The following is a 140,277-nucleotide window of genomic DNA, read 5'->3' on the forward strand; positions in this document are numbered from 1 at the left end:
AATCGCCCTAAACTTTAATGCTGGGAGTCCGGATGGCAGAATATAGGTGGTCTCTACCTTGTTCTTCCTACTTTTCCATATTTTTGATGTTTTCTACAATGAGCCGGACTGCTTTTATAATCAGGAAACAGACATTTGTAAAATAAAAAGCCAACTCTGGCCTCCTCTTGGTCTTCGGGCACCGACTCTGCCTTTGAAGTGTCACTTGTTGCTCCCACTCCCCCCTGCCGCCCCGACTTGTCACCCCAACTCCTGCTGCTGCAGGTCCTGCGTCCTGCCTCGCTAGATGCCAGTAGTGCCACCCCCCACCCCCATCTGCGACAACCACCAGAGTCCCCTGGGGGGCAGAATCACCCCATTGAGAACCGCGGGGTCCTCCTAGGACCCACCCTTGGCCCTCTGTTCGCTGGTAAGGCTCAGGCATCCATGGCTCGGGGGAAAGTGACTCCACCAGCCCTGCTGTGAGCCAGGGAGGAAGCAGGGCAGGCTGGGGGCCCCTGCAGGCACTCAGGCAGTCCCAGGGTGGAGGCCTGGTCCCGGAGATAAAGCCACCTGTCCTGGGCCACCGAGGTCCACCTGCAGGGTCTGTGATGAACCCCAAAAACGACAAAACGGGCCTGATGGCAGCCACACCCACGGCACCGAGATCATCCTTGAAATGGCGGGGCAGTTGGGGCTGGGCTCGGGGGTCCTGGAGCGGCCCCAGGCCTCCAGCCCGGCCACTGTGAGGTACTTGCTCAGGCAAACTGCACCCTGGGGCGGACAGAGAGAGCCTGGGACTCCTCGGAGAGGCTTCAACCCACACCCACTCGGCCTGGCCAGGAGCCAGAGCCCGTGTGTGGTCACACCCGGAGGTCGTTGCAGGGAGCAGGGCCAGCACCGGAGTGGCAAGGGGGCCGAACCCTTGGCTCACCTCCTCCTGACAGCCTGGCTGGGCCGGGCAGGGCTGGGATGACCAGCCCCCTGGGCAGGCAAGTGCTGGGCAGGGGCAGCACGGGCCTCCTGGGTCCGTTTCCCAAGACAGGCGGGGCCGAGAGGGAAACAGGGCGGCCTGGAGAGGCCGTGTTTGTCCAGCAGGCCCAGCTCCGGGGTTTTAGGGCGGCCCAGGGCTTGGGCAAGGTATGGTGTATTTGGGGGTCAGGAGCCCACAGACCAAGGGACAGCACACAGGAAACAAGGTGACAGCCAGACACACTGCCCATGTTCCAGGCCCACATCCCTCATGCCTCCCGCTGGGCCCTCCGCCACCCAGTGCCTGTGAACCAGGGGGTTGGAGGCTAGATGGAGGAGAAAGCCAGGTTGTGAGGCTGACAGTTTACGTAACTTCAGGGGATTCTTTTCAAGAAAGACAGAACCACGGACCCCGGGCCCTGTGCAGCGGGGAGCGCTTGGCTCCTGCTCTGCCGGATGTTGCAGCGTCTCCTGCATCCAGGATGGCTGGCGGCGGCTCTGTTCTCCCAAGAGACAGCAAACCCGTAAATACATTCCACCAAACCCCAGTGCTACGTGTCCCCTGCCCGCTGCCCCTGGGCCGGGGTCCCAGATGCACCGGAGCCTCTGCAGGAGGGGAGGGATGATGGGGGTGCACAATGGTGGTCGTAACCCGATGCGGCGAAGACCCCACCCCGCAAACTTGACGGAGGTTCACCGGTGGCCACGGGAGTACACGATGAGGGCCCCTCCCTGGGCCTCAGGAGGGCTGGAGCTGGGCAGGCACCTCACCCGGGTCAGGCAGAGGCTCAGGCAGCACCCAACACCGCGTGGGCAGCAGGGCAGCAGGGCCGTCTGCGGCCAGTCCTGCCAGCTCTGCCAACCTGGGTTTCCAGCCAGGTTCCAAGGTGGCACCTGAGCAGCTGTGTCCTCCATGAACCCCAGACCACCGTCCAGCTGTGCAGGCGAGCCACTCTTCTTTCCTCCCTCAGCCTCCTCTGGGCATCACGGCCGATGAGGGAGCAGCTGACCTAGAGATCCAGCCTGGGCGTCCGGGTCCTCACGGAACAAACCCAGCAGTGGAGCGACACCATGACAATCACAGCCACAACCTGGCAGCCGCGATAACCACGATGACCCTCGCTGCCCTTGCATCTGACCTTTCACACTCTGGCTCCCCCTCTCCTCCCACACAACTGGGAGGAAGAGGAGGAGCCAAACCTGAGCTGGAAACACTCAGATCTGGGTTCTCTGGGCATATCCCACTCCTGACAGAGGCCGGCCCAGGGCCGCTACTCCCCCAGGCGCAGGGAGGGTGGGCGGGCGGAGCGCAGGCTCTGTGTGATCTGGCACTGTCTTAGAAAGTGGGTGGTGGGGCTGCAGGGTCTTTGATGCTGCCGGGGTGGGAACTAGAGCTTGACTCCGATCCGAATTTTACAGAAGAGGAAATGGCTGAGAGGAGGCAGGGTTCGCCCAGGGCCCCACTCAGCCTCCTGTCTCGTCCAGGCGCCTGGCACGCAGCCCTGACTGGGGGTCACCAGGGAACCTCAAGGCTGACGGACCACCCTGGGCCCAAGCGAGGGGCCAAGGGCTCTGCTCGAGGCGGCACACTGCATGCCTCTCCTCCTGGGGCCCGCGGTCGCGCAGGAGCAGGCTGGATGCGGTCCCTCCTCCTGACAGACTGGGAAACGGAACTGGGCCATGGTGACCGCTCAGCGACTTCAGACGGCTGGGTTGAGTGGGACAGTGGGGACAAACCCTGATGAAACGAGAGTCAGCGGGGCCAGAGAGGGGACAAAGAGAAGGCCCGCCCAGGTGAGGAGGTGCGGTGCAGGCAGGCCAACGCCAGATCTTCTAAGTGTGGGGTTTTGGTAGGTGAGCGACAGCAGGGCCCAGAGCAGCTGAGGGCACTTCCAAGGGAGCAAAGGGGGCCCGGCCGACCATAGAGTCAAGCTGTGCGAGGAGGGAAGAGAGGGTGCCAGTGGGCTGTGTAGCTCCTGGGTGGGAAGGGGTCCCGGGCTCAGGATGTCGGGGTCCTGGGCCAAAAGCCAGGGGCCGCTGGAGCCAGGACAACAGGGCGCCTGGTGACCCGTCAACGTGGGACAGGCCTCCCTCAGGCCTTTCCTACACCCTGCGGGAACAGCTCACGGTTCTTTCCCATAAACATCGTGTGTATCTCTAATTGGATTTGTTTCTCGCTACTTTACATATTTTAAAGCTATTTGAATGAAGGCTTTTTAAAATTTCATTTTTAAGTGACTGCTGACGGCAGGCAGACATGAAATAACACTTCGTATGCTGGTTTTGACCCCAAACCTTGCTACTAAGCTCTCCACAATCCCGATAACTGATCTTTGGAAATTGTTTGGAATCCTCTAGAACACCATGGCATCGCCCCCTTCCACCCACAAAGCCGTTTGTCTCCTCTCCCACAGCTCGGGAGGCCTCCGGCAGGACGCCGAGCCAAGCTCCCGGAGGCGCGTCCGGCCGGCGGCCGGCGGCACGCTTGGGCGGGGGCCCTTGATTAGGCTGAGGAAGCGCCCTGGTATTCCTAGTGTGCTGAGTCTTCGGGCTTTTGCTCTTGGCATTTTGAATGGAGGCTGAATTGTATCAAAGCTGGCTCTGCTTCTGCTGAGACGACCCTGCGACTCTCCCCTTAATCCCCCGCCGTGATGAGTCACGTCGGTGACGTCCTCCGGTGAGACACTCCCGAGCGAACACACGTGGGCGCGTGGAAGCCGGAGCACTGACCGCGCTCGTGCTGGGAGCTTGCTTAGGGAGCGCAGCTACTGGATACGAAACAACATCTCAAGTGCGATGTGCAGTCAGCACCAGCAAGTCAGGCAGCCAGTGGTCTCCTATCTGTGCGCCGCTGGATCTGATTTGCTACCATTTTGTGCAGAATTTTTTTCCTCTGAGTAAGACTGTTCTGTCATTTTCTCTACTTATCTTTCTAGGTTTTGATGGCAAAGATACACTAGCCTCATAAAACGCACTGGGGAATGTTCCGTCTCTATTTTCTGGAAGAGTTTGTGAAAGAACGGAACGATTCCTTCCGTTTGGCAGAACATTCTTCATTTTGGGTGTTTTATTCTGCCCTGTTTTCCAGGTCACCAATGGTCTCCTCAGCTCTGCCTAGCCTGCTACAACACCTATATACTGAATTCTTAATTTTGATGACGCTATTAAAGTTGTAGAATTACCATTTGGTACTTTTAAAGTTTCCAGGTCCCTGTCTAAATGCTCAGTGTTCCAGGCAGACTGAGCACCTGGGACGACCCGACCCCAGCGCTGCGAGGCCCGCTTCTGCTGTCTGCCGTCAGGCTGGTTTCGCCTGTGTTGCTTTCTCTCGTTTGCCTCATTATTTGTGACTGTGTGCCGGACAGTGTACGCACAAAACTGCCCATGGACCGAACTCCACATCATCCTTCCTCCCGTGAGCATCAGCATCTGCTCTGCCAGGGAGGCCCAGGGCGCAGCCATTCGTGGTGCCCCCCCCCCGAAGGGGTCCACTGGGGCCCTCCACCCTCGCGCTGCAAGGCTGGTGAAAGCACAGCATAGCCACTCAGTCGCCACCTGCTGGATCTACTGCCGACTGGGAGAAAAAGGGACCCCAACCGCCCACCCTGTTCCTGCACTCCCGCCCGACCTGGACCCTGCCCAGTAACCCTGCCTCCTGGCGACTTCAAGCTCGTTTTGTAACTTCAGCCGGCTGCTCTGTTGTCCTTGCAGGAGAGCTGTCTGCACACCAAGCTGAGGCCCCATCCTGTGCCTTCTTCCTTTCCCTCCTTCTTTAGGATGGACTGGTGACTCTTCCTAATGGTTTGTTTAGTTAGTAAGCTGTATGTACTCTTTCCAGTCTTTTGATGGACAGGGAATTACAGCTCAATGGACCAAAGTCCACACGTATCAGTTTCCCACCATCCTCCCTCACACACTACTTCTTCTTCTCCCTTTAGGCCCCGCAGACACTGCTTTCTTCCACGGAGTCAAGTCCCCACACCGCTCACAAGTCTACCACTTTCTCTGCACTGCCCTCTCCCTGCATCTCAGACCCTCCATCTGGGACCACCTTCCTTCTGCCAGAAGCACCATCTTTAAAACGTTTAGTGCAGGTCTACTGCCAGCAAACGTGTTTGCCCTTTGTGTGTTTTATTTAAAACAACAACTCTTTTTAATTGAAGAGTGACAAGAAAAGTGCACGAATCGTAGCATAGCCTCCCATCAAGCAAGTGCACACAGATGAGGAGCCGTGAAGACGCCAGCCCCGCCCCTCACCACCGTGTTTCTGTGCACTAACAATGGACTACCTGAAACAGAAATAAATAAAACAATCTCATTTACAATGGCATCAAAAACAATAAAGTATTTAGGAATTAATTTAACCAAGTAGGTGAAAGATCTGTAAATTAAAAAGTTATAAGACATGGATAAAAGAAGCCGAAGACTCAAATAAATGGAAAGATATCCTGTGTTCATGGATCAGAAGAATTAAAACCATTAAAATGTCCATACTACACAAAGCCATCTATGGATTCAATGCCATCCCCATCAAAATTCCAATGGCATTTTTCACAGAAATCAGAAAAATAATCCTAAAATTCTTATGGAACCACAGAAGACCATAATAGCCAAAGCATTCTTAAGAACAAAAAACAAAAGCTGGAGGCATCACACGTCTGGATTGCGAACTATGTTACAAAGCCAAAGTAATAAAAACAGCATGGCACTGGCATAAAAACAAACATAGACCAATGAAACAAAACCGAGAGCCCAGAATGAAACCCATACATACACGGTCAACTTATATTTAACAAGGGAACCAAGCTATTCAATGGGAAAAGAGTAGCGTCTTCAGTACATGGTGCCGGGGGAACTGGATATTCACATGAAAAAGAATGAAGCTGGACCCCTGTCTTACACCAATCGCAAAAACTAACTCAAATGGATTTAAGGCTTAAATGTGAGACTTGAAACCATAAAACTCCTGAAAGAAAACAGAGAAAAAGCTCCTTGACACTGGTCTTGGGAGCAGCTTTTGCACGTGACACAGAGCAGAAGTGAGTGAATGGGACCACGTCTGACGAACAAGCTCTGCACAGCAACGGAAGTAACCAACACAGTGAAATGCAGCCCGCAGAAGGGAGGACGTATCTGCAAGCCAGCCATCTGATGAGGGGTTAATGTACAAAATACACAAGGAATTCACGCAGCTCAACAGCAAAAAGACAAATCACCCAATGAAAAAACGGGCAAAGACTGGAACAGGCATTTTCCCAAAGACACACGACAGCCATGAAAAGATGCCCAACATCCCTAATTATTAGGGGGCACAAATCAGAACCACAGTGGGATGTCACCTCACACCTATCGGAATGGCGATTACAAGAAAGATTTTTAAAAAAAGCGCTGGTGAGGATGTGTGTGTGGGGGGGGGCCCTTGTGCGCTCTTGGTGAGAATGTAAATGGGTGCAGCCCCTGTGGAGAGCACTATGGAGGGTTCTCCAGAAATTAAAGCCAGAACCACCGTATGGTCCAGCAGTGCCACTTCAGGGAATATACCTGAAGGAGACACAAAGTTTTCTCTAAGCACAACTTTGGACGTGTTCCACAAGTTTTGATACGTCAGTTTGTCATACTGAATTGTCCATTAAAAACATCTTTCCATTTTGATCTACGTGACCTTTTTCACGGTCTGGCACGTGGCTGACCTGGACAAAGCTCCAAAGAGCAGCGTGAAGAACAGAGCGCGAGCTCCGTGGTCGCGAGATGCAGCTCCACGCGCCAACGGCGTCAAGGGAGCCCGTCACGCCATCTGGACGTCACACATCTTACTGATTTTTTACATGCTGTGTTTCTTAAACATTTGTCATGAACATTGACTTTGATGTCTTAAAATTGTACAGTATCTTGATCTTTTTCCTCCAGGGCAAGAAAAGGGGGCTTTAAAACAATTTAGAAGGGGGAGGGTATAGTTCAGGTGGTGGAGCGCATGCTTAGCATGCATGAGGTCCTGGGTTCAATCCCCAGTACCTCCTCTAAAAATAAATAAAATAAACAGACCTAATTACCTCCCCCCACAAATAAATAAATTTTTAAAATTAAAAAAAAAAATCAACTTAAAAAAAATGTAGCTCCTTTCCTGAGCAGTATTTTCCAGTATTTTCCCATTTCTAAAAACGTCAGTGTGAGGCATTTTACCCAGAGCACCGGATACACCTGCGGGCTCACTGCTGTTTCTTCCCCACTCCTTCTGCTCTCAACACCTCCTCCTGGGCCCCTATTCCTGCTTCTGAAGAAGCTGCCTTACAAGTACCTTTGTAGGACGGATCGTGTGCAGATAGCACCTTTACTGTTTGAAAATGGTTTCTGAAACGTTTCCCAATTCTTTATTTTTAGTAACTTTGAGATATAATTTACATAAAAAAAATCCCCCTTTCGAGTACGCAATTCAGTGACTTTTAGTCAATCTACAGAGTTGCGCCAACATCACCACTAATTCCAGAACATTTTCATCCCTTCAAAAAGAAAACCTGTAAAACAACAAAACATTTAAAAAATAAATAAAAAACAAAAAGAAACCCGTATGCATTAAGTCACTCCCCTTTTCCCCTCCTCCCACCCCGGCAACCCCTCATCTGCTTTGTGTCCATGGATTTGCGGGTTCTGGACGTTCCCTGTAAACAGGACCCATCTGTGTTCCAGGTTTGCCCACTGCGGGGCGTGGCGGGACTGCCCTCCTCTCCACAGCTGAGCCACACTGTTGTGTGGATGGACCACAGGTTGCTTACCCCTCCACCACTGATGACGCTCAGCTGTTTCGACTCCTGGCTCCACGAACAGTGCCGCCTGAACGCTGCTGTGCATGTGCATGTGGATGCGAGCTTTCAGTCCTCCCGGGTGCACACCAGGGAGGGGAACTGCTGGGTCAAACGGGAACCTCAACACCTGTTCCACTGAAGGTGCTGTGCAGGGAACCCCGTCTCTCTCAGCACCTTGTTGGCTCCACCTCTGCTGCTGACGCCCAGTGGGTGCTGGGAGTCGGCCTCGGTTCCCTCCTCCCGCCGTGGGTGGGCCGTCCTTCCTCTCTGGCTGCTTTTAGACTATCTTTGCCTTTAATGCCCTGCGTGTGTCCGGCTATGGCTTCCTTTTTACTTCTACTTGGGATGTATTCCACCTCCTGAATCCTTTGTGCGTCTCTCCTCCCAGGATTCCAGACACGAGTTAACGAGGCCGCCTCCTTCCAGCCACGTGACTGGTCCTTCCTCAGGTCCATCCCCTGGAGAACGGCTTCTTCTGGATGAGGGAGGCCCCACCCCGGGAGGCTGCAAGCGGGCACGAGACCAGAGATGCCTCCCCCCTAGGCATGCTCCCTCAGGTCCCCACAGTGGGGACTGTCTGGGGCTGGAACAAGCAGTGCCCCTCAACAGCACAGTTCACTTCTGGGGCCCCCACTTGGAGGGCCTGCCTGCCTCCAGGGGTGCTGGGTCCACCGGGCAGCCCTCTGCACCCCAGGCCCCGTCACATGACTGCCAGGACCCGCGCAACTACGGGGGGCCGCTGCAGGGCCCAGCGGTGACTCCAGGCGCCCACGGGGGAGGCCGGGCTCGGGGGCCGGCTCCTAAGAGGGACTCACGTGACAGCTGCAGTGGTCATAAATACATTTATTTCATTAGAAACGCACAGCTACAGTGCTGGGAGGTCCCCCTAGAAAAGCAGGAAGCGGGATTGCCATCAAAATCGTTAGTCGTCTTCGGCAGATACCTGTTCTCGTTACACTGGGAGAGCGCACAGCAAAGGGCTTCTGCTCCTCCATTTTTTTTTCAATTTTCTTTTTTGTTATAAACACCATAGCAAATTAAAAAAAGCTGTCTGAACAGAGAAAAATATTGTAGTTCTCGATTTCCCGCGTGCACTGATGCGACCGCGCTGTGCTTCTGCTCCCGCTCCGGGCACGGCAGGTGCTCAAGGAACGGGGCCCCGGGGGCGCTGCGGGGTGTTCCTGGACGCTCTCCCCCGCGGGCGGGGCACCCAGACGCCCTCCAGCAGGACACGCGCAGCCGCCTCCTGCGAAGCCGAGGGGCCGGGCACGTGTGGAACGAACGGTGTGGTGGTGGGAGCCGGTGGCGGCCCCATATCGGGTCCTGTCTGGCCAGCTGGCCACCTCACTGGATCTGGATGGCTCCGTGCTCAAGCTGCATCTCGGGCTGCAGGGTGGGCTGCAGGGAGTCGGCCGTCTGCAAGAGGGGAGAGAGGGCGCTTTCCATCAAAGGACCCACCATGCACGCCCAGGCCGCTCACCGCTCACGAGGCACCGGTGGTTTTCAAGCACCACAGACACACCCCCAAGCTGGGGTCAGCCCTGCTCTGGGAGGAGACCCTCCCAGGACCCCAGCCGCTCCCAGCAGCTCCAACAAACCTGGGGCCACGGTCCCTCCCTGTGCCCATGCCCTCAACGCGTGCTCCCTGGCTCCTGCGGCCTGTTTCCTATTCCCACCCGTGCTTCTCCCTGGGGATACCCTCCAAGGGGGCGGCATGTCCACAGCTCTCAAGTAACTGAAAGGAAAAATACAGTTGTGGAACAAGTCACTGATCATCAGTCTCAACCACAAGAATGGGCCCCAAACTCAGGCATGGAGTCTCTTCAGAACCCCCTAAGCTGCTGGTCAAAGACGGCATCACAAAGATCGGGCTCTCAGAGGCGGGGTACCAGCTGCCTTGGCAGGAATCTGGGCTGGAGGGGCCGGAGGGTGACACTGAGGAGGAGGCAGAGAGAGTCTTAGGGGGCCGGCGCTCCAGCTCTGCAGCCTGAGGCTGCGCCTTCTATGTGCAAATGTCAGTGACACACAACATGGCGTCCCCTTAGCGGTGTCTCCCTGCTTCAGACAAGGGACTCAGCACAGGCCTTGTCCGAGCCATCCCCCTCAGCCCACGGGAGGGCCTGGGCTGGTGGAAGGACAGACAGGGAGTTTCTGCAACAGGGAAGTGGACTGGAGAGAGGAGAGAGAGGAGGCTCCAGCCCTACCTGGTGGGCTGCAGGCCCCTCCCCTTGAAACACTGGAAGAGGCGGTCTGAACCCAGGAGCAAGTAGCAAGGTGTGGGCTGGGCCAGGGATGTGGGGCCGGGGGTGGGAGGGACCCACACTCTGATGGAGACGACCCCTCTTCCCTCTGGTCCTCAAAACACAGCAGGAGACCTGTGCCTCAAGCAGGAGACAGTGGGGCGGGAATGCAGAACAAGGCCAGGCACAGACGTCCTGCGCCCGCCCCCTGCCCAGGCCGGCGCTCGCTGCCCTCCCCACGGCTGCTCCCCGGAGCCCACTCCTCCCATCGGCCAGACCCCTACCGCAAGTTCTGTGGGCTCCCTGCAGGCCTCGTGCCCTCTCTGTCCATCTTCAGAGCGGCCCTGCCTCTGTGGTCACCACCGTGTGAAACCAGCAGTGTCCAGGCCGTGGCCACGGCTCAGGACAAGAGCTGGAGGGGCCTGGGGAGAACGGGGGCTGCGCCTCCTCCAGGACTCACGTTTCCAAACTCTGGGCCAAACTGGGACTTGTTGTGAACCAGGATTAAGTCCTCACAGGACTGCTGGTCACCCTGCCGGCCACCTGGTCACCAGGCTCACCGTGGACAACCTGCCTGGCCTGCAGGCCCCGTTCTTCAAGCAACCACCAGGGACACAAGGCACGCGACACCCAGCGCGGCGCCTGGCAGAGGGCGGGGGTGGGGGGGACTGCCTGGAAACCGGGGCTTTGATGCTAAGCGTCACGGCTGATGGCATGGAGATACACGTGGACAGTCACACGGGCCGCAGAGAGGACGCAGAATGCACCAGAGGCGGGGCAGGAGCTGACGGGAGCTGCGGGCAGAGCAGAGGAGCCCCCGCCCACAAGAGCTACCGTCGACCTCAGCAGTGAGTCAGCGACTTGAACCTGCAGCCGGAGGTGTGAGGACATGGGCCCCAGCAGCCCGCGCTGTTCCCTAGGCGCCATCTCAGGACCAATCCTGTGCTCATTCTCATGAAAACAGGGACACGCCCTGACTTTAGGACTGCCCGTTTTAAACTCAATCCACCACCCAGACAGAACCATGCCGGCCCCCAGACCCGGGGGCCACGGTGCCGCCCGACCAGGCACACGGGGTGGGGGCAGCTCTGCAGACATGTCAAACGTCTATTGCAGCAGCCCTCCCACCTGACGCTTCAGAAAGTGTCCAAACGGAGCCTGGGCTGGGTTTCCAGCACTCCTGGGAAAGCGGGGACCACAGGTGGTGAGCGGGGGGAGCACTGTGGGGGGGCAGGCACGGCTGGACCAGGGGCTCCGCGGGGAGGCAGATGGGCTGTCCAGTGCGGACTGACTGCGGGCAAGTCAGGCCTCAGGGTGGCGCTCCCACAGGAGACCTGCCAGTGGTGCCCCGGGGGCCACAGTGGTGGGGCCACCTGTGTTCCCACCACCACCGAGAAAAGGGCGGGGGCCGCAGAGAGTGCTGCAGGCGCTCACCCGGGCCCCCCACTCAGAACACAGCAAGGTCGCAGGTACACGGGGCCCCTTTGCTCTGGTGGGGGTCAGGGAAGAACTTAATTCTTGCCTCTAAGTTTATAGGTAAACATTTGCACGAGACAGAGTATCTCCACAACCAGGTAAGGCTGGTATCTGGGCCAGAAAACGTCCCCCCTTCACACTTTCAGGCACTTAGGAGAGACAGAGACGCAGACAAGCCCCGGTGTCCAAACCACGCGCCCCTCCCAGATGAACCTCCCTCGTGGGAGAAGGTCAGAGGTAGAGACGCCCACGTGTGCTCAAACCTGTAAAGCCCCAGGTCCCATCCACGCCCGGGGTGCCCACTTCCCAAGGAGAGACCCACCTGAGCTGCCGTGGTGTGGTCAGTCACTGGCGCCAGCTGGACGTACTGGACCTGGATGTCACTGCCCTGGAGGGGAGAGCCGTCCACGCCTGTGGCAGCAGGGTCTGAAGAAGCCACGGCGATCAGCTGGGCCCCCTGCAGCACCTGCACACACAAAGCAGACCACCTTCAGCGCAGATAGCTCCGGGCGGAGGTCAGCACCGCCAGCCCCGACCCCAGGGAGAAGCGTCTTCCTGGCGAGCGTGGTGAGAGGTGCACAGGAGCATGTGTGAGTACAGTGGGGGGGGGGGGGCAGTTCCACTTTGCAAGTCACCTCCCTCCAATGGCCTCAAGCTGGGCAGAAGGAACAGCTGTTAAGCCTCAGGGGAGAGAAACCCAATCAGCTCGAGTTTCCAAAAAGTGAACACAGGGACCAGGCTGAGGGCAGGTCTCAGACTGACCGGCAAGCACAGTACGGGAAGACCCTCCCGGGATCAACGCCGTCTCAGGCTTGTGGGAAGGAGACCCCGAGGGCGGCTGGGAGGACGGGGAGACGGCGCATGTCCTCCACCTGCGGGCAAAACACCTTCACCCAGCCCTCCGGGGAGCAGGGCGCCCGCAGCAACTGAGAGTCGGGGAGAAGCGGCAGCCCCCAGAGGGGACCAGTGCTGAGCGGGAGGAGCCCAGCAGATCCGTGCGCCACCAGCTCCCAGGCTCCAGGGGGCTAAGGGCTCTGGGCGGAGGAGCCACAGACTGGAGGGTAAAGCCGCGATCCCGGCGGGAGGATCCCACAGACCTCCAAGGAGACGGATCACGGACCCCCGTCCCACGCACCAGGGACCCTGCGTGGGTTGTGCCCAGAGGAGGCGGACAGACGAGGTCCCTGGGATGAGCTCTGGGTGACCCCAACACTCACGAGCACCCCTGCCCAAGCCCACACCCGCTCGGCCCACCTGGTGCTGCAGCACTGGGCAGGCGGGCAGGCGCCTTGATGCCCCACAGGCAGAAGGGGCCAGGGGTCCAAGCTCTGCATTCGTGGGATGGGGGCTTTGTACCTAGACCGCCTCAGATTACACGCCCACGGGCCCACCTCCCAGGGTCGCCTGCCGGAAGCCGGCCTCCCACTATGGTGGTCAGAGCTGAGGAAGAGGGCAGATGCTTGTAGGGAGGAGGGGCTGCCCACTCCCGGGAGGGCGGGCGGGGCACACGCCATGGCAGTCTGGATAAAAACAGTCTGTGGTTTGAGACAGCATCCAGTTTGTGATAAGCAAAAGTGGAAAAAACGTAAATTCAATTTTCAGAATAAAAGATGGCAGGAAGTTCTTAACCACATCAGGAGCGGCGTATTCTCAGGGCCCGTGCATCAGGTGAGAGCTTGTGTCAGGCAGCAACGTGGCCCGACGGCTGCTAGGAGACTGGGTAGGGAAGGTGGAAGGCACGCAGTGGGCCCGGGACCTGGCAGCTGACTCTCAGGCTGCCCTGCCCTCGCGCCCGCCTGCAGGCCTTGGGCTGAACTGACACATGGGTGGTGAGACGGAAGGTGCTGACCTGGACCCGACCTCCCACTGGCAATAAGCCAAGGGGAGGCCACGCGCTCTGTCTCCTGGATCAGTGTGGCACCCGAGGTGACAAACCCACTGGACACCCACCCGGGCAATCCTCGCTCCAGCAGGATGACCCTCGCCCCGGCAGGATGACGGGGCAGCTGTAAGACCACCAGGGTCTCCTGCAGGACGGGCGGGCACAGCTCACCTGGACTAGCCCGCAGTGAGGACGCAGCTCCTGCCTCCTTCCTGCTCACTGCGTGTTCCCAGCTCTTCCGAACAGGCTCTCTAACTGGAACGCGTGAGCGCCCAGGATGGTGGCCAGAAGCAGCACCTCCAGGCTTCCCGCTACAGCTGCCCGGGCTCAATGTGGTGTGGGAGCCCCTCAGGGCAGCCCTCGCTGGGGAGGTGCTGGCGCGGCCGTGCTGCCCCTGTACTTGTCTGAACAGAGCCCATCACCTCCGCTGGGGGTACGGCCGAGGCTACAAAGGCGAAGCAGCAGACGAGGGGAGCCCTGGGTCTCAAAGCGCTGGCTTTCCTGGCATGCCCACGCCTGCTTTTCCTCACGCTCTGCCAATTTTGAAACTCTGTTAAAAACCCAACTGAGATAATGCAAACCTGGTGCAAAACCTAAAATAAATGCAAGGAGCCCGAGGACTTTTCAGTCACATTTAGAAACAAAATTCTGGATCCAACCAAGAATCCACCCAGACAAACACACACACGAACTTGAAAAAAACAACAACAACCCCTCGTGCTCTCACAGGACAGGCTTCTGACACAGCGTAACCGTGAGTGCGGCCTCGAGCAGGGTGAGACCGCTCATCTTGAGGCTTCCTGCAGAAGCCAAGGTCTCTGACCCGTTTCTGCTCTTCTGTCTGAACCCGGTGGGTTAAGGCAATGTAGTCAACTCAGCCAGGGGACTTTCCCAGACCTGGATGCTAACTCCTGCGGCAGAAGGAAGAGGAGTTGAGAGGAAGACGCCCCCAAACAGTGGCCTGGAATCTTTTTCATATGTTTGTACAGCAAATGCCAGAAACAAATAATCGTGCTTAAACCTCTAAACCCAACCATGCACAGTAATTCACCTTTCCGGATCCAGCTTTGAGTTCTGCCCACGAGCAGCCGGTCAGCCATGAGCACAACTGGCCAGAAACCCACAGGCAAGCGAGGAGCAGAACAGAACAGAGCCCCTGGGGTGATCCTCGAGCCCGAAAGGCGAGGCCCAGCTTGGACACCTGTCACAGGCCTCAGGGCTCCAGCAACTGATGCAGAGTTTCACAGAAGCACCCCACAGCCCGGCCGGCAAGCTTGCGTGCCCCGACAGGAGAAGGGAGACAGATTTACAGCTCAGAGCCACGGGAGACGCCCCAGGCACCGCGGCCTGGCCTGTGCAGACGCCGCGGGCAGGCGGCAGGGAAAGCTGCTTCTGCCGTGCGCTCTGGGGCGCCTCCCAGCATCGGGGCGTGAACCGCAAACTCAATCGGGGAGAAAGCAAAACAAAGCCTAAAATACAAGGCAAAACCGGAAGTCTGGAGATGCGTGGTGTCCAGCCCATCATTCCAGAGAGGGCGGCATTCCTGGGAACAAATCTTAACCATGTGTCTCAAGACCTTCCCGTCCCTGGGAGGGGAGAGGAGGGGAGAAGCTGACTAACGCAGCCCAAGTCAAATCCAGGGCCCTGCGCTGTCCCATGGGTCCGGGCCTCTGGCTTCTAGAAGGGCAGGTGGGGTGGGCAGGGCATGGGGATCCAGAGCAGGAAGAACAGAAAGGTTTTCATCATGCCTGTAGGTGGGCCATCCCCTCACTGCACTGCCGTCCGGCCAGAGGATGCACGCGGCCGGCGGCCGGAGGAGGACAGAGAAGGCTCCCCCACTGTCCCCCGACGATGCACACTGCCCCATCATTCTCTCTTTAATTTGGAAAACTCTTGGCACAGAACCAGGGAAATTACAACCGTGATCACTGGGATGGGACAAAAGAAAGAACTTCCAGGAAGACGTGACACAATTTTCCTACCGAGTTCAACTCCATAGGAAGCTTTCATCAGGCCTGCTCCATTAACATCTGTGTCCTCTGGAAGATGCTAACGTCAACCAACTGCCCGCACGGTGGGGGCACTGTCCTCAGACCCTCACCCACAAGCCTGAGTGCGGACAGTGACGGGCAGACAGAGGGCCCCGGCGCAAGTGCACCCGCAGAGGCCACACGAGTCCTGCAGGACCCTGAATGTGCACCCCTGGGGCCACCTCCCCCGGGGTCACGTCCTGCAGGTGCTCCCTGGGAGAAGGAGCCTCCGGGCGGGACATGAGGACCCAGAGCTCAGGGCTCCCGCCCCCACGGCACCTGCCGTCCAAACCCGCCACAGCCGGTAGGCGAGGGAACACAGAGGGGACGCAACCGAGAGAGCTCTCGTGTGAACACGACAACCAGGCTGCTGTGCAAGTGTGTCCTGCCCTGTAAACACACAATCAAGTTCAGAGTCACTCCCAGGTTCACTCTCAAAGGGAGAAAGAACAAATGGGATGTGATCCTAAGCTTGAGCGTCTTCTTCTGCAGTAACCCTGGCTGAGTGGCTGGAGGGCTCGCTGGGCCCCTTGTCCATCAGAACCCAGCTCAGAGCCTACAGCCCCGCTGCTCGTGCCTCCCGCCCCTGGACTGGACGGCCCTGTCCTCCCCGTCCAGTGCTGCTGACTACGTCCTCCTGGAAGCCCTGGCCCTGCAGCCCTGCAGCACAGGGGCCAGCTCAGTGCAAACTACGGCCCCCTCCCGGCCCGGACTCCCCTGTCTGAACTCAGACACCTCCCCTCTGGAACGAGCCCCCACAGTTTGCTGGGGAAGCTGGGGCCTGGGCAGGACAGGAGGGAGCTGCCTCGTCCCCGTGGGTCTCTTCCAGCTCCGCTCTCTGACTCAGACAAGCGAACCACTGGAAACACGGCCAGCCTTCAAGGGGCAGCCCCATTGGAGGGTCACCTACCACCCACCCTCCTCCGCAGTCAGAAGCTCAGAAAGCAAGTTCCTGGAGCGGGAGTGGGGGCCCTCCTTTCAGCAGCTGCTCAGACGGAGCCGCCGTGTGCTGGCGCCCCAACGCCACGGACACTGGCCGAGCACCAGACGGGGTCCCCGCCCCAAACGCTCGCGGGGCAGCTGCCCCTCTGCACGCAGGCCCGTCTCAGAAAACGGGCAGTGAGGAAAAGCTTTGGGAAAACCCAGAGAAACCACTAAACCTTCCTCACGCAGAAGAAGTTCTACAGCTTGGACCTCGCCAGAAGGAAACCGGTGATTAGCCAGAAGCATCACCCTTTCAGCTTCTCCGGCTGTGAGCTTCATGCAAGTCACCTACACTTCCAGGTTATTACTCACGATTAAAGTTACCAGCGACCATATGCTACATTCTAAAAGGCTTAAAGGTAAAAGACTGTTTCAGAATGCCTCCAATTAACCCGTGTGCTGACAACTGACTGAGTGCTAACTTGGGGCACTCACCATCGCACCCCCTCGTCAACAAGCAGGCGCTGAGCACTGCGCGCTGGTACTCCACCAGGTGCCGCGAGGCCAGAAAGGAGCCAAGTTCCGATCTAGTAGTATTAAAGCTTTTTAATTCACCCTTGTAAACATGTATTTGAAAATGACGAAATTGATGAAAAACGATTCTGGAATTTTAAAAGTGATTCTCTGTCACTCCTCGACTGTCTGGAGGCAAGGGGCTCAGGGCCACGGAACGTATCCAAGTAAGGGGAAGAGTCTTTGGGGTTCGATTAAAAGAGTGCTTCAGCCTCAGCTAACGAGCCTTCAGAGCCCTCGTCATTCCAGCAACTTAAAACCCTGGAAACGTGCCTGCAGGGGCCGCCACATCGCCCAGCTTCTGAAAACCACCATCACATCTTCCCCAGCCCGAACCTCTGTCCAGCCTTCTCCTGGCCTTGTCCCACCTGAAACAGTCTCGTCCGTCCCAGCTCCAGGGACAAAGGACAGGCCTGGAGGAGCACGCCAGGGTCGCCAGCTGGTTCTCATCCACCACGCCTGCATCTGCCTTCCTCGCTGCCCACGGGCCCAAGGCCGGTGCCCGCCCCCATCCAGCCCGCCCTGCGGGGCCCAGAGTCAGCGGCAGGGATGCCGGGCCCCAAGCTCAGCCGCCTCCGCCAGGTGGCAGGGGACACACGGTGGCTTGTGTGACTTTCCTAGGCTATTGTGTGGAACTACCCAACACCAAACTTACCCACGGCTGAGCTTTCATGGCTTAAATGGTATTTTCCACCATTTCTGGTAGAGAAGGCTTTCCCACAAGGGATTAACCCCCTGAGCTCCCCAGGTTCTCCAAGACCTCTGTGTTCTGGTGTGCGATGTGGGAACACATTTTCTTGAAGGGAACATTTTTATGAGAATTTTAGTGACACAAGGCTGAGATTGCTCTCCAGGTGTGACACACCATCCAAAGTGGACTAGGGCCCCTGGGAGCGGCAGAGACCGCTCCACTGCTACCGATAAAGGCACCCTACACACCACCCGCACGCGCACACCACGGACACCACACACACGCGCGCACACACCACGCACACATCACATACGCACACTATACACGCTCTTCTTCTCATCCTCACCAAAACACTCCTGCACATAAAATGTTGGGTACTCCCCACCTCTTCTAATCTTTTTTCCAGCTGGGTTTATAAGCCTCATTTTATGGAAAAAATTCTGTAAGCTACTGAAATTTACTTTTAAGCAAAGTATAAGGAAAGACACAACTGCCAAAGAAGTGGAGAGAGGTTCAGAAGTCTCAAGAATGCCAAAGCTGCTCAGTCACACGCTGACAGTCTCAGGGAAGTTACCTCAAGTGCAAGAAGACAGTGACCTGGATGTGTCACCAGGCTGCCTTTGTTTAATACCCGCGAAGCGTGTGTGTGCGTGTATGCGTGCGTGAGTGTGCGCACCCGGTACACTCGTCATCACAGAGACGAGCTTTACCAGAACACACACCTCCCAGGGTTCCGAGTGTCCTGCCATTTTCCAGACACATCTTAGATAACATTAGCTACAGCTGTAAAGAAATAAAAATAAAAATCTACCAAAATGCTCGTCTAGTTGAAACAGTACTAAGCAGTTTCCAGATCCACAGAATAAACAGCATGACTAAAGCTCCAGTCTTTAAAGATTTCCCACATGGCTGCAAATCTCCCAAATACAGAGGAAAAAATTGACCCAGATATGAAAGTTCCAACAGATATGACACTGCCTTGTGACAGAGAGGTGCCCGGTGAGCCTGACACCTCACCACACCCGCTTGGCCGGGCCTGGGCACCCCCGGCTCCATGCCAGCCCCGGTGCCTCCGGGGCACAGGGCAACGGGCAAGCAGCAGCCCACAGACCCGGCCCTGCTCTCCTCACACACTTCCCAGCTGGTTACCTTCCCCCCAGCAAAGCCTCCTACGAGCTGGGCAGAGGGGCACGCCACTGCAGTCCCTACAGAAAACGGCAGAGCACGGGGTGGAGCACAGCTCCCGAAAACCAAAACCTGATCCCTTCGTGGTGATGGCGGCAGTGGCGGTGACGTGAGTGGAGGTGACAGTGGCTGTGCAGCCCTGTGGGTGACATCAGCAGTAAGGATGCGGTCCTAGGGCTTCAGGAGTTAGTGAGAGTCGGGGTCTGCATCCATGTGGACTTGACATCCCCGCACGAGCCCAGAAGAGCTGGCGCCCACTGTCCACGCGTGGAAACGGGAGTAACCTCACCTGGTCCCTGAACGCATCTCATGTCCTCAAAGGAAACACCACAGGAGGGGCCAGGACGTGGGAGTGAGTGCACGTCGGGCTCCAGAAAGGGACGCCGAGTCCCTGCCGGCTCCGTGCGTGGCTGTGGCCCACGTCCCCGAGTGGGGAGGGACCTGGTCTTCTTCTCCCCGCGGACACAGCCGCCATCCAGCCACACACACAGCCTCATGCTCGCCAGCCGGGTGGCGTCTGCCCCGCACACTGACTGCACGTGGGGCAGCTCAGGGCCAGGCGACCCCGGTCCACAGCCCCACGGCAAGGAGCAGGGTGATGCCCAGAGCAGAGGCCCAGGCAGTAGGCAGGGTGGCCACAGCCCAGGGGCCTCCCGCCTGAGAGCCACATCACCCATGGGTGAGTCCCCGTGGCCTCACAGGAAAGGCCATCACGTCTCACTTGAAACGCACCCCAAGTCAGCTCCTCCATCCCTGCAGAATGCAATCCCATGGCTCTCAATACTGGAGGGCCTTCTGTCTTCATTCTTCAGACACTTCTGGGAACGCATGCCAAATTAAAACCTGCACCACACTGAACACCACCTTGGAAAACTGAAACCCTCAGACAAGAACGCACCGTACACACCTGGCACGTTTACACACCCCTGTCTGAACATCCCGCTCTCATTCTGTGATTCCCAATTGGGACAGGCCACCTCTGCTGGGAGTCCCAGGTCTCCCTGCTGCTGACCAGATTTCCTCCTTAAGGCCCGTTCTCCATTCAGACTCCACAAGCCCCTGGACTACCTGTGGAGGCACCCCACCCCACACCAGCCCGTTTGCTCACAGAGACACTGAGCAGGGAGACAGTGGCACAGCCGTGTGACCATCCTTAGTAACGCTGAACCCTGCAGACCGGGAATCAACATGAAGCTGATGAGACAGCGGGTGGGGGGCTGAATTCAGAGAGCAGTGACACCCCAGCTTCTCCGCAGGCCTTGCTAACTCAGGGGCCCCTCTGCCCCAGAGTCGAGGAGGCCATGGGCACCTCTTCCCCCACCTGCACTGCAACCCTCCTGCCGGGAAGACGGAGGCCACGTCTGGCCCGAGGGGTGGGAGCCTTTGGGCACATCCTCTCATATGCCAAGAGAGACAGGGGTGGGAGGCTCCCATTCCAGCCCCGCGATGCTCTCCGTCTGCTCTGCAGGGACATCGAGGCCACTGGGGGTCCTGTGTCTGGTGCAACATCATTCTGTCTTGCAAACATTGGGTCAACTTAGAAAATGAAGCTGTTATGAGCAGGCTAACTTAACAGGAAATAGGACAGGCAAAAGAAGAGAGAAGAATTTCCACAAATGGGAAATAAGAAAAGATGAGCTAAACAGATTTACCAGGAGAAAGCAGTTTCCTCGGAAGACATACTGCTGCTTTAAATCTGAAAGCAGAGTTTCCTTTAGGGATGGAAACTCCCTGCGAGTCCCGCCTTCACCTGAGCCTTCACCTGAGCCCCGTCTCTGACAGGAGCCCCCAGGGGGCCGGCAGGGGGGACGCGGCGGCAGGCAGGCAGTGTGAGATCCTACAGCCAAAATCAGCCAGTGGTCAGTGAGTTCCCACTCACGGGACAGAAGGCGCCCAGAGGGGAGACGCACGTATTCTGCGCTGAGGCAGCTGAGAAAGGGGTGGGAGCGCGGGGGGTGAGGCCGGGGCAGGCGGGGGTTGGGGGGAACAGGCCCTGGGGCCGGAGGGCTGTCGTGGGGGGGAGGGGCGGGGAGCGCGGAGCAGGCTCTGGCCTGGGGGCTTCTGGGGTCCCTGCTGAGCTGGCATGGGGGCTGGAGCTCGCGCTCCTGCCCCACCGGCCCACGTGGGCCAGCTTCTCTGGGATGAGGTGCCTGTGATCAGACACAGAACACAAAACTAATGTAATATACAGACCCGATTATATTTCAAAAATCCCAAGTGGAATTTTTCTCCAGCACAGCGACAGAAACAAAGGGAAAATCAAAGTAACACACGTCCTTTTCTCCTGAATCAAAGTCCAGCGACATCTGACACTGAGGGTAAAATCTCACTCCCAGTAGAAACACAAACCACCAAACCGTCAGAAACAAAGAGATGAACGGCTGACACGACCCTGCCCCTCCTGCCCGGAGACAGAAAACCTGCGAGACGGCCTCCAGCAACACCCTCCCACGGAGGCAGCCCAGCGAGAGAGAGCAGGGTGCGTCTTCTAAATGACGCATTTCTTTGGCTGTCTGGCTCCTTTCCGAGGCAGCTATGTTCTTGTTAGGTATTAATTCTGCTTCAGGACTCTGATTAAGACCTCACGTGTACGTAGACGAAACTTTCAAACTAAGAAACTTCAACTTAAATGAAGGTCGCGCTGGCCCCAAGGTGCTCTGAGGGCTCAGAAGGAGATACGGGGCGCGGCCATGCTTCAGCTCTGCGCCCAGGGACACAGCCCGCTTGAGGCAGACAGGCCCTCGTCGAGGACACGGGGCGCGCACCAGTTCTGCGAACAAGGAGTGCTAGTGTCTTGAGAGTAAGCGAGCTCCATGTTTATGGTTCGTAAGTTAGCTTTACCAAAAAGGAAGACCCTCCAGCATCTCTTCCCTAATTACTCAGAGGTCACAAACATCTCTTTAACAGAAACCCTTCAAGAGGACACGGAAACGTAAATCCTCGAGGTCATCAGCAGTTTCACTCCATCTGAGAAAGCAGATCACTCCCGAGAATGCCTCGGTCAGGGCTTCACTTTGCAGACGATTCACACAGGCGAGCTCCGTGAGGGTTTCCGTTACTCTTTTTGATCAGACCAGAAAAGAGGGCAGTGGTTGCAGTGTGACAGTGACGTACGCGAACAAGACCTACCTCACCCTAGCACACGGCTGCACAGCAGCCCGGAGCCCTGCCGTCCACGCCCAGTCCTCCAGGGCCCCTGAGGCCCCAGGAGAAAAGTGGTGCTTCCCGGGGCGGATGCTGCACCGCCTCCCAGTCTCGCTCCCTCCCCGCGGTGACGCCAGGCCTCGGGGCCCTGGGGAGCACCTACCTGCCCATCCTGTCCCACGTGGTGGATCTGCAGGTTGCCCTACGAGGTGGATGAGAAAAGGAGTGATCAAGGACTATGACTTCAAGACAAAATGAACGTCCCCACGCCAGCTGTGAAAACCAGTGGAACCAGTGATGTCCATTTTGCAAAGACTGAGGCTCCTCTAGTGATCAAGACCCCAGAACTAAACACTGCAGCTGAGTTCACGGGCACTGCTCTTCTTGTAAAAACACACAAAACAAGTCAATTTTAAAAAGAAAAAACACTGTACCCATCCCTCCACCTTGACCTCAAATGAAAACTTCATTTTTTTCCTTTTAAAACAATGTTAGACTCACAAAAAGAATCAAAAGCAGCCCAGAGAGGCCCGGAGCCCCACCGGCCAGCTTCCCTGGCGGGGACACCTGACACACGACAGGGCACCAACCCCGGTGACGGTACACTGCAGTTAGCCAGGCCACGGGCCTACTGGGATCCCACCAGCTGGAAACTCATTTTTATTTGTTTAAAAAAGAATAACTCTTGTTTTAAGTCCGGTAGGGTCTGCTAACTGTCTCTTTACAGATATCCTCATTTTGACACAATAATTACCTAGTTTTTAAACGAACAAGGTAAGGTCTTCCTGTGATAAGAAGGCCTACTGTGTATAGTAACTTTCTTTCCAAAGTGATCACTGTGCTATCAGCAACTTCTTCTAATTCACTGTACTCAGTTCCTGCAGGAAGCAAGGACACTGGCTTACACAGAGGAGGGACTCAACTATGAAAACTGAAAAGGAAAGCGACGTTGATGCTGAAAAACTGAAATTCAAGATTTTTTAGCAGCAGCAGTGTAAAAGTGGGTGCACACTGACTTCTCCTTTTCCTGCCACATCAACTTTCCTCCTTTCAAGTGGCCCCCAGCGAGTGAAGCACTCTGGCTGGATGTGTGCCCCTCCAGTGGCCTCCCACTGCCTGGCCTTGTAAGGTGTCCAGCACTTCCCCAGAGGGCTCTCCACTGACGCCTCACCTGCCCCTCACTGCTCACTTGGGGACACCTGAGACCCACGAACCACAGCCCCAGGCAGGCCGGCATGAGGCCCGCCCACACCGCTCCCCACCCGGGAGCAGGCCCGGGCCCCACACGGCACGGCTGGGAAGACTTGCACACCTGGCAGTGCATGGGCCGGGGAGGACCCTGTGTGCGTCCCCACGGGCAGTAACGTCAGTGAGGACTGCAGGCGGCCGGGACAGAGCCACAGAGAGCTGCCCCAGAAGCTCCCAGGACCTGCACGTGCCGGTTCCACAGAGCCCCAACCTCCCGCACGACGGGCACTGGTCCCAGCTGGCGCTGAGAAGTGAGGCTGGGGAGGTGAGGCCGCAGTTCCAGGGCCGGGCCCGCCCGGTGCTCCTCCCACCCCAGGGGCGGGAACCCCGCTGGGGGCGCAGGCCCACATCTCAGTCAGGGAGCAGGGGAGCGGGGTGATCACAGGGCAGTTCAGCCAGGAGCAGGACTCCCCACAGCCAGGGTCGGGGCCTCAGGGCAGCAAGGGAGGCAGCTGCGGAGGGCAGGTGCGGCCTGGAGCCTGTGCCCGGCAACGAGAGTCAGGTGGTGTCCACCTCGTGTGACCAGGCGCAGGTGCAGGAGCCAGGGGCCCAGACTCACCTCGCTGTCCTGCGTGATCTGCACCTGCTCCCCTTGAGGCACCTGGGCGATGTGCAGGTGGCCCTGTGGGATCCGCAGGAAGAGAAGACACCAAGAAGCATCAGAGGAAAATCGAGACCAGAGCAAACAAGAAACACCCTCGGAAGTGTGGCTCCTGACTGTCCACTCACAGTCCAAGAAAAGACAGCTGAGTCCGGGGCGCGACATTGCAGGGGTGCAGTGTGGGCTTATTAACCAGCCGCTGGAAATCAAACTTCAAGTGTATGAAGGGGAGCACTGCCTAGTTCTTAAAGGGGAAGTGGGGCCTAGGAGAAACCTGCTGAATCTGTGAACATTATTAAAGAAACAAATTTAAGAATGAGGTGGACATATAGGAAAGAAAGGAAATCAGAATTTTCCAGAAACTAAAATGACAACTTTTTAAAAATGATATTATCAACCTGAAGGGACCAGAACCCCCCAGACTGTCAGGTGGCGTCTGCACGCTCGGGGCGTGAGGCCACGCAGCAGCGCGTGACGGGGGGTGCCTGTATCTACGCAGAAAACACGTCAGCCAACTGCTTTTAAATCAGAGACGGATGTGACTATTTAAACAGCCGCAGTAAACATTAATAAACGTGGCTTCAAAGCATCTAACTCAAATGCATTTGTCTTTGTAGACTCAGGCAGACAATTAGTTCCTGTAAATGTCAACTTAGATGAGTGAAATGAATATCCATTATCTTGTTTAAAATTCCACCTTCATCAAAATGGACCTTAAAATAAACCACTGGACAACTTTCTGCGGCCTTCATTTTACCAGGTCTAGGTGGCCCCTGCGTCCAACTCACCTGTCCTGGACTTCTTTCAAAGAACTTCCTCCCTAGGGAGGCAAAGGCGACTGCCTCTGTGACTGTCAGTTAAACAGAGACCTCACTGTTTACAACTGCGCCATGTCCCCGGGAAGAAGAACCCTTCAAAGTGCCCCTCAGCACTGTCCAGAGGCCCTCCCTCTGCAGACAGTGTGCTGAGCGCAGCATCAAACCAAGGCCGCCTGGGGTGGGAACCAGGCTTCCAGGAGGCAGCCGGCAGGGAGGGACCCGGCGAGGAGGCTCCCCAGAAGTTCGGGCCCCGCTCTCCCAGGCCACCGCACCCATGAAGGGCCGGCACTGCACAGGGCCGGGGAGGCAGACTGGGAGGGCTCGCCATCTGCTGAGGGCCCGTTGGGGCCAAGGGCACATTGCACAGCCAGGGCACGCTCCAGTGACGACGGCCACCGGCTCTCTCCAATGGCCCTGGGGCGAAATTACTTCCCCGCTGGGTAAAGGGGGCCTGTGCTCCCGAACTGAGAAAACACCTCTCATGCGCCCACCATGTCTCCCAGGAGGACAGGCAGACACAGGGACGCTCAAGTGGCCTGAGAGCAGCCGCGGGTGCAGCACACACAGGGGAGCCCCCAGGGGCCGGCAGAGACATCCTGAGACGTGCGAGGCCACCCCTAACTCCTTCCACTCTGAAATGGCACCTGACCCCATCCCAAGCTTCCGGTGGGGCCCAGACCACAGGGGGAGCCCTCAGGGCCCTGCCGCTCCCGCCTCCCGGCCCGCCCTCCCAGCCCGCCGGCAGAGGGTACGTACTACTTGGACCTGCCCGTCCTCTCCGATCTGGTGGATCTGGACCTGCTGGGCGTTGGCCAGCGCGTAGTGCAGGGCCTGTGGCGGGGGCTGCTGCATCTCGCTGGTGGGTGGCGGCGTGCTCATCATGGTCTCTGCGGAGAAATGCACCCGGGGCTCAGCCCTCTGTCCACGTCTGGCTTCCTCTCCCCCAGCCCCGATTCCCACGCAGAGGAAAGGCCCGTCTTCACCCCCAGACTCGCGCTGTGCAGGGATCGCTGGCAGCAGCTGTCTGATGGCTGAGAGCGCTAACCTACACAGCCACGTCCACGGGGCAGCCACAAACATGCATCCCGACCGCTGTGCAGGGAGGCTCCTCAGACGTCACAGCCAATGGGAGACAGGACGGAGTCGAGGCCAAACCCCGTCAGGCAGCAGAAGGCAGTGCGCGCGCCGATAATTCAACCAGGGAAGCGAGCCCCACCCACTCACTCACAGACCCATTTCCAGCAAGTTCACAAAACGAGATACATTTGTTTTGATGTGTTGTGTATTCGTTTTGATTGTAACATTATCTCAGTCAGAAGAATTTTCTTAAACACAACATTAAGGACTCAAAAAATTTTTTTCATTTTCAATGTATATTCGTATTTTTATTGCAATAGATGATGGTTTAATAAAAAAACTTCTAAAGATAAAAACATACTGCATCAGAATGACCTTCTGTGAGAAAAGCGGAACACTGATAGAAACGGAAGGAGGAAAAAGAAAGATGTAAACTGTGTGATCATTGAAGAAAAGGCTTCTCGTGTGTTTTTTAATAGCTCAATGGGGCCAACTGACATGGGGTAGATTCCACTAAATACCTTTTAAATAACTAACACAACAACATTAAAGCGTTAGCACCTGTAACACGTCAGAAACCTCGAATTTAAGTCACTGAATTTACCGCGTAGTCAGTAACTCCCTGTAACCCCTCACGTGAAGACCAGCCTAAGCTCACGCTCTGGGGGGAGGGTTAGCTCGGTGGTAGAGCCCGTGCTCAGCACGCAGAAGGCCTTGGGTTCAATCCCCTGTACCTCCGCTGAAAACCAGATAAACCTAATTACCCCTCAAAAACAAAATTAAAAAAATTAAAAAATAATAAATAAATAAATAAATTCACGTTTCACAATTTACACTGACATCAAAGCCCAGTGCAAAAACTGCCTCGGTCACTTGCCTTGCTCGTGATCAGAATCATTCAAGAGCTGCAGCCAGTGACGCGGACAGGGGCCGCATCGAGGGTGGCCCAGACCGTGGCCCCCAGCAGCGACACAGGACAGGCTGCCCCCTTGGGCCCTACCCGCACCGGGCAGCTCCACTCTGCGTCCAGGGAGACGCAGCACAGCGGCACGCGGTCAGCAGGTGTCCCCTGCAACCGTGAAGCGCTGGGCACGTGAGTGCTCCTGGGCCCCAGGGGGGCTGTAGGGAACGTGCCCAGGGCGTTTCACGCAGCCAACGCGGCTGCCTCACACGCCGGCACACACAAAGGCTGACACAGTGCGGCCAGCAAGGAGTGTGAAACAGAAGCATTTTAATGAAGTTGATTTTTTAAAGTCCCTTGAAACTAGTGATTTTATGGTTTGTGTTCAAACTGGCAGAACTAACTCAGACTTAAACAGACCAGTCTCGGCCCAGAATCTCACTTAGAGCGTTGACTGGGAAGTGCCCTTTCTGTCTGCTGATCATTCAGGAGAGGACAACCTCAGTGGAGCTACTGCCGCTTCCAAGCTGACAGACTCCTGGCTTAGTGACACGTTCCTGAGGAGCCTGTCGCCAGAACAGCCGTGAGCACAGAGAGGAGGACGAGACCCCAGGAGTCCCCTTGACAGACCACCGCGTGTGCTTTACTGAGTTTTAGCCAAGTACGCAGTGCATTCAAACAGAGAAACGGCAAATCAACCAAAAGTTACAAAGCAACGTTCTCCAAAAATGTTGATAAGAGAAGAATGTGTTCTGTGTTTCTCTCAAAACTCCTCGGTTCCAACACCCGAGAAGCAGCCCCCGTCAGCACGGTGCCCAGGACTCCCCATCCTCCCCAGACACCTACCTCTAAAGGCCCAGGGAACCGATGGAGCCATCTCCTGCCAGAGCTTCCTAAAAAGCCTCACCATGAATCCCACCCCTCCCCACCCACCACGCTGTGTCCTGGGCGCGGAGACCCCGGGGCAGGCAGCCACGCGCCACATGGTGCCACCTACATACCGAGAGAAGGACTAGCAGGGCCCCTCTGGGCACGTGCCCACTGCTCGTGGATCTTCCAAAGCCGCCTGGGGCCGGCCCGCTGACAGGGCTCCGGACAGAGTCCTTCCAAAGGACCCGTCAGAGACACGGAGCCTGCCCAGCCTCAGCCCTGGAGATGTCCTCCCGGTGGCTGCTCACCGCCCGCAAGGCCAGCGGCAGCCCTGAGAGCTGCTCAAACCCACAGCGTCTTGGGAGAAACACTGACACGTTTATAAACAAAGAAAAGAGTCACTGAAGACACACAGCTATCATTAAACTGAATTACTGTCGTGCAGCTGAAGACGCTAACAACCGAAGAGGAACAAACAGTAATGCACGAGAGGAGAGAAACGGGCGTCGCCAGCTGCGACGCTTCGGAGATCAGACCCGAGTCTCCAGCCACGGGGCCAGAGGGGGTTCCATCCAGGTGGCCGGCCCAGCAGCCCAGCCACCACCTCGGGACCCAATGCCCTCGCTGCTCACACGGGCTCCAGACCAGCTCGGGGCCTCACGCAGGTGCAGGCCCCCGCCCCGATGTACTCAACCAGATCTGACTCTACGAGGCTCCGAGGGGCCCGCCCGCAGGCCAGCTGGGAGAAGCCCTGCTCCGCACGTGTCCCGGCGCCTCCAGAGACGGGATGTGCACCGAGTGCTGCCGTGCGGCCGCGGGAGGGGACGACAGACCGGTCCGCGCTGGCCTCTGCCTACCCTCTCAGGACCGCAGGGCCGCCCCCAGCAGACCGCCGACTGCCACCTAAGTTCCCACACGCAACTCCCAATGGTGAGAGGAAGGCCCAGACTCCTCGCCGACAGACCCTTCAGTGCAGGCCACCCCCAGAGGCCGTGCTCAGGCCCACGAGACCGGCCACCTCAGGGCAGTCAGGGCAGGGCAAGGCAAGTATCTGACAACCACCAAACCGCCGAGGAAAACCGCTTCCTGAGGTCTGGCTCAGAAAGAACGAGGCCCTGTGCGGACTCCAGGTGACCCAGTTTGCTTCCAGAACCAGAGTTCCGGCCCCCACTGCCTGTTGCCGCCCCTGATCCCGGCCCCGACTGTGGTCAGGGCTCAGGTCTGAGAGCTGCTGCCAGGAAGTCTCTGCCAAAGTTGAAAACTGTTTCCGTGAAAATATCTGGAGACGTCTTGGGTGACAAGCAATGCTGGACTTACTGTCGCTCCTGGTGAACTTTTCCAGGAAAAACAACCCCTCCTTTCAACACCTGAAAGAAAAGTCTAAGAGTTCCCCGCTACCTTGACATGAGCACAGCGGAGGCCCTGCCCCCGCACAGTAAGCAGCGTCACCGCGGACGCCACGCGGGCGGGACGACGACAGCGCGCCCGTGCCGGGGCGGTGAAGCGGTGCTCCCGGAGGTCCTGCCCAGCCCCTCCTCCTGCCCCGGAGCCCAGGGCACCCCCCTCCCCCTGGGAAACTCCCACCGGGCACCTCGGGGGCCACGCACGCACAGAACCACGCTGGCCTCCCCGCCCATCCAGAGCCCCACGGGGCACCACCCAGCCGCCCCACACCGCGCACCTGCGGCTCCATAGGAGGAGGAGGACGGGGTTCTCCTGGAGAAGCTCTTGACGGCCAGGCTCTGGCCCCGCTGTTTCCGCCGCCAAGCCGTCCGACACTTAGAGTCGATGCTCTGTTTGATTCGATACCAGTCAGATTCCGTGATTCCAAACTTATAGAAGAGATGACCTGCAGGACACAGGGCAGGAGGCTCCATGAGGCTGGTGGGGCACGAGCAGGCAGCGCGATGGGGCCGGGAGACCCCTCAGCCGAGGCTGCTACGTGTGACCAACGCTCTCCGCTATTTATTTTCCCAATTGTCTGATCTGACTGCCCACATCAGCCGGAGAGGGGCAAAAAGCTAGAGGCGAGGCCCTTACAAGCTTGCTGGATGCTCCATGCTCCAACCGCCCACCCGAATTTCACGTGCGACACCTCATGCCCGGATGTGGAGGAAGAAGCCAAGGGTCCCCACAGTCTGACCAGCCCAGCTCGGTTCTCCTCGGTTCGCTTGTGTCTGCCTGGCTGCTTCCTTCCTTCTCCAAGTCTGGGCTCTAATATGACCTCAGAAATACTCCACTCAGCCAGCCTGTCTGACCCTACAGGGCCTCCCGCCTCCACCCCATCCAGGTCCTCTAACACTTTACAGAACTTCTGTATCTACTGGGTTCACGCTGTTTCCCCCACAAGCACAGGGACCTCTGTTTTGCTCACCCATGTCGGCCAAGAACCCAGAGTATCCAGGCACATAAGAGATGCTTGAACACTGCTGATGAAAAGGTGATCACGATTACCTGGAGACCCTCTTCCATCGCCACCCAAGCCTGGGCCGGCTGATCAGCCCTGCCTCCTCAATCAGAATAAAACGCCGTAAAGGCAGAGATCATCCTTACTCCCTGGAGTCCCCGCCCCCCGGCTGAGTGGGCATCACCTCCATGGGACCCAGAGGGCAGAGCCGTCCTGCAGTCTTTCAGCGTCTGTCCCGTGCTCAGCCCTGGCACCCACACTGTCGCCCCTACATTACACTGAGCTCTCAATGTGGGACCCGCCAGCCTACGAGACCCCTCACCAAGGAGGAGGCGGGGGTCAGGGAGGCCACCAGGGTGGGTGGCCGACGGAGACTCCCCCTGCCTGTCCGCCCACTGCCTCTCAGTGGACCACCTCTCACTCCTCCTTGTGCTGAATCAACAGAAAGTAACGGTCAGGAATGTGGGAATCACAAGACATGCTTTTCAACAGGGTGACCCCCTCTCTCACTGGTCATGAAGCTTCACTGATTAACGGGAAAATAAATGGATGAAATTCAAAAATTTAATAATAAAAACATTGAGCTAAAAAACTTCCTGTTTTGACTAAGAGCACCAAGTTTGGACCATGTGCTGAGAGACAAACGGGTGCCCAACCCCTAAAACCTGCTCTATGGAGACCGAGACACTGAAACAAACAAAGCAAAGGAAGCGCTTATTTTCTTAAGCACTGCAGTCAGCAAAGTTTCTTCTGTCCTGGAAAGACACTTCTCGACTTTCTGTGAGCTGATGCTTAGGACATCTTTGACTCTAAACAGAATGACAACCAAAATTTCTATACTCTAGAGAGAAAAAAAATTGGGTTCAGGAGAAGCAGGATTTTCAGGAGCAGAGAGCAGAACCTAGGCCGTCTCTGCCCCTCTGTCCTTCCGCAGAAAAGGAGACACAGAGGAAGAAGCAGGTCTCTGCTGGTTCTCAGGTCTTCTCGAGAAGTCAGAGGCGTCAGTCAGTCAGCATTTACTGAGGGAGGGCGACATGCCTGCACGGCTCTCAGCGCAAGGGGAACTCACAAAGTTCCAGCTGGCTACCAACTTTGGTGACAAGAGACTGTAGTCGCAGGAAGGAGAACCCAGCTATGAGAAGTGCAGGTGTCCAGTCACCAGGAACCCGAATACTGACTGTAGCCGCAGGCACAGGACAAGCCCGTGGCTGACCACAGCTGCACAGGAGCGAACAACCAGCAGAGAAGTGGTGGCGCGTGGCACCCAACCATCTTATCAGGTGCCAGCTCCAGCACGGACAGACACCCTGCAGACCACCCTCCGACCCCTCTCGCCTTCCCACCCACGGGAAACACCTTCCGGATGCCTCCAGGGATGCATGAGGTTATACAAATTTCCAGAACCTGTCGGCAACGCAGAAGGACGTGTGCAAGGCACACGCGGGTGCACGTATATGAGAAATGAGTGAAAATACTGACACTTAAGTTAACTTTGCAAAAGCCGATTTGCCAGTTCAAAACCTGGCTTACGGCCTTCGAAGAAGAAACATACATTCGTGTAGTTCTACATTACCCATTTTTAAATTCTTCTAAGACATTTTATTACATAGCTCCTTCCAGCAGCAACTCAAGACTCCAACTGGATGGCAGATACCCTCGCGATGGATGCCAAGAAAAACTGACTCAAGAATCAGCAGCACCCACGTCCCCCTCCCCCGAAAGAGCCGTGGGGCTGGGAGGCCACGGCGGGCCCGCTCTGCGTCGGAAACCCTGTGGGCAGGCACCGCGGGCCAGAGCCGGTGTTTGCTCTGGCCTCTCAAAGGCACTCTCCATCTTTTCTGACAGTTCCGGGCAACCTCAGCGAAGTGAATGGAGGAGGGAAGCGCTTACAGTGAGAGATGAGATTACTCTGAATTCACTGGTATTTCACACTTGTTGAGGCAACTTATCTCAAGTCACTTGATGCTCCTAAGAGAACCTCACAAAGTAAGAATGTCATTATCTTCCCAGCCGAATTACCAGTCAAGAGTGAGAACCAGCCTTAAACTCAGGCCGCCCACCCGCACCGAGAAGGGGCCACACCAACCCTGGGAGCGCCTCCCTCTGCCCAACAACAGAGGGCGCCCGGCACGGCCTGGGGCCACTCGGGCCCGGGGAGGAGGGGTGGGTCGCTCGCTCGCCTTCCCACAGCAGGGCCCCCACCATGGCTGCCTCGCACGCAGGCCCTGGGGAGCTAGACTTCACCTCGGCCACAGACAAGCCACTGGGGCCTCTCAGAGGCCTGGGGAGGGCAAGCCCCGCGCCCCCCCCCCCCCGAGAAAGGCAGCCGCCCGAGCCTGCTCCCAGTTACTTCCCTGGAGCGCTGCCCGCCCCACTCCCCCGCAAATATCTGAGAGGGGTCCCATCTCTGCCGATGGCCTTCCCCTCTCCAGAATGCCCACCCCTGACACTGGTGGTTCCATCCTAAAGCCAGATCCCAGCTCTCCAACGAGGCCCTCGGAGGGGCTGAGACGCACTGTGGGAGAAGGCCAGTCAAAACGCAGGCAGCAAGCGAGCTTGTAACCTCAGTCCTCGGTGGGTGGCATGGGGCTTATCTGCCACAAAGGAATGGAAAACAGGCCACTGCTAACATGACCTCCAGGCCAAGGGAAAGGGAAGCATTCCTTAAAGTGACAGTCTCGGCTTGACTGGGAAAACAAGAGAATCGTCACCCCCGAGTGAGGGGCAACCCAGGGCGTGCTCCTGGGGGAGGGGGCCAGCATGGCCCTGGCCGCTCCACGCACCACACGTCAGCGCCCCTGGCCTCAGGGCCAGGCTGGCCCGGCCCCACACAGGGGAGCCCGCTGGAGGGGTGTCATACCCGGAGCATAGGGAGAAGAACCCAGGGGTCGCCATTAGGCCCTTCCAAGGTGACCGGTGGGCCCCCCCCATTTCTCACGGTGCCCTCCCTCCACACTGACCGCGACTTCCCCCAGCTCTCCAAACTGGTGCCTCGACCCCCCAAAGACAGGGGCAGGGCCCGGAGGGGCTGTGGGAGGCACAGCTCTTGAACACACCGCTCTAAAGGGCCCAGGCCCTGGATACTCCGAAGTGTCCCCCCAAGTTCATGTCCATCTCAGGACCTCAGGATGTGACCTCCCTGGGAAACACGGTCTTTGCATACGTGAGTGACTCAGCTGAGCTGAGGCCCCGTGGGAGTGTGACTGGCCTCCTCACAGGGAGAGGACAGCTGGCACACACAGGCGCGCGCGGCGGGGGGCGGGGGGCAGGGTGGACTCCCGTGGGCTGCCTGGAAGAGGCAAGGGAGACTCACCCCAGCCCCCGGGAGGGAGTGCGGCCCTGCCAACACCTGGGTCTCAGATTCGGGGCCCCAGACTGTGAGGGAGGGAACCAATGGCAATGCTCAGTGACGGCAGCCCCAGGACTCTGAGTCACCCGGGAACACGCGAGGGAAGGGCAGCAGGGATGGAGCCCAGTGCCCCACCGGCACCGGGCAAGAGCCCCTGAGGAGCGACACCAGGCAGGACCCTCATCCCTAGGCCACCCGTCCCCCGGGTGAGGGGAGCCGGGCGGGGGCCGACTCCCCAACAAGAGGGGCCTGCCTGCTCTGCCCGCACTGCACCTCCCCCGGCACCGGTGCCTCTGCTGCTTCCAGAGCCGGGACTTCACAACAGAGGCCCTTAGACCCAAAAAGCCTAAGGCGTGAGAGCTCAGCCGGGGAAGTTAGCCCACCCGGGCTCCTCTTCCCCTCGAGCTGTTCCACCCCCCGCCCAGAGGCTGATGTCAGCTACTCCATTATTCTCAGGCTCCATGACACACACGGGGGTCAGGACGCCCACGGCCGAGAGCCGGGGGACCAGGGTGACGAGGCGCCTGCTGGGAGCAGGCCCAGGCCCCTCTGCTCAGGAGCTGTCAGGACAGCCTGCCGCCAAGACCACCCAGCTGCCCGCACCGCCGTGTAAACAGACACGGGAACTGCATCTCTGTCCTTCCGTACACGCTTCCAAAAGCCAACCCCTCTCATTCAGCGCCCGTGACCGAGGCCCACAGCTCAGCATCAGAGAGCCCTGTGGGGGGGACAAGGTGCTCGGTGGCAGGATGACACCCCTTCTCCACCACGAGACGGTGAGCTCTGGGTAGTTCACTTTCTCTCCATGTTGCTAAGCGAGACTTAAACGTCACGCCAGCTGTGGCTGGTCCCCGGAGCCAGGGCTTCAGACGTGACAGCCTAACCTCCTGTGGGAAGCCTAGCGTCTCATAGGCACAAGCCTCCTTTCACGTTTTTATTTGAAACCGCGTTGAAAGCCCTCCCGGTCAGGCAGGCTGGACGGTCAACGAGCCCTGGGTGAGGCCAGGCCAGCACATGCTGCTGGGAGAGCATGGGTGCCCCTGGTCCCGCCAAGTGTCATCAAGACGACACAGCGTGTACCGCCCACCCTCACAGCCCCACCGGGGATGAAGGTCGGGACTACGAGATCGCCCACCACCACCAGCGAGTTGGCTCAGAACCCCGCCGCCTCAGGAAGGGATGAAGCAGGCGGCGCCCTGCACGTCCCTGGGAAGCCCTGGAGAGGGCCACGGGCAGGGGAGGCCGGGAAGGCTCCGGCCCTGCCCCGTGCAGCCCTCGGGAGCGGCCCCAGGACAGGGGCAGCCCGGGTCCGGGAGGCCCCACTCGGCGGCGTCTCCCCCACGGGTAGGGCACTGGGCAGCGTTTACCGAAGGAAATGCTCCGTCCAGAAGCTCGCCCCGGGCTCTGTGGCCAGTCCTGCGGCTGGCGCCCTCCGCCCGCAGCCCCCCCCCCCCAGGGCCTCCCACGGCACACTTACACCGGATGCCGTAGATGGTGAGGGGGTCGAGCTGCTTTTTGCCGTGCTTGCCCTGGCCCGAGAGGTTGGAGACGGCCTGCACCTCGCGGTGGAAGAGATAGTCCAGCAGCGTGAGCGCCATCTTCTCGGCCGTGCGGCAGTTGGTGCTGATGTGCAGCATGTCGGACGGGATGATGGCGCAGCGCACCCGCATCTCGGGGTTGTTCTCGTCCCCCAGCCACGTGCCATTGGGGTAGTCCTCTGAAAGAGGGAGGGTCCCGGGTGAGCCCCACTGCCGAGTGCCAGCGCCGCACAAAGGCACTCGGGGGGCGCTCTGGGGACCCGCGGCTCGGACTTTTCAAGGGGAGAAAACACAGCCGCCCAGGGCTCTGAGCCCCCAAGAGGGAAGACCCCGCTTTCCCTCCCTACATCAGTGAGGCCCAGGCCAACACAGGACAGGCAGGCAGGACGCTGACCGATGGGGAGAGGAGAGGGCGGCGAGGTGGCAAGTGCTCCCTCCCCCCGGGGGAGAGGCAGGGGACAGGACCCCCAGCTGTCTCCCAGAGCCACCTGCGAGCCCACCAGCCCCTCTCCAGCTCCCTCCGGGAAGAGGGAAGGTGCGGGCAGCACACAGCAGGCTCTCGGCTTCCAGCTCCACCCTCACCCAGCGGGCCAGCGTCCCAACCAGAATGCCTGTGTAGCAGCCTCCTGGGCACTGCAGGACTGACCAAGTGTGTGAAAGGGCTTAATGTTGTCAAACATCCATTTAAAAGGGCCTCAACCTCAGGCAGAAGGAAACTCCACTTGTGATCACAAATCGAGAGAACTCTCGACTCGGCCTGGAAACTCGGCCGCCTTCCAGACGATCCCTTCCGACCCTGATGTGGAAGCAAGTTAAGGTGTGAGGGACGGCCCTGAAAACAGGACGTCGGGGGTGGGCATGGTCGGGGGAGGGTTAAATCCTCTAAGGGGGACAGCGGCTTCCTGCTGTGTCTCCTCGGCCTGTAAGTCCTGTGCCAACCACAGGCATCACTGTTTCAAGACTTCTCATGAGATTTGTTTTGAAACGTCCCGGTATTTACATTCTGGCCTCCAAGCACAGAAGAGGCCCCACGAAGGCAGCCAGCCCTGCCTGGCTTCGCCAAAGGCCTGGAGCAGAGCAGAAAGCCCAGGGCCGGCCTGTCTGTGACTTGCACACCCTGCCTCTCGAGGGTGGCCTCTCCCAGCCAGGCTCCTGAATCACACGATTTCCTCGAATGTCAGGCGAGGCTCGGCAGCCCCAGGAGGGCAACCACGTCACCACCGGGAGGGCGGGTGGGGCCGGGCCCCTGGCTTTAGCGAAGGACAGAAAACAAATCACAGATTTGACTTTTGGAACTCAGAGTAAGAGGCAAGTAAGTAGGATCACTTCTCAGGAACGTGGACGGCGTGGAGGGAAGGGCCGGTGCTCCGAGCCTACGCTCGGACTCGCGTGTCTTTCTGAGCCCCAGCCACCTACTGCTCACTTACCTGAAGGCGGAAAAACAGAAGCTCACACGAGCTCAGTGTGGACGGGGAAGGGCTTCGAGAGGCACCATCCCGAGGTCACAGCTGGAATTTCAAACAGGCTCCACCTTCTAGGGTGTCGACTAATTTATCTACAAATGCCTGGCACTGGGTCTAACGCTCAGGATCTAACTCCTCTGTGAACCTAGAATCACACCACACAGAGCGGAAGGACCACCCTGCACCTGCGGCGGCCAAACAGAAGCAAGCAGAGGGAGGAACGGCTGAGGAAGGTGGGCACGGGAGGTGGGGGGAGGGCTTGCATCCAGAGGGTGGGCGCTGCCCCGTGCCCAGCCCACTGACACCACTCCTGGGCCGGCGCAGGACAGAGGCCGTCGGCTCCCAACCTAACCACCTACGCTGCCAAAGACCCCCGCGGCTTTTCTCAAGAACAAGCAACGTGAACCCTGTGTAGCCAGCTCCCCTGTTTAGATGATATTTTTAAAGCGAACCAAACACTGGACAAGAGGTCAGTGTCGTCCTCCAAACAGCATGTCTGCACCTCAGCAGGGTGACGCTGGGCCCAGGCGCGAGCGCGGCAGGGCGGCCACTCAGTCGAGGAGGGAGGATGGCTCCCGTGAACCCCATCACCAGCTGCACCTGAGGACCAGCTTCCTGCCGGGCTCCCCACACACACCCGCTCCTTCCCACCCTGGAAGGAATCTCCTTCCACCAAAGCTGGGCTGCGCACCGCCATCAGGGCCCACCCTGCCCCAGAACACAGTCGGGGGCACTAGTACCGCAAGCCCCCCAGCAAGCGGCCCTGTGCGAGGAGCCCCCGGCCTGTCCAGACCCCGGACTTGGCCCTGCTGCAGAGGGAGGGCTGTCCTCCTGCCGAGCGCCAGCCCTGGAGAGCTTCCCGGTCCCAGGGGCACCAAGCCCACGCCCCAAAGTCCCCCTGACACGGAGGCAGGAGACAGATGCCTAAAGGCAGACACTTTCAAACTGATTCAAGAGGAAGGAATGAAAAGGTGACTTCACCTATTAAACTTAGTTCCTGTGAAGGCAAGACACCACACACCACGTTAAATGAATGAAAAAATTTACAAATGAAAGGGAAGCTTCATTTTTTGGTGTAAAAAGTAATCATCATCACGACTGGTTAATCAGAAACTCCTCGCTGCTCACAGGTGGGCGTCTGTGAGCAGTGCTGCGGACAAGAACAGGGAAAGGGCAGCCGTGGCTCAGCGAGGAGGTTCTGGCCAATGTAAGCGAGGGAAACGGGAACCAGGAGGGCCCGGGGCTGGCGCGGCTCCCACGGGCCCCCGAGGGCTGTTTCCTCACCCAGCCTTGCTGGCATGGGAAGGCCGGGCTCCCTGCTGACACGGTGACACGTGACCACGGACGAAAGCGGGCCCTAGAGCTGGCAGATGGGCCTCCAGAAACATTACCAGAACCTTCTGGAGGATGAAGGGTGTCACTCTAGACTCCTCTAGTACCCCCGCTACCCTCAAAGTCAATCAGCCTAAATTAGCTTTATTTGCCCTCCTATCACCCCAGGAATAATGGCTTAAGTATCTCTGGTAACACAGGGAATTACCCAGAAACTTTATTTCAAACACCTCAAAATTTTGGAAGGCTTAACCTACTTACCACCTAACTTCCCTTCAGTGCTGTCAATCTCTCAGGTAAGAAGGCCGAGCTGGGGGACCAGAAACACAGCAGCAATCTGACCAACACAAGGGGGAAAACCTCTGACAGGAGAACAGGGGTGCCCCAGGGGGCAGGGGCCCGGGCTGCAGGGTCACCGTCTCGGCACACCCCTGCCCTGACCCGACGCCAGAGTCCTGCCTGAACCCCGGCTTCTCACCACTGACAAGGAGTCACATCTTCTAAAAGCAACACAAGACGGAGCACCTGCCCACATAAATATTTGAGAAATCTGCCTTTTGACAATTCAGAAAGGATATATTTATTTTACTAAAAAAAGTTTGGTCCATTTTTGGCATCTGAAACAACAGAAAGATTCTAGCAGCTTTATTTTAAAACTACCAGTTGGATTGTAAGAGAAATAAACTGGCTTTCTGTTTCAATCACTTAAATCTTGAATTAAATTAACTGGCGCTTCTGAAATACCTATTCAATGAAAACCTGCAGCAGTAACCTGAACTTCCTCACCATGAAAACAGTTCAGAACACAAATATTTGTTTTGTGGAAGGTGAACAAGTGGAAAGATGACCCTTCGAAGCTCACAGTCTTCGGGGCTGCCCGATGCGCGGGGCCCGCGTCAACGCACGAGATGAGGCGTGTGACGCATCGGGCCGCTCCTCGAGCTACCGCCACCTCCAGGGAGCCTTCAGGAGCCTTCAGGGGACGCCTCGTGCTCCTGGGCTGGTGTCGGGCTGGGTTTTCATCTGGCTTTTGTCATGGCTGCCCAAACTGTTTACGAATTTCACAAGCAACACGCTGCGTAAATTGGGAGGAACGGTTCCAGGCAGGGATGGGAAGGCTGAGGTCGGCGTCGGGGCCCTCTGGGGCTGCACGACCGCACGCACCGCAGCGCTCAGGGTGCTGCCGGAGCCAGGGCGTGACCTGCCTACGGCTTCTCATCAGGATCTCCTCCAGCCGGCAGACGGTGAGAGCGCTAGGCGTGACCCGTGAAGGATCTGTTGTTGTGCTACTGAGAGGGGCCTGTCACCATGAGCTCAACCGTGACGACAGCAAGTGTGTGAGGACCCCTCAGTCCTCTGACATGAGGAGCGGGACCCTGGGCATAGCCGGTGTCCCTCGGGGTCACACGCTGCCGTTCCGAAACCTGGTGAGGGCGGCCCTTCTTCTCTGATAGGGGATAAATGACTATTCGCCACGTGGTCACCGCGTGGTCACACACAGAGACCCGTGGACATGCTCACGCTAGGCCTCCTTCTCGACCCTACTCTCATTAGCAGCCGATTTATGATCGCCAATAAAATGCATTTTAATGTTACCGAACACACAATTTATGTAAAGAGAAGTTTTATGAAAAATAAGTTATGTGAATAAATTCTCAAGAGATGTTTTTGGCTAAATTTCCCTCTCTGCGCATGCACAGCTGCTGTTCTGAGAAGCCAGCAATTTGGGGTGACCTCCCTTTGTAGCCCACAGCAGCACCAGCATCCCGGAGACCGCGCCCAAGCTTCCCTGCTGTGCCCAACCGCCTCTGCCAAACCACTGCTTCTCCCAGACTTGCCTGCACATCCCTCGCCGAGCACACCCCAGACACGTGCACGCAAAGCACGTCACTGACGGGGACTGTGCAGCCCTCGCCAGGCTGACGCCTGACAATGTTCCAACTAGAATCCAAACACAATCCTTCTCATCGGAAGTAAGCACCAAACGTCTGATATGGAGGACTTGTCAAGTTTTGTAAGAATTACCAAATGCATAGCAGCAGGAATTTAAGCCCTTTATTAAGAAGCTAACCAAATCCCTTCACTAAGCAACAGACGCTATTTTGGGTCCACTATGGCTACTGTGTTTCCCTGCCTCAGCCAGCTTCATCTCTGAGCAATCGCCCTGCACACACTGGCACTCGCCGGACTTACCAAAGGCGGGGAACTCAGACCAAACCGCCCAGGGAGAGAAAGCCATGGCCACCAGCCAGCACTGCTCTGAGTTCGTGCCGTGACAGCCGGAGCCTGACTAGAACACGGGGGCGCCACCACCCAGCACCTCTGCAGGGCAGTGGGTGCCCCCACGTCTGCCACGGAGCCCGCGCACAGCAGCGGGAACCCCTAGGAAGTGAGCGTTCTGACAACCCGCGGTTCTCCGGGGTCAGGCAGGGAGGCACTTGTAGGGGCTGAGAATACCCATCCAGTGCAGCCCTGGGTGCTTCTCGGGGGGGTGGGGGCTGCACCCGCGGCCACGCGCAGGGCCTGCAGCGGCCACGCGTCCTCGGCGACTCCCCGGCGGAGCAGGCTGTCTGGTCCAGGGAGGACGCAGCATGAAACAGCTGATCCGATTCTCAGCGCGCTCCTAAGTCTCCCAGCTGCCGCCGCCTCAGCTCCACACAACAGGGTCCACAGATAAGCTCTTCCCCCACATTCACACGCACGGCAGTTGCTCAGAGATACCCCTGTCTCTGCGCCACCTTCACAAACCTCCATGCCAGCTGAGGTCCTCCGCCCAACGTGCTCATGACGTCAGAACTGCGGGGGCGATGCTCCCAAAAACGGTGTCAGCAAACGCAGACACACAAAAATCCGTGTTTTTCCCTACAGATATCAATACTCACAAGCTCGAAACTGGACTTTTCATACATTCACATGAGGGTCACTCTGCAGTGTCCCCCACGGAAATACAGTTTACATTACTCATGTCACATTAAGAAACATAAACTTAAAAGGTGAAATTTTTTTCTTTTCATGATAACCCCAGAATCTGCCCAAATTATCCAATGTTATGTTTCATAGCTGGATGCAGTTTAAACCAAATAAATTAGGCCTGAAGTAGGCAGTCACACCTACATGGATATTTACCCAAAATCCACCTGGAAAAGGAGTAAAGACAGTTCGCTTCCTCTGCAACTGAAGCAAGTGTGCCTTTCATTCACCACCCACCTGGGTGAAGTCAGGAGCTTCCCTCTTCTCCTCAAATTCAGTGCGTCCAAAGCCTCGCCGCCCCGACCCAGCCACTCCACCCCAGGCACCAGCCCAAGGGAATGAGCGCGTCAGCCCAGGGAGACCTCCACCCGAACATTCGCAGCAGCACTTGGCTAACAGCCCCAAAGCGGAAGCAACCAAGCGTCCGTCGACGGGGGAGCAGATGAGCAAAATGCGCCCCAGCCACGTGACGGACGTCGCCCAGCCACAGCGGGGGCGGGTGGGAACGCAGGGCAGCGGCGGCCAGGCCGGGCGCAGGGCGCTGGGAGTGACCGCCCGGAGCTCTCGGGGGTGGGGCTGCCCACTTGGTGTCTGTCCCGGAGCCCACCAGCGTGAACGCTTTAAAATGGTCAATTTCATGGTAAGTAAATTAGATCTCAATCCTTTTTTAAAAGTTGCCCGATTTGCTTTTCCTGTGCGCCCTGCTCTGCCAGCTCAGTCCCAGCAGCTTCCTCCAGGACTGGACGACACTCTGGGGAAGACAGTTTTCAGCATCTCAGACATGGTACCCAGTCTTCCTCAAAGGGAAATCTTTGTTCCACAGAAAAATCTCTATCGTGTTTTCGGGGAAAATCAACGACTCAGACACAGAAGCAGAAACACCTCCCCAGTTCCTCCCAGCTGACGAATCACAAGCTGTAGACTCGGCAATGTGCCGCTACCTCGTCTGTCCTCGCCTCCCTCGCACAGTCACCGGCCCTCGGAAGCCCAACGCAGCTGTGCTGAAGGGCACACCCACTTGGACCCAGGCCCAACAACAGTGGACCCCACACCCGGCAGGAGGGAGGACGTCCCCTCTGCACCGCAGCCGGCGGGGGCGGCGCGGCCCGCGGGGGCTCCACCTGGATGTGCAGGCCCGCCCTCCTCACACGGGCCAGGGCCGGGGCCGGGGCCAGGGCCTGGGTCCGAGCAGCGAGCCGCCCGCGGGCTGGAGACCTACAAGCACCCATCATTGGACACTAGCCTCCAGGACGCGGCTCAGTAAGTGACGGCGGCACCGCGTGGAACGACTCTGTAGCTCTGAGCAGCGGGGGGACTTCGACTGTGCAGTGGGGAAAAGCAAGTTATAAAGTCTTAAGTGTAACGTGTGTACGTTACACACAGAAAAAGCCCAAAAGATTCACAGAGATCTTTGGACACACTATCTTCCGCAATATTTCCACTTTCTTCATTTTTATACCTTAGCACCTTTTAAAAACAATAAACATGTGTGACTTTTCTAAAAAGCAGAAAAGAAAATTGCAGTTGGCCCTGAACGACGTGGGTGTTGGGCACTCACCCTCCGCGCGTAGAAAACCCGCCTCTAACTTTCAGCCTTCCCTCCCCAGCCGCAGCCCCGCACTCACGCCCTGTGTGCGGGTCACAGAGCTCCAGGTGTCCACCGCACAAAGCCACGAGTGGCGGGCCCGCACCGCGGACGCCCGCGTCATGCGGGGCCAACCGCACGCCTGTTATCGCTCACGCAGAGGGAGGGGGGAGCCGGGCGGCAGGCGGGCGCACCTTCCGAGTTCAGGGTGATGAGGGTGACGTTGTTGCCGATGCTCTGGCTTCCAGACTGTCCGCAGTTGGACACGGAGTCGCTGGCCTCGGACCCGCTCTCCCCGTCCTCATGGCCGTCCTCCTGACCCGGCACCTTGACCACGATGGTGTTCTGCCGACGGCCAGGAACCGCGCTGAGCGGGAAACAGAAACACCAGTGTCGTGAGAGCGAGGCGACCACAGGCGGGGACCAGCGCGCCCTGCCCCTGCGCTCCCGCATCTCTCAGAGCCCCGCTGCCCACGCCTGGGCCACGCGTCCTCCCTCACGGCTCCCTCTGCCAGACTAATGGCCTTGGACAGCAGGAGGCAGCCTAGCGTTCAAAGAAACTGTGAAATTTGAAGCATTTAGGAAAACTGTGTCTACCACAGAAGAAGTGAAATGACAACTCGCTGTGACTCAAGTCTCGAATGCTGCCTTCCGATCACAGAGGTGACCCTACAAAGCGCTCCCGTGTGAGTCAGAGTGGTGTTCCGGGCCGCGTCTGCAGAAAGCGTGCCCAGGGGCTCCGACCGCGCCCCCCTCCCCGCCGTCCGGGAGACGGCCCAGGAATGACTCAGCCCGTGAAAGTGTAGGCATCGCCCCCGAGTCCCACTGACAAAAACCACTGAAGTGGGTTTAAAAAGCCAGTCGAGAATCTCCTGGGGCTATCTCACCACCACGAGGGACCTGACACAGAGCAGTGAGAGACTGCAGAAAAACAGACCACCAGCCAGCTCCCCGAAGTGCCCCAAAAAAGAATGGTGTGGAGACGCACCCCCTGCCTTCCCGATGACCCCCTCGACTTCTCTGCAAGAGGCGGCTGCACACCGAGGGAGGGGAAGCAGCGGTGCCCCCGTCCCCGCGGTCAGAGCGCTGAGGCCGGGCCACACCTGGGGGACCCGGCCCCCCGCGGACCAGCCCCTCTGCCGCCTTTCCTCCCCCAGGAACCTCGAGCAGCGGGCCCGCCGTCACATGAGGGGCGACCGTGTGCTCCCAGCACGCCCATTTCTGACCGAGGTCACGTCCCAAACATCTCCAAAGAAAAGGGAGTGAGAAAAAAGCACCACCTCAGAACGCCTCCGTCACTGCGCCAACCAGGGAGGGCGTCCGCTGACCTGACGTGCTCCGGACAGACAGACAGACAGACAGACAGATGGGACAGGGGTGAGAGGACGAGGTCCACGGACCGTGGTGAGAACACAGCGCCTCCCCACAGCACGTGCGAGCAGGGACCCCTGGGCCCTGCCCCATCCAGCGCAGCCCCCCGACCACGGGGAACCGCGGGCCAACGACAGGGGTGCCTGGGCCGCCGCCCCGCCCCTGAGGGGCCCCGGCGGCGGCAGTGGCGGTGGGGGGTGGTGGCGTGCTACTGACTTGCTAAGGATATTTTCCAGGGGCTCCGGCGCCCTGCTGCCCAGGGGGTCTTCCGTCTTGGCTACAATGGCGCTCTGCCGGTCACTGTTGAGAATTACTGTGGTCTGGGGGACGACGCTAGGGAACAAAAGAATCACAGAGAAAAGAAGACCTTAACACAGCAGCATTCATTGTCCCAGCACATCAGAGTAATCGACAGTCAGCCCCGGCGCCCTGGTCCGGGGGAGTGGCCCCAGCAGGACACGGGCGTCACGACCCGGAGAAGGGGCTTCCCACATGGAGACAGTGCCCTGCCGCGTGGCTGGTGCTCTCGGCAAAGCTGAGTCAGGAACATTCACACCGTTACAGAGGAGAGGTGGAGACGCCACAAGCTGCTACCGTGCAGTTAGTAAGGTTTCTGAAACAGCACGTTTGCATGAAAAGCAGCTTGATGCTTTCACTGACTCCATCCCAGTGAATTCCGATTTGAAATCTAGGTCTTCGTGACCAAGGTACTCGTCGGTACCGGTCCAGGATGCCAGTGCTGCACACAGGAAGGGGCGGGCGGGACTAAGGAGGGACTGCGGCGGGACCACAGCCAAAGGGAGGGGACTCAGCTTTGCAGGACACGACGCTACAGCACTGCGCCCGGACGGGCTCCTCTAAGTGAAGACGCACATTTGCACACGCAGACGGGCACACGGTCGTGGACACTTCCCCTGGTTGCCTCCCAGCCACAGGGGCCTGGAGAGGGGGCCCCACGGTGGAGGCTGTGGTGCAGAGCAGTGTCACCTGCGAAGGATGTCACTCCTCGACTTCACTCTCCAAAAACAACTCGGCGGCTGACCTCCCGTCCCCCAAAGCACACGGGAGAAGCAAGCCCCCCTCACAGCCACATGGCTGTGAATGCCCCCCCACAAATCGGAGGCTCCAACCGCACTGTTTCATGCTCAAGTGAATCGCAGGACCCGAGGTGTCTCCTAAAACAAAAGCATGATCAGCCGCGCGTGGGCCACCCCAAGGTGCCCCGCCCTCAGGGATGCTGTCCTGCCGCCCCACCCACACGTGAGCCAGCACAGGCCCCCCAGGCGACCTCTGACTTGGTACCGAGCCCACAGCCAGGCTGCACACAACGGCTCCAGCTTTCCACATATCGAAACAGGTGGCCGAACAAGTGTCCCGTGGGCGCCAGTGTCTCCCAGGCCCCACACACCCGTCAGCGGGGCCACCATAGACATCAGCACACACGGGCCTGACAGGTCCGCAGGGAACGGATTAAAACATACTCAAGCCGCCAGCGGGCAAAGCTGTTTGACTAAATCCACCCTTTTTTCCTAAAGATCCTTTCCCTGACGATCAAGGAAGCAACAGCCTGAGACCCGGGTCAGGACGGTCATGCTGGAGCGCGGGTAGGCCTGGGAGCGCCCCAGGCTCCCTGGGGTCCTGACCGTGCAGCGCTCTCGGCAACTCAGCTCCCAGAGGCACTGCTCCCCAAAGACGCTCGCCCTGAGAGCAGCCCCAGTCAGCGTGTCTGCCCCCCACCCAACAAAGCCCGTTTCCCTCACTCGGACCACACGGAGGAGCAGTGTTGCGCGGACACGGGCCTCGGGCCAAACCCAGGCCGGCCTGGGGTGAGGGCGCCACGGCTCGGCCGGCGACCGCTCCCTCCAGCCCGCTTCGCACAGCAGACAGACGGCCCACTCACGTCCTCAGCTCACAGATCGCCAGAGTAACTTCTGGCGATAGACCACTCAGGATTTCGGCACACACCGTGAAGCACTGAGAGTTCCTTCCTCGCCCACATATCTATGCAGACAAAGAGCTTCAGAACTCAAAACCATCAAAACTAAAGACAGAGACAGAACCCATGTTGAACCTTGTGTCATTTCAAGCGACAGACTGACCCTCATCTTCCACAGATCCAGGAATTAACTAAAACCACAGCCCCCCCCCCCACCTCCAGAGAACGTTCACAATGCTGCGTTATTAAGAACTAGGTAAAAACTAGCAGTAACTTCAGTGGTTTTGTTCAACTGTGAACCAACAGCTGTAATGAGAACTCAACCCAGGCAAGTTCACCGAGCCCTCCAGGCGGCCTCACGGTTACAGGAAACAAGGTTCCAGCTTCAGTGTCTGTCCCTACTTGTGCTGCAAAGGAGTGTAACAGCCCGGCTGCCAGGATAAAGGTCTGTGAAGGAAATGAAACGGGGATGAATGTCCGGGAAGCACAAGGAGCCCTGTGCGCGCTGACCACCAGTGGCCTGCCCGTGGGCTGTTCGATGACTGATGGTCCTGAGGTGACAGCGGAAACGTCTGCGAGAGCAACGAATTGGTCTGTTTCCAAAATCAACACTGTAACTTGTGGGAAGTTATACCCTCTCCACTAACGCAATTTACATCAAGCTCAACGAGTACAAAACAGTATTTCATTTTTCAAAAATTACAGAACACCCACGTAACATTAAGAAGCAGCACGTGGCTCTCCAAGGGTCAGTTTGCAACAACTGTCACAACGTCGAGTGGCCCAGGCTGAGCCACGGCCCCGTCACTCAATCAGACACAACTCCGGTGCTGCCCTGAAGGGACTGTGCAGATGTGATTAAAGTCCTAACCGGCTGCTGAGAAATTAATCAAAAAAGAGATCACCCTGGGTGGGCCTGGCGTGCTCAGGTGGGTAAGGCTGTCCCTGGTCTCGGGGACACCACTCAGCTCTGGCCGTGGAGTCCCACCTGCCCCACAGACTTCAAACGTGCGTGGCCGCTCCCACAACTGTAAGCCGGTTCCCTGCAGTGAGCTCCTTCTGGCTCTTACTGGCTCTCTCCCCATGTCTGTCTGTCTGTCTGTCTGTCTCTCACAAACACACCTATCCCTTACTGGTTCTGCTTCTCTGGCGGAACCCTGACAGACACATCTTGCAGTAATTACAGACCCATGGGAACGTACAGAGTCCTGTGTCCCCGACGGGGAATCCCGTGTAAACTGCAGCACAATAGCAAGCGCAAGAAAGTGACCCGGGGACAACGCGGCCACCGAGAGCCCAGCCTCGTCCAGGTCTCGTCCCTGTGAGCGCACACGTGCGCTTCTGTGCGCTCTCCCCTCCTGCGTGCACCTGTGCCAGCAGTCTCTGCACGCTCCCACAAGTGTGCGCGTGTGGGTTCCCCACGCGTGTGCACCTGAGCCACTGCCCCGCCGCCGCCGAGGAGCGGCCTTGGGCCCCTGTGGACACCCACCCTGCGCGTCCCCGCAGCCACTAACCTGTCCCCCCACCACTCTGACACCTGGAGGCCGTCACAGGGGTGGAGGCACGCAGCGCGTGACCTTGGAGACGCCCCCTGTGGAGACCCCTGGGGCGGCGCCGCGGGTTTGCTGTTTCTGTGGCCCGAGCATTCGTTTCGGGGCGCCGCCCCAGTCTGCTGAACCTTTCACCCCCGGAGGGGCCTCGGGTGTTTGCAGGGTGTGGTTCTTGTAAACAAAGCTGCCATGGACACTCACGTGGAGGTTTTGTGTGAACATGAGCGTCCACTTCTCTGGGATAAACGCCCCAGAACGAGCTTGCAGGGCCACGCGGTGAGGACACTATGACTTCATGAGATCCTTCCCACCTGTTTCCAGAGCCTCGGCCCCATCAGGCGTGCCCACCAGCCACGGCCCAGGTGGCATCTGTGATGTCACTGTCATTTAGCCTCTGACGGGCCGAGGTGCCATCTCATCACGGTTTTAGTCCTGAAGGCCAGCAATGCTGGACAGCCTTCCACATGGATTCTCACTCTGGTCAAACACTCTGCTTTTTCTGACTTTCTAACTGGACCATCTGGTTTTCCACCGTTGAGGTTCAAGGGTTCCTTACTTGAGACGACCTCCCTGTCCTCCGCAGAGGCGCGGCTTGCTGACACCGTCTCGTCTGCTTCTTGTCTTTCCCTCCTGGCAGGTCTTTCACAGGCATCAGTTTTCAATCCTGATCCATCCAATTTACCTGCGTGTGTGCATGCATGTGTGTGCGCGTGTACAAGCATGCATGCATGCGGGGACGGTGCTTCAGCTGGGAAGTCTGGGAAGTCTCTGCCTGGCTCCAGGTCCCAAAGGTTCTCCCCTCTGTTTTCATCTGAAAGTTTTATAGTTTTACATCGTACGCTGAAATCTGTGATCCGTTTAAAATTCCTCTCTGCTCAGGCGTGAGGTCTCCTCGTGGTTACGCCTCTCACTCTGCTCTTGGAGGCCAACCGCTTCAGCACCTCCTGTCCTCCCTCCCTTCCTCCGATGACGCCGCACCTTTGCGGAATCTAGTCGGCATCTCTGCAGGTCTATTTCCAAACCCACCGTGCAGCTCGGTGAGGGGGTCAGTCTGAACCCCAACCAGCGCCAGAGCCTGCCTCCAGTGCTGACTGGGGACTGAACTGCCCCCCCAGAACTGGGCAATGGCACGTCCTCCCCCGACTCCTGGGATCAAAAAGATGCTCATACGCTGAGACCCGTGCGTTAACCACCACCCCGTGTCAATAAGAACAGCCCGTTTGTGGCCGATCCAACATGCACTGTGCACCTGCTCTAATTACTGAAGAAAAGGGCGCCCTGACCAGGAGCAAAGGAGGTCGTGCTGGAAATGAAGACGCGACACCCCTTCCCGGGACGCCAGTGCCAGGGCTCCTCCCACGAGGAGGTGCCCTTCAAGGCGCCAGGGCCGCCCTGACTCTCAGTGAACGTTCTCTGCTTTTTCTGAAATCTTGAGGGGATGCATCCCTGACTTGCTGGGTGTTCTCTGTTCTGACAAGACATAAATCTATGCAGAAAACCCAGCTTCTGCAAAGCAGCTCCTCGGAGTGACCTGAGAGGTGTCTCCCGGGCTGTCGTCCTCAGTTTGGCTCAAATAAAACTCTCTTTCTATCCCGGTCACGGACTGTTTATTATTTCTGCCAGCACCCATGTGAGGCAGTCACGTCAGGTGTGACGTCTGTTCACACAGTGTCGCCCAACGGTGCTTCCCGTGCTGGGGCAGGAGCCCCAGCAGAACACTGGGAAACACCCGAAAAAGCTGCTGCCTCCCGTCCACCTGCAGGGGGCCCCACTACATTGTATCCTGAGACTGGCCTGCAGTTCAAAATAATTACTCACCTGGTTTGGTTTGGGAAATCTGATGCTATATTGATTTTCTAATTTTTATGAGAACCTCTATTGACAAAAACAAGCTAGCAAGAATCTCAAGTCATTCTGTTTTCTTTTTATGAGAAAATGCCACCGATACTTGCTCCCAAGGTACATGTCCTCCCACCAGCTTTCACAGTTACTCTCCAGCATGACATACAAGAACGTGGGTCATGATAAAACAAGAAACGGTGTTCAGTGTAATGTGCTTTAAAAAACAGAATTGTTTACCAGTCTTGGGGTTTCAACAAGAGAAAAAAAAAGTACGCAGGATACGGGGTAGCAATCCTCAGGGAAACAATAAAACCATGTGACCTGAAGTCCTCACACCTGAGAGGAGACAGACTGGGGTCCACCGTGACCCCCTGCACCCTTCCATAGGTGGTCCTGTTCTGGGAGCCACCACACAGCCAGGCTGTATTTCCCCGTCCCCCTCCGTGGAAAGGTAGCCGGAGTTCACAGACACTGGGGGCCTCAGGGAGCAGCAGAGCACGGACGGGAGGCTCAGGGACTCACGGCCACACGGGGAGAGCGTGTGGGGGCCAGAAAGGCCACAGGACACCACAAACGCGAGCGAGAGGCAAACTATGGCCTTGGGGGCCCTCCGCTGCAGCAGCTCAGGCGCCCCGACCAACACGCCCAGCGTCTGAAAAGTTGCTAACGCTTGTTTTAAAGGGTTTATTTCTAATGCTTGCAGGTTAAAGAGCCAAAGGTCACAAAAACCAGGATCCAAAACAGCACTCATAGGGATGAGACTAAATTAGCATCAGAATTTCTTTCCAGTAACCAGCGAGACAAGCAAAATACAGTGTAAGATCAGCTCCCAACTGCCCCCAAAAACCAATGCACCAGAAAAATGGGGTGCCCCACTGCGACAGACCTCAAACACTAGCTGCATGGAGCGGACAGGGTGTGGAAGGCGCACCCTCTGACCCCATCACCCCCACCCAACCCCCTGCCGAAGCCAGTGGGGTACAGGACGGACTCTGAGGGTGAAGCCAGAGAAGAGCAGAGTGTTCCTCCTCCCAGGAGCGACGGAACGCGACCCAGGACAAGGGGCGGACGCACAGCTGCAGCACAGAGGGACCCCAGGGCCGCAAGACCCCAGCGCCGCACCTCCGCTCTGACAGCCGCTCCCAGCGAAGGCAGAGGTGGCACCTCGAGGACCGTGCAGACCAGAAAGGCCGTAAGTGCTCCAACCAAACCGAACCCTGCAGGGGACAGGCCGGGGGGCACAGGCCAGGGGGCACAGGCCGGGGGGCCCCGGGGAGTGCCCCCATCACAAGACCCGGCCAGTGAGCTACACACAGCACTGGGCTCAACCCAAAGCCCAACACAGACACGAGTCCACCTCGTGTAGGGGCCTGGACTACAGGTGCGGACGAAGGGGCGGGAGCCCCAGGGACTGCGGCCGGCGGGCTCCCCTGCCCCGCGAGCACACCTGGCCTGCACGTCCACGAGCCCCAGGACAGCTGCACCCGTAGTCTGCCCCCCACGCCCACCACGAGAGACGCACTGGGCTGACCCCAGCCAGGGGCTCCCAGCAAACACCTACGCCGCGCTCCTCAGAAAGACCTAGAAAAGGGGGTCTGGGAAAACGCCCAGGCCAGAGGAGACTCGGCCAGAGCATCCTGTGGACTCACTGACACCTGAGAGGGGACACGATGCTGAAAAACCCCAGACTCGATGACAAGGACTCTCCCGAGGGGGCACATCCAACAACACCGACCTGAAAATGCCATTTACTAAAGCCCCGCATCCATGACAGAGGTCGAGTTCATGGTGGAAGCCCAGGCCCAGCCGGCCTCGCCGGCGGCCCCACCAGGCGCGGAGGGGAGAGGTGGAACTGGCCCGCAGAGACGCTCGCAGACGGACGGAGAGGGCGGCCCCCCAGCTCACTCTGAGGCTGTCACCCCAACAACAAAGCAGACGTGTCAAAAAAGAGAGCTACAGACGCACACGGCCCGTGAACAGAGATGTGGAACCCTGGACCAGGTGCGCGCAAAACCAGCGCAGAGACACACAAAAGGGGACCCCCCCGTGACCAAGCCAGGCTGCGGCAGCAGAGACGCAAGGCCGCCTTCCTGCCCGGGATCAGTCAGCGTGACTCACCGCAGCAACAGCACCAACAGGAGGGCCAAACCATCATCCCAAGGACACACGTCACAGCACGTACAAGCTCAGCGCCTGCTCAGCACGGACGCTCTCACAAGGCAAGGAAGCGAGGGGAGCCTCCTCTCCTGACAAACAGCAGCCGTGAAGACTGCCCAGCTCACCTCACACCTAGCGGCGGGAGGCTCGATGCTGCCACTCAGGTGAGAGACAAGGCAGAGGTGTTTTCTGAAGCGGACGCTGAAGCGGCGGCCCTGCCCGGAGCAGCAGAGTAAGCAAAGGTGCAGAAATCCGACAGGAAGCAGAGCTTTTAAAACTCCCTAGAGAAAAGGCCTAAAACAAGTGGGTTTAGAAACAAGGCAGCACAAAGGTCGGCAGAGAAAACCCACTGCCTCTCTGCACGCCCACCGGGCAGCCGTAAACCAGCACTCAGAGCACACCGCCACTCACGGCAGCGCCGAGAGTGCCACGCCTGGAGACGAGCCTCGGAAAACTCGTGTACGAGCTTCACAGTGGGAACCACAAGGCACACTGAGAGGGGCGCCACGCCGTGGAGCAGAGGCTCGGTGCTGTGAGCACAGCCGTCCTCTCCAAGGTCACCTTCAGACCCAGCGCAATCCCAGTCCTGAGGATCGAGCGGGCCTGAAACCAGGAGGGGCACGGTCTATTAAAGCTGACGACATCCGCATCGGTTATCAGACGGCATCTCTGAGCCATCAGAAGTACCGTCCCCGAAGCTGTGCGTATGCACGCGAACGGCATGTCTTCTCTGGTCAGCAGCCCTGACATGCACAGGGTGTCATCACTAGGTCACCAGAAGTGGAGAGCTGTGCCAGCCCATACAGACCAGTCAGGAAAGGAAACCGTGTGTACACAAAACTAAATGCAAACACCAAAACTCAGAATTTGGTAAGGAAAGTCGGAAACCAGTTCGTCACAGCTAAGACCAAACTACCTCTTCACAATTCAAACAGCCTGATCTTGAGTTTGTCATCGTCTGAAGCCCATGAAACACTGCACTTCTGACTGGGGACTGAACACTGGGTACCCGGCCAAGACCGTGGTTCGGCGCTGCCAGAGAAGAGACGCCCCGGAGGAGGCCTCTTGACCCAGGAGCCAGGAGGGCTCAAAAAACCAGACCAGCCTTTCCACAAACATCCATCAACCTTTTTTTAAAAAAAAAAGATCCTCTGGGAAATAAAACTGAGGATCAGCAATCAGCCTATTATGGGGAATTTAAATAATTTCTTGATCAAATAGCTCAATTCTCTGTGGGCGCGTAATTGGTTTAGAGAAAAACAAAGATGAAGATGTTCCCCCCCCATACATCTTACATGACACATCTCTCTGCAAGAAAAACTGCAAAAGAACCTGAATCACTTCTGTTTCTCATTTTGAGTATTATCAAGAAGTCTCTGAGTCATTACAATTGTTTTAAAATTGCAGAAACATATTAAAGCTTTAAAAGAAGTTTTTAAGCTTTTAAAAATAAAAATCGCTTACATGTCAATTACATCTCAATAAAAATAAAGCATATGTACACTGAAAAATAAAGAGAATAAAAATCGATTGCTTTTAAAACTAAGAAACACAAGCATTCTTTGAGTTCATCAGCTACGTTCAGTTAATTAAAACAAACCCCGAACAGCTGGCTCTGCGTCACCGTGTGACACCAAACAGCCGGGCTCCACGCGGGCCCGCCGGGCAGGGGGCACCTCTCCCGATCTCCGCCTGTACACGGGCCCTCCCGCCGGCTGTCCGGCGGGCATCGCAGGGCTCAGTTCTGTCCTGCCTATTGCACATTCCTCAAATGACTGCACCTGGCCTCAAAGAAGTGCAGAAAAGGGGGTTTTACTTTACTCCACACCCAATCCCTTCAGTGCACGCAAAACAACACAGGCCACTCCTGAAATGCTCGCAGCCGGCACTTAACGGCTGAGCCACCCTCCGGGCGTCCGCAGCTCGGCAAGGGAAGCTTCTGCACCCACCACCTCCAGTGTCAAGGTGAAACAGCTCTGGAGTTAAAACCTCACATCACTACACTTGGAATCACAGCGAAGCAAAACCCAAATTCACGGCGCCGGTGCGCTCGCAAGGGAGAAAGCACCCAGCTAGCAGAAGTCAAGTCCTCTTTTCTGCTCCCGAAGGAGAACACCACTGTCAGATGAAAGCCCATCCAGGTAACCTCACAAACACGGCGCCAAAGAAAAAGGTTTTCTTTCCTTCTCTTCTTTCTTCTTGAATTTATTTAAAGAATTTCATTCAGGTGCAGAATCTGGAAATCTGGATCCAAAATGCCAGCTGAGGCTGGCAGCAGCCCACTGTCTTCTGTGCTCCAGGGATTCAAGAGAACAAGTAACTAACTGAGAGCTGAGAGCAGAGTCTAGTCCGGCCAGTTTTAATCAGGAACAACCAGCAGGTGAGCGGATTCCGGTGCGCCGAGAGGGGTGCAGCTGTGCGTCCCACAGCTGCAGAGCTGGCTCCGGGCCAGGTGCGGCCTCTCCAAGTGGAAGGCGAGTGGTGCTTCACAGATGACTTCTCATCCACCATCAAGGGTCTTCCTTACAACCGAAAAGCCCTTCAGGGTCGCCCCCATCTACACCGTGAGAACACACTCACACTTTCAACTCTCAGCAAACACCAAAAGGGGCCAAGGAATCGTAAGCTACGTTTAAAGCATAGGATTTGGATGTAAAGTAATCTAGGATCTACACACTTCTAGTTTCTATTTTAAATATCTGAGGCCCAAAACAAAGAACTTGTAGAAGTACCTTATTACTCAGAATGTTAACCAATTTTTAATTGTTTTTGGAGACTTTCTTTTCTGTGTTTCACTGCCCACACAAGACACACAATTCTCATTTACGTTAGTGTTTACAAAGTAGTAGTTTTCTGATTTAAATACACAATTTTTTCACTGATATACTAGGATTAAATTCTTATCCTTTACTTCTCCCCAAATTTTCTTGTTAACAGCTTTCAATTGTTGGTAATTTTTATTCTCATTTTCAGAAGTTGTGTGGAGAGAAATGCCAGATTTAGCATCTTTAAAAAATCACTCATACCCAGCCTGTTTAAAACCATACCTATGAGAAAAGGGAGGAACGCCCTTTCCTTCTATTAATCCCATGATAACTCATGTAAGTAACAGTTTTCTTAGCAGTGCTAGTAATCGGTGTGCCGATAAACAGTAAGCGTGTTCTATAAGGGGCTGATTTTACATCACAACGTGGATCTTTAAAATCAGAAAACCTAACGGACTTAGATGAACCGGATTACAGCCTGAGTCCGTGTTGGCACACCCGACTCCTATTTTACCACCTGTCAGCGCACGGGGAGGACACCACGCAGGCCGGTCTGTCCTTGCAGACAGCGTCTCCCTGGCGGGGGTGGGGCCTGACCGGGGAAGTTGCTTACGTGTCCCCCGTGAGCCCACGGTCACTGGAGAGGGATGGGCGCCCTGCAGCTGGAAATGCCTTCACCCAAGCGAGCAGCCCCCTCACCAGACAAATGACCCCAAAGGGACGTGGCCCACAAGTCAGGACGTGGCCCCCAGAAGGCGCAGCGTGGGCCACGGGCGGGTCCGTGCCCGGCCTGTAGGAGCCAGGGCCGCAGGCCCAGCAAACCTGCCCCTTCTGGTCCTTTTATAAAGACGGGGAGACAAACCTGAGATTCAGCACAACTGTGCAACTTGGCCCCCTCACCCGCCGGCATCAAACAGGGCGGCCTGCGCGCGGAGGCCTGGCCTCCTCCTGGGACCCGACCCGCAGGGAGCCCGGCACCAGGACCCCGCGGCCCGGGCGCAGCCACAGTGGCACCTCCAGCCCCGCAGACGCGTCCTCGCGCCTGAGCTGACGGGTGCGGCACGGATCACCGGCGGCGGCGGGGCCCCAGCAGGGGGGCTTTGTCAGCCTGTCCCCAGCTCCTGAAATCACCTCCTCCAAACTCAGGTGACGGACAGAGGCCACACCAGCAGGAGGGCCGCCTCGCTCAGGGCGGGAGGCCTGTCCTCCACTCTCGTCTCACCTCAGAACAGCAGCTCGCAGGCCGCTGCCCCGGCGACACACCTGGCTACACCTACGAGCCACCGGTTTTACAGGCAGAGGCCAAGGTGGCTGAGAGCCTTCAAGGCACAGGACAGCCTCCCCACCAGCAAATCTTCCCGCAGGTTTCCAATGTCACAGACATTCATGCGAGTGAAAAACATGCTTCTGACTCTCTGAGCCCAGAATCTTACCCCAGTCCACACTGACACACAAAATACTTTTGGAAAGTTTTAATATAACATGCGTTTTCCAGGAATTCAACTGTTTGAGTCTAGAAAAAATTATACTTTGCTTTATTGGAAACGTCACTGAGAATTGCTCCTTTTGTAATATTCTATCGCTAACTGGTACCTGAGTCCCCAGGTGACAGCCCTCCCGGTCTGACACGGGAGGTCTGGCCCATTCACTGCCTCCCCACGTAGTTCACCCAAACACTTACGTGTCAGAATGCATATTATTTTATTTCATGCATTTTATTTCTATCCTTTTATTTCTCCTTACGTTACAGTTAAGGCATTACATTAAATTTTTATGTATGAAGTATAGTCTCTAAACATTACATTTCAGGACAAGAGTGCATTACAAAAAATTTATTCTTTAAAAAAGGCATTGGTGCTGCTAGGCCTAAGCCTCCTGACAGGCTCCACAAATGTTCACCAGGAGAAACACGGCTGACCTGTCAGGACACGGACTAAACACAGGGAGAAGCACCACGGACCACCGGCCTTCCCTCTGGGGACAGAGGCCCTGGAGCCCCCCTCCCGGCTACAGAGCAGGGGCCACGCGGTGTCTCAAACACACCAGGGCATATCTGAGAGTTAAAGGAGGCGTCACCCACGGCTGTCTCAGACAGACCTGGACACGCGGCCACTGCGACACTGAGGCATGTCCGCAAGGCCCTAACGCTGCCCTGTCCCTGGAGCACTCGGCAGACGTGGGAGCAGGCTGGCTGCTGGCCCCCGGCCCCTTGGCTCCCACTCCTGAGCCCCACCGCCCTTGCCCCACACAGACGCTGGCCAGGCGGCAGCAGGTGGCCCAGAGACCCCACAGAAGACCCTCGGTAACAGCGCCCCAAGCTCCCATCAAGTGCAAGGACAAATGCTGCCACCGCCACAAACAACACGTCTTCGTAGCCCGTGTGGGAAAGGATGGGAAGGCCAACAGGACCGACGGGGTCTGTCCCGGGAGGGGCACCTGACCGCGCCCTGGACGAGGACACGCACTCAGGTGGAAGACCAGCCAGCCCCATCGGACCACACACTCCACGGAGCTTCAGCACAAGCAGAACCTGAGCTCCGGCACAACTCGCCCCGGCTCGGCTCCACACGGGGAGAACAGCACAACAGAAAGTGCGGACACGGGTGGGAAGTGTGACGTGCTCAGGAGATTTGTAAACACCACCTATGAAGAAAAAGTATCTCAAGACCAGCCAGACGGACAGAAGGAGAGAAGAGACAGATGCACGGCTTCAAAGCCCCGTGGGCTGGTCCCAAAGGAAGGACGCACAAAGAAAATGCGAGGACCCCAAGCCACCCAGCAGACTTCCCTGAGAGTGCGGCACAGCGAGCCCAGCGCCCGCTCTTACCATCGCACTTTGTTGCACGTCTGGGTGGCGCCGAGTGGCGAGCCCGCCACCATGGGCACCTGGATGGGGCTGTGCTGCTTGTTGGTGACCAGGTCCAGCTTCTCCTCCAGTGACTTACAAGTGGCCTCGAGCGCGTGCAGCTTGGCCTCGATGTTGTCCAGTCGCAAGCAGATAGTCTGGTTGATGGAGTACAGGAATGACTGGCAGTGAAGAGAAGAAAAGCTTCAGAAAGGAGTCGTGACCATTAGGAGACAGTTCCAAGCAGCAGCCGCTCCTGTCCCAGCTGCACAGCCCTGCACGGCGGCCCCTCAGGTGCAAGCCAGGAACGCGCCAGGGAACGAGCTCAGCCTCCGCATGTAAAACGTGACTGCTCACTCGTGCTTCTTCTCCGTGTGGCTGCGGTTCTAAGTCACACTGAAGTCCACGGACACAAAACTTAGGTGGTCTTCAGGATATGATTCTGTTAATCAGTAAACTTACAAATACACCTGGTCAAGGCTTCCTAACTACGAAAACAGATTCCACCTAACACCCAAAAGGGCCCGGAAACCTGCCCGCATGTGTTGGCGAGGGTCCTGCGCGTGGGAACAGCACGCCTGCCACCTAGTGGCCATGGAGAGAGCAGCCTCGCCAGCCCCCGCCCATCACAGGGACACGCGTGGCTGCAAACCCAAGGACCAGGTCACACACCCGATGCGCCTCCCACTGCTGCCAGCTTGGCTGTGAGTCTACGGGAACACAGAGGGAGCACATTCTAGGTTAGGGCGGCCCTAAATCCAGTGAGACTGTCCTCGTAAGAGACAGAAGAGGAGACACAGGCACAGAGGAGAGCCCACATGCAGACGAAGGCAGAGACCTAAGTGATGCAGCCACAGGCCCAGGACGCCTGGACCCCCGGGAGCGGGAAGAGGAGGGAAGGACCCTCCCGCAGGGCCCCTGGAGGGGACGCAGTGGCCCTGCGACATCCTGGTCTCAGACGTCTGGCGCCGGGGCTGGGAGAGCAGCCCTCCTGCTGTGAGCCCCGACGCGCTGCGCTGCCCCGGCGGCCCTGGAGGCCCCGAGGAGACATGGGTAAGGACACACCCCCACACCCGTACCTTTATGGACGGGTCCTGGCAGCTGATCTCTAGCCGCTGGCGTTTCAAAGCTGGCTCATCGTCGTCTGTCACGACATGATTCTCCAGCACAACTGGAAGTCAAAGGCAGAGACAGAAAACTCGTTATGCAAGGTTTTACAGAGCTGTTTACTATTAGGAGAGCAAACGGTTCCGACACCTGACAGTTACACGAGAAATGGTGCAACCTGCCTCGTTCTTCACTTTTTACAGTTTTGACTTAAAAATTCTTAGTTTGGCAGAAAATAGGGTCTCTCCTTAACCTCAAGAAAACTGAAATAGTGGATAAACTATTTCCGCAACGTGCCACGGAGCTGACCCGAACACGAGGCCTCAGGCCGCTCCCTCAGGGCTCGGTCAGCCGCCCTTTCCAACAGGACCCACCATGGTGGTGATTTCCTCCCGACTCTGGAACAAGTCTCGTCACTGGCCGCCTCATTCCACTCTCTGCATATTCCATGTTGTTACAAGTTGGTCACCACACTAGTCTCAAACCGAACATGCCAGGTGACAAAGCCATCCCTCCTCACAGCGTGGCTGGAGTCAGCACCTCCCCAGAGCACCTTCCAAGGGGTCTTCGTGGCTCCCGCCCCGGGTAAGCACTCAGCCTGCATTCAAGGCCTACCCCAGCACGTACAAGATGACTCGTCTCAAAACCCTAAAGTAAAGAAACGGAACAGACCCACGACTCTAATGAGAACCTTTCCAGGGCCCTGGGCGAGCGCAGTGAGCTGACCTCCTGGAGGTAAGTTAGCATCCGAACCAGCCACGGGCCAATGATGACAAAGAAGCCTTGCGCTTACCAGAGGGCTTGCATCATGCACCGTGTATCCACTTCCATACAACGTGTGGGCACAGATTCTCATTTAATCAAGTCAAAAAAAGGAAAACCCATGCCTACAAATGGTTAACAAAACACAGGTTCTCAAAAGCTTCGTCAAACCATTTACTCCCACTGGAAGCTGGTCGTTATAACAGGACAGGGAGGATAAACAGACTCAGACAACCATTAGTCTAATCCTAAAATCAGCTGAAATCAAGTCCAGAGAGGTCAAGTGACTTGACCAGGGTCACACAGCATACTTCCTGTGACAACAGGGAAGATGACTCCACGCTGTGGCAGCGTGAAGAACTGCCAGGAGATGAGCAAAGGGCAGCGAAGCAGCTGAGGAAACGGAACCTGCCGTGGCTGTGCCCGGCGCCGACGGCAGGGCCACATAGCTGGGTTCCAGCAGCAACTTCCTACGGCCTGTGGGCTGCCGGCTTATTTTCTTCTTTGTCCTTTGCTGCGCTGCTCTTTGTAATTTTTGTGCATGACTTTTAAAACCAGACAAAAGATGTTCATTTTAAAGCCACCACAATCATCAGAAACGATGGCCCGATCACAGTTACAATCGCACATGTGTGCAGACGGGGAGACTGCAGCCCGGGGGGAGTGCGAGCAAAGTCGCAAGAACCCAAGCATTCTGGTTTTAGGTGGAAATCAGAAAAAACCGGAAGGATGTACGTGCCAACAATTTAAAGGTGGTTCTGTTGCTCGGATTATGGGAAATTTTTATTTCTTCTACTTGCTTAACTAGACTTTAAATTTTACAAAGTTCACACTTCAGGGACGAGGGAAAAACAGTCTCAATCTTAAACCCACTCTGGACACAGACGTGGGGAAGGCAGGCGGCGCCTGCTGCTGTGTGGCCGTCACCAGGGCCAGGGGCTACAGGCCTTCCGACTGCGAAGGCCTTGGGAGCCCGGCGCACAGCGGGTTTCCATGGATCCGTCAGTACGCTGTCGCTCCCAGCTGTTCACGGACCAGAGGGGGAACAAACCAGGTTCAGAAATGTCTTCTCTAATCCTCCTTTGAACTGTAACTTACAGAAAGAGGGTTTATTTGGGAAGAAAACTGTCAAGATTTTAATAGTTCTAAAAATGCGTAAGATTTATATAACTGGAACATTTTTCTCTTACAACAGTATGTGACTTCTAAAGAAACTGACAACCCCCCACCAAAATACGAACAGAGGTTTGTAAAGCAGGGACGCACGCTGGCAGCGCTGTGGCCTTGGGCTTCCGGTTCCCCGGCGTCTGAGGTGCGGTGCTCACTGAGGTCAAGGCGTCAAGTCCCCGCTCTGAACAGACCAGTTCACTTTTACAGAGAACCCGGGGTGCTGAACAGCCACAGCCGGACGCCCTGACTTTGCTCAAGGGTCTGGTAGGCTCTTGATCCTGCAGTTATCAGGTGACAGTGCTGCTCATAAACAAATCAAAGCGAAATAAGGGGGAAAACTGCCTGCAGAGCAGCGCTGGGAAAGGCGCCCGCAGCTCCGGGGCTGCTGGGCCGTCCCGGGGCCACGGCGCTGCCCCCCCCCCCCCCGCACACAGCAGCGGACTCCACGGTGAAGCCTTCCAGTGAGCACGTCAAACACGTCCACAAGACAGACGTATTTTCTTATGAGATTTCTGAAAATTCTCTTTTCTTTGTTGGAAAAAAAAATCAGCATTTTAATTCTACTATTCCAGAAAGAATAGCCAGGCAACCAAAATGCTCTGTGCCTTAGTTGTGGTCACCTGTCACTTCCAACTTAACAGACATACAAAACATGTAAAGCTTTATGGGGAGGAGGAGGAGAACTCTCATTAGGAAATCTTTTTATAAAATAAAAGTGTCGACAAAGTTGTTTCATAGATGACGTTCCTGAAGTTCATGGGTCCCTCACAAAGCGTCATCTTGAATATTCAGCTGAGGTTCCCAAGCAGATGTGAGCCTTAACGTCATTAAGGAAAATTCCCAGCCTCAGCAAGAGTGTAGGAAAAGCCACCTCACAGAATACACAAACAGAGCGTTTCTGGGACATCGGTCAGTGTCTTATCAGAACTCTCAACATGCTCAGCCGTCCTGCTTCTGGGAAATCACCCGACAAATACTTCCCATGATACACCCGCAAGGGTCTTCACTGCAGGGTGTACGTGAAAGAAATACAGTGTGAACAACGTGACTGGTGTCGGCAGGGAAGCGGGGCGAGGGAACACCTGGGAATGAAGACCCCACAGGTGTCCAGACACAGAGCAGCCCACGCAGAAGAGCCCAAGGCTCCCCGACGCGCTGGCAGCGGGCAGGAGTGGGGCACTGGAGAAGGCAGCGGGGGGCCCCCGTGTGCTATCGCGGCCCAGGTGGGCAGGGGCAGGGAGCGGGGGCTGGAAGGCGCACGGGAAGGAGGGGCAGACAGGGTGCGGGAGGCGACCACCAGGCTGGGTGTGGGGCCGGCAGTGAGCGCACCCTCTCTGATTGGGATTTTTCACATGGAACACACGACGCTTTTTCTCTTGCTTTACTGAAGGGAAAGACAGCTTCCAGACGCTCTTCTGGACCGTCCCGGAAAGGGAGAGTGCTGGCTCCCTGGCGCCCACAGCTGCCTACCTGGGTGATCGGGGCTCAGCTCCTCCACGGCGATCTGCACCACGTCCGCCAGGTCCTGTTCTGACATCATCCAGAACGGCGGCGCGAGGCCGGGCGAGGCACAGGAATCAAACTCACGCGGGACCGGGCTCCTGTCACTTAGAAGCAAAAGCAGAGACAGAGTCGGGGACATCAGCGGCTCGCCACCACAGCAAGGAGGGCTCTCCTTGCCCCAGACCACCCAGAGGTTGGTATCCTGTGAAAACTGACCAATGGCCTCAGTCTCCCCCCCCCGGACTAGCCCCACCTTCCCAACCCATCCCCGCACCCCTCCAACGTCACCCTCCTAAGGCAGCTTGAACACATCACCCCCAAGCCAACCATCCCCAATGGTCCCCCTTCTGCCCACGGAACCCGTCCCACCCCCACGGGCTCTCAGCTCCTGCCGCACACACCACACCCCGGACGCCGCTGCAAACACACCTCTCGCAGGCCCCAGCTCAGCTCAGCTCCGCACCCCGGCCCTCCCCTCGGACCCCAGCCCTGCTGCCCCCGAGACGGCCCACGTCTGCACCAGAGTCTGTCACCTTCTTCCCACTCCTGAAACGCTCTGATTAGGCCAAAAGGGACTGTCTTTTCCAAAACAGAAATGAGGCCACGTCACCCCAAATATGATCTATCAACACAGGAGTCTAAACACAGCGCCTGAAAACAGGGTGCCTGGAGGAACCAGCAATCGCTGCCCCGTAATACTTTCAGCACCCTACACACTGCATTTTAATTACCGACAGGTTAAGTATTTATGACGCGACTTATCTGTCTCCCCCCGCCCCTACAACTGCGGGTTCCCTGGGGTGCTTGCCAGGCACCAAGCCTACTGCGCAGCCCCGCGCCCACTCCCGTGGTCTCAAGGCACGCCCCCCGGGCAGGGGCAGCTGAATTAGGATTTTCAGATCATCTAGTTTCAAACAGGAGTCTACTGACAGCTCCTTTAAACAGATAAATTCCACCAGACGTAAAGTTAAATCCGCGGGTTCCACACATGTTCTTAAATCCTTTAAGCCCCTCGTCCAGATGTAAATTCTACAGCTTAAACGGAGCAGCTCCCAAGCTTCTGGGGGGAGTTTCTGGGGGACGACCATCGGCAGGAAGGGGGGGCCAAGCTACCGTCTTAACCCTTCGTGCACACGCGGCACTCGCTCACAGACACGGACACGGGTGCCGCCCGCCAAACGGCCGAGGCGTGTCACTCCCACCTGCACACCTCACGCGAGCCCAAGGGAGGCAGAAAGCCCACCTGCCCCTGCCAGAGCAGCCACTGATGGCAGAGAGTGCGGGACCTGGGATCTCAGAGGTCCTGCTGCCCAACCCTTTAAAAAGTCCCACTAGGGAGGGATGGTGGTGGCAGGGCTGTGACCCTCCCAAACGTCCCTGCAGGAACACACGGGGCAACCAGGGCGGCACAATGGGGTGACGGGTGACGGGTAACGGGTGGCGCGGTCAGGACTCTGCAAGAACCTGACATGCCAGCACGCAGGCAGCACACTGCCAGCCATGAGGGGCTCTGGGAGGAAGCGAGGCGGAAAAGCCGCAGGTCAACAAGAGGATGAGGCTGTAGCCACCCAAGGACAGACAGACGCGGGGCCACCTGCAGGGGCCACAGGCCTGGGCACCCTCCGGGGCCACACACACTGAAAAGAGACCAGCCTAGAAGACAGTGTGGCAGGGAAGGCAAACAGCCGGGAGAGTGCAGAAAACAGTGGCCGCATTCTTTATAACTTCCCCCAAACAACAGAAAATAGAGCTCAAGAACACGGAAATTAGAACTATTCCAAATCAAGCTTCCCTTCCAAATGTTCTGGAAAATGAATTCCAGAGAAAATGCATTGATATAAAATACTGAGGTCAAATCTCATGCAGAGATAATATATTTTAAAAGCAAACAGAAGCAAAGCAGCATGACTACAGTCGGGGAAAGCATGCTAGGGAGACATGTCCCTCCAAGAGATGAAGCTGCTACCCTAGTATCTCAGAACACACTAAAACACATGAAGGAAATGACACAAAACACCACTAACCATGAGCCAGCACTGAAGACACTCAGAAGTGAGGGGACAGAACTCAGAAAAGACTGGAAACAAAGGAGAAACAATTCTGGAAATGAAGGCTAAATTGGAAGGAATCCAAGAGCAAAGAAACACAATTATGCGTGAAGAAAAACAAAGTGAAGAAAGGAGGAAACAATTAAGAATAAAAAAGAAATGAAAGAAAAGATTTCAAGAAAGGAGCACACTGACAGGCAAAGAGGGTCCAACATCTGTTTAACAGGGGGCCTGACAAAAGGAAACCAAAGTCACGCAGTGAAACGCGGGGATGACGTCACATCCAAGAAAATGCTTCAGAAACCAAGGCAGGGAGGGGGTGTAGAAACCCTTGAAACTGCTTATGAAAAAGACACCACAAATCTGGTGGGGGATGGGTGGCAGAACAACCGATACTAAGACACAGTCTAATAAAAAATACTATTTAAAGAAGAAAGAAAAACAATTTTAGACATCTAGACAAAAGTACCAGGTGACTTAAAATGGGGGCGGGGGGATAGATTATCAAACTACAGCAGAAAAGGGATCAACACACACAAGACACTCAAGGAAAGAAGCGTGAGCCTTAGTGTCCAGACGAAGTGAGCTTCAAGGACAGAGGCAGCAACTTGTACCAACACACAGCCCTCAGAGAACAGTGTTCCCCCAAACGCTTCCTGAAGAAACCGCTGGAAAACAAGACTCAGAAAAGCAGAACCACTGGAGGAAACAACACACTAACTGGTTAGTGGTGAGCAGTCTGTTTTTACGTGCAGGACTGAGACCAAATGAGAAGGTCCAGTTTGCAATGGCTACGTGATCTGATCACGGAGACACAATTTACCTGCTTAAAAATGGGGAGAAAAACTGGGAGAACACACACAAAACAAACGTTACCAGTTTGCAGTAACCGCACTGAGCGGTGGTGTTGGAATGCCCTCTGAAGATGTCGCGACTCTGCCATTCCTTGTGTCCTTGAGAAGCGGGACAAGGACAGGCAGACCCGAGCGCAGGCAGGAGAGGTCTTTGGGCGTGGATTTCCACTGTGTGTCTGAGTTGGAGGGAGGAACCGGTGTGCGAACCCAGCGGCCCCGCATCCTTACTGCCCAGGCTGTGGAGCTGGGGCCCGGCTCTCAGCAACACCATCGGGGCCTCCTGGAGAAACGGCTGATTCCAGGTCGGAGGCAAGGACTACGCAGGAGAAACCTGGAACACCTTGTCACGCCAGGTGGGAGGAAGCGACCAAAGACATCAGGCTTGTCTCACAAGGGCTCAGGGGCCAGCTCCAAGACGGCCCTCCCGGCCAAAGATGAGCACAGTGACCGCCAGCAAGGGTAACGAGGCCAATGGACTGAAACAAGTATTTTCAAGCTCATGAGTTCACAACGCTTTCCAAAAAAATCACCTTTAGAGGGTGCCAGGGAACTGTCTTTAATTTTTTAAAAGGGGTATTAAAAAGAAAATCGAGCATTTGTCCTGCCATTCAACACCCCAACCAGAACAGAACCAAATGTGCTGTCCCATCTAACACTGCCCAAGGCCAGCGTGCCACCCCAACACACACCGGCAAACAAAAACACCACAGACCATCAAGTCCCCAGAATTTTAATACTGTTGACTTTCAAGAAATACAGGGGTCGGGGGACATCCTGAAATGCACATAGAAAAATCAAAATCCAGACTAGGGGAAAGTCTACAGACAAGGGAACCCATCTACTCAACACATAAATTACATGCGGGTGTTGGGGGGGCATCAGAAGGGGGTGACCATACAACAAGGGGGACTTCAGCAACAACCACCACAAATAAGCAAAACTACAATTCTCTCTGTGTTACACTAAATAAAAGGAGTTCTTAATGCAAAATTCAAACCAACTGGAAAATACTTGCTACACATTCACCAAAGAGCTCATTTCCTTCTCTCACAGGAACAGAAAAAAGACTAATAAACCTAACCAAAAAACGAGCATAGGAAATGAGCATGAATTCATAGCGGGAAGAAGTCACAAAGCTTTGAAAGCTTTTAAACATGAGGAGACTCAACCTGTCACGGAATTCTTTAAATGCAAATTTCAGCAAGACGCTCGGCGTGACAGGCGGGAAGAGAGTCAGGACGGGGCAGCCCCCTGCACTTCTGGCGGGAGCTAAACTCCGAAGAGCGACAGGCAACGGGCGCGGACCCGCTGCCGCCCCCGAGGAGCCCTCCCAGCACAGAGTCGCCTGTCTGTGCAAAGATCTAAAAACCACCGGCACTGCTGTCAGCAGCAAAGAATGGATGCAACCTAAATGTTTAAAGAACCAAGTCTGGTGCAGCAGGACAGGAGACCAACAATGGCCAAAGAGTGCGGGCCGAGCTCCCCGCAGGACGGTTCCTGAGACGCAGCACCACGTGGACATAAATGGGGCAGGACGTGTTCAGAGCACTTTTTTTTTTAAAGAAGTATGCTACATGTGTACAGACTATCCCTGGGACATCAGCATGAAGGGAAATTGTATTTGTATTTTTTATCACGTGTGTATCACCTCTTCAAAAAAAAAAAACACACTATTTAAAAACGGTCAGACAACTAAATATTTAGGCATAAACTGAGGGGAAATTGTCAATCCCAAACTCCCTCAGGTACAGGACTCCGCGCCGAGCCCTGGGGCCGGGTCAGCTGCCGCAACGGCGCCAGGACTCGGGGGCTGGCGGGACCCACGTGAACCGAGGGAGGAGGGCCCGCCCGGCCTAGAAGGGCCACACGCAGCGGGCATCCTCTGAGCATGACCTCTAAGCAGATTAACCATGGTCAGTATGAAAGTCAAAGCCACTTATGCCAAAAACTTGGTCTTTTCTCCAAATTAAAAACCAAAGCAAAGACTATTAAGGGAAACACTGAACTGCATAGCGAAGGTGGTGGTCCTCAGTCAGATGACACCACACCCAACCTGTCTTCGAACTGATGGATTTAAAGCGTCGTACGGTCACACATTGCCTTCAGAACCTAATTCTTTTTAAAATTACAGTTATTTTTCCAGGAAAAAAAGCACAGACAGACAAAATTCTGCCAAGCTTCGGAATTCATAATCACCAGAGACTGCTGGCTGGCCACCTCAGTACCTGCTGCCCTGAGGCCCAGGGCACGTGGCCACCAGCCCGCCTCTCCTGCAGCTGTCACCATGTGACCGGCTCACTAGCCAATGGGGTGTGAGCGCAGACGCAACACGGGCGGCTCCGGGCACTTGCCCTTCCTGGCCCTCCTGTGCCGGCCTCCAGGGAGGAGGATGGACAGAGGGGCTAGGACAAGGAAGCAGCCCGGGGCCCTCACGGCTGGCTACGGGGCTCCGCACGTCCCCGGACTGCCCGCCTCCGACTTCCTACACCAAAGGAAAACACCATCGGCCTGCTTTACACACAACGGGTCCTGTTATCTGCGGGGTGGGTGCAGCCAGGCCCACAGGACACGCCCTGAGGCCCGTCCATGATGGCCCTGGGTCCGCAGGTCCCAGGTCACACACACGTCTCTCACAACAGGCCAGTGGAAAGTTTTCAAGTGCCCAGTCAAGCTGTTTCCTGGTTTCTAGAAGCTCTGCGAGTGGCTTAAGAAAACACTCCGAGCTCACCATGAAGTCCTGAACCCTACCCTCTTCCACATGAGGACACCACACATACCCGAGCTGTTCACTCAGCGTGATTCTACTGCCAGGATAGAGTCATTTAAAATTCTGCTAACAGTGAAGGTTTGAATAGAAGAAGCCGCTAGGGCAACAGGCCCAAGAAAACTGGAACAGACCGATGCATGTGGTTGCCATTTTGGCAAATTAAATTTGCCATTTCTCAGAAGTCCTGGAGACGGTCCAATCTTAGCATCATAAAGCAGCTGCACTGTTATGATTCGTGTTCAGTAACGTCTCCAGTGGCTTGTGAGGAGCACGCCTTCCAGGGTGCACGGGGAACAGGAGTCCCCCAGCCCAAACCAGCAAGGGCGTGCTCGGTCTCTGGGGATGGGAAGTTGGTGACGGCACCGCCAGACAGAAACACCACCGTCACACACGTGAACCAGACTGGCTTGATGACATGAACCAAAAGGGAAAGGTCCCCGAACATAAGACTAACAGGAAGGAGTACAAAGGGAGAACTGTGTATGCATGCGGCCACATGTCTGTGTGTGTAAAACGCGCCCAGGACCGTCTGCCATGGTGCATCCTGAACCAAGGGGACCCCGCAGGAAGGAGGACCGACAACACAAGCCGACCTCCGTCCGTTATCCGCTGGATTGCTGAGTTTTCCGTAAGCACGTTAATTATCTGTCACCTGTGGAACTTCCTGAACCAGCAGCAGGGACACGGAGGAGGCCAGCTACATCAAGTCTCGACAAAAACGAGGCAGCCTTCTTCAACGCCCCTCCCTGCCCTGTGGCCGCTGGTCCCCTGGACCACTGGCTCAGCCCCTCCTCCCCCAACACTCCAGCCCCACCTCCTCTCGCGGTCAGGGGCCTCCACCCCAGCAGCTCCCCTCAGGCCCCCAACACCAGGCCCCGGGGCACCCCGGGGACGTCCCGCTGCTCCTCCCTCCCTCCCCTGGTGCTGTCTCCCCTCCTCACATTCCCTCCAGCACCCAGCCCAATCACACCCCACTTCCCGCCACAAGACTGCCCCCGGCCAGGTGGGACAGGTGTCTCCACCGGGATGAGGCCACCTCTGCACACTGCCCTGCCCCCGCACCTCCAGGGCCTAACTCCACTGCCCTGGCGTCACCCACCGCTGGAGGTTCACGCCATCGCCCCAACAGGGACCGCCCTGGCCTTGCGCTGGACCCCTTCTCATTCGCTCTTAAAGACCATCTGCCTGCTGACTGTCTTTACCTCCGACCCCTCCCGGGAACTCCAGATCCATGGGACAAATGGGCTCCGGGCCCCCTGCCCTGGGTGTCTTGTCTCAATGTGACCATGCCCAAATGGAAGCGTCCCGCTCCACAGCCGGCCTGCACCCCCAGACACCCCACCTCAGGTGCTCAGGTACTCGGGCCAGAACCTTCTGGCTGGGGCTCCTCTCTCCCGTCCAGCCTGCGGGCAGCAGCTCTTGCTACACTCACTCTGGATCCATGCGCTGGCCCCACCTGGGTCTCCATGCTCTGCCTTTGCCCCAGACTTATCACCGATGCCTAGTTTAAAAGCTGCGGGGACAGCGTTAAAGCCCACTCTGGCGTCCCCGTCGGCTCGAGGCCCAGGAGGGGTTTCCTGCCCACTTGAGGCACTTGCCCAGCACCCCCGTGCCTGCCAGGTGCTCTCCGCACCAGCTCAGCCTCTACCCTCTGATGTCCGCCTGCCCCCGCCCCCCCACTGCCTCTGCCCCACCATCTCCAGAGCCCCTGAACTCCACCCACTCCCACCCACACCAGCACCTGCCCCCTGCTGCCCTCTCCTGCTTTACCGCAAAGCTGGCGCGTCTAACTCACAGCTCCCGCTCAGCGTCAGGCTCCCTGCCGGCAGACAAGCTCCACTGGGCAGAGCTGTCCCCACCTTGCTCCCTGCCCGGCGTGGGGCCTGGCACACGACGCACGCGCACGTGGGCGAGCCCGCGGGAGGCACCCCCGACGCAGGGCGGGCTGTGAGCACTGGGGCCTGCGGAGCGCTCTGTGTCTACTGATTTCACAAGGACTGCACCGTGATGAAGGCACAAACCTGCCTTGTTACTGACTGTGAACTGCATGCAAGCGACGCACTGGGCTTAACGGCGAAAACATGAGCTGCTGGTGGGTCGTCAGCAGCGGACGCGAGCAGGAGTTCGTCAGTGGAAACACAGAACTGCACTTTACTTTTCACTTTGCTACTTTTTAAATATTTTGGACACCCATAAAATAAAACCACAAAGCCATTAAAACTGTAAAAGAGAAAAGCCACTGTAAGGAGCACACAGCTGAGCTTCTGCAGCAAGGGTGAGAAATGGAAATGGCACAGGCCACCAACACTCGTAACGTGAGGAAAGGCAGCAAGGAAGAATCGCCAAGCAAAGCCCCGAGCTGCACTGGGCGCCGACACACGGGCCATCTCGTCAGGGACAGCACAACGTGGGGTTTCCTTCCGTCTGTTTTCTTGGGGCAAGCACACTTCACGGAGCTGTTTCCTCCACCAGCCCTTGAACAAAGCGCCCGTGCTGAGCCTGGCTTGGCCGAGGCAATTCCCCAGGAGGCGGGAGGCGGGAGGCAGCACAGAGCCGCGGGTGAACTCCCGGGCAGTGACCCGACTCAGCCCTGCTGGAACGATCTCCCCACCGTCACATCTGCACACAGTGACTGGTCTGAAGGGCCGCAGTCCCCGCCCCCCAGATCCTGACCCCGACGCGGCCCTGCCCCTGGCACCAACCAGTCGGAGGGTCGAGGGCCGCCTGAGCAGGAAGGCCAAGTCCACAGGCCGTAGAACTCAGAGCAGTCTCCACCCACGCCGGGAGGTGGCCGAGTGGTGCCAGGTGAAAAGCTGCACCTCCAGAAAGAGGGCACCTCCAAGGAAACTAAGGTCGTTCCATTTGCTCAGATCCTTTTGGGTAGAAATGCAGTAATAAAATAATTAAAAGCCAGTATGATGTGAGCAAAGAAATCAATCTTTCTTAAACTGAGACACATGGAAACGACTCAGCTCACAGATCCTCCCAGTCAGTGTGGGGCGGAAGGGGGACGTGATCATAAACGACCAGTCAGGCACCGGGTAAACTAGGAAACAGCAAGAAGCACTGGTTCTTAGGAAAGTTCAGGCCACACTGTTTCTTCCCTAAAAATGCTTATGTTTGAAATTAGAAGAGGGCCAACCCAGCCTCAGATGGCAGGCCCCTCCCCCTACAGGTAACATGTTGGATTAAATTGGCCACTTTTATTCACATCTTCCAAAATATTCCCCCCCTCCTCAAATACACACGCCCGCGCAGCAGGGAGAGGCGGCTGGACGGAGCTGCCGCCCCAGCAGCGCCGCCCCGGCCGGACGCGCTGGTCCCAGCCCCCCTCACCACGTGCAAGTGCGCGAGCTCGGGCTCGTCGTGCCCGGGCATCTGCCAACAGTCAACGTCTCTGAAATCAGGACAGAAAACGTGTGAATACTTCTTTATTCACTTAAAAACCACGACAGGCACTACATTACATATTAACATACAAAGCTTTTTCTTTACGAAAAATAACTACAGATTCCAAAACAACAGCGAGGGGGGAGGCACGGCTCTGCGCCCGACAAGCCCCTTCCTGTCAGCCTCACGGGCGGGGCGGCAGCGGCGCTCTCCTGTCTGCCGCCGCCACGCCCAGCCCGGCACACTGCAACAGGGCGCCACCGCGCAGCAGCAGCTCCCCTCTCCCCAGGGTGGGCCGCACCGTGGCACCTACAACCACTCAGTGAGCCTCCTGCACGCTTTCACTCTACAATCCTTTGGTCTGTCTCGCACTTTAAACGGACCTTCTGTGCGGGTCTGACGTGGTCATCTGCGGAACGCTGGCTCAGCGAGACGTGCAGACCTTTCCAAGACCTGTTAGATTATCTAGCGCATCGCCTCTACTACATACCCCATGTCAGACCTGCCCCTTTGGCTCTAACCCTGGGCTCTGGTTCCTGGGCTTGGTCTCGCTGGTTCTGCACCTTTTGTAAAAGTGTGTTGCCTGGGGCCTGAAATACACAGGACAGCCCAATCTCAGGGCTCAGACCTTTAAGGGGAGAACATCTTCCCATCCACACAGAGATAAAAAGTTGCAGAACAGAGAAAAACATTCCTCTTGTTGGAGGTTTCCAGGAACATCCTGACCTGACCTACGTGGACCGGTGCAAGGACAAAGGATTCCAACACCAGCAAGTCTGCAACAACCAGTGACGCCCCTCCTTTTTAGTATAAAGGGGACCTGAATTCTGACTTGTGGAAGACGGCACTCCGGGACACCAGCCCCCATCTCCTGGTCTGCTGGCTTTCCAAATAAAGTCATTTGTCCTACCCCAAAAGCTCATCTCCCAGCGTATCAGCCCGTCACGCAGCCAGCAGAACAATTTGGACTCGGCAACATCAGCACTGATCTCGTCAGAAAAAGCTTGAAGTATCAGGAAGCTGCCAGGCTCAGGGGGCAGACACAAGCTTTCTGAAATTCCAATTTCATTTGGAAGTTCAAATTCAACCACTGGCAGTAGTGTTAGCTGACTTCCATGAAGTGACAGGCTAACTTGTCCACTGAGGAAGAAATACTGGTACTTCGTCAGTCACTCCTTTATGGTGGTCCATGAAAAAGCAGCTAGCTAGCAACTCAAGTAACTGCAGAGCGGTCCGTCCTCGAGGCAAACTGCCCGCTCCAAAACACAGCACAAGTGGTTTCCACACACCTCCTGTTTTGTCACACAGAGTACACGCTGCCCACCAGCTGCCGCCCCTCCACAAGCCAAACTCCTGCAGCACATCTGGAAGCCTCCCCATGCCTCCCGGAACACTATCTCCTCCCACACCCTTCAGAGCGCCACAAAACTCTGGTTTCCAAACTCATTATCACACTGACCACTTCCGCAGGGCCAGACTCTAGGAGCCAGCCTTCCCATCCACGTTGCCTCTCGCGCAGCCCCTCGGGTCTTCCTCCCCTACCCAGGGCCGTGCTCTCCTTTGAAAGCTCTGCCTTCACCCCTGGCCCCACCAGAGCTGGGCTCCTCCACGCGGTGCCCGGGTAGGCAGCGTCCACGGAAGCACATTTCCCAGGGGCGCAGGGCCGGCACGCACTCCCATTAGAGGGAGTGATACCCATGCCCCCAAGTCTCCATCTGCTGCCTGAACCCCTCACCCATGCTTTCTCTGGTCCAGTATTTCCCACACTATGGCCACCTGACAGTGAAGCCCATTCCCACTCCGGAAGCCCCTCTGCTCAAATCCCTGCTGCCTTTCTTCCCAAGATCGCTCAAGGAGCTCCCACCAAGCCCCAGCCCCTCTGAGAAAGACCCTGCAACTCTCCTCTTTGCTCTCCGCTGCTACCCCAGCATCCAGCCCTCACCAGACCAAGGGGGTCCCGCCTGCCTGCTGATTCCAGCCAGCTTCCCTCCTACTCCTCCTTCCTCCCTCCCCCTGCTCCGGGGCTGTGTGTCATCCACAGCCCTGCCCCCAGCCCCTGACAGCAGGCGTCATCTCTCTGTGACACACTCTAGGGTGGAGTTCACCCATCTGTCCCCCACACATGGGGAGGCGGGAGGCCAATCTCCTTTCATCCACGCTGCGGGTAAGTTCCAGACTGATCCTTCCAGAAGGATCACCCACGGCATCACATTTTGACTACCCGGTTCAGCTCCACCCTGCTGCCCATGTGTTACCTCACTGTATTCACTCACTCCACAAAGGTCTTCTAGGCCAAGAGTCATGGGCCAAATCCGGCCCCCTACCTGCACAGCCTGGGAACCAGATCAAAAGAGGAACAATTTGTCCTGACTTGAAATTAAACGAAACTCAAATTTCAGTGTTCACAAATAAAGTTTTATTGGAACACAGCCACAGCCAGCTGTCTGCACACTGGCTGGGGCTGCTCTGGGGCTGCACTCTAGTGTAAGAACCCTCGACCTGTGCATGGAATCATCACCACAGCAAGCGCCCTGCTGGGCACACGAGAGCCGCCCACAATCCTGGCCAAGCCAACAGAGGAGCGACTTTGAGGTTCACACGCTCCGCAAGCACAGACACTCCTGAACCAGGGCTTCGAGTCACCCAGCCACAGGGAGAGTGGAGATGTTGGTTCAAATCATTTTTTCACTTCAAAAAAAAAAGTCAAATAAAAATTAAGCATTTGGAGACTCAGGGGATGCTCTCGTCTACACTCTCACTTCTCTTGTTCCTCTATTTTTTACAGGTAAAATGGAAAACATTCAGAGACGTGGAGACGAATTAGATGACAGAGGTAAATTTTTTTCACCTCTACAGAAAAAAGCTGTGTTTCAAAGAGGCATGATACAACATACTCAGATACTGAATTAAAGGTAAAATTTAAAATTTTTAAAGTCATTTTCCCACTGACATATGTTCATGTAAGAAATGCTGGCCCTAGGATTATGAGAATTCAAACTCAACACTACAAATTGTCTAAAACTATCTACTAGAATTTAAAATTCTCAATAAAATATCACGGAACGACAAATAATCTGCCAAAATTACAACACCACAGAGTAACAGAATCTACCACAATTTACAAGAAAAAGTGCAGGAGAAAAGTCACTCCCCTGTGAGAACAAGAGGCTGCCTTCAACCTACTGGGATCAGCGGTGACGGCGCGTTGGCCCCGCGGAGCTCGGCCCGGAGGAGCCCTCATGGGGACACACAGTTACCACAGGCTTTTGCATTTAGAACAAGTGTACACTTTACAACAGTGGCCAAGTTTTAATTAGCAAGTTGTACTATTTAAAACACCTCTAAGCTCCTGGCCAGTTTGAAAATTCAAAGATTCTGTGATGCAAGTTTATCACAGACAAGATTCTGACTACGTGCAAATGTCTATGGTTAAGTCAGCACCACATACATCAACCAGCAGGAAAACACACAGGAGCTGGTGGGTGAAGCTGATGGTAAGAATGGTGATTACAGGAGCCGCAGTTCACTGCATCCTAAACACGGTATCAAGCATCATCACACTCAGTCCCCACAAGCCTGGATGTAGGTGTGTCCCCATTTCACAGAGATGGGCCCAGCCCTGAGCACCTCCCTGATCTGAAACAGCATCACGGACACTTATTAAGGGAACTGAGACGGGGGGGGGGGGGGGGGAGCAGGGAAGAGCTGGGGTGGGGCAGGGAGCAGGGCCCCTCCCACAGTAACTCACTGTGTCAGGTCTAACTAGCCCCACTGTCGCCAGCACCACGTATTCCCTTCTGCCTGGGGAGCAGGCGTGCACACCTCCACCCTTCAGCTCCCCACCCCCGAAACTGAAACCCTTCCATCATTCATCTGCCCCTCCCATCTTTCCCCGCATCCTGCAAAGCTCGGGGAGGAGGGTGGTCAGCTGTCCAGGGGTAAGGATGCCAGTGTCCTAATCTTCTTCCACCTCAAAATTTCACAGAAAGCAAACACAACTAGCATGTGTCAAAATGTTCAGGGAAACTGTAATGCATGCTGGGCAACTTAGAAGATGAACTCCCAACCAGAGCAGTCATTAAACAAGTAACGAGGACAGGCGGCAGGTGCAGGGACCACAGCAGAGCTTTCTGACCCTCACAACTGACGTCAGGCTAGCACAGCCCCGTGAGGCAGGGCCAATAACCGGGGAGAAGCAAGGAATGTGATCTAGAACAGAAGAGACAAAAGCTCAAGGAGCCCGCCAAGGTCGAGCTGCAGATGCTGACTGACCCACACACGTGTGGCCTTTGCATGACTCCATGGTGGCAGACACAGCCCATACCATCATCCCGGGGACGGAGGAGCCAAGCTCACCGTCTTGGAACTAGACACAGCGTTTTGGCACCAGTTTTCTCAAGATCATAATTCTCTCAGCATGTAATCAAAACTTAGTTGTGGAAAGCAACACCCAAGAGGTTAGAAACTGCACTTGAAACCCCAGAGCCACTGGGTCAAACTTAAGACTGATGAAAGGTGCAGGCAAACGAATGCCCATGTGCAGCATCTATAAACAGCACTTCAGCATTTTAAAGGCCGCAAGAATTGTCAAATGCCTTAATCAAACCAGAATGCCTTCCTCCTACTACTCAAGCACCCCGGAAGCCTGTCTGAAATGTGACGAGGACTCTGAGTCTGGGCTGCAAATGGGCCAAGCCGTGCAGGAGGCCCATGCACTAAGGACGCTGTGCCAAGGGCGTCACAGAGGCTCAGTTAACCCCACACACCAAGCCGGGAGGCAGGGCTGTGGCTGCCCTTTTCTCGGAGGAAACCCTGAACAGTCTGCCCCAAAGCCAACCAGCCAGGACACGGCAGCTGGGGCCTCAGGCCCACCTCCCTCCTCACCCCTGGCCACACAACCGAGTCCCGAGAAGCCTGGTCTGGAGGGGATTTGTTCCATTTCCAAATGAAACTTATTTTTAAAATTCAAGAAAATCTACATGCTACACCAAAGAAAATTTATTTTGACTAAAGAAACATGACTTACAGATTAACTTACATGCCTTTCAGAAATGGGGTTTTTTTTTCACCTTAGTCCAATACCAACTTTCCAGTTAGACCAATTTAAATGCAGTAACTGCAAATATTTAGACTAAAGTAGATTTTGGAACAACACAGGTTTGAACTGCACGGGTCCACTTCCATGCAGAATTCCTCCAACAGTAACCACCACAGTACTGTATAACCTGCGGGTGGCTGGGTCCGAGGACGCCAGACACAGAGAGCCAACTACAAGTGAGACTCAGATTCTCGACGCGGAGGGCCGGCACCTCTGACCCCCACGCTGTCCAAGGGTCAATTGAACTTTGATAAAAAAAACGGGTCCAGCACTGAACAGCAAAAGCCCCTAGAAAACAACCCTTACCCCGCCCAATAGGATGATGTACACTGGAGAGTGACCTCAGATGATGTAACTTTTCCGACATCTAGCAGATGACACCACGCAAGGTCATATTCATTGCTGACCCACAATTCTAGCACGCTACACTCTCACTGCATTTACACGTGCAATCGATGATCTGGGGAGACGTTAAAAACCACCAGGAGCCCTGCCTCTTAACCTTACCAAAACAGTCCTTCCCATTCCTCTCCCAAACAGAACAGCAGAAGGACAAGGTTATTCAGAGTGATTTTTGTCAACAATAAATTTGCAGACTTTTGATGTTACTAAACTTGTAGTTCGTAAGGCATATGGTGCCTAATTTATGATAATGTGGGTAAGGGCAAATATTCTTGGGGAAAAATATATCCAAAACTCATAAATGAGTCTATTTTCCTTTTGCTAAAAAAGAACGTTACTGGGATAATTAGCATAGTCTGAATTACATCTGTTGCTTACATAACAGAGCTGCATCAATGATAAATTCCTAATTTTGAAAACTGTACTGTGGTTATATAAGAGAATATATTTATTTGTAGGCAACAGCCACCTGAGTAAGGATAAAGGGACATCATATCTTAAATTGTTCAGGAAAAAAATAGAAAAAATATATATACACACACAGAGAGTTGCAGAGAAAATAAAAAATAAAGCAAATAAAATATTAGCATCTGAGATCCTGGGAGAAGACTCCACCCTAATTCTTTATACTATTCTTGCAACTTCTACACCCAAAAAATACCCAAACCCAATTCCTATGAGGAGACGCTGAGGCTTTTCTTCCAAAGAACAGCAGTGAGGATGGCCAGACGCACCCTCATCTGAAGGTGGTTTGCTGATGCCAATTGAACTTCTGCAGAGCTGCCTCTGACATTTCCTTTCCATGTAGATTTTCCCAAAATAAACCGTGCAGATCGCCCAAGATGCTGGAAGTCAGCAGTGAGGAGCACAGCCGGGGCGGCTGAAGCCCTCTGTGACTCCAGCGCAGTTACTGACCTCCCTGCCTCCACTTCCTGCCCCAACTGTGTTATACTCGTAGTCTGGAGTCATAGCCTCCGGCGTGGGGGACAAATCCAGCCATCAGGGATAAGTGTTACTAGAAGACAGCCACGCCCATTCTGGCGTCCACCCTCCAAGGGCAGAGCTGACCAGCCGGGACAGACCCCAAAGCCAGAAACGTTTGCTCCTCTAGGCCTTTACAGAAAGTCTGTTGACTCCTGCCCTAGAGCCAAGCGTTTAACATCAGTGGCATCTCTAGACTCTTGAAACTGCCTGGGACTGTGGGATAAAGAAATCAGGTACGTTCATTGAAGAGCAGTAACCTTGGCCTCCTGAGAAGTGTGCACTCTGCTCCACTCTGTCCTCCGCTGGAAGGAGCGATTTCTGATTCAGATCACGGTGAATCCGCAGAAATCCCAGAAAGGTGAGGCAGGCTTACCCAGCTCTTGAATGATCCAAGAAGAACTCATGAAGCAAGTGGAACTGAATTTTTTTTATTAACACCCACGCAGGGAGGGGACCCCAACCAATACTCACTTGCTTTCATCTCACTGCACCTTCAGCTTCCTTTCTCCCCAACATAGAATGACTGCATGTTACACAAATCTGAACTGTGCAAATGTAAATTATACAAACTTAAAAATGACATAATAAATATTAAACCCCTTACTTCACAAAAAATGTGAAATTAGTTGAATCCCACAAATCTTAAAAGTCCATAAAGTGTTTGAGTTCAGAACCAGAGGGCCAATTACTTGCAAACTGTGTTTGCCCACTGACAGCTGCAGCCAACTCTTGGCCGGCAGACAGGATCCTCAGTCTCCTGTGTCAGATTCAGTCTGAAAAACGTGGAGGGCATGAATTACTCGGCACCTCCAGGGAAGTTCCCAGCATAAAAGGCAGCTTAACGCAGCACTTCCTCCCAAGACTCAGCCCTGGCTCCACCCACGAGAGTTCACAGGAGGACAACGTGGCAGCAGACAGATCCTGCCCTGCCATCCACCTGCCAGCAGGACTGCAGGGCTGCACTTGGCGGTGACAGCTGGAACTGCGGTCTGAGCCCTCCCTGCTCTGCCTCCTAAGACTAAGGTGCCCGGGATGCTTGCCACGTTCAAGGGACGCATACTTCAACACCAACGAGGAAATGCCAGCAGCACATGTACCGAGTTTTCACTGCCAGCTTTATCCACACCCACTGCTTGTTTACAAAGGTTATTTGATGATTTTCCACCTTGAAGAAAAAGGAAAAGTCACTAGAGACCAGAAGCAGCACTCTTTGAAGCACAGGATGTAAATCTTTATTATGAGATGTCTGTCAGTACAGGCCCTGCCCGAAGTCACCAAGCCCCACTCCCACCAGGTTCCCTGGCAACACTCCGCCAGCCCCGGCCACTGGCCAGGCATCCATACCCACCCGGGCCCTTCCTGCCAACTGACTTTCACTTCAGTGCCCTACCTACTCTCAGCTACTCTTAAACGCCAACACAGAATGACTACGGACAAGGAAACGAAGTCAGTTCCAACAGACAGCCATTCCGCTTATCTACCCTTGCACCGATGGCATTAAAACCTGTTCCCACCCCCCACCTACTCTGGCCTCTTCAGGTGGATTTTATTCTTCTATGCTTGTGCGCCATAAGCCATCCGACCTCACAGGCGACTTGTCTGGGGCAGCAGTCGCCACCACCATTACCACCCCACCCCACTCCCTGGCATGAGGGGCCTTCTAGAGACAAAGCAAATCTTACTGGCTACCCACCATGGAGGCATATGGTCCAAAGCAATCAAACTGGACAGTTCTTGACTATAGATGGATGCGAAAGGTGCAGAGAAGTTCATTCAAAATAGGAATCAATTTCCTATGACTTCACAATACTTTGAGTATACTGTCCGCTAGTGGCTTGAGCAGTTCTTGTCTCCATCACATTTCAATTCAGAAACATCCAGAGGTTTCAAGCAACAGGAGGCTGCTGGCGGTCAGCCAAGCTCAGCTTCCTCTCCAGCTCACTCGGGACCACGACGACAGCGCTGCACCGGGGGTGAGAAGGGTCCTGCCTCTAGCACCGAGGACAGCCACCCTCTCCTCCCAGGAGGCGGGCCGGGCACAGCCCATGCGGTAGACAGACAGAGCCAGAGGCGAGACAGAGGGCATAAGGGGAGATAATTTGCTAAAGCTCTCATTTTTAACCGGTTTCACAACCTACACAAACCCCAAGGGCTAAGTGTGTCTAAAGCTACCCTGACAACAATGCTAGGGTTCTACTCTTCTGTGTGAGTCAAGTGGGCTCCAGGTACTGGCCCCTCCTCTACACTCCCTCCCAAATTCCCTAAAACGCCTCCTCCCCCCGACCCTGCCAAAAATGACCATTTCAGAATGACCTAGAGTATGTCCAGTGAACAGATGATTATGTGACTTTGTGTTTATGACAGTGGTACACGTGGAGTCAGAGAATGGTCTTTCTTTACCTCTGGTCAAGGGAGGGCTTTTTACAGCTTCTTCTGAGACAGTCTCACTGAGAACCTCCACACATGCTCTCCCCCGGAAGCCTTTTCTTCAAAATGAGAGAACACTTACTTTCACCAGATTGAAATAGCTAAAGTGATAGTCTGGCCTCATCATGTAACAAATTCCATTTTACAGCTCAAGTTTTCAGATTGTATAGGGCAGATGAAGGTTATAAGGAAAACCTAAGGCTGGTGACCTGCAACAGGTGTTATCAATGAGCCTTTTACAAACTCACCTAGACCCAGACCTGTAGCACCGTTTCCCAGCCCAGGAGACAGGGCTGGTGGTTCTTTCTCTCTTATCTCCTTGGAGACCATCACGCAGAGGAAGTATTTCTTCAGCAAAGTGCATACGCTACGCCTGGCAGTCTTTCAAAATGCAAACTCTCTTTCACTGACTTTCAACGCCTGAGACACCTCCAAGGCGCACCAGTCAAGATTTTGGCAAATGTACCTCAATTTGGGTTTCCTCGTCAATTGACGTTGGATGTGCCCTTCAGGGTACGTGATAGCATCGTGTCTTAGTACCAGTGATGTTAAGATGGTATCTGCCAGGCTTTTCCACTGTGAAGTTACTACTTTTCCTTTGTAATTCACAAACTTTGGGAGAGACACTTCGGGGCTGTGTAAATATCACAGACTGCAGGAGACTTAAGGAGACAACTAAATGCAGAGTGAGATCCTGAATTAGATCCTGAAACAGTGAAAGGACATGAGTGGAAACTGATGAAGGTCCACAGGTCTGAGGTTAGTCAACAGAACTGTGGCAACGTCAGGCTTCTGGTCTGTTTGCAGGTATCTGACCATGTGCGACGCCAGCATTAAGGGAAGTGGGTGAAGGGAACAGGGAAGCTCTCTGAACTATTTTTACAACGTTTCCTTAAGTCTAAAGCTACTTCTTTTGAAATAAAAGTTTGAAAAGTTTGCAAAGCTGCAGATTCTGATTCCACACTCAGGGTGGGGCCCAAGTCTGCATTTCTCTCAGGAGCCCAGAGACAGTGGGCCCATGGACCGCTTCGCTAGCAAGGCCCCAGCAAACACAGCTCATGCATCTCACTGCTCCTAACTTTCAAAGGACAAATGATCAAAGAGCATCAAGACTACACTCTGAGCACAGTGATCACTGCTCACCTAGGGCAGTCCTTCAACTCCGGCCCTCTGGCACAGCGAGGAGCCCACTGAAGAGCCTGAGCCACGATCTCTGCTGTAACACTGCCTGTGCCTGGCCTTCCCCGGCTGAGCCTGGCACCCCTCCAAGGCTGCGGAGCCAGCAGAACCTGCGGCAGGAACACACACCATCCGCCCACACTGCAAGGCGGAGGCGGCCATGGGGACACTGATCTGGCCACCTGTCCCACTGACGGCGGGCATCCACCGAGGCCACTGGGAGGCAGGAGAGCAGAGGCATGAGAACAGGTTCTAGAATACCTGCTCACAGTGAGCAGTTGGCCACACAGGTGTTCCCTGCTCATCCCAGTAAAATGACTTTGAATATCGAATATTAAACCCACAAGAAAGATTATGCAACAGCAGACAAGAGACTGTGCCATGTCTGGCAGACCAAGAGGGTTTAATGAGGGCAAAGCAAGCAGCAAAAGGGAGCACCCGGGAGTGGGCAGAACCAAAGGAGGGCTCCAAGCCCGCAGAGGGCTGGGGCCCCAAACCCAGGCTGCTCAGCAGAGGGCCAGGGCCATGCCTGCACAAGCAAGCCTGGTCCTGGCACAGAAGAGCTGCACAGGGACCCTCCCTAGACCAAGATGAGCAGCCTCCCATCAAAGGGGTCTTCCTTAAGCTGAAAGGACCACATAAAATCTCTCCGCCATCTAGCGTTTGGCACAATAAAAAAACACTCAAAGGGAAACCTGTACATTTTCAAAATCAGCCCCACAGACTCAGAGTCTCTGCCTGCTCCCTCTTACCTTACACAACAGTAACCGCTGGTATTTGAAGAGGACTTGCCATACAAAGCAAGACGCCAATCTTTAAAAAAAAAAAAAAAACGACACTAGAGAAAATGAAATGAGAGAACAAAAGAGAACTGAACCCTTGTCAGTATCCTCAGAGTCGAGGAGACAATGCATTCATAAAAAATAAGCTACTATGAAAGAGGAACAGAACGAATAAGCTCTTGGAAATTAAAATTTTGATTGCGGAAATAAAAAATTTATAATAGAATTGGGAGCTAAACTAAAGCCCTCTCCCAGAAATAAGAATAAAACGACACAAGAAAAGGATGAAGACAAGAGATTCAGGGGTTAGTCCAAGACATCCACTATCAATCTAACAGGAACTCCCAAAGAGAAACCTGAAAGCAGAGCAGATCCAGCTCTCAAATGATACAGGAGAATTCCACATTCCAGAACTGAAGGACAAGTCCCTGGAGTCAGAGTGTTCAGAATGGGGCTCCACATTTTTCTGGCACCCTGAAAACGTCTTAACACCAAAGAGGATCCTCAAGAGTTACCCAAAAGGAGTAAGTCTACTTGGCAAAAGGTTCTCACTGAAATGAGGAAAGTCAAGGTTAAAAATTAAAACGTGAGTCCTGAACAAGGTCAGATGTACAATACAAGAAAATATCAGGATGATACTTGTGCTGGTCCGAGCAGTCAATCAAGTTAGAAAAAGAGGGCAGAGGGCTGGGGAGGGGGAAAGCTGGAGAGATTCCACAACACCTTTGAGAATTTAAAACCCAGAGCCAATGGAAACAGAAAGAACAAAAAAAGAAAGCCCATTACAAACAATAGCGGGGAAAAAAGCTGTGTTAAGAGGAGAAATGTAGTAGCTGGCTGTGAAGTAATGTCTGATTAGTTAGTTACAATATAAACAATCTGAGCCAACTAGACTAATCGAGGGATAGAAGAGGTGGGCTATGATGTGGAAAGCTACGTCATCCTACGGTAACAGCAAGTCACGAATGTACAAAATAAAGCACCAGCGTATTGTTGAGCGCTACGGAGAACTTCCTTTTAAAAACACGACGAACGCCAAGGTCTTTGAGGAGAGCAAGTGAAAGACGGGAGGGAGACTGCTGCTTTTCACGGGTAGTTTTTCAGTGACATTTTATTGTGGACATTCCTTTATTAAAACATTAAACATACGTGCAACTTTTTTTTAAGAATGGCCTTTAGACAGAGTTCAGATCTGGCTCTGCGGGTCTGTCACCTGGTCTGTAAGCCGGGACGGCCTCTACCTGGCCGGATCGCCGTGCCAGCCACCCCCGCCAGCACATGACCCATAAATGGCAGCCGTTTTCTAAAACTTACAGCCGCGGTGACAGAATCCCGGAACAGGGACTTGGTTTAATTGCAAGACAAAGGGGAAACGGAGCCGAATACGCAGTTACTCCCACAGGCGGCTTCCACGTTCTCTCTCCCCTCGGGGAGACGGAGCCCGGGCCGTGCCAGAAGCCGAACGAGAACCGGCCCGTCCGCTCCCGCGTCACCCAGGACCGCGGCCTGACCCGCGCCCACTCTGCCTCCGCACTTCCGGCCGCATCCCCCCAGCGCAGGCCCGGCTCCTCTCCCGGCTCCTGCGCCGGGCGCCGGCGTCCGAGCGCCAGCAGCCTCGGGGGCCTCCCGGGGCTCCGCCGGCTCGGCGCCGCTGGCGCGGCGGGGCCCGCACGGCGGAGGCCAGGCCGCGCGACCCCAGCCCCTCACGGCGGCCGGAGCCCGGGCTCGGAGGTTGCCCAGCCCCCGCCTCCCCGCGGCCGCCGCCCGGCCGGACGCCGCTCGTCGCTCGTGCGGGGCCGCGTCCCGGAAGGGAGGCCCGCACCGCGCCAGGCGCCGGAGCCGGAGCCGGAGCCGGGACAGCGCCGCGCGCCGGCGGGCCCGACGGGCCGGGGGAGGGGCGGCAGGACCGGGGGGCGCGGCGGGCCGGCGGCTGACAGGGCTGAGGGCCGGGGCGCCCCGGCGGCGGGCCGTTGGCGGCCGGTGTCCCCCGCGTCCGGGGGCGGGGGCGGCGGCGCGGGCGCGGCGGCCGGAGGAGGGAGGAGGGAGGAGGGAGATCTCGCTCTCGCTCTCGCTCTCGCCCCGCGGGAAGGGGGAGGTGGAGACGCGACCGGCTGCGGGAGCTGCAATTACCGTGTGGGCTGCGGAATTCTCGTGGTGTTTGTCGGGGAGATGCGATAATGGCGTCCGTCCTCGCGAGAGAAGCCGCCGCTCTGCGCAGGCGCCGCGAGTCCCTCCCCGCGGCCCTCCGCCCTGCACCGTCTGCGCAGGCTCCCCGGGCGCGGGGGCGGGGCCTGCTGCTTGAGGCCTCCCGCCCGCGCTTTCGCCGGCGCTGACGAGCGCCGGGCATGCGCACGAGTCGTGCTTCCGCGCCAGTTTGGGCCCCTGGGCCTCTTAGTTCCCCGTCGTGCGCTAGGGCCTCTCGCTAGCCCCTGAGAAGTCGCGTCGGTGGACCATTAGAGGAACTTGCATTTTCTCTGCGGCTGAATGAATAGGAATTAGCTCCCCCGCCGACTACATATCCCGGAGGGCCCTGCGCGAACCACGAGCGGTGCATTCTGGGACTCGTGGTCCCTGCGCCAAGCCTGCCGGGACTTGTAGTCCCTCCGCACTCGGGTCGCCCGGCCCGCGCCCGCGCTTGGGTTGCTGGGACTTGTAGTTCAGATTCCCGGGTCCGCTGTGCCCGACGGCTCCGGCTGCGGCGGGGTTCCCACGAGTAACGGGCTGCGCAGGGGTCTCCAGGGACGTCACAGGCTCGAGTGCGCGCGCGTGGAAAAATATATTAATTGTACGTGATATATATTTTGTATGTAACTGATGTAATGTTATATGTCACGTATGATAGTACATATGCAAATATAGGCTATTGTGAATGTAACCGTAGTATGCATCTGATACGCTGTATTTATATGGCATAAAAGCGCATTTGTGGGTACTCATAGGAAGAAATTCCCGAGCTGTAGGCCATTCCCAGAAACGTTATTCCTGCTTGCCGGTCCTGCTTTTCCTTGTGCTTTTTTTGTGTGCTGGGCTTACCGCTGCTCATCGTTTTTCTTCTCTGTGCTCGCCTCTGACTTCTGAGTTGTTTACAACGAGCAAGAATTCCTGTGGTCCTCCAAACACAAAACCATGGAGCTGTTTTCATTCGGAAAAGAAAACGCTTTACCGTGAGTTTCCTGCCCACTTTTCTTTTGCCAATAATAAAACTCGATTCGGGGCAGTAACCAGCTACCCAGCCTTGGGCAACCTTGCTGAGTTAGAGGCTCTTCCGATTTAGCCCTGGGGCTCTGCTGAGACTGGTCACTGGGTTCCTTTGCAGGAAAAGTGCCTTAAAGAAAGTCCCCAAAACCACAGAAGGTGTGCCCTGGGAAGATCCTGATACTGGAGTGAGGTCTTACCTGTTCAGGTGTGAGGAGTAGTCTCAAGAGATTGGAAGAATTGCTCAGCAAAGTTATGTAGCTGGAGTCAAAAGTGGGGTTTGGAATCCCAAACACCTGGGTCTAGAGTTCAGCGCCCGCTCACACGTAGCACAAATTCAGTCCTGGGATGGAGTAAGGGGGGGAGCTGTGGATGTGGGACTGGATGGGTGGGTGGATTTACCGTTGCCAGAGATGTGGGACGCTGGCAGCACTGCGGCTGTGGAGCCTGCCCTGACCAGCGGCTCTTTGTAACTTCTCACGGGGGCCCCTTGTGTAGTTCCTCCTCGACCCCACACACCTTTTTCTGCTTCACAGAGGCACTTCTGGGTTCCCAGCTCCAGCTGGCAAGAGACTGAGTTTAGGGGTGAACTGGAGTCCTGGGAACAGGGCTCAGAGGATTTTGGGGGGTGGGAAGGAGCAGGACCCAGCACCCCCTTGCAGTCCCACCCCCACCCGGCGAGGAATCCACCCAGACCTGGGACAAGCCACTGCCACGCGTTCTGGGCAAGAAATTTAAGGACCAGGAAGTGATGTCAGTAAAAATTCACTTAAGTGAAATTAACCATTAACCATTTTAAAGTGTACAATTCAGTGGCATTAAGTGCCTCCACAATGTTGTGCAACCGTCACTAACTGGTTCCGGAACTTTGTCATCACCCTTTTAGCTGTCACTCCCCTTCCTTCCTCCCCCTCCCGTCAGCTCCTGGCAACCTTGTCTCCTGTCTGTCTACTGATGTGCCTGTTCTGGACGTTTCGTAGAAACGGCGTCACACACAACAGGTGACCTTTTGTGCCTGGCTTCTTCCACTCAGCACAATGTTTTCGAGGTTCATTCATGTTGTAGTGTTTCAGTACTGCACTCCTTTTTATTATTATTAAACTTTTGGTTTTTTAGAGAAAATTTCAGTTCAGGGCAAAATTGAGCAAAAAGTACAAATTTCCTGTGTATCCTCTGACACCCCCCAAACCTCCCCGCCATCAGCATCCCCCACCAGAGTGGTGCCTTTGTTACAGTCAATGAACCTGCACTGATACCTCAGCATCAGCCGAGGTCCCGCGTCCGCATTAGGACTCACTCTCGGTGTCGCACATTCTGTGGATTTGGACAAGTGTGTAACGACACGTATCCATCATTATCGTGTTGCACAGAGTAGGTTCACTGCCCTAAAAAGTCTCTGCCCCACGTGTTCACCCCTCCCCCCCAGCCCCCCACAAACTGATCCTTACGTCTCCACAGTTTTGCCTTTTCCAGAACGTCGCATGGCTGGAGCCACACAGTGGGAAGCCTTTCCAGATTGACTTCTGTCACTTGGTCACATGCATTTAAGTTTCCTCCACGTCTTTTCACGGCTTGACAGATCACTTCTTTTTAACCCTGAACAATATCTCGCTGTCCAGATGTGTCCATTCACCTACTGAAGGACGTCTTGGTTGCTTACAGATTGCCAATTACAAGTTGGCAGTTACGAATAACGCTGCTCTAAACACCCATGTGCAGGTTTTTGTGTGGACGTAAGCTTACAACTCCTCTGAGTAAACACCAAGGGGCACCACTAGTACATGGCATGATACGAGCATGGTGAGTTTTGTAGAAAACCACAAATGCCTCCCAAAGTGGCTGCACCATCTTGCATTCCCACCAGCAGTGTAGGAGGGTTCCCTTTTTCTCCACACCTTCTCCAGCATTTATTATTTGTAGACTTTTGAATGATGGCCATTCTGGCTGGTGTGAGGTGATACCTCATGGTAGTTTTGAGTTGCATTTCTCCGATAATTAGTGATATTGAGCATTTTTCATGTGCCTGTTGGCCATCTGTATGTCTTCACTGGAGAGATGTCTATTTGGGTTGAAGCCATATCATTTTCTCTGTGTGTGTGTCTCTCTGTCTCTGTCTCTCTAAGTCTCTCTCCCTCCCCACCCTTCCCATCTCTAGGCTCCATTTTCTCTCCATTCTTGGGCAGGATCTCAGAAAGGGTTCCCAGCAACTGCAGACAGTGCCTGTTTTAGCAGTTAAATAATCCCCGGGGAGAGCCTCTTTCCCCGTAATCCCAACTCTCCTTCCGGTTGGCTGAGCCCGAGATACATCAGGGCGGGGAGAGCGGCCCGCTGGTGGGGGAGGGCAGTCCCCTGGGAAAACTCAGGTGCCATCACCAAGTGAGAGGGGCCAGGTGGCAGGCAGACCCCATCAGCGTTTGCCCCTTGGCGAGTCTCCCTGGGCAGTGAGCAGTGATGGGGACGTGGGTGTCTGTCCAGCAGAGGCTCTGTTCTCCCAGCAGCTGTCGATTCAGGCTTTTCGGAAGAAGAGGCTGAGTGTGTCTCAGTGGAAGAGGAGAAAATGTTTCCCTTGGGCTCCCAGGCAGCCCTGATTCATTGGTTCTCATTGGACTAAGGACGTGGTACAGTGGAGCCAGGCAGGTGGTGACCATCAGCACAGCCCTGCGGGTTTTTACATTCCTGTAAACACCAAGTTTCCACCATGAAGCATCCCCTCAGACTCCTCAGGTCAGGGAAACGGGTTTACAGATCCATAAAATCAATAAAAGTGCAAGCCGGAAATTGTGGTGTCCAGAAGCCAGCAGAGAATCAAAAGGATTACTGTGAATGGAAATCCTGCCGAAACTTCCATGTGTTTTTGCCCAGTGTGAGTTTTTTTCCCTTTTCTGTTTTTTTTCTTTCTTTTTTCAACTAGAATTTCTTTATGGATACTGTACGTATCTTTTGGGATCTTGTACTTGGGAGAGCATTTGGTTTCATTAAACATGAATTTGAATTTCTATCATATAGGAATAAAGCCCTATTTAAAGAGTGCTGCCAGGAAATTTGGGAGGGGATGTCATAGAAAGGTGGGCTCCAAACTTCTGTGATCACACCCTCATTTCAGCAGAAAGATTTTGAGCGTGCCCCTCCAATGCATGTGTATTTGCGTATGAATCATATCCAAGTATCAGATACTAATAGGCTCTATGAAATGTGAAAAATAGAAGCTATACCGGGCGAGAGAGGAAATAAAAATGGTAATGCCAGTCTTTTCTTCCTGCGCTTTGAAGGATGTGATTGGGGGAACTTAGCAAGTCCAAAATCTGATGCAGTGGGCCAGCTAGCTGAAGACCCTGGAGGGTGTCACAGAGCTCAAAGGCAGACTGCTGGCAGAATACCTTCGGCCCAGGGGAAATCAGTCTTTGTTCTGTTAAGGACTTCAACTGATTGGATGAGGCCCACCCACATTATGGAGGTTCCACTGATTTAAGTGTTAATCACATCCAAAAAACCACCTATCCTGAAACGTCCAGAGTAAGTTTGACCCGATATCTGGGCACCATGGCTCAGCCAAGCTGACAGAGAATACACCATCACAAACCCGCATGAGGCATTTCCCATTCCCAGGAGAACTACAGACCATAGGAAGCCCGCTAATTGGTGTTTTATGCGCAAAGGAGGTAGCCAAAAATTAGAAGGTGTCGGGGTGGAGAAGCATGAGGCTCTTTGGCTCAAAATATAAGGTAAGTGGGTGGGAGCAGGACTTGGTACAACCTCCCGGGAGAGCAGCGTGGCCTGTGTGTCAACAGTTCCGATGCATTCTCTTTTGACCCATACACGTCACACCTGGGAAGTCCATTCAAAGATGTTCAATGAGGTGTTATTTATAAGACAAAAAAGAAATCCATCTGTAGGGGGAGTGATTTGATAAATGATGGCATCTCTTTCAATGAAATGCTGTATTTAAAGAAAGCTATCTACACTGATGGAAAAAAAATATTCATGACAATTACTGAGTGACCACATGCATGCCTTCTACATAGGGTATGATTATTTCCTGTATTAAAAAAAAGTGATCTACACACATCCAGGCTTATATATCATGGAAATTTCCAGAAAGAGCCACAAGAAACTGCTATGTTCAGTCTGTGAAAGACAGACTCTTACTTTCACCTTTGAACCCCTTGAAGTGTTTTCCATAACATACGTGCATATGGGTTTATATTTATTTTCACAGGCAGGGAGGCTAGTGCCTACCATCACAGTGACTGAGCTGATGTCTGAGCCGGCTGCAAGAGTTTCCAGGACGAGTTGGTTGGTGGGATTTTCTAAGGAAAGCAGGCTCCTGCCCTGTGGCTGCAGGGAGCACAGGGAGACCCCAGGCCCACGGGGATGGCCAGCGAGGCCATCTGCCTAAAGTGGGGGGCTGAAGCCAGCAGGGCAGTGAGGTGCTGAGGACACCCTCCTGAGACCCCAGGGGGCCTGCAGAGCGTCAGCCCACCGACCTGTCATCGCGGGACCTGCCACGTGGTGCTGGGCACGCAGTAGTGGAAGTGGTATCATCTAAATGCGTTACTCAACAGCAATCCACTAGACCCTCATGACAACGCAACAGAGAAAGGGCTAGTGTGGCCCCACTTTATAGATGAGAAAACCGAGGCCAAAGCCAGTGAATGAGTGAGTGGATAGATGGATGGATGAAGCCACCCAAGGGTAGTACATTTCTAAAATGACTCCGTGGGAAGAAAAGCACATATATTCTAGAGCTGGGTTTTGTTGCTTGCAACCCAGACAATCAAACTCATGGGCCTGTCAGAGAATCGGGCAAAACCTGCAGACCGAACCCTGCGTCCCATCAGTGGCATTCTTAGGTCCTCAGGCTCCCACAAGTGGACCCAGTGTCCGGGAGCCCTGTCCTGTGGGGTTTCTAGACCTAAGAATTCAGGATTCTGTGATAAATTATGATCTCCCTACTCCCTCGAAGCTTATAAATTTAAAACCACCCCCCCAAAAAAAATTACAGAACCATTCCATCCGAACCCTGTCGTCTCCATGTCATAGACAGAAAGTATCTGGGGGAAAAAAACAAGAAAGAAAAGGCAGTGTCCGGGGAATAGACTGCTGTGGAGTCCAAAGCCGGGTTTTGCTGTCCGACATCTGCAGTTTTTACAAGTTGTATGGCCCGGGTGACCACCTAATTTATTGTCCAAATGTGGGCACTTCTATGTGTGAAAGGGGCACGTTAGTACTTACGCGGAGGCAGGAGGCACAGCCTAGCAGTGTCCCAGCTAACCAGGTCACATCACCTTGGGCAGAACGAGTTCCTGTTGGATTGTGTCTGTTTTGTGGAGAGGGGGATGGGCTATCTCCCAGGAGCCCTGGGCAGAGAGGGGCACCTGCTCACTGGCTCCACCAGCCTGCAGTTTTGGCTGATTCCTGTCCCTGCACCTCTGAACCCACCATCCCCTGGAAGTACACCCACAGCATGGTCTTGAGGGGCCCCGGTTGGAGGGTGGCACAGCCCTGAACCAGATCACGCCCAAGATCAGGGACTTTGGTCTGTTTGCTCTTGTCTCCTCCCAGGTCTGGCCACGGGCTCTCCACAAGGTTCCCCTCAGTCCCTGGTGCCCTCACTCCACTGTTTACTGGATCAAAGCATGGTGACCCGAGGGGCTGGCCACCGTGAGGGCCACTCATCCCAATGCACCCATCCCAAGCTGAACCCCAGATCATCCAAGAGGCCAGGGCGGGCATGGGTTGAAATTTAACCATCAGGCTCAGGGCTCTGGGTGAGTTTTTAGAAAAAGAGGCGGGTCCATCGCACTCCTCGGCTGTCCTGACCACAGGGAGGGCAGATCGTAGGAAAAACCTCCCTCTTGTTATTGGGTCCCTGGGGGACAGACACAAGATGCTCAGGACCCCGGTGTTGGGCGGGAGCCATCCGGAGTCCTCAGGTCTCTCCATCCTGGTCAAGCAGACGTGGGGAGCCCTCCGCAGTCACTGGCTAAGGCCAGAGCGATCATGCTCGCTGGGTCCCTGTGCAGAGAGAAGCAAGAATAATGCGTGTAAGTAGAGCTTGGAGTTTCCCCAGATACAATTTGATGTTTGTCTCATTTTATGGTGTCTTTCAAAATGGGAGACGGTCGGGAAGCAGACGGTTTGGGTTCAGATTTCCAGCTTGTCTTTCCCGTGGGAGATGAGGGCCAGTCCTTAGCGTCAGATTCACGGGGCCATCAGGAGGGCGAGATCCTCGAAGCAAGGCAGGTAGCAAGCACCCCCTGGCCCTGAGACAAGCTCCTGTTTCTCGGCATCCAGCCCCGACAAGCCATGCCCGGCTGGCATCAGGCTCCAAACCCCAGCAGGGGACTTCAGCAAACAGGGTAAGTAGGGCACCCGCCAGCTCCATCCAGGGACTGCCCTGCACCGGCCTCCTGGCAGAGGTGACCTTGAACTCCTCCCACCCGCGCTCTGGGCCTCAGGGTCTTCCTCTGTCAGATCCAAGTCCCGCCTGGACAGCTGAGCTCGCCACTGACATCAATATTCTGCACTTCCCAGGTTCGGGTGATTGAAAGAGAGGGGCTCTGGAGCCAGGCGCTCCAGGGGTGGGCACTAGTGACACTTGTCAGTGGCGCAAGCTGGCCGCTCCACCTCCCTGAGCCTCAGTTTCCTCGTCTGTAAAACGGGATGATGAAATGCCACACAGGGCCATGTAAGGTGAAATGACGTGGGCGGAAAGCCTGGCACACACAGGGCTCTCGGCCAATGCTGACGGCTCTTCCAGTTAATCCGTTGGTCTGCACCGGAGGTCCAGGCTGAAAATTCCACTCGGATCACAGGGTGATGTCTAGCAGCACCTTGGGCTCCACTCGGGTTCCCATAGGCCAGACCTTGGGCCCCTGCTGGTGAGGGCAGCAGCCTGGGGTGTGCTGGCCGACACCCCCAGGTGAGTGTGGCCCCAGGAGCTGCTGCAGGTCCCAGAGAGTAGGAGACCCAGGGGCCCTCTTGGACTCAGCACAGAGACAGACACCAGAGCCCTGAACTTCTGGTCGCCCAGCACTCAAAGGGGCCCTCAGGCCAGCAGCAGCCCCTGGGGGCCTGTGAGGCCTGCAGAACCTCAGGCCCCACCCAGACCTCCTGTAGGTTTCAAACCAGAGAGGACGGTGTGCTCGCAGAGGGAGAGCCCCTCGCACCCCTGTTCCCAGCGGCGGCGTCTGTGGCCGGCTTAGCGCACAGCCTCTGGCTTCCCTTGAAGCCCACAGAAACAGACACAAGATGTTTCAAAAAAGCAAAAGTACCACTCAGTAGAGTGTGGCCATGCAGCTCGGCTTCCTTCACTTAAAATCAGGCAACAGGTGCTCCCTGTGCTCTGCAGACACAGCCCCCACCTCTCCCCGCTGCCTGCCACCCCAGGGTGACAGTCACCAGCCCTCAGCCTCGCTCATTCACACGACCTGCATGGCCTCAGGAGGCCCCAGTTTTCCCCCTCGGGACCAAGGAAGACGACTGCCTTTGTACCAGCCTAGCCTCTGCTCTGTGAATCTGTGCGAACTGGGTCTGCCGCGTGGCTGGGTGCTCCTCACCCCCCGTTAGCCAGACGACCACTCCCCATGCTCCTCTTCACCATGACGCCCTCCAGCTCCCGGCTCTGTGCCACTCCCACCCCAGCTCGCCCTCAAATCCTGGTGTAACGTATTTCTGTGTTTGTGTATCAAAATAAAGGATTGCCTTGAGCAATGCGTCCGCCTCCGTAGGGAAGGCAGACATGAATCTAAGGGTGGAATTTCAGGCTTTGAGCGACCTTTGGTGGAGGGCTAGGGGTGGCGTCCACAAAGAACAGAGAAAATCCTGCCAGGTCTGGGCGGCAGCCTAGAGCAGCAGAAACCTCGAGCAAAGGGGATGAGGGTCCATTCTGCTTAATTTTCTTGCTGCTGGAGTGGTTTCTACTCCTTGTAGGGAGCTGGAAGGGTTACTGTGAACTGGCCCCGTGGCCACAATGTCAGCCAGAGGGGTGGGATGTGCCTGGAAGAGAAGTTCCAACCCGCTCTGCCCTCGGCCCTCCTCTTCCACCGCCTGCCTCCCCGGGTCTGGGTCTGGGCTGGACCCAGGGGGCCTGACTTCTGGTGGCCACATGGTGACAATGACCATGGGTCAGAACCAACTCAGTGCAGCGCCACTCGGCCAAGGCGAGCTGCAGTCCAAGTGGGAAGGAACAAGGTTCTGGCAGCATCTGCAGAGGAGATGAGCGAGGGTCTGCCCGTGGGCGGGGTTGAGAGGCTGAGCGGTCTGGGGCCCCAGGCTTACACTGGGCCAGCTTCCTGAGCACAGCGCTGGCTCCCTGGGGACCCCATTGGTGAGGTTTCTGCCTCTGAGGCTGGAATGATGCCACCCGCCTTCAGGGTCTCCCCTTCCTTCTCTGCCCCAGTGCACTCTCTCTGGAAGGGCCCGGCCTCTGTGCGGGGGGGCGCCCGGCAGTCCCCCATCAACATCCGCTGGAGGGACAGCATCTACGACCCCCGGCTGAAGCCCCTCAGGGTCTCCTATGACGCGGCGTCCTGCCTGTGCGCGTGGAACACCGGGTACCTCTTCCAGGTGGAATTTGACGACTCCAGCGAGGGGTCAGGTGAGCCTGAGCTGGGGTTTGGGGCCCTTGGGTCCTGTCACTCCTGAGTGTATACACACTGCTTGGGGACAGAGAACAGGCAAGGGTGGTAACGGGGCGGGGGGTGCAGAGTGACGCAGACCACCTATGTTCCCGCCATCACTGGGGAAGGAACAATGCGCTAATAAAACGGAAGTATGTCTCACAGCAGGAAAAGAGCAGAACCGGTAGAGGAGAGAGGGGGTGGAGGGAGGCCTGAAGGGAGAGGAGGAGGGAGATCGTGCTGATGCGGGGGGGGGAGCGTCTGGAGCCTGGGAACCTCGCTGGTTCTTATTCAGAGTGACACGGGGCACAGTGACCTGGCTGGATGCCCAGCTATCAGAGGAGAGGAGCAGGGAGCAGGAACCGAGCGGAGGCTGTCTGGGATGCTGGTGGCAGTGCCGGTCCAGCGCCAGTGGGCAGGGACGTGGGAGAGAGATCCCAGAAGCCACTGAGCCCTTACTGGGTCCCAGCATCTTGCCAGGGGATCTACGTGGAACATCTCATTAAACCCTCACCAGGACGGGGTGGACACCCCACGGGGTTAGGAAGTTTCCTTCCACTTCTGTTTCACTTACTGGGACTGGCTGCCGGATTCCATCTGGTGTTTTTTTGGCACCTCGTGGTATCATCATAAGCCTCGTTTATGCCGAACATCTGTCTCCTTCTGGGCGTTGGGAATTTATGAAAGAGGGTGCCCACGTGCCCAGCCCCCTGTGAAAACCTGGGCACCAAGTGTCCTACAGGTGTCCCTGGTGGGCGACCCTCCACATGCGTCACAGCTCACTGCGGGGGATTCAGCGCAACCGGTGGGACAGATAAACTCCTATCCCCAGGGCCTTCACTCTGCCCCTGTGGCGGGGAGGCCCGCCTGACCCTGTGACCTGGCTCTGCTGTGACCTCTGTGTGTGTACTTCCACCACTGAGGGCTGGGATTGCTTAGAAATTCTCTGTCCCAACACGGAAGCCCTCTGAGCAGCCGGAATCCCATGTGCCGGCCTGCTTGGAGCTGGGCAGAGGGACTTGACCGCAAGCGAGGCCCAGACTGACCTGCCCCGATGGCTGCAGCAGTGGGCTCGAGAGACCTTTTTCCCTACTCCAGGCCCTGGCAGGTGCTTCGCACACATGTGGCTCAGACTTTCCAAGGGTCTCTTTCCTATCTCCCAGGTAAGGAGGAGCCCGTGTTTCCTGGGCACAGCCTACATGCCTGGGACAGCTGTCACAGTGTCCTTTGGGGACGCTTCTCACGTAGGGTTCACCAAATGCAAGTGACAGGAACCCCAACCTGGGCCAAGAGAAGCAAAAGGCTCTTCTTGGGAGGATAAGATTAGCTCAAAGAAGAGAAGAGAGAGTTGGACATTGACCAGATCTTAAAAGGCACAGGAGCAAGCCAGCTCGGGGACGTGGGGAGCAGGGGTTTCTGCGTTTATTTGCTTGGTGTGCCAACTTTTCTTCTGCCTCTGCTGGTCTGTTCCAAGTTCAGATTCCCAAAGAGCAACTATAATTGGTTTTTCAGGTTTAATATGGTACGTATTTTTTTTTTAATTTTATGCCATGACTTTAAAAGAGTGAATAAAGAGTAATAGTTCCTGAACTTTTAATTGGTTGGCTCACAGGTTCGGGAACGCACTAATCATTGAGAGAAAAGCAGTGATGGGTGTGGCCGAGCTGCTACAGAATCCGTTCTTTTCCTGTGTGACTTCTATGTGCAGCCGTGGGCCTCGCTGATGTCTGCAGCAGATTTATTTCCTTTAGGTCATAAAATAGGAAAAATTGTGAAGGTGACTTTGGACTTTTGCATGTGTATTGTTAAGATACATTTGATACAATCATTCAGATTCCAGGGGAGAGGGACAGGGGGCTGATCTTGGCACCCGCCCAGCCGTGGGTCTGTGGAGCACCCAGCACCCTGACCGAGATCCTCACCAGGACCACGTACCCAAGGAGGTGTGGGTCCCAGGAGTAATCGTGGTGCTGCTTCTAGAAGGGGAGGGTATGCTACACAGACAGACGTGTAAACACGCCCTTTAGAGGCACCCCCATCAGATGAGTAAGAGCACACGGCACAGACAGACACAGCTGTAAAGAGCGTGGGCGCCCTCATTCTGTGCGAGGAGGAACAGAGGCTCCGTGGGGAGTGACTTACTCCAGGTGGAGGGCAGGGGAGCAGAGGGGTCTGCTTCAGACCCAGCCGCCACTGATTCTGAAACCCACTCACATCGCTGCAGCAGCTGTGCGCGGCCCCCGCCCCACTGCCAAGGGCTTCCCTTGAGCAAACCTAGTGTGAGATACACTTTAATCCCTGTTTGAGAGATGAGAGCCAGGAGGCTCAGAGACTCCTGGCCAAAGGTCACAGCGCCCTCACCACGGGGTCTCTGCTCTCCAAAGAAGGGACTTAAAGGAGCATAAACCCTCCGTGGGAAGAATGTGCGTGCAACACCCACGGAGAGCAGGTCGGAGGCCTGAACTCAGGGGAGGAGACTCCAACATGGGGTGAGCGTGCCCGAGCTCACGCCAGGTCCTCAGGGTCGAGGCAGGGCTCCTGGCTCGAGCCCAGCCAAGCCCGTGTGCGCGGGCCCGCCGGACGCGACGGCAGGGGCGCTGAGGTCGGCCTGCGACGCCCTCCCTCGCCCACAGCAGGAAGCAGCCCACGCCAGGCCCGCCCGCAAGTGGCACAGGGACGCCCCGGCGACGCTTACAGGCTGTGGTTCTGCTCGGGTGTCTTACGGCCGCCAGACCTGGGAACCTGGATGTTCCCGTATCTGCGGGAGCTCAGGTCAGAGTTTTGGCTGGGAAACCAGACTACCGTGGCTGAAAGCATCCCCAGAGTCACAAATCAAGGCCTCCTTTTGGTCAAGAATTTCAACCTCCTGAATTTTGACCCAAAGCCCGAATCATAGGAGGGGGCGTGGCCAGTCGGAGCGCCCCTTTCCCTGGCTTCAGTGATTGGCCCAGGGTGGGCATGTGACTCAAGCCCGGCCAATGAGAGCCGAGGGGGTCTTAAGAGCCAGGTCAGGAGGGAACCTCTCCTGCCCGCAGTGTGGGGGGACAGGTGAGCCCGGGCCTGCGGTCCTCGGGCGGGCGGGCACGGGGAGCAAGGCCCAGAGTGGGAGAAGCCAGGCCCCAGGCCTCTAGCCGGGCCTCTGAGTGCAGCTGCGCCGGAAGCCACGTCAGCGCCGGACGAGCGAGGCTCTTTCTTGCTCCCGTCAGCGTGGTTTCCAGTGTCTGCCCCTTGTTTCCAGACAAGCAGACAGAAGGGACCGGACTGAGGAGAAGCAGAAAGGAGGCAGCTAGGGGGTCTCTGCCTCAGCTTTACTCTTCGCTCAAACGTGGTCCCGTGGTAGGCGCAGCTGCACAGCCCGGGCGGGATGGAGGGGGGACGGTGGCAGTGCCGATCAGCTTGACGCACGAAGACTGGCAGGCAGAGCGCGGCGCTGCGGGGCTCTCAGACCCCTCCTCCGGAGAGCGGGCCCTTCCGAGTGTGCGGCTGGCGGACTGCTGGTAAATGCTGGGTGACTGGCTCTCTAGGTCTGGGAGGCGGGGCAGGAGAGCATGATGTGCAGCGTCCGCCACCTTCCGCGGTGTAAACACTGCCGCACGGACGCTTCAGGCTCCCAGTGCAGTCACCGCCCATCAGCTGGGAGGAGGTGCTCGCAGGCGGTTCCCAGGAGCCCACCAGAGCTGGTCCCAGTCACCGCTGGTCCTTGCCCCCTTCCCTCCCAGCCCTGCTGCCTTCTCTGTGTTGGTTAAGACTCCTTTTTGGTTGCACGTGGCTGAAACTCAAACTACCTTCAGCAACGAAGAGGGAAACTTATTGGCTCAGATCCTGAAACATCCAGCCCGGCATGGCTGGGTCAGACTGTCCCTCGCTCAGCTCTGCCTTCCTCTGGGGGGATTTGTACCCAGCAGCGGTTCCCAGATGGGATCGCTTCCCAGGAGAGCGGCACCAAGGGCAGCGTCTCTGTCCCCACGACTGCAGCACCGACCCAGGCTGCTGGTCATCACCCCGCTTCGGTCACTCGTGTAAGGCAAGGCCGCCACAGTGACCGAGGGTGAGCCCGCCTGGAGCAAGAGGGACCGAGAAGGGAGGGCCACAGGGGTGCTGTCCCCAGAAGAGAGGCACACCCATGCTCTCCTGGGAGCCCCCCATTTGCACTGAATCTGAGCTGACCTCACCCACCCTGATTCTGGTCACCCTCAAATTCAGGGCTTTCTCTGCCCTGTTGCAGCCAGGCCTCTACACTGACCTGGTCCTGACCCCCACTTTTTGGCTCCTCCATCACCTTCTTAATCTGGTTCAAAACGACTGCCCCCCACTGCCCTGCACAGACTGAAAGAATTATCTGGGTGTCTCTCCCGGGCCGTATAAATTAGTTGGATAATCCCCTCCATGGCGTAGGTCCACACAAGCCAATCTGGTTTCACTTTACTTGTTATTTCCCCAAAAGCCCAGTTTCCTCTTTCTCCCCTGCTCAGTTTCACATGGCCACCCCCCATCTCCAGCCTGCAGCCCCCTCTGTCAGATTTTCTGTCTCCTTTGTTCACCTCCAATAGAAACTGGGAGCTGCTGGGAGCAAAGGAAATGGAAATTGCAGCTGAAAAATGGGAAGAACACAAAAAAGTTTTGCAGTAAAAAATGAAAATAATGAGGCAGTCCCATAATTTAAAAAAAAAAACCAAAAAACCCTGCATAGATGGGAAAGGAAGAGCCCCAGGAGCAGAAAGGACGTGAGTGGAGAAGGCAGACGGGGCAGATGTCATTTTGCACAGAATGTGGTCCCTCTGGTCAGGTCGTGCCGACAGGTGAGCGCCAGGAACTCGGAGGGAACCAGAGCTGGGGGCCGAGGGCATTCCCGTCCGCATCTGTCCAGTGTCTCCAGCAGGAGGGACAGGAGTACTGGGACATCAAAGCCAGGCAGAGATGATGAACATCAGAGGTGGAGGTGGCAGCTCTTCTCAAGGAATGTGAGGGCTGACTGGCCAGAGGAAGGGCTGGGGGGAGGGGCTTACAGGAGGGGAGGGGGCGGAAAGGAAGACAGCACTGGCCCCACACGGACCCATGGTCGTGCTCCACGGACCCCTCATTGGTGAGGCCCCCTCGCCCCAGCACACGGGTATCCTTGTCCTGGAGGGGTGGTGCCGCTCCTTCCACCGCATGGGCAGCGCAGGTACAGAAAGCAGGATGGAAGGTCAAGGGCCAGAGGCCACAGATGAGCCCTGCTGCTTCTTGAGGAGACGCCTGTGTTCTCCAAGTCAGGTCCTAAACTACTACCAGTAGTGATGGTCAGCGCTGCTGCCAGATGCTCTGAGTGTCCATACGGGGCAAATCAGTGTGCGAATCAGGGTCCACATTTCAGGGCACTGAATTCTCACGGTAACCCCTAGAGGTGGGTAAATATCCCCATGTCCGGGAAGAGGACCTCCATATCCAGTATTCGAACCACAAGCTGTTTCTAAATCCCACTCCCTGCCATCCACAGAAAAGCAAAGAAGCCAACACCGTAGGGCTGAGTCCTGGGAGCTCAGATGCCCAGTTGACCCCCTCCCGCCCACTTGGCCGTGTGGAGTCAGTAGCCCAGCAGATGGAAGGACCCTCCTCTGTTGAGGGCAGCTCATCTTCCTCCTGAAGGGCTCAGGGAACGGAGCACAGTGTGGTGGTCAGGGCTCAGCTCTGGAGCAGAAAGGGCCAACCAGCCACGTGGCATGAGCATGTCCGCTAACCTCTCTGACCCTCAGTCTCCTCTTCTAGAAACTGAAATCTGATACCCGCTCGGTGGGAGGAGTGGAACAGGCCCGTGTGCAGTGGGAGGAGTGAGCATTCAATCCAGTTCCATCAGTGAGATGATCAGAACGCGGCAGGGCTGTGCTCTGCTCCTGGGTCCCACTAGAGGGAGCACGGAGACGGCACGGAGGCAGCACTGGCCAGGCCTCTCGCTTTCTGACCGCAGAGGACTCTGTTTGCGTGACCCTGTCCATCAGCTGCAGGAGGTAAAATGGAAACTCCAAGCCTGGGGGCCCCATGGCAACTGGTGAGCAGCCTTCCTGAAGGGTCACTCTCTTGCAGGGATGCTAACAGGCCCTGGCTATGGCTCCTTCCAGCACCAAAGTGAATTTTAAGCCACGTGTGAAGTGAAGCCAGTCACGGCCTTTGATCATCTAAATGACCACTGATAATGAGCCCCAGTGCCAGCAGGGCAGGTCCTGTGCCCGAGTCCCTGAGCACCGTTCTCCAGTGTCTGCTCCTGGAGGGGACTCGTGCCTGCAGACCGGTGTGGCTTTAGAGTTCACAAAGCTCACAGATTCTCTTCCATCAGTCGGGGATCTTTGGCCAAAACACCTGTCTCCAGCACATAGGCCAAAAGGGAGATGCCCGGAAGAATTTGGAGGGTCCCTGCTGGAAAGGCAGACTGAAGGTGGGCCCTGGAGCCGGGTCAGGAACTGCTTTGCACCCACGCAGGACCCAGGTCCCAGGAGATCCTTCTCCCTGGCCGGGTCAGGTGAGGGGCCTGAGGTGGGCGTGAGCTGGTGGTTCCCAGACGTGCACAGGGGAAGACAGGTTCTGGGAAGGGAACCCTGTGCTCTCAGGAAGGCGACTGTGGTTACTGGGTCCGGAGAAGACACCTTGACCAGGAAGAAGGGACACGATTGTCACATTTTTATCCTGGGCAGTTACTTTCCACTGCAAATTTGTAAACTGGCACTACGGCTCCTACAACTGTCTGTTTTCTACCTCCATTCCTCGTTCGCTATTTCTTCCCTTAAGTTCTGGGTGTGAGCATGTTTGGGGTGAGGCGATATTTGGGAGGTCGCTGGGCTGTGGTTCTCTGAGCCCGTCTCCTCGCCCAGTCCGTGAAAGGATAACCCCACCTAGGAAAGCGCTTTTCCCTCCACAGCCCAGGAAGCCGTGTCGGTCCCTCCCGGCCCCCAGCGTCAGCCAGGCTGAGGTCACCAGCCCCTCTGTCCCCACCTGCACTCCCATCGCCCGTTCCCCGGCCACACGGCCTGGCTTCAAACCCAGAGCCAACCGGTGATGGCCCCAGAGTTCAGCTCCCCCAGAGCAGCCTGCCCTCGCTTGTTTTTGGCCTTCAGGGTCCTGGGGGTGAGGCTGTGCCCCTCAGGCCCTGAGAGCATGCTGGCCGCCTGCCTTCCCAGAGTGACAAAGACCCTCCTGATGCAGAGGACACACGGAGAGCCTTCGCCCTGGTGCGGAGGGTGTCAGAATGTGAGCTAAATCCCACAGAGTCCTGAGAACAGGCGGGTGCTCAGCGTGCCGTGATATTTGCCGGTTTGATTCATTACAACATCTCCAACTGCTCTTGTGCTTATTTTAAGCCTTAAAACAGCCGTGCCTGCCGACAGCTAGCTCATCTCGGTGACAGCACCAAACTGCAAATAGACGGCCGTCATCAGCTCTGTGGTGAGAACAGGGACCGTGGGGTCTGGGCTTGGAGTCGGCCTCCGATGCCGTCCATCCTCAGGGACCAACTCCCCTGTTACGTCTTGACGCAGCCGCCATGGAGACCTTGGGGTGATGGTGCTGGGGCGACAGTCCGTGAACACCCCGCTGGCAGAGGCGTCTGGGGCTGACAAGCTAAAGACCCCCTTTTCACAAATTGAGCTTATCTTTTTAACCTGTTTTACTTTTATTTTATTTTATTTTGGTGGGGAGAGGTAATTAGGTGTTTTTTTTTTTTTAATGGAGGTACTGGGGATTGATCCTAGGACCTCGTGCATGCTAAGCACATGGTCTAACACTGAGCTTACTCACCCCCAACCTGTTTTATTGAAGGGAATTACCCTGACACCACCTTCTCATTATAGAAAGTCACTTTGAGATGACTTTATTCAGAGCTGCAGCCTTAAACTGGGCTCTTAACTTTTGGGGCAGGAAAAGCCAAAAGTTTAGCTTGAATCCTGCCATGAAAGCTAAGGGGCTGGATCTTCTAGCAGTCCTGGGTTGGGGGCACTGGGTGACCCAGGGCAGGTGACTTAACTCTTCTAAGTCTCAGTCTCCCCATCTCAAAAGTGGGATGGCAGTGACTGCTGGAAGGGTTGCTGTGAGGAGCGGTCCCTGGGGAAAGCAGGGTGCTTTGCATGACTCCCAGTGTAGCAGGCATTCAGTGAACGCTGCCTTGTCAGCTAGGAGCCTCCACAGCTCGTACTGACCATCGGGCAAGACCCTTTACTCCTTTGCCAGTCCCTTCATCCCGCAGCAGAGACAGGCCATGGCTGCTGGCTTTTTGTCCTTTGGGTGCACCCCAAATACCAGACATTCTGCTAAGGACTTTGTACTTAATCCTTGCAATGTCCCTGTCAATCAGGCACTAGGATCCACCCCATTTAACTGGCAGGGAGACTGAGACTGGGAGCAGTTCAGTAATTGGACCGCGATCACTGCGTTTGGAGGCGACGGTGCCACCCCTGACCCCGAGCACACCCCTGACCACCTACAGAAAGGGCGGCAAGATACTGTCCTCCGGTTTTTAAATAATGACACTGGCTGGTGACTGTCTCTGCCGGTCCATCTGATTTTAGAGACACTGTTCTAGAGAGTCTTCTGTTCCAGACTTGAAAGAGGTGGTGGTGTTTAAATCAACGGCTGTGTGTGTTTGCACAAGGAGCTCCCGTTGCGTCGCTCCCCGCCGGCTTCTTGCGCTCTTTCTCTTCTCCTGAAATGCGTTTCAAGGAGTGGGGCTCACGGGCACCAGAACGCCCGATTCCGGGTGCACCCGCCTCGCCAGGGGAGCCGCTGCAGCCCCGCCGGGGCTTGCGGGCCCTGCTGCCGCTCGCTTCCGTGCTCTTCTCCTCAGCTGCGTTTGCAGGTCCCAGAGGATCCAGGGGCAGCAGCCTTTGGGGGGTTGTTATGAGTTTGCTAGGTCCCAGCCCGGGGTGGCCGCTGCCGTTCACTTACAAATGACCAGATGTCAGCTGGAAGGTGGGGAGGAGCAGCCCCACTGAGAGGAACATTCTTCCTGGCAGGCGGGGGACCTGGATTCCAAAGCCAGCGCTCCATCCACATTCTCTTCCTTAAACGGGTGGGCGGGCGGGCTGCTCTCTTTAGGAAGCAGACAGGGGTGGGGTGGTGTGGGGGATGCAGGGAGGCTGCTTTCATGGAGAATTCTGGGGGCAGCTGGATGTGGGGAGAGCGTGGAGCCCTGGTCCCTAGACTCCAGTCCTGCCCGGAGGGTGACCTTGGGAAAGCCTTTGGAATCCTGCAGCTCTTCACCTGCCAGAGGAGGGAGTGATGCTCGTGTGCCCGGTCCCCTCCCATCCCAGCAGCGCCCCATTCTCTGTTTTCTCTGTTGTTGGCAACAGTGGGGAGTGGTTTTTCCAGGAGGCTATTTTTGGTGGGGTTTGGCTGACTTGCAGCCAGTGGTGGGTTTGCGCCCCGGGCAGTTGGTGTCGCTATTTCTGAAGGCCTTGTGTGGTGTCCACGCAGAGTCCCAAGATGCTTGAGCCGGAGGGAACCCTCTCTTCTTTAACAGGTGCCAGGTTACGTGACATGGGGCCCCAGCATCAGCGGTTGGCCTCGCCGCTGTCTGACTGCACAGCATGGGGTCACGATCTCAGTTCATCCTGCCAGCCCGCCTCATTCCCCCGCTGGGCAGCCTGAGGCTCCCAGAGGCTGACCAACGTGTTCAAGGTCACACAGCAATGCGCTTATCTGTGCATCTTAGTGGCACGTGGCGCCTGCTGGCCAGGGCTGCAGACTCGCTTCCCACAGGCAGAAGAGGCACAGAGACCACCACTGCCCGGGTTTGGAGGTTGTGTCTCTTCCTTAGATGCTGTTTTGTCCTTTGAAGGACACAGTGGAAAAGGCACAGGTTTGGGCGTTGAACCTGGGTTTGAATCCTAGCTCCCGTGGCCGGGATTACCAGCATCCTCGTAACCTCTCCTAATGAATTAAAAAACAGCTCAAAGCTACAAAGGCCAGCTGGCTGCAGCATCCTCACCCCTCGAAGGGAAAACTCACCCCCTGTATTTTCAGCCTCAGAGAATCTCCAGTGAAGTCCTGCAGTTTGAACCCAGCGGGGAGGCTCTCTGTGCTGCTGGCCGGTGGGCCCAGGCTCCTGGATCTACTGTGCTTTATATACTGGCCGGGGGAAGATACTCCTGTGTATGTTTTGGGGGAGGGGGTAATTAGGTTTATTTACTTACTTACTAACTTTTTAGCGGAGGCACTGGGGATTGAGCCCAGGACTTGTGCGTGCTAAGCACGCGTTCTACCACTGACCTAGACCCACCTCCCTCTGTGTATGTTTTTAAATTGAGATGTAATGTGTCAGGAGAACAAAGCCATAGACCTCATGACGAGGTGGCTGTGGTGACATGCTAGGCCAACATGCTCACTTTCGAGTGAAGACAGACAGGATTCAGGACTTGATCGGGGGTGGAATCACGAACTGGATCTGTTTTCTGTTTTATGCTTCAATGCCCTCTGCTACCAGCGCCTTTAATGGCAAAAACCAAACAGAGGACACCTCCAGCCAGGCGTTTTGGACACTCTCAGCAGCCTCCTTCACAGCACGACGTGTCTTCCCTGCTTTTGCCGCATCGAGGAGTTGCTACCCCGGGAACTCACACCTTTGTTCTGCCGGTGTCTCCCCGAGCTGTCCCAGCCACCCCACTGTCACACCACGCTCACCTCAATCACAAGCAAGATGTCCAGCCGTTACCATTGTATTTGTAGCACTTGGTGGAAATCTGTTAGCAAAGTGCAGCTGAGGTGGGCCCCCTCACATCAGAGCCCCCCGGGAGCTCGTTCAGATGCAGACTCCCAGCCCTGGCCTTGGGCCTCTGGGGACGGCACCTACCACACCCCAGTTCAGAGCCAGAGTTCCCTGTGACACATCCTCAGGGCCGAGCCTGAGCGTCATGCTAACAGCTCCTGGGGAGGCCTCTCTGGGGATTCGGGGTGACTTAGAAAGGACAGTTCCAATCAAAGTGGCCCTATAGTGAGGCTGGACTGACTGTATCTCAGAATTCATTTCTTTAAACATCATGCTCATTACATATCTGCTTATGAAATTATTTGGTGCTATGGTTTAATCTGATATTCTGTCATTCAAAAGCCATCTTTTTAAAATTTTTTTTTTAATTGAAGGAAAGTCTGGAAATCTGACAGCACTGGTGTGCCCCTCAGAAGTGGTTTTCTTTGCCTTGTTGCTGCCCGAGGGGGTTGGGGCCCTACCACCACCAGTGGCAGCACGGGCACCTGCACGGCTCAGGAGTTCACTGTGAGCAGCTGGGGGCCCTCGGGGCCAGGCGATGGGGCAGGCGATGGGGACAGTTGAGGTCCCACCTTTCAGTTTGTCATTTCAGCAGGACAGCAGTCTCTTGAGAGAGAAATCATGCGACCTCAGTGTAAGTGTCACAGCACCACCGCAGGCCAACAAAGAGACTAACACACAGCTCCCACTGTTTCACATTGCAGGAGTGAGCGGTGGCCCCCTGGAAAATCTCTACAGACTAAAGCAGTTCCACTTCCACTGGGGAGCAGTGAACGAGCGGGGCTCAGAGCACGCAGTGGACGGCCACGTGTACCCTGCCGAGGTTTGCAGCATCATCCTAGCAGCCGGCATGTGGCGCTTCCCACGCGTCAGGCTCTATGGTCGAGTGATCAAGCCTCCTGGTTGCTCAGAAAGGAGAGGTTTCCTGGCACGTGGGACCCTCAGTGCTCACACCAGAGCAATTGGCCTCCTTGCCCATTAGACCTCATGACTGTCCTAAAGGGAGGGTACTGTTAACACTTTCCCTGAACTGAAGAGGAGACTGAGGTTCTGAGTGGTATTGTAACTTGCCAGAATCAGACAGCTGGGATTCAAGAGCAGTCTGCTCTCAGCGCTCACTCAGCCGCGTGCTTGCTGGCCGATTGTGGACTAGCAGCTTCTTGCCCTTTGAGGCCCTCTATTGAGAACAGAAAATCTTTCCAATAGAAATTATCTTCTTAAAACAAAGTGTTATTTGCAACATCCCAAAATGAGAGTCAGGAGAGGAAACGAGTAGGGATCGAGGTCAGGAGCTGGAGTTGGGGTGATGAGTGGTGCCTTACAGATGCCTCCCAGTATTTTATTATGAAATTTTTCCAGCATACAAAAAAAATGGGAGGAACTATACACTGAGAACCCTTGCGTGTGCCACCTGGATCCAATGGTTAGCATTCTGCCGTATTCACTTTATTTCACTTCTGTCCACCCACCAGCTGCCCACTTTTTAATGCATTTCAAGTTCTGGACTGTTTGTGTCGCTGCTGTTTGGAGGTAATACTATGGTTAAAACAGGACCAGAATCCAGTCAAACCAAGAAGTGAACATCACTGTCATCACACAGCCAGAGGTGGCCTCTGGGGACAGTTCATAATCAGGGAGTTACATCTGTTGTTGTAATTGCACGCATTTTTACGAAGATGACAGAAATGAAGAAACCTCGTTTTGGCTTGCAACATGCTCACTTTGTGAGCCGCAGGCCTCTGGTCGTGGCCACTGCGCACCGGTACTCCGGTTTGTCGTGGTCGCTGTGCGCCGGTACCTGGTTGTGGTCGCTGCGCGCCGGTACTCTGGTTTTTCATGAGCAGATGTTTCGACTGAGGAGGTGACTGTAGTCTATCAGCACTGGCGCAGGGTCAGAGCTTGGGACCCACCAGGGTTTGTCCCTGATGCAGGCTGAGCAGGGGCTGCGGGGACTCCCTGGCCATGCCTCTGGCCTGTGATGTTGGAATAAGTCATTCCTGTGGGGTTTGCAAGGCAAAGCCAGCTCCAGAGGTGGGTCTGTGAGGGAGGGAGTCGGGGCCTAGGGTCCAGCAGTCCTTATTTCTGGAAGTGGGTGGGGTTCCAGGTGGGCTGTGGGAGGGCAGGGAGAGCCCAGGCCACCTGCAGTGTCCCAGTGCACCTGGCCAGGAACACTGGGGCTTGTTGGGAGCAAGAAGCCACCTGGAGCCAAGTGGACCCCGCACCCCAGCAGAGCCCCCAGGCCCTGGGATCCAGCAGCTGCTGGGGGGGGCCTGGGGCCCTTCTGGGCCGAGTCCTCGTGGACTCGGGGCCTGGGTCACCATTCAGACAGGCCTCCACCACCATTCACACTGTAGCCAGAGAGATGAACGGACACCCAGGCCTGTTCTCGGCTCTGAGCCCGACTCCGCACCTGCAGCCACGTGCGTGCATCACACAGAACCTGGGTGTCCAGCTCTGCCGCCCTCCTCGCCGGCAGCCTGGCTCCCCGCCCCTGTTTTAAATCCCTGTGGTCAGGCCAGTCCTGATGCCGAGTCTGGTTTAGGAAACTGCGGAGGGTGCGGGGGGACAGAGGTGAGGTCCAGGGGAAGGGGAGGACTGAGGCAGGATGAATGTATGGCAGGGGCAGACTTTCATTAAAATTTCCTCGTTGATTATGTGAAACTCAAATTTCACAGAGGCCTGTGTTTGATCTGGCAACACTCGTTCTAGGATATCTGAGAGGTAGCCAGCCATCCCTGCACGCACTTCTGTTTTCTGAAGTTAAAGCGGGCCTCCCTTCTCCCCCCGCCCCCCCAACCCCACTGGAAACGCTGAGCCCCTGCTCTCAGTGGTTTGCTGAACATTTGGCCACAAGCCGGCTGGCCGCCCCAAATTTATTAAAATCATTGAAATCATCAAAGGGGCACAGACCGGCTGCACCGGAGGAGGGGCGGCCACGGAGCGTCTCGCTGCGTCCAGAGCGGTGTGAATTCTCCCTCTGTGTTCCAGCTGCATCTGGTTCACTGGAACGCGGTGCGATACCCGAACTACCAAGAAGCTGTGACGGGAGAGGACGGCCTGGCTGTGCTGGGCGTGTTTTTGCAGGTAAGCTTTCTGGGGTTCATTAGGAGAGCTGCCCTTTTTAAACACAGTCCACTGAGAATGACATGTGCCTGTCCCCCCTTCCACGCGAGCAGCTGGGGGCCCGCCACCAGGCGCTGCAGGAGCTGGTGAGAGTCTTGCCCGGCATAAAGCACAAGGTGAGCCCTGGACTTTGGAATCAGCTTAACTGGAGAAGCAATATTGTTTAGAGCCGGGACTCCTTTGCAAGGAAACAAAAAATGTATAGTAGCAGGTTCCCAAAATTTACGCAGGCAGCATCTCGAAGATGTTCCCCGTGTCCACTCACCAGGGCAACTATTAGTTACTTAGTATTTTCGGGAAATTGATCCACTTTAAAAAACCTTTAGCCTTGTCTCAGACAACAGCAGCCACCAGTGATGACGTTTGTTTTAAAACCAACTGAAATCAGTTCCCACCTGTTCACACAGTTGGAGAGTGTTCGACCGGGGGCCGCCTGGCCGGCTAGCATGGGCCCCGCCCCGGGAGCACGGGGAGGCGGGGCTGGGGGTGAGGTCCCACAGGCACCCTGCCCACCCCACCCCCCATAGCAAGGCCAACAAAGGCACTTTTCTCCAGTATCAGCTGGGAAAGGAGTTTGACGGAGAAATGGAAATTCCTGAAAACTGCATTTATTTGTTTAGTACCAAACAGAAGGATTCCAGGAGGGAAGGGGTCACCGCGCGGTCCTTGGATGTGGGGTCGGAAAGGGCTCCGACCTGTCCTAACAATGGCGAGAGGGGCTCCAGATGGAAGCAGGGGGCCAGCCCTTCCTCGGCGCTTCGAGGGGCTGTTTGATCTGTGAGGTGTCAACCTCCGGCCAGCCTCCTGGAACCAGACCAGGTGGCCCCCTGCTGCCCCGTCTGCCAGCTCAGGAACTTAGCAAGGTCGCGGTGCTGGGAGCATCCGCTTTCTCACTGGTCCATGGCCAGAATAAACCTGGAGGTTCCCCTCCCTCATCCACCTCCCACCAGTGTGGTCTCCACCTCTTGGTGGGAAAGAACAGAGCTGCTGGGGTGCTGTCTGCTCAGGGGTCTGATTGCCTCTGCAGGAGTCAGCGGGGGAACCAGGGAAGCTGCCTGGGTCCAATTCCGGCCCTAATGCTCATCCCTGGGCCTCAGTTCCCTTGCCTGAAAAATAAGAGTTAGAATCTTTAGAGAGGAGGGTCCTGCCTCAGAGGCAGGATTCTGCCTTGTGGTAGGAGGGTGATGGCTCGAGCCACTTGTCACAGTCCCGCAGCCCCCCAATACTGGGTCGATTTTTAAGATCTCCAGCATTGAGTCATCCCTGTGGTGTCCAGCTCTGTGGGATGGGGCAGACCTCCCAGGGCATCTGGGTTCTGCCACCGTCCAATTACTTGGCTTCGGGAAGGTCACTTGTTATTGTCTTTCTTTGTCAACAGAGTAGACGTAAGTGTGGTTCTGAGAAGCCGGGGAGCCTCAGAGGGCGTCTGGCCCACCCTGGCCTTTGGGCCGGGGTCTGGGGGTGTGGCCTTTCAGCATTTTGTCCCACATGCGTATGTGACCTGTGTCCGTCAAGAACTGACGAGACCACGTGGTGAACTCAGTGACAAAAAGGACTGACACTCTGACACCTGCTACAGCAGGGCTGGACATTGAAGACACCATGCTGAGCGAGAGAAGCCGGCATAGGGGTCCACGTACAAAGTCACTGCGTTTTGGGGAGATGACCAGAACAGGCAGATCCGCGGGGCTGGCGGTGGGGTTGGGGCAGGAGGGGAGGCTGGGGGAATGACCACCAGGGACTATTCTGTGGGGCCCTTTTTCTCTGGGGTTCTGTTTCGGGGTGATTAAGGTGTTCCAAGATTGATGTGGTGATGGGTCACAGGTCCCCTGTGAACATACAGAAGGCCGGAGACACGGGGGTGCTGTGCTGTGCTGTGCGAATCATACTTCAACGATGCTGTGTTCAGTCGGGAACGAGGTGTTGGGTGCAGAGTGCAGCCCTGTCACAAGGTGCTTGGGGACTGTCCTCTCACACCGCCGGGCATGGGCGTGGGCCCCACGTGGGTGCTTCACTCCACCTGGGTGTGGTTAGTGCCCTACAGCCCCCTGGCCTGTCAGTCTCACTGGCTTTACTACCCTGGGCCTGCCAAGCCCAGGGGCCCCCGAGTATCCTGCCCCCTCTGAGCAGAAGCTGCCCAGACCTTTGACGTCCGTCGAGGCGCAGACTGGCCAAGAGCCCTGCTGTGTCTCTATGCCATCCAGACAACAGCCCCAGTGCCCTGGCCCCTTGCGGCGGGCTTCCGCAGGGGTCCCCAGCCCCGGGCAGAAGCAGGAGTGTCCCCATCTGCAGGCTTCTCCTCCCACATCTCTGCTTATTTCTTCTGTTCCAGCCATGTGGCCTCTGCTGCCCTCCAGCCATCAGGCCGGACCCTGCCTCAGGGCCTTTGCACTGGCTGTGTCTTTTGCTAGAAAGCTCTTCCCTTTCGCCTTCTCCATGCCTTTGCTCAAACGTCACCTTCTCACTGAGGCCTTCAGGACTCCCTCCCCCCCCCTCCCCGCAAACCCCTGCCTTTCTTTCACTGCCTTACTGGCCTTTTCTCCGTCTCCCTTGGCACCGGGTAGACTGTTGGGTGTTTTACACTAGTTCTGTGTGCGTCTGCCTTCCTCCAGTGCAGGTGTCGGGCGGTAGGGTTTGCACGCTTTGTCTGCCCCTGTAGCCCCAGGGCCAAAGACAGAGGCGGGTTTACCAAAGGTGCTCGACAAGCAGCCACGAGCGTGTGAGTGATTCCGGGACCCCCTGATGTCCCTGGGAACTCGGAGACAGGTTTCTCCCTGTCCTCTTCCAAAGCATGGGAAGCAAGCAAACATGAACTCTGAACACGGGCTCCCGGCAGCACAGAGACCTGGGCTGTCCGGGCCCATTGCGCCCACACCCTCACCTTGAGAAGGAAACCCCGGCCTGAGTCAGGGAGTCCAGCCCACACGGGACGTCCTGCGCATGTGTCATTTCCACAGCCCTCGCGCTGGGGACGGTAAGCATAGAATTACCATGGGATCCAGCACTTCTGCCTCCACGTATGTCCCCAGAGTCACCAACGGCAGGGTCTTGTGGAGATTTGCACACCCGTGTTCGTGGCAACGTGACTCACAACAGCCCAGAGGTGGAATCATCCCCAGTGTCCGCTGACGGGTGATGGCCAGACAGAGCGTGGTCCATCTGCACAGCGGAATGTGATTCCGCCTTAAGAAGGGAGGCGAAGCTGACGCAGGCTACGGCACAGGCGCACCTTGAGGACGTGCTGCTGAGTGAGATGTCAGCCGCTAGAGGACAAACCCCGTATTATGCCACTTCCATGAGGTCCCTAGAACAGCACATTCGTAGAGACAGGAAGGAGAAGGGTGGGTGCTGGGGGCTGGGAGAGGGGGGAGGGGGTGGGTAGTTCACGGGGACAGAGTTTCCGTCTGAAGTGTCGAAAAAGTTCTGGAGACGATGGTTGCACAATAACGTGAACGTGCTTAATGCCACTGAACCGCACACTTAAAATGGGTTAAAACTGTCAGGTTTGTGTTGTGTATGTTATTACATCTCGGCCTTTAAAAGTGTGGTGTCTTCACAGCCAAAGCACATGAAGTGAATCACTTTAAAAGAAAACCACGAGGCTGTGGTGGGCATCGCTGCTCTGCAAGGAAGGCTCACATTTTCTTATTACAGTTTCCAAATGCGGCAACCACGGCCACAGCCCTTGTCTCGGGGACACGCGTCCCTCCAGGCTGCCTCCCTGAGATAAAAGCGAGCGCAATGCCGCCTCCTGAGTGCTGACGCGGTCTCCTCTCCCAGGACGCACGGGTGGCCGTGGGCCCCTTCCAGCCCTCCCGCCTGCTGCCCACCTGCCGGGACTACTGGACATACCTGGGCTCCCTCACCACGCCTCCGCTCTCCGAGTCGGTCACCTGGATGGTCCACAGGAAGCCCATTGAGGTGGCTCAGGACCAGGTGAGCTGCGCCTGTACCCGGTGATCGAGCACAGCTCCTTCTGACCCTGCGATATTGGTGTGCGAGAGGGAGACAGAGAGAGACCGGGAGAAACACAGGGAGGGAAGGAGGGCTGAGGGGGGGACCTGGGGGGACAGTTATATTTAGCGCTGTCTAATCTCAGTGGTCAGGACCCAGGCGTGGCAAGTCTCCCGATGATGAATGGCCGGACGAGGCGAGTGCCAGCTCTTCAGTCCATGTTGGGGTAAAACCCCTTTCAAAGAACAGAAGTGGCCTTATAGCTGGGACACAGTCCCTGCCGTATTGGGATCTCAGTAGGTGCACGTAGGTGTAAGGGTTGCCGTGGGGCAGAGCCTGGCTGGGGCTGGCGGGGGCTGGCTCACGGAGTTGCCGTCAGATGTCTGCGGGGCTGTCTTCCAGCTACCCGGGGCTGGGAGATTCATCCCCGATGCGGCTCACTCACGCGGCTGGCGAGCTGTGCTGGCTGTTGGCTGGAGGCCCCTTCCCTTCCGCATGGGCCTCTCCATCCTCACAGCATGGCAGTGGGCTCCCCAGAGCAGGGGATGAAGGAAACCAAGAAGGAAGCGGCGGAGCCTTTTCTGACCCACCGGGGGCATCACCTCCACCACGTCGCTTTGGTCCTATGGGTCCTTGATTCAGTGTGGAGGGGACGGCACGAGACACGGGGTATGGGAGCTGGCCCACGCTGCTCCTGCACCCAGCTCACTCTGATCACCCTCCGTTCCAGCTGGATGCCTTGCGCACACTCCTGTTTACTGCACTTGGTGAAGAAGAGAAGACGATGGTGAACAACTACCGCCCGCTTCAACCCCTGATGAACCGCACGGTCCGCTCGTCCTTCCAGGCCACTGAGGACAGCGCGGGATCCTAAATCCCCATGTCTGAGCTAATGGGAGAACTGACTTTAGAAAGAGAAAGGATGGTTGCCCAAACTTCACAGTCTGATCAAATGTAACCTCTGAAATTAAAAAGAGAGAAAGAGATCTTGATTTTGGTCCAGGCACTTCTCAGCTGCAAGGAAGAGTCGGTTCACAGAGGCTTGAGCACAGCCGGGAATGGACACGTGGGGCACGGAGGGTCTCAGGGCCCGAGCGAGCCCTGCCGACCGAGGCCGTCCGCCCAGCCCTCTCTCAGGTCCGTGGCTTCCTCCCTCCAGATGGGCGCCCTGTTTCTCCACACTCATGGTCGCCCCATGGTTTCCAGGCAACACAGAGGCTGAGACTAACCTCCTTCCTTCCCAGTTCCGAGTTCCGGGCTGCACCGGTGCCTGGAGCTGCCGAAACGGGGCTGGGGTGGGCTTCAAATTCAGCAGGAATGTATTTTCCTTCCCACAGTTCTGAGACTGGAGATCCCAGATCAAGGTACCAGCACGGCCTGGTTCTTGGAGGGAGCTCTTTTGGCTTCTTGCTCTGTCCATGTGGCCTTTCCTAGGGACACGCACACTGAGAGAGCTCCCTCTCTTCTCCTTAAAAGGCCACTGACCTTATCAGACCGTGACCTCATTTAGCCGTAATTCCCTCCTGAAATCCCATCTCCAAATACAACCACGTTGCAGGCTTCAGCGTGTGAACTTGACGGGCACGCGGCTCAGCCCCAGCAGCCACAAGGTGGCAGTGGAGGTGGGACGCTTACAAGCAACAGACCTTTCTCACAGTTCTGGAGGCCAGAAGCCCACATTCAAGGTGTAGGCACAGCTGGGCCCCTCTGGAGGCAGGCCTTTTTCCATTTCCTGGCCTTTTCTAGTGTCTAGAGGCATGTGCGTCCCTTGGCTTGTGGCCCCTTCCTCCTTCCTCGAAGCCAAGGAGTTTTCCAAAGTGGTTGCTCAGGACAGGCCACCACTTAATTGTGGTCATCCTGGAGGGGATGTGATGGTTTCTCACTGTGGGTTTTTTTTAATTGTTGTAAAATGCACGTAACACAGAAGTACCATCCACCTACAGTGTACAACTCCGTGGTGTTAGGGGCATTCACAGCGCTCTGCCGCCGTCACCACCACCACCCACCCCACGGCTCTTCCCATCTTGTAAAGCTGGGGCTCTGTCCCCACGATACACGCACTCGCCGTCCCCCTGCCCCCGGCCCCCGCACCCACCGTCCTACTTTCTATCTCTGAGAATGTGGCTGCTTTAGGGACCTCATACGAGTGGAGCCGCACACTATGTCTCTTTCTCCAGCTTATTTCACTGAGTCCTCAAGGTTCATCCACGTGGTATCAGGTGTCAGGATTTCCTCCCTTTGTCAGGTTGAATAATAGCCCAAGTGATAACAGTGTTTTTATTTTTGTGGCATTGAAATGACTCCCTGGGGCAGGGGTGCAGCTCTACAAGCCGCCTACCCGCGTTATCTTCCAACATTACCTGCCTGTCAGATAAACAGTGAAAAACAGCCCAGAAACGGAAGCAAACGCTGCTGGTCCCCCAGGTACGGGGATAAACACCGCTTTATCTGGGGTGATAAGGAGACTGATAGTCCGCAAATAACACCTAAAATCAAAGAGAACCCGTGTTCTGGGTGCGGTTTATTTTGGCAAAGGTTTGCATTTTCTTCTCCAATCACAGAACTTCCTATGGAATCAACAGTTTACAGTCTGGCTTTGGGCTGTTCAGGGTTCCGGCGCCTGCTACAGAGACAGGCGCGCCAAGCTTCCTCACACACCTGCTTCCTGAGAAGGTGCGGCCGCTCACCAGCGCGGGTGCCGTACAACGCTCGGTCCAGAGGCAGCGCGACAGGCGCACACGGGACATGGCGTCATTTCTGCTTCACCACAAAACAAGAGTATGGGGGCTTTGGTGGTGGGTTGGGGCGTGGCGGTCTGGCTGGGTGCAGAGCACAGGCCGGGTGGACGGCTCCAGCCACCACAGACCGATGGTGTCCAGCGGCGAGGGAGATCTTTTAGAGTTTGCTTTGGACGCCAAAGTATTTCTTGTCTTTTGGGGAAATGTAGCCATTCCTGAGTGTCAGGTGAGGGGGGTTTTAGCCCATAAGGAGAGTTTCCTACGGCCACCGTGAAGAAGGGCCACATTAGGAAGCTCCTGCCTCATAAGGACCCGTGATGACTCTGGGCCCAGCGGATCCGCCAGGGCCATCTCCTATCTCACGATGCTTAACGCCACGACACTTGCAAGTGCCCTGGCCATCTAAGGTCACGCGTCTACAGGTCCTGGGGTCAGGGTGTGGACGTCTCCTGTGACATGGAATGTTCCAGAGCTGCCCTGCGAGACAGCCCTTGGGCACACACAGCCACTGGGCGCTTGAAACACGGTCAGTGAGATGGAGGCACAGAATTTCACCTGTACACACTTCCAGCTGACTAAGTTGGAAGGTCGCATGCGACACGCCGGTGGCCGTCACATTGGACACCGCCTCTCCGTCCTGGCCCAGCGTGCGTGGGTTGGTGCGTCTGTGAGAGCCCCGGGCGCACGCGGTGTGATGCGCGTGACGTTTAGAGAGACGCTCTCGCGCCCCTTGAAAGCAGAGGTTTCTGAGTTCTGCACACAGACAGGAGGCCGCCTGGGGTCCCGCTCACGTGCTTCCAGGGAGCAGGGCGGGGCTGGGAGGGCTGGGCGCTCTGTCTGGGGCGGGGCGGGAAGACCCGTCAGGGACCGCGGCTCACTCGGGGCGGGCCCTTCGTCAGCCCCTTCGTCAGCCCCGAGGGCCTTGCGGAGTCCCTGCCCCCACCACTGAGGAAAGCGGACTCCGTTTAGTGAGGCAGGACACAGGTCATTCGTCCTCAACAAATTTGGTGTAAAATAAACATGTTTTGGCTCTTTTTAAAAAAGGATCAGGTTTAGTGATGATGTCGGTAAAAGCAGACTGGCTTCAAGGAGTCAAAATAGATGTTGGAAAAGGAAAAGATCAAAAAAGACACATTTCTGTGGAGCTTCTGAGCTGACCTCCCCGCCCTGTTGCAATGGGTAATTGAGAGGAGTTTACCCAACAAAGGGCTGCCACCACCACCAGTGACATGGGGGACAGGCTCCCCTACCGGGCCCTGGGCTCAGCACTCCCACAGACGTTCAGCAGCCCTCAGCCCCACTGTGTGTCTGAAGCACGTGGGGGCCCAGCCCTGGCCCCTGGAGCTGTGGTTCCCTGGATCTGAGGGTCGGGGTTTTATAAAGCTCCCCAGGCGACTGGACGGTGTGGCTGGGATGGAGGCCGCAGCTGTCCCACTTACATTTGTCATAACAAGTTCTATGAAAGGTCTGTGCCCTCATCCCCAGGCAGTAACGTGGAAAGCAGGCTCCCGGGAAAGGTGGAGACACTGCCCCGGAAGAGGCAGAGCCCAGAGCACCCATCTCCAGGTTACGGGCCGCCCTCCCAGGGCCCCACAGCCTTGGCTCCTGCCTCCCCGATGTGTGCGATTAAATTAAGGAAAAGAGGTAGCTCAAGGCAAAACTGCCAAGTCCTGAACTTCACACTTTTGTGAGAAGTTGAATAACGACCTGCAGTTACATTTTGATGGAAACGCCGCCCAACAAGGCACCTGCTCAGACGCCCTGCAGCCTGTGAGGCTGCTGTTCTCAGATGTGGAAGGAAGGGCAGTGACCGGAGGGGGATCTCCAAGCCAGGGCTTGTGGGGAGAGAGAGCAGCCACGTGGCAGCTGCCCGCTTGCACAGGGCCTTGGGAGAAGAGAAAGGCTAGTGACAGGGGACCTTGAAGGAGGAGAGAGGACCGCGGGGCCCTGAGCCCAGCTCCCCCCGCCACACGGAGATAGTGCGTCCCAGCCAGAACCCCAGGAGCAGGGGGTGCCTTCACCTCCACTTTCACGGCGACGGAGGGCTTTCCTCCGTGTGCCCCGCAGTCTTCGTCTCCTGGTAGATGTTCTGCTTTGTAGGTTATTTTTAAAATCTGGCGTGAGCCCTGGGACACTGCGCGTCTCCTGGGAACCACACCAAGCCTGGACACAGAGAAACCATAAACACACGGAGAGGAAAGACATGGACCTCAAAGCCACGGAACAGAAAACAAACACAAGCAGGGCCGCTCCCTGTCCTGAGTGGCGGCCAGACACCGGGGGCAAGGTCTGTGGGTCCACGGGGTGCGTCCTGTGATGTGATGGTGGCTTTGGATTGTTTTGTAGGATTCCTGGCCCGAACAATCAACTTCAAAGCTTATTCCCTTTGCTTTTATGTTATTTTCTGTTTTTGTGAAAGTCCAAGTGTGTGCCCCGCCCACCACCCTCGTCCATCCCGTGCCAAACAGGGATCCGGGCCCTTCCCACCCTGGGCCCCCCCGACGGCCGTCCCCGGGGGCCCTGGTCACCCCACTCTCTCACCTGCCTGCCACCTGCTCCTCCTCTCCTGGATCCCCCAGACTGCGCCTGGTGAACAGCTGTGCCCCGGCGACAACGGGGTGCCTCATCTGCAGGGCCTGTCTGGCCTCGGGAAAGGCCTCGGTCCACGCACTAAGGCCAGCCTCGGGGAGCCGCCCGGAGCTCCCTGCCCCTTATTCCTGCATTCCAGGCATCAGTGGGTCCTGTGGGTGACACCCCTCCCTGCCACGTGTCCCACCCCCACTCCTGTTCTCCATTCTCTGCATTTCCACAGCCCCCATGCTGCCACATCTCTAGCCTGAATTGTATCTCCAGCCCTCTGGTTTCGCGCCTTCCTTCCAGCGGCTCCCCATCTCCACCTAATCCATTCTTCTCTCAATGGTGCAGAGATTTGGGGGGGATGTCAGCAGGACCGTTCTGCTTCCCTATGTAAAGCCTAGGCTCCCATTACCCTTGGAGTTAAGCATGTGCCTCTTCCTGCGTGACCTGGACCCCCACGCTCCCTTCCCGTCGGCCTCTGCACGCAGGGCCCTTGTTGCTTGGGTTGCATCGCCCACTGTCCCCCCTCCTCTGCAGCCTGACCCAGAGCACAGCCTCCCTGCCGCCCCGCCCCCTGCCGTGCGGTCCCGGGCACCCATGGCCGCCCTCACGCTCTGACCTTGTGCACTGCCTGTTTCCCCCAGGAGGGTGTGTCCTCACCTGCTCGCTTGCTCACAGCACTGAGTAAATACCCGTTCAGTAGAAACTGACAGCGGTGCCCCCGCTCCTACAGCCGGGTGCTGCTGGCCGCCCCGTCAGTGGTGCGTGCTCTGCCTCGGCACCTCGACGTGCTGTTCCCCTTCCTGCAAATGCCCTCCCCCCCCCCCCACGCTGTGCTCCTGGACTTCTTTCAGGCTCAGCCCAAAGCCTCCTCTTCTGCGACACGTTTCTCCTGTAAGCCAGCAGTCATCCCGCCCTGGGTGCTGCGCACCGCCTGCCGATGTGTATTCTCACTCGCTCACACATCGCCCACAGGATGCGGAGACCTCGGGCGTCGTGTTCTTCCAAGGCGCGTGACCGTGACGTGTCAGCACGCAGATGGAAGCAAGGCCAAGGGTTAGATGCTTCAGGTGACATAGTCAAATACTCACCTCTGGTCTGGGATCTGATGCTCATAATTTGGGAAGTCCAGAGAAAGGAAGCAGAGTGCAGCAGGCACGGGGCCGGCGCGGAGAAGGCGGAGAGCGGGAGCTGTGCGCGGCCGTCGCGACAGCAGGACTATGCACGTTAGTTAACAAGGTTACCAGGACGCTTCTGAAGTACAGACCTGAACTCTCAGCTCCCAAGATCTGCCTTCACAGCTCTGACCCCCGCCCCTACCCTGGGGTGTGCGGCGTTCTCCCCTCAGCCTCTGCGCCGGAAGCTGAGAGGAAGGACATAGGAGCCCATGTGAGTGGCTCTGCACAGCAGAGTGTCTACAGAATGACGAGAGCTGTGGGCCCGGACGCCGCTGAACGTGGGGTGGGGGGTGCAAGCCGAGTGCTCCTCGTGGTCCAGGGCCAGTGGGCACAAGTCCGACCTGAGGGTCCGTTTGTTCCCCGGTTTCCTCACACACACAGGCTGGGTTGGCTCCCACGTGCATGGAAATGGTAAAATATATGTCAACAGGGAAGAACAATCTTGTGTTTCCACCATCCTTAAGATACGCTCACCAACTGCAGCACTGAAGATAAAGACAGTGTATTTTTTCAGTGTCAAGATTATTCTGTCAGTATTTCCTGGGTCACTTTGGGAGTTTTGTTTTTCTTTCGTGACATTGAAATAGGGGATTTATTTATAAGCAACGTGAAATCTTCTGATCCTTTTTACTGAACTCTGGAAATCCAGAGGAGGCCACCCTACAGGTGTTCTGGGTCCCTGAACACATAAATGCAAATCAAAGGTGCAGACTCCAAAAAGAGGCGTGACATTCAGGCTTTCCGCATGAATGCGCTTTGCACATTCTTTGGTTTGTTTCATCATTCCATAATGAAACACACAGCTTCACCCCAAATGAACATCACAGTTTATTGAACACCACCTGCCAGTGTGTGCCAGTGAGGGTGTGAGGCAATTGCGGAGCATCGGTGACCCAGACAACACCCCCGTCCCGGGGCGCTTGCCTCAGCAGGAGAGACGGTCCAGGCGCGGCAGATGGGGCAAGCAAGTGCGGGACACGCTGGAGGTGACTAGGGCCCCGGGGAAAGCAAAATGAGGGCAGAAGCCAGGTGCCAGCTCAGAGTGGGCCTGCAGGAGGTGAGGGGCGAGGCGTGCAGGTACCGGGGATGGTTCTGGAAAGTTCAGGAGCAGCAGAGGGACCGGCAGGGCCAGGATAAAGCAAGCACGGGGCAAAGCGGCAGGAGAGGAGCTCAGAGATCTGATCAGAGGGGACCGCATCCAGAGTGGGCTTGGGGGCCACATACAGGTAGGGGCTTCGCCCGAGGGAGTGGGGACAGCCACAGCACGTCTCAGGTTCTCGGAGAGGGGAGATGCGGGGCAATGTGCAAACCACGCCGGGCAGAACCGCGCCGGCAGCCGGGGTGGCAAATGCAGGCTGCAGAGACGTCTGCAGGGTGACTCCCAGCCCTCCCGGCCGGGGCTGAGAGAAGGCGTCGGGGGTAAAGCCGAGGCCTCTGGTGCCGCCTCTCGGGGGACAGAGTTGTCCTCAGCTGGCCTGGAAGGCTGGGGGCAGGGACAGCCTCGGGCAGACAGGCAGACTCCATGGCTAAAGGCCTCGCGGCCCTGCTCCGGGCTCTGTAGGCATTTTCAGCTGTGAGAACTGTGCTTTTCGTGTATTTCCCACTCACTCCTGGAACCTGTAAAGGGCAAAATGGCGAGTGGAGGAAGATGGTCAGACCCTTGGCGGGCAGGGCAGCCCCGTGGGCTGTGGGGGAGCCCAGGCTGCTTTGGGGCTCCTGTGGAACGCCCCCAGAATGGAGCCCTCAGTGGCTGGTCCTCTGGCTGGTCACTCCAGGCCTCTGGAGAAAAGGCCAGGAGAACCCTGAGTCCCGTCCCGCTGGTGTGGGTGGTCAGTGCCAAGGGGCAATTTCTGTGGCCGGAAACCGACAGGGCCATTAACACCACCTGGCCCAGGTCTTGGGGGAAAGGGGATTGGGGGGCTGTTCTCAGAGGAGGGTGGGCGCTGGGTGGGAGCTCTAGGGGGTCTGCTGTCTCTATGGGTGAGCTGGGGGGCACAGAGCAGAAAGCAAAACGAACTCATTCCAGGGGCTCGTCAGCTGCGTGACCCGGACATTCCTGCCCCGAGACCATGCCAAGACAGTGACCACGTGGGGACGGTGACCACCGCTCACCACGAGATAGTGACAAGTGCAGCGCTGGGACCACCGTCCTCTCCACGTCTCCTCTGACGCACCTTCCAGCTCAGCCTCCTCTGGGAAAGGAAGTGGAGGGTGGTGGCCCAGCACCCACTGGTCCCACTACAGGGAAGGGGGGCTTCGCCGCTGGCCCCTCCCACCGCCCAGAGACCGGGCTTGGTGTCCCACTTCCTGGAAGGGGAAACTGAGTCTCTGGAAGCTGAGTGGCCTCCCTCCTCCCAGCCCATCAACCACAGCGGCAGAGGAGGGATTTGAACCCAGGACCTCTGACTGTAGGCCTGCCTGGTTTTTAATTTTTTTTTGGTAAAAATTCACATAATATAAAATTAGCCATTAGCCACTTTAAAGTGGACCATTCCGTGGCATTCTGTGCAACCTTCACCGCTGTTGGTTCCAAAGCATTTCATCGCTCCAGAGAGAAACCCAGTCTCTCTACTGTCACTCCCCACCCTGCCCCAGCCCCCGGCAACCACTAACGGACTTCCTGCCTCTCCAGATTTACCTTTTCTGGATGTTTCTTACAGATGAAACCACACAGCAGCGCGTGTCCAGCTCCTCCCCGGAGCAGAGGGTTTTTCTGGTTAATCTACCTTGCGGTGCATGTCAGTGCCTCACTCTTTTTATGGCTGAATGGTGGTCCCCTGTGCACAGAGGCCACATGGATTTATCCATCTATCTGCTGACAGGAGGCCTGAGCAACGAGCAAGGCCTGCTTCCCGGGCCCACCGACAAGGCCAGGTCTGCAGAAGGCGTACCCTTCCCAGTGGCCCGTCACAAGCCCGGATCCTGAAACACGAGCAAACTCTCTTCTTTTTTTCAACTTAGTGGAGCCCCCCGTGGACAAGCTAGACTTATGGCCTCTCCTTGCTTCTCCCGTCACTCAGAAATGCCCAGGGCTTTGGGTTGCACTGGGACTGACAGAGACAGTCACCATCTCCACCACACGGACTTCAGAAAACTTGCTGGGCCTCCGAAGGGAACTGAAGAGCCTGTGGCGGGTAGCCACGTGCCCTTCCCCCCATGAGAACCGGGGCTTTTCCAATGAAGGAAATGAAACCGCCAGGAGCCCTCAGGAGCAGCTGAGATAAAGCCCACTTGTGGCTAGAAGACTCCTTGCTCAGCAGGTGGCGTGGTTGCCTGAGGAAGTCACCTTGGCGTGGCAGCTATGGCTGACGGGCCACCTGGGGTCTGAGGCCGGGCTGGGCCGCCCCCTGAGCTCACTGCCTGTCTCGTCCCTCCAGCCACAGTAGGGCCTGGCAATGGCTGATGCGGGAACCAAACCACATGAAACACCTTCAAGACCAGCCCAAGTTCACAGTCAGTACCTGCTGGGAAACAGAACTTGACCGAGATTGCCAAGTGCGGTCCCAGCTCTTCAAGCGGGCAGACAGGGAAACGTGGATGGTGGAGCACCACGAACAACGGATTTCCAAAACCAGTCTCCAGAAGGAGGAGAGGTACTTGCTCTGTGAAAAGAGCACGAACTCTCGTCCCACACGACTGAGAACAGATGTGGCAGGGCGGCCGCTGAGGCGGGGAGGCTCCCACGCCCGTGGATGGCCTGGTCAGCTGCATTTTTTCCCGGGAGAGAGGATGAGTTCAAAAGAAGGGCCGGGATGTAGGAGGACTCTGCGTGCACAGGCCGTGCCCCTGGGGTCTGCGGAGGGGGTAAGACCACGGCTGCTGAGCAGCGCGAAGGCTCATCCCAAGAGCCAACAGACCTGTCGCGTTTCCCCCGGCCTGGCCCTCTGCCTCCTAGCTGCCACTGTGGTTGCTTCCAAGGAGACAGAGAAATAATACAGGGTAACCCAGTCGGAGAAGCCAGGATGCTAACTCTCTAGTCTGGCGCTCCATGCGGGGCTGTGCACGCCTTGTCTCACTTAGACCCCAGACCACATAAGAAGGAGGTGCTGCTCCCTTCCCTGTGCTGCAGATGTGGACCCTGCTTCTGGAGCCTAGGCCACAGCCCCTCTGTGCGTGCGAGTGGGCGTGATTCTTCACCAGCTGTCAAAGTGCCGCCCAGGGTGGGAGGCAAGCCTCTTAAACCCTGCAAGCGGGCTGCCTCTCAGACCCCAGGGTCTGTGTGCATGGCAGGAAGGCGTTCTGCACACGTGCTTGCTGAGTGTTATTTGTCTACAGGAACAATAGGCTAGCTTCGAGAGGAGCACACCTGCGGATGGCTTTTGCTCGGCATGTTTGTAAAGGACACTGAATCTGCTTCTGCTGATTAAAGACTTTTTAAGTCCACTCAACTCTCCCTGGGCGAGGGGCCCAACTCTTTCTTTCCCAAGGCCAAAAATTCAGAGTTTGTCTCTCCCCACAAACAGTCTGAGAGCAAGCCAGAGGGGCAGGAGGGAGGCCGCGGAGACTCCTCCTTTCCCCAGGGAAGTCGCAAACCGGGTAGGAGAGTCACCTGCTCTTTGGTTTGGAACGGGAGGCAGAGCCACGAGGCCGCTCCTGTGCTCTGGCCAAACTGGCTACGTTTCTCTCAACTTTGGGGATCCGTGAAATGGGACTTCTTCATAAGATTAACAATGTAAAGAGAGTATATGTTCATGGTACAAAGTTTAGGAACAGTAGAGAACTATAAAGAAGAGAAAGGTCATCTGACCCCCCAACCTGGAGATGGTCGCTGTTAACATTTTGGTGTAAATTCCATCCATTTTCCCAGCTCTTTTATAGACACTGCTACTACGAGTGGCTGCTGTGTACTGAGTGGCTCTTTTGGGGAAAGAGATTGTTCTGAGGGCTTTACATGCATTTGCTCATTTGTAGTAGGCGCCTTTAGTCCTACTTTATAGAAAGCGGAACTGAGGCCCAGAGAGGGACAGGGTTTGCCCAAGTTCCTCTAGCTGATGTGCAGCAGAGCCCAGGTGGGAACTCGGGAAGCCTGACCCTCAAGCTCATGGTTATTCTGCTGCCAGGATTCCCCCTCCCAACTTCTTTTTCCCCCCGGTTTCCCTGACAGATAACCGTGCATTCGGGCATGTAATTCGTTTATATCACAAAGTGGTCACCGCAGTAGCTTCACTCACCATCCATCACCTCACACAGTGGCAATCTTTTTCTTGTGATGAGAACTTTCAAGGTCTCTCTTAGCCACTTTCAAATAGACAATACGTTTTGTTAACTGCAGTCACCATGCCATACATTTGACCCCCCAGGACTTCTTCATCTTAAAACCGGGGGTTTTTGCCTTTTGACCACCTTCACCCATTTCCTACCCCCCTCCCCACAGCCCACGTTTTGACATCAGGAACCTGAAAATCACTGCAGATTTGGAGATAACAGAAGAGAGTTTGGGAGAGCCGGAAAAAACACTTCGAGAGGACCTGCTGATGGACCACAGAGGATGGTCTACGACAGATTTACAAACACGGAGAGAATGGTCGGAATGCAGTGCTGATGGCATGGCTCTGTGAAGAACCGCCGTGCTTCCCGGCCCCCTGCACTGGCCCAACATCCAGCCTGTGTTCCTGTGACAGGCTTCTCTCTCCCACAATTGGACCCAGAGTTTCTGAGACCCAAACAGGAGAGAGTGGCTTCCCCAAAGGGCTAATAGTCCACAACCCTACAGAGATACCGCTCTGCCCCACTGAAGCTCTTGCAAATTCTCCGCGAGCGCGGATCAGCTTCTCCAAGGCCAAGGCTCCTGCTCCAAGAAGCCCCTGGGAAATGCTCCTCCATGGAAGAGGCAGCGACCTTGGGGCCAGATTACATCCTGCACCACAGAAACAGGAACTGCTTGTTCCTCCCCAAGGGGGACAGCTCTCCCAGGTCTCAACAGATGGACGTGGGGTCCTGGCTCAGCCAGACTACCCAAGGGTCCACCAGATAGAGCCTTGGAAGATCATCCGCCCTCTATCAAAAGGTTCTTTTACAGCCTGATTTTTTATGGTTACATTGTTTTCTACCCTGTGGATATAGAAACATTTACCAAAGCTGATGTGCCAGACTTTTGGTTATTTCCTGTTGTCTACTATGTTTTAAAACTACAATAAACAACCATGTAGCCAAAACTCCGCTTGCTCCTTATTTCCTTAGAGAAATTTCTAGAAGTGGAATTACTGGTCAAATGGGATCCACGGTTTTAAGGCTTTTGACGGAAACTCCCAAGCTTCCCTGATAGAAATGCCCGAGTTATTCTCCAGCAACCCTCGTAAGAATAAATAGCACAACTTTTAAACAAATTACTGGCTAGTGCTGAAAAGGCTGGATTGAACCTGCCTGGGACAAGAAGCTCCACTGTCACTCCACCAGTAGGTGGTGCTTGTGGCTAAGGTTTTTAGAGTCATGGAGTTCTGTAAGGAGTTTTAGGAGTTGCATCAGGGAAATCAAAGCAAGTTTGCCCTTGGAAATCTAGGACGGTTTCATCTGAAAACCAAGTAGAAACAGACGAAGGTGCCTAACAGCCGCGGGGGAGTGGAAGCGCGCCTGGGGTGTTGTCACCTCCCAGCTATTGTCTCCGGCCACTTCCCAGGAGCCCCCAGAGGGAGGCACCAGCATTCCACACGCACAAGCTGTTCCTTCCTCCTCCCTTGTTAGTTCTGGTTCCTTCTGACCAGCTCTCTGGCCCTTAGGGCTCTTGGCTTATCGGCATTGTTAATTTCACACTCTTATGTGCAATTATTGATCGCCTCTCTGTGTCTGGAAGAGGCACTCGCTGTCACCGGCCTGGAGCCCAGCGCAGTGGCCAGCACAAGGACATGCCCGCAGGTGTCAGCTGTGGGAATCGCAGGTGGAGGGGCTTGGCATGTCCCCTTGGAGCATTGCTAAATGACTTCCTTCCACCTGAAACCGAAGTATATCCTGAGATGATCAAGTCTTCGCTGCTTAACTGTCTAGAGGCAAATAAACCACAGGAAGAGGGTGGCAGAATGACCACAAGTACATGTGGGTTCAGGGTGAGAAGGATGGGGTTCCAGCCCACTTGCTGGTCAGACAAGTTCCATTGCTCTGCTAAACCTCAGTTTCCTCGTCTACAATAGTAATGGCACCTTCTCTATTAAATACTTTGCACACTGGATGCTCAGCACAGCACCTGATAAAGACTCGGAGGTTTGCTCAGACTTGGGTAATCTGGTCTCCTGCCAAGCAGCGGCCTCTGAAAGGACAGGAGTGGAAGGGTTGGTTTTGATTCCCCCTAAGCCACCAACTTAGACATCTTGCAAGCTAATATTTGTGTTGTAGGGCCTTCGGGCTGCCGAGATTTTGTTTGGCTGGCACATTGCTGATGAAGGGCTGGCATGTTGGGGGCAGGGGTGGGTTGATGAGGAAGGTCCAAATGGCATGCCTTGGCTAAGCTCCCCTTGAGATGGGATTCGAGATTCTTCCCCTGTTCACCTGCCAGTTTCGTCCACAAGCATGTCTGAGTTCTTCCTGTTTCCAGGCCCAGGATACCTGGTTGCAGTGCATTTCCTCCTCTGATTCTGACCACTGGTGTCCTGGCTGCCCTTCCTAGGAGCTCTTCCAGAACACGGCTAAAACTCCTTCCCCCCAGCAGCTTGCCTTTGGATTTTCGGGGTAGATTTGGGGGCAGGGGTTCTCATGGTGCTCCTTCAGGGACCCCCCTGGGGGGGCAATTCTGTTAATGTAACTGAGCTTCTGCAGATTTCTTGGTTTCCCAGAACCTGTGTCACTGCTTCTCAAAGTTGTGTGCCCCTGAATGCTGCTCTTGGGCAAGGAGGCGCCCCTTGGGGTAAAGTGGGGACTTCGGAGCGTAGGAAGGAGCTCAGACGTGGCCTCAGCACTTCCCTCTTCTCTTCTTCTCTGAGCTCCCGCTCACTCAGCCCTGAGATTCAGCACCCCAGGCCCACCCTGGGCCTTGGGCTTCCCCCAGGAGGGGTTCTGATCACTTCATACCTCCGAGGTCCCCCGGGGTGAGCAGACGGCGCGGGATCCTAACACCTCTGGGACAGAAGCCGGCAGCACAGTGGGCTCCCTCTAGGGGGCAGGCAGGCCTCCTCTGAGCCCCAAAGGCACCCAAAACCCGCCCATCCCGTGCTGCAGGCCGGCCCTGCGGCAGCGCCAGCTCCGCCAAGAGCAGCGGGGTCCCCGCGTGCGCGCTCCGAGTCGCCGCGGACTGGGGCGGGGGGAACGCCGGAGCCAGCCGGGAGGGCGAGGCGCCCAGCGCTCCACGTGCGCGGGACGGGCCCGGGGCGGGGCCTTGCGGGCGGGGCGGGGCCGGCGGCGGCCTATAAAGGGCGGCGCGGTGCCGCGTGGGCTGACGCAGCGGCTGTCGGCCGCGTAGTGGGAACGGGTCTTCTCCGGTGGGTGGCGCGCGCCGGCTGTCTAGCCCCCGGCCCGGCCCGGCCCCGGCCCCGGCCCAGCCCAGCCCAGCCCAGCGCGGCCCCGCCGGCCGGCCCAGCAGCATGGCGGGCTCGGGCCCGAAGCGGCGCGCGGCGGCGGCCCCCGCGGCGGCCGAGGAGGAGGAGCGGCAGGCACGCGAGCGGATGCTGGCGGCGGGGGGCGCGGGGGGCGCGGAGGGCGCAGAGGGCGAGGGCGTGACCCTGCAGCGCAGCATCACGCTGCTCAACGGCGTGGCCATCATCGTGGGCACCATCATCGGCTCGGGCATCTTCGTGACGCCGACCGGCGTGCTCAAGGAGGCGGGCTCGCCGGGGCTGGCGCTGGTGGTGTGGGCCGTGTGCGGCGTCTTCTCCATCGTGGGCGCGCTCTGCTACGCGGAGCTGGGCACCACCATCACCAAGTCGGGCGGCGACTACGCCTACATGCTTGAGGTGTACGGCTCGCTGCCCGCCTTCCTCAAGCTCTGGATCGAGCTGCTGATCATCCGGCCCTCCTCGCAGTACATCGTGGCGCTCGTCTTCGCCACCTACCTTCTCAAGCCGCTCTTCCCCACCTGCCCGGTGCCCGAGGAGGCCGCCAAGCTCGTGGCCTGCCTCTGCGTGCGTGAGTACCGGCCCCGGGACCCGGCGGTGGCGGGGCGGGGCGGGGGGCGCACTCCTCCAGGACCATCCCCGGCCGTCTCCGGCCGTCCCCAGCGTCCGGCGTCCCTGGGCGTCGCCGCAGTTCTAGACTAAGGCCACGTGCGTTTCATTCATTCGTTTCCACATCACTTTGGGAAATCCGCAGTGAGACAGACAGCAGAGTCCCCGCCCCAGTCCCTGGCCGGAACTCCGCTTCCCACTCAGTCCGTCCAGAGCCGTTGAAGTGAGCAATACCCCTGCCTTCTTGCAAAGGCTCCCACGTGGAGCGTCTGAAAGCATGTTTCCTGTCTGACTTCCCAAATGCTTACAATTTGTCAAGAGAAAGAAATTGCATTAAAAAAAAGCATTTAAATCAGCTTCTCAGGAAAGGCTGACTCATACAAAACCAGTAGTAATAAAGTCTGTGTGGGTGGCTGAATGAACGTTGCTGGTTCAGGCGGCAGTGCTTAGTCCCTGAAGGCTGCCTGCTGAGAGTAAGGGGGGCTCAGCTGCAGCTTAAATGTGTGGGTTTGGGGGTCCCAAGTTGTGCTGAAGAACAGCCATTGGCCAGAGTCCCAATGTTGGACAGGGTCCCAGTATGTTGGTGGATGAGGGCCCAGTATGTTAGTGGGCTGTTTTCTCCTGGGATTTCAGAAAAGAAAAAGAAACAGCACCTGCATGAAAAGCCACGGAATTTTCTTATCTTTTCTTGGTTTCTTGGCTGTTGGCAGTTTTACACCTACCCCCTGGCCCGCCTCTAAGGAGGCCTGCAAGACGGACGTGCCCTGCTTTCAGAGCTGCCACCTGATTTGCGGCTCTGCCCAAACCTTGATGGTGCACAGATGTGCAGAGCTGGCAGGGCTGGTGTGTGGTTTCTCCGGTGGGAGCCTGAGACGCAGGGCCTGTGACCTGGAGTGGCTTCTGCCCAGCAGTGCGTGCTGGTGCTGTTGGGATTCTGGAGCGAGCGGGCCAGCTTCCCGCAGAAGCTCGCTGCAAGGTGGTGATGGGGGCCAGAGCGGGGGTCTTTCAGAGCTCCAAGGCACACTCCAGAAAGCGGTGACTCCAAGAGGCCTGAGATCCCATGTTCCTGGGACTGTGACAGAGCAGTCACGCCTGGGAAGGGGGACATTTTGCCTTTTGGGGGAGTCTCAGCGAACAGGATTTCAGCTTGAAAAAATTTTTGATCCAAATCTAGGAACAGTCAAAGCAATTCTCAACCTGCCTGAGGACAGGGGAACCTGGTGGGCTCTTGAGGTGATGCTTTTAGACTAAGTAAGAAAAAGTCCCTCTTTGTTGGCTTTTGGCATTAGGATGATTTTAGTGTCTGATCTCCACCGTGGCTAGATCCGATTTAACGCTCCCGCCCAGGATGTAAGGACAACGCTATCTTTAAAGGGCCTGCTCTGTAGGCTTTAAAAGTGGGCCCTTACTTTCTAACCCTTTGGGGTTTAAGCAGGTGAGGCGTCGGGGTGGGTTCTGGAGGGGCCTTGGCTACTAAGTCACAAGGGTCACGTGAACAGCACCCCTTTTGGTGTGAGCTAGGGAGACGGCCTTCATGTGCCCACCGGCCACGTGGAGCTCTTTTCCTCTGAAGCGCCCATGTGAGTGTGTTGTGTGCGTGCGAGTTGCTTTTTCTCATGGAAAACAAACTTCCGGTAACAAAAAGGGATATGCTGCCTGCAGGGGTAAGTGCGTGGTCTGACTTGCCCAAGGCCAGCAGAACTCAGAGCTGGGCACCGGCAGCTCACACTTGTGCACAGAGGAGAGTCTGGACTTCCCAGGAAGGGACCCACCCCTGGGGGAATCTGAGAAGGCTGTGAAGGGCCACGGGAAGTTTCTGAGTGTCATTTGATTGTTGCACACAGGCCAGGTTCTAGAACTTCTCCCTCACAGGAGAAAGGGCCCTGTGCACTGCCTGTGTCCGCAGTGCCTCCTTACAACGGGCATGTGCGTGGGGCCCCGGGCTGTTTTCGGGGTCTGCACTCCAGCCTGGCAGCCGTGCAGTGGGTTGTGAATGGCCGCGTGGCCGCTCTTTCCAGCGGTGGGCGGGGGTTCTAGAGCCAAGTTCTCATTTTCGCAGGTTGATCTTTTCAGTCCCCTGGGCGCCCCTCTGCTCCTTGTGATGCCAGTTGGCTTTGGTGCTTGAAATGATCCTGCTGACAGGGTAAATGGGGTGGGGGGAATCCCGTTTCTGGTAGGTCTGACATAGAAGTGACAAAATGGGGCCCTCCGTGTGTGGCCCTGGTGTTTTTGTCTTTGTAACGAGTCATGAAGGTGAGAGACGCTAGGCTTGCTGGCGCTGGGAGACTGGTATGAGACCCAGCTTACGTGGGTTACTTACAGCTTAGTGAAAACTTGGTGGCGTTTGTTTGAGATTCAGGTGACACGGGTTTTATCTTTGCGGAGAAGTCGCTCAGGCGAGCTGAGATTGTTCCTGGGCCGGGTTTTCATCCCCAGTTTTTCCAGCCTCCCTGGCCGCTCTCTCTGAGATGGGAATGGTGGCATCTGGAGAGGCCGGAGGCAGGAGCACACAGGGAACATGGACCCACCGTGGTTCAGAAACCCAGCTGAGCCCTAACGGGTCCTTGATCTCACGGGAGAATCTCCTAGAAGAAGGGAGAGCCTGAACCCCCGTCCCTCTGCTGACTCAGCCTGTCTGAGCTGTGGTCCCTCTTGTCCAGGGCACGCAGGTGTCAGGGAGGTGGCTGCAGATCTCTGGGCGCCCCCTCCTCTCCCTCCCACTGGATAGGACAGCCACCTGCACCCCCTAGTTGTCACGCATGTCACCCATCAGTCTTAGCAGAAAGAAGGAAGGGAGGAGTTAAAGGGGAGGGAAGGCCAGCAGTTCCCTGTGGGGCAGGGGCCGAGCTGAGCTGCCCATCGCACAGGTGTCAGCCTGTGGCCCTGCCTGGTGGGGATGGGGCAGGGTGTCGGCATCTCCTGGGGCTGGGGACACGCCTGTCCTTCTACAAGGAAGGGTGCAGATCAGGCATGGGTTTTGTGGCTGTGGGTGAGTCATGGCCAGTTGACCCCAGGGTAGGTCAGTCAGTTGGGGTGATGACCCGGAGGAGAGGGGAGGCCATGGCAGCATGACTTCCCTCCCCCAGCCCCCCCTTGTGACTCTGTCCTGGTGGTGTGGCCCCATCCTATGCGATGTGCTCACCGCTGTGTCCCCTGTCACAGCGAGGCCTGCATACAACTGCCGGTTCAGTGTGTCTGGACGCCTGCCAGCCGCTTGGCGTCAGCCCCTTGCCACGTGAAGCAAAGGCCTCTAGGTGTTTCCAAGGAGCTGGCCACCCCAGCATCGGGAGCTGTGAGCCGAGTGCAGACGGCAGCCTGGTAATTAGCTCTGAAATCTGACTTTCCCAGCCAGACGTGAAAGCACTCCAGCCCCAGGTCACGGGACAGCCTGGGGCCCGGCAGGGGCTTCACAGGGCGCGAGGCCCGAGGGAGGCGGGAGATGTGGGGGGTGTCTCTAGCCGGTCTCCCCTGGGTCACGGACCCCTTTGATAATCCCATGGAATGTGCGCCCAGCACACCCAATCCAAACTCGTAGTCACGAGGTTCCCGGACGCCCACAGTCCCAGCCGGGTTGGAAGCCACCCCTGCCCCCTGAGAGCATGGCCCCATCAGAGACTGCCCAGCCTTTGAAATCGGTGTCACCACCCCCCAGGTTACAGCCAGGGGGACCAAGGCAGTGGTGGGTGGGAGCCGCAGCTGTGGTGCCCTCTTCCACCTGAGCCGTCTTTGTCTTGGCGAGGGTGGCAGGTGCCAGTGGTCTGCCACAGTGTCGGTTACCACGTCCAGGCACCTGGTTGCTGGGGGCAAGCACTTCCTGGATGTGAGGTTTGTGCGTGTCCTGGGGTCTCCCTGGGAAATGCTGCCCACCTCTCACCCCCAACTGTGGGGAGTCAGACCCCTTACAGGGAGCCACCTAAGAAAGCATCCATCTTCTCTCAGAACCTTCACTTTGCAAATGAGCTTCCAGGGTGGGGGCAGGTGTGGGGGTGGCGGCAGACAGCTGCCCCTTGGGTCCCAGCTGCCCAGGGCCCTGTCCTGTGCCCACGCTGGCCTCCAGTTCCCGTCCCCTCCTTCCGCGACTCACAGCGGGTGCCGGGGACAGGGCAGGTTATGTGCTCACACCCCCAGGCGGTGTGACCTTCCCACGCCCTTGTCTGGATTGTAGGCTAGGGGAGCTGCCCAGAGCACACCTTTCCCCACCCCTAGGCCTTGCCCCATTCTGTTCCCACCAGCTGAATGCTACCCAGGCCGGCAGTTTCTTGGCTCTGATGGTTGGGGTCCCATCTGCATCCTGGCAGGATCCTGAGCTCTTGCTTGTGCAGGTGGGCAGTCCCAGGTGGCCTTCCTGTACTCCTCTGCCGTGGGAAGGGGTGTCGTCCCTCCTCCACACCTGTCCACCGAGACCTGCCTTCAGGCAGGGGCATTTCCCTGGCTGCGCCCACCTCTCCCCCATGGGATTCGCCTGCTCTGAAGCCTCCTGTGTGATGCAGGCAACCCAATCCGCGCTCTGAGTCACCCTGACCTTGGTTGCTGGCTGACAACCCAATCATCCGTGAGCTGCCCCGAGTGTAGGAGTACAGAACTGGAGCTACTGCCCGGAGACTGTGACCCGTGACCAGCCCAGCGTGTAGACCCTGTCCACATGAGCTGCCTGAGGCTGTTGTGGGACCCAGCCCTCGGTGCGGACGCAGGCTGTGTGGCTTTGTGTTCACCTGGCCCCCACCTAGGGGCCCCTGTGAGCCTCAGTCAGCTGGGAGGCCCAGGGCTGCTGCAGGAGACCTGTTGGGGCCTGGTGCTCTCTCTGGCTGCGTGACCCAGGGCTGGGAGCTGGGCCTCTCTTGGCCTATGTTTCAGAGCCTGGGGCAGGGCAGGGGTGGGCAGGTTGTGCCTGCGGAGGGAGTGAGAGTTGGCTGTCCCATCACGGTGGGGGCCTAGTGCCAGATGGACTGTCCAGGGAGGAACATGACAGAGCAGGTGTGCCTGGCGAGGGGACAGTGACGCTGCGGCCCCACCAGGTGCAGGGGAGAGGCTGTGGGTATGCTGCGCGCAGCGGCAGCTGGAGGGGCCTGGCTGGAGCCACCTCGTCTGGTCATCCTGTGTGGTCGCAAACACGTGTGACAGGCCATCGTGTCAGGCCCCTCAGAGCCGAAGGAAAGGGCAAAGCTGGGTGTAGGGTGGGGGCGGCTGGAAGAGGCAGTCGGGAGGGAAGGCCTGTTCCGGGGCTCTCAGCTCGGGCTGAGGAGGCCAAGTTCAGGGTCCGGACGAGGAGGGATGCTCCCCAGAGTCTGGGTAACGAACATTTTGTTCTCTGGGTCGGTGTGGACTAGCAGGTCAGCTCCCCGTTGCTGTGGCACAGAGAGAACTTGAGGGTCGGCTTCTGTCCTGGTCACAGGTGAACAGGGGCGTCATGAGTGTCCCCCAGTCATACGGGAGGGTCCGAGGGCCCCGCCAACGTGAGAGCCTGCTGCAGACTCAGGTCTGAACCTGCATGGGGCCACGCCCCCACCTGTCCGTCTCCCCCACTCCAAGGGTGTCAGTAGACTTGTGTGTTCATGGTGGGTCTCCACCCTGGCTGCACCTCCAGCCACCCAGTTGGGAACACTGATGCCCAGCCCCCTGCCGCGACCCAGCAAAGTGGGAGCCCATCATGTGTCAGGGGAGCAGGGGTGGAGACTGTCACGGGCAGCCAGGGTTGAGGACCCCAGTCCAGTAGCCAGAGCACAGGAGTGGGACTTAGAAGGCCGGGGGATCCTCACCCCACTCCCCTGGTTACAGCTGTGTGACTTTTGGCAAGTCAGATAACCTCTCTGAGCTCCATTGACCGCCAGCTAACCAATGAAGGTGCTGGGTGGATGCTGCAGTGTCCTCTCGCCCTGAGGTGCTGCAGCTGCAGCAGGTTTGGGCAGGGGTGGGGGTTTCCAGGCCCCAGAGGTAAGAGCCAGGATGGGACTGACCACGGAGTCCCCTGCACGTGCACCCCTGCTGTCCTTGGCAGGTCTTCACTCGGCGGTGACCCCTGGGACTAGTAACCTGGAGGCATGCCAGGCGGTGTGTTTGCATGTTAAAATTCACCCACCGGGCCTGCCGCAGTATTCCTCTTTAGCTGATGAGGAAACAGATGCTCAGACTCACTAAGCAACCTGCCCAAGGTCACACAGCATGTCAGGAACTGGGGCTGACTTTGTGGGGGAGACTCCTTTCCTGTGCATCCTGGCTGTTGTTGGGGCCAGGTGCTGGGGGTGCTTTGGGAACCTCCATGTTTTGCAGGGCTCTGCTTTGGAAGAACCCACAAAAGCGAGATATGGCTGCTTGTGGGATTCCCTGCTTACTGCAGGGCTCACAGGTCAGCACATCTCAGAGTTGACTGAATCTGCCTCTGTCTGGCATATTTTGAAATAAAGTGTCAGCCCCATTCCAGATGCTCACGGACACCTCCACCACCGAATGGTGGGGAACTCTGTATGGCTGGGCGTCCCCCAGCCTGGTTAAAAATGGGAAACATGAAACGCATGTTCCAGGGCTGGTCACATTTGAAAATGTGACACAGCGTGTTAGTAATTCTTTTTGCAGGAAACCAGGGCCTCAACAGGTGAGGGTACTTGGGGGGCAGTGTTCCCCACTGGACCGAGGTGTCACATCCGGCCGTGGCAGAGATCCAGCACCAGAACTGGAGCCATGGGTCCCATCTGAGCAGCCCCCGCCCTGGGGAATTCCTTCATTTTCTGTCAGTTTTCCAGACCCTTTGAAGGCTCCAATCTTGAGTGGCCAGCAGTGGGGTGGTGGGAGGTCTGGAGCTGGGCTGTCCCCCTGAGCGGGCTCTGCCTTTGAGCGCGTCTGGAAGGGAGGCTGGCCCTCCTCAGGTGCTTGGGTTGTGGTGGGGTCATGCTCATTCACTTTCTTGGAGTCAGTACAGGTGAATCAGCTGTCGTGAAGCCACATTTGGTTCTCCATATGGGTCCTCGAGCCTGCAGCAACAGCATCCCTGACCATGTCAGACGGCAGGTTCTTGGCCCCGCCCAGGCTGCCCCATCAGACCCCAGGGACGGGGAGACCTGTTTTATGAGGTCCCCAAGGACTCTGATACACCCCGAATGGGGGCCTCTGTCTGTTACTAGGAGGGATGAGAGTCAGGGCAGGAAGTGAAGAAATACTGGGAGGGGGAGTTGGGCCTGGGGTGGAAGGGGCCCTGCCAAGCCCAGAGGACATCTGGGTGTGCAGGGAGGGAGGAGGGCCCCCATGTGCCCGGGTGGGTTTGGACTACAAGGCAAAGGCAGGACAAGAAGCCAGAGCGACAGGATGCCTGTCCAGTGGTCAGCCCTGCTGCTGGCCGCTCTCCTGGCCACCTGGGCCACGCAAGCCTGTGGTCACTGGCCGCAGTCCAGGAGCCCCGGCCCACTGGCAGCCAGGGCTCCGGGTCCCAGTGCCCAGTGAGTGCCGCTGTGTTGGACAGATATTCAGGCTCCAGATCAGCAGGCAGACTGGCTGCCTGGGCCCAGGGCTTGTCCAGCCTCGGTCACGAGGTCGGATGCTGCTCTCTGGCCCAGTACCAGTGCTTCCCCGGGCACCCAGGTTGGCTGAGCTTCCTGGAACCCTTGCAGCCGGCAGCCACTTCCTGTCCCATCTCGGGGCCCTGTTGGCAGAGCTGCGGGCAAAGCGGGGGTCATTTGCCTGGTGTCTCGACTGCCCCCACCTGTGTTGGGTGACTGTTACCCCTGAGCCTCTGATCTGCTTTGCCTCAAGTATTGACCCATTTTATCAAGTGCCCTAGAACCACGTGCAAAAAGGACCTTTCTCACAGGCTCATGTGAGGAGCCCACCAGCAGCTCATTAGCAGCGAGGGCCTCAGCTCTGGGGCTCTGACCTGGGGGCCCTGCATCAAACCCAAGTGACTCCTGTCCCCCCCCATCCTGGGAGAGGGATGGTCCCCATAGAGCCCTGGGCCAGGGAGGAGGGCGGGTCCACGGTTACAGCCCCATACACGGGGACAGTGGACAGAGTCTCTGGCCAGCTGGCCCCCGGATGCTGCGGTTCTGGATGATTCCATTGGGCTTGTTTGTCACCCTTCTCTGATGTGTGTGCCCTGGAGTGAGCAGAGCGGTTAGCAGTGAGGGCACCTGTGAGGAGGGCGCTGGCAGGAGTGTCCAGGGCCCTGGGCGAGGGAGCGAGCTCACATATACAGCAGGAGCTCACATGTAGCCCTTTCTGCACCCGTAACGCCCAGGGGAGAGCAGCGCTGGTCACCAGGCCGGTAAATCCCATCAGGGTTTGACCCTCTGTTGGGGAGGGAAATGGATTTTGGTGTGTTGTGTGCTCTGTTTTGGTGTTTTTAAATGAAAACAGGCTGCCCTGCATTTCCAGCCCTCCCTTGTGAGCGAGACAGCCCGCCACCCGCATGGCACTTACTGGAGCCCACAGGACCACGGTGTCCTGCCCTGGAGTGGTCATGCCTGGGGGCGGACCCGCAGCTGAAGGGTTTATCAGGAGGTGGACACCTGGGGGCCTGGAGGTTCAGATAACTGGGCCAGAGGCCTGGGGAGGGAGCTGTCGTGCTGCTTGGATAAGCGCCCTCCCCCGAGGCTGGGGAGCACCCCTCCCTTTGGTACATCCTCCTGGCACAGCGGGTAGGGAAGCTGAGAGAGTGAGAGAGGCTGTCCTGAGTCACTCTGGTGGGCGGAACCCCGTCATCGTCCAGTCCCTGCAGGCCACCCCACGCTCAGGGTCAGAGAGGGTCCCAGAGGCGCTAGCATGGGGGTTCTGAAAAGTAGCAGATGGGGGACCCCCGTGCGTCACTGAGCTCCTTGGCCAGCCCCACTCCGCCCGTGGTCAGCAGTGAGGCCCTGGTCACACCCTGCCCCTCCAGCCCCTGCGGGAGAGCTAGGGCCCTGTCCAGGGGATGGAGCGCAACAGCTGAGAGCAGGCGCAGCCCCCGGCCGCCTCCTAGCCCAGCTCTTGTTAGGGCCCAGAGACACGGGTCCTGGTGAATCTGCTTATTTACTTGATTCTGTTTCATCTTGGAGTTTTCAGAAAGGACGCTGCGGAGAACAGTAGAGCATTTGTTTAGTTGTCGGCTGAAGTCAGTGAGCGTTGAAGCTTCATCGTGTATTGTGGTTCTTCCTGTGAAGGAAATGGAAGTTACAAAGTCCCCTTTATGCTGTGATCTGGCCCATTTCCCTCCCTACTGTGCCAGCCAGCCAGCCTCGCAGTCCACTACCTGGGACTGGAGTGGGGCTCTGACTCCTGCTGGGCGGGCACCGCAGTGCTGGGTGGAGCCCCTTCTTCCTGAAGGAGGGCCTGGGGGCACTGGAGGAGGAGCCCCGGGCCTCGGTCCCGCCCCAGTGACCACCACAGCAGGACAGCCCTGCTGCTGGGGGCGCTGGGCCAGCCACCCCCCGTTCCTAGAGCCTCAGAGCTCTCATCTGTGAGGCAGGGAGAGGTGCCCCTGCTTCCGCTGGGGTGGGGACCGCACACGGGGCGATGAGTTGTCAGTGGTGACAGCAGCCACCGCTGTGCTGGGTGGGCAGTGGCGGGAAGAGCCGCCTCCTGGTGTGTAGACTAGCCACCGCCCCTCCCGCCCTCAGGGCATGAATGGAGAAGTGATGCAATCCGCCCGCTTCTTGCCGCATCCGGAAAGGAGGCCTTGCCCTCTGGCTGTCGCTCCCTAGGCAGGGAATGTGAGACTGTCCGGCAAGAGCCCCGGGGCCGCCCTCTCGCTGTGCAGCGGTGGTGGAAAGGAGGCTGGGCTTGTCCTCCAAGGGCCCCGCGCCCCAGCCCCCAGCCACGCGGCAGGTGGGACGGGGAGCACTAGACGGGACGCCCAGGAGAAGGGAATTCCAGGAATTCTGCTGCTCACCTCCTCCCCCGCCCTTCATTGTCACTTGAGGGGGGCATCAGACGGCCCCTACAGACCTGGGTCTGCCCCCAGCACCTCGGACAGGGGGCCTCTTGGAGCCTCTGTTTCTTCTGTGCTGACGTGCTTACTCCAGGACAGCTGTCTCCCCCTCGGTCCTGAGGGCCTGGACAGAGCGTGTGTCCACCCCAGAGCCACACGGTGAGGGCCCCTGGTGCTGCCTGGCCTCAGATCCTGCTGCCGGAGGTGGCTTCAGTGCTGTGACACGGATGCTTTGTCACGAGACCCCGAGGCAGCTCATTTTACCACCAGCCTCTGACAGGTGCAGAACCACAGCCTAGGAGTGCAGGGAGCTCAGCCAGGGTCCCCACGAGCAAGGGCTGCTGTGGCTCTTTGGTCACAGGCCTTTGCTGTCGCCGCTGGCAGGGGAGCTTCTGAGTATTTCAGCTTAGGAATAGCAGCCAAAAGCAACTAATTTCAAAACAGTGTTCAACCTGGGCTTTCTGAGAGCGTTGCATGCAGTCTTGGCCTTTGGTTGCATCAGCCGGAGCGTACAGCAGCCAAGAGAAAGTGATGGGGTGGGGGTGCTATTTAGGTATCAATTAACTTTCGAAAGAGATAAGTGGAGGCGGGCTGGGTGCAGTGAGGCCCTGGGTCCCAACCAGAGCTCACAGGTCTCATCCAGTTAATTGGTGTGGGGCCTGTCCTTCCGATTGTAAAATTACGTGCGATTAACTTAGCTGGGGAAGAAGCCACGTGGCATCTGCCAGCTCTGGGTTGGTTCTGTCTCGGGTGGGAGCCCTTCCCCGACTCTCTTCGCCCACCGAGCCCTCCCAAGAAGCCGGGCATGTGCGGGGCTTTGCCGGGAAACGCACTTCCCGTGGGTCCAGGATGCGCTGGTTAATGTTTGACAGCCCACCCTCTGAGAATAAGAGGCCCCAGCTCTGCGCCCGGGCGGGGATCCGGGGATCTGCAGGAGCGGAGCGCCAGCCAGGAGGGCTCGCTCACCGGGTGCTCCCCGGGATTCGGCTGAGACAGCAGAGGGAGAAGTAGGAGGGGCAGGTGCCGAGTGTCTGTCCCTCGCCTTTGCTCTAATCCGGCTGTGTCCTGTCGTGCGCTCACGGGGCGGCGGTGTTACAGCCGGCTGACCGCACTCCGCTCTGGGCTGGTTGTTCCCCGGGGCCCAGCGTGTCTGGGCGTTTGTGCAGCCCCTGCGCGTGCCCCCCGCCCCCGCCCTTGGGTGTGTCTGTGGTGACACCAGTGGTGGGACTGGTACTTGTGAGCTGTTCTCTGCCCCCACGGCTGGGCCCCCCATGCTGGGCGTCAGCCCCAACTCAGGAGGCAAAATTGCCCCCTCGGGCCCACCCTTCAGACTGTCAGGTGGAGTCCAACTAACAGGGTGCCTCGCTCCTTTCTCTGGGATTCTGCCAAGACCCTCTGAAGAGAGGGCCCCACCTTCAGAAGCTGGGAGCCTGTGCAGGGGCTGTAGGTTATGCTGAAATGTTGGGTGGGAGCAAACAGGGGGCCACGGTCACCCTCCAAAAGGCCGATTTGCACTTTAACTTGCTCTGAGCACAGCACTCGCCTCAAAGGCTCATCCAGCGGGGTGTGCGGGGTGGGGGGCAGGGCCGGATGAATCCGTTGGCCCTTAGGAGGTTGAATTCATTCATCCTTTGTGCCAGGCTGGAGGCCCTGGGGGGGGGGGGCAGCTCTCAGCCTGTGACCCTGGACCTGGAGCCCAGAAAGTCAGACCCCAGGGAGGGGGCTGCGGTGCCTGCCTGTGCTTCCCTGCGACTCACACACTGCCCCTGTCTCTGCAGTGCTGCTCACAGCCGTGAACTGTTACAGCGTGAAGGCCGCCACCCGCGTCCAGGACGCCTTTGCTGCTGCCAAACTCCTGGCACTGGCCTTGATCATCCTGCTTGGCTTCATCCAGATCGGGAAAGGTGAGTGCGGCCCTGCTGTGCCCGGAGTGGGGGCCCCCTCTCCAGACAGCCGGCCTGCAGGCCCGCAGTAGCGTGATGGCTTCCATCGGGGTCCATGGGCCACGCTGCCCGGGAGAGGCACTGATGCGCAGGCGGACCGTGTGTCACCCAGCAGGTTAAGTCAGTCCAGGGCAGCGGGATGCCAATCCGCCGTGCGCACCGTGAACCCCGCCCTCTCCTGGCTTGGGGTGGACCTGGGGCGGGACGTGGGGGTTCGTGTGGAGAGCTTGGCGCTGCGCCCGCGATGTCAGGAGCACAGCCGGGAGGTGCCGTCGCCTGTCCTCGCACTTCCCGAGGTGGCTTTTCCTCGTGCTGGGTGCCCACACGGAGGCGTTTGCTGGTCCGTGTCCTCGTGAGTGTGCTGTAACGTCTATCCTGTGTGTCAGGGGAGTTGTCCCTGTTTCTGGGGACCTGAGAAGTGCTGTCAGGAACATTCTTGGGGTGTCTCTTGTGAACAGAAGTATTGTTCCCCGGGGCGGGTGGATGGCAGGCCAGGGGGGAGGCATCTGCTTGGCTTCTGCAGATGGTGACCCCACAGAACCCCATTAGAGGAGATCGCCTTGAGGACACATCCCCCCAGTCCCATGTGTTGGGGGGGACGCAGGTGAGACCCGGGGCCTCCCTCTGCATCTGACTGCTGACAGAGCTGAGGGCTTGGAAGCCAGCCCCTACGTCCCCTGGCTCACCAGGGGCACTGCCAGCCTGGTCCTGCAGGCAGCTTGGCACGCATCCACAGCAGAGCCAGGATTTGGGCAGAGTCTGCATTGCTGCATCCAGAACCCCATGTGGGCTGCCACTGTCATCCCCCTGCACACTTTGGGGCCGGCTGGCTGTGAAATGAGCAGATGGAAAGCCCCTAACGGCCCCTCCCTGGCGTGTCCTCGAGGCTTCTGCCCGTGATGTCAGAAATCCACCCTGCTCCCTCCTCGCACTGGCCGCGTGGGGCTCTGTGCTCACAGGATCGGTGTCCACAGTCCACGGGGCTGTGCAGGGGCACCCTCAGGGCTCGGGAGGTGGGTGCACGAGGGGCTGCGGTGCCTGCCCTCACGGACCCCTGGCGGTGTTGGTCTACACTGCCTGAGCAGAGCGGAGGCAGGGATCCAGGTAGTGTGGGCGGACTGCCGTTATTAAACACATCAGTATGGGGGGAGGCTTCACCCTGACACCGGTGAGAACCTGGCACCTGTCAGCTCTGACCATCATCACTGAAGGGAAAATTCCACCTGAACCCTGGGTCACTCGCCTCGGAAAGGAGCCAGCTTAGTGCTTCATGAACTGCACTTTATGTTGGGAGCCTGCATCTGACTGGTAATTCTCAGCCTTAGTGAAGTCAGATCACCTGGGAAGTCCTTGAGACACCAGCTGTGAGTGCGCCCCCCCGGCAGGGCTGTGTCAGGCCCTGCATCTGCCTTCACTCCGTGTCCGTGCTCCCCTGTTCTCAGAGGGCTTCCTGGGTCTTCCTGTTCCAGCATCTTCCTGAAGACAAGACTTTGTCTCAAGGACCCTGGCCAGACAAGGTTCTGGGTGTCAGGAGTGATGATCAGCTCTAAGGAGGGCAGTCTGGGCTGGGAACTCACTCCCCGCCTCGTGGAGAGCTTACAGGTGGGCACCAATGCGTGGGAGAAAAACCACGCCCCATGCCCACCTGACTCTGCCCAGCTAGGAACTATGTCAGTGTCATTGGGGAGACTTGCCTGTGAAGGTTTTTGCTTGGCTGATGTGATTAAATCCAGGCAGATGAGGAATGTAGGGGAAGCCAGACTTCTGTAAAAACAGATTTCAGCAGGGGTAGCAAGGAGCTTTTGTTCAGCCTGAACACATAACATGTTTATAATTCTGTTGCCGTCTGAGAACACCCTCCCCCCGAAGCCGTTCCCCTCTGAGTTTGGGAAGCAGTGCAGCATCTGCAGGATTCCTGCGCACGGGTTTTCCTCCGGAGGCCAGTGTGCTTCCAGACGCATGCCTTCCCTTCTAGAGGATACTTTGGGAGAACAACCCTTCTCCCCGTGACAGGCGTCCGATTTCCCCTGGGGCGGCTGCCTGACCCCGTGCTGAACGTTGGTGGAAGGGCCCCTGGGCAGGGGCTCAGATTGGCGGCGGGCCACGCTGCATCTGGAGAACGTGATCCGTGATCCGTGCCTCACGGACAGTCCTTCACCCAGTGCCCAGCCCCACCCAGCATGGAAGGTCTTCCTCCTGGGCCTGCCTGGTGCCCAGAGGGGCTCAGGTGTGGGGCCCAGCAGGCCTGGTTCC

The 140,277-nt window shown here is 56.7% G+C and overlaps 3 protein-coding genes across 9 annotated transcripts in view; 2 read left to right on the top strand and 1 right to left on the bottom strand.

Annotated features, from left to right (window-relative positions):
- Nucleotides 1-8,579: 8,579 nt before the first annotated feature.
- Nucleotides 8,580-83,230, bottom strand: BANP (BTG3 associated nuclear protein). Of its 5 annotated transcripts, none has more exons than XM_031436637.2 (13): nucleotides 83,125-83,230; nucleotides 61,031-61,167; nucleotides 57,601-57,692; nucleotides 56,504-56,703; nucleotides 43,643-43,759; nucleotides 42,250-42,422; nucleotides 34,645-34,884; nucleotides 29,093-29,260; nucleotides 25,320-25,450; nucleotides 23,704-23,766; nucleotides 22,060-22,098; nucleotides 11,790-11,933; nucleotides 8,580-9,167 (listed from the first exon to the last, which is right to left on the bottom strand). In XM_031436637.2, the coding sequence occupies exons 2-13, from the start codon at nucleotides 61,098-61,100 to the stop codon at nucleotides 9,096-9,098; spliced, it is 1,509 nt and encodes a 502-aa protein (XP_031292497.1). In that variant the 5' UTR covers nucleotides 61,101-61,167; nucleotides 83,125-83,230; the 3' UTR covers nucleotides 8,580-9,095. The 5 variants fall into 5 exon arrangements, with proteins under 5 accessions (XP_031292497.1, XP_031292495.1, XP_031292500.1 ...); XM_031436635.2 differs by having other exon boundaries at nucleotides 23,704-23,775; XM_031436640.2 differs by lacking the exon at nucleotides 43,643-43,759.
- A 6,836-nt stretch (nucleotides 83,231-90,066) lies between these two features.
- CA5A (carbonic anhydrase 5A) lies at nucleotides 90,067-111,599 on the top strand. 3 transcript variants are annotated; one of them, XM_010998433.3, is made up of 7 exons: nucleotides 90,067-90,233; nucleotides 92,591-92,788; nucleotides 104,241-104,359; nucleotides 106,525-106,620; nucleotides 106,713-106,775; nucleotides 110,440-110,595; nucleotides 111,344-111,599. In XM_010998433.3, the coding sequence occupies exons 1-7, from the start codon at nucleotides 90,077-90,079 to the stop codon at nucleotides 111,485-111,487; spliced, it is 933 nt and encodes a 310-aa protein (XP_010996735.1). In that variant the 5' UTR covers nucleotides 90,067-90,076; the 3' UTR covers nucleotides 111,488-111,599. The 3 variants fall into 3 exon arrangements, with proteins under 3 accessions (XP_010996735.1, XP_064333734.1, XP_064333735.1); XM_064477664.1 differs by lacking the exons at nucleotides 90,067-90,233; nucleotides 92,591-92,788 and adding an exon at nucleotides 110,759-110,839 and having other exon boundaries at nucleotides 101,918-104,359; XM_064477665.1 differs by lacking the exons at nucleotides 90,067-90,233; nucleotides 92,591-92,788; nucleotides 106,713-106,775 and adding an exon at nucleotides 110,759-110,839 and having other exon boundaries at nucleotides 101,918-104,359.
- Nucleotides 111,600-125,493: 13,894 nt separating this feature from the next.
- Nucleotides 125,494-140,277, top strand: part of SLC7A5 (solute carrier family 7 member 5) — a 30,918-nt gene continuing 16,134 nt past the window's right edge. Inside the window, exons 1-2 of the mRNA XM_031436630.2 lie at nucleotides 125,494-126,154; nucleotides 137,860-137,985. Of these exons, the coding sequence (XP_031292490.2) occupies nucleotides 125,614-126,154; nucleotides 137,860-137,985 (667 nt within the window). The 5' untranslated portion in view covers nucleotides 125,494-125,613. The remainder of the gene's footprint in view (nucleotides 126,155-137,859; nucleotides 137,986-140,277) is intronic.

The sequence above is a fragment of the Camelus dromedarius genome, chromosome 23 (assembly GCF_036321535.1).
Source record: "Camelus dromedarius isolate mCamDro1 chromosome 23, mCamDro1.pat, whole genome shotgun sequence".
Lineage (NCBI taxonomy): Eukaryota > Metazoa > Chordata > Mammalia > Artiodactyla > Camelidae > Camelus > Camelus dromedarius.

Bases quoted from the DNA above. Each gene is read 5' to 3' on its own strand.
- BANP (XM_031436635.2), bottom strand. From the start codon at position 61,100: ATGATGTCAGAACAGGACCTGGCGGACGTGGTGCAGATCGCCGTGGAG. The intron at 29,261-34,644 runs GTAAGTGTGCCG...TGTGTCCTGCAG, and splicing joins CACCATCTACGGCATCCGGT to GTCATCTCTTCTATAAGTTT. The intron at 23,776-25,319 runs GTACGTACCCTC...CTCTTCCTGCGG, and splicing joins AGGACGGGCAGGTCCAAGTA to ATCCCACAGGGCCACCTGCA.
- CA5A (XM_010998433.3), top strand. From the start codon at position 90,077: ATGCTCAGGACCCCGGTGTTGGGCGGGAGCCATCCGGAGTCCTCAGGT. The intron at 92,789-104,240 runs GTGAGCCTGAGC...TTCACATTGCAG, and splicing joins CGACTCCAGCGAGGGGTCAG to GAGTGAGCGGTGGCCCCCTG. The intron at 104,360-106,524 runs GTTTGCAGCATC...TCTGTGTTCCAG, and splicing joins GCCACGTGTACCCTGCCGAG to CTGCATCTGGTTCACTGGAA.